Here is a 120,353-nt window from a genome sequence, read left to right as displayed (position 1 = left end):
CCCCTGCACTCCAGCCTGGGCGACAGAGTGAAATCCTGTTTCAAAAATTAATTAATTAGGCCGGGCACGGTGGCTCATGCCTGTAATCCCAGCACTTTGAGAGGCTGAGGTCAGGAGATCGAGGTGAGGAGATCAAGACCATCGTGGCTAACACGGTGAAGCCCCGTCTCTACTAAAAATACAAAAAAATTAGCCGGGCGTGGTGGCGGGCGCCTGTAGTCCCAGCTACTCGGGAGCCTGAGGCAGGAGAATGGCGTGAACCCGGGAGGCAGAGCTTGCAGTGAGCGGAGATCGGGTCACTGCACTCCAGCCTGGGCGACAGAGTGAGACTCCATTAGGAGATATACCTAATGTAAGTGACAAGTTAATGGGTGCAGCACACCAACATGGCACATGTATGCATATGTAACAAACCTGCACATTGTGCACATGTACCCTAGAACTTAAAGTATAATAAAATATATATTTTTTAAATTAATTAATTAATTAAATACATGCATTTATGTATTTATGTATGTATTAATTAAATACATGCATATATGTATATGTACATATTTATGTATGTGTCCTCTAAAATGTTAATAAAGGAATAAACCCACCAGGACAAGGAGAAGAGTCAATGCATGGGAGATGACAGCATATTTTGGAAGAGGGAAATCAAATAGAGGAGTGATAACATATAGTTTGGAGAGAGTTGAAGCCTAAATGCCCATGGAAGGTGAAACGAACAGGAAGCAAGCCAATTTATGCCCCGACCCTGTCTCCTTTTTTTTGAGACAGAGTTTTGCTGTTGTCACCCAGGCTGGAGTGCAATGATATGATGTCGGCTCACCGTAACTTCTGCCTCCCGGGTTCAAGTGATTCTCCTGCCCAGCCTCCTGAGTAGCTAGGATTACAGGCATCTGCCACCACACCCGGCTAATTTTTTGTATTTTTAGTCGAGACGGGGTTTCACCGTGGTCTCGATCTCTTGACCTCGTGATCTGCCCGCCTCGGCCTCCCAAAGTGCTGGGATTACAAGCGTGAGCCACCGCGCCCGGCAAAAGATTGCTTTTTAAATATATAATTTATATTTTTGGACAGGAGAAAACATCAGTGCCATGAAATGAAAGGTGCTATTTTTTTTTTTTTTTTTGAGAGTCTCACTCTGTCGCCCAGGCTGAAGAGCAGTGGCGTGATCTCGGCTCATTGCAACCTCTGCCTCCCGGGTTCAAGTGATTCTCCTGCCGCAGCCTCCTGTGTAGCTGGGATAACGGGCGAGCACCACCACGCCCGGCTGTTTTGTATTTTTAGTAGAGATGGGGTTTCGCCATGTTGGCCAGGCTGCTCTCAAACTCCTGACCTCAAGTAATCCACCTTGCCTTGGCTTATCAAAGTGAAAAGGTGCTATTTTTTTATAATTCAAAGAACAAGAAAAAAGTCATGGAAATTTAAAGTATGATAGCCGACAGAAAAACATTCCATTGGAAAAGCTGGAAGCTAAAGTCAAGGAAATCTCTAAGTAGAACAAAAAGACTAAACGAGTGACAATAGGAGTGAAAAGGATAGAAAACTCAAATGTCAGTTGAGAAGATATAATATCAGAAAGGAAGAACAGAGAGAGAAATAAGGAGGAAATTACCAAGGAAATAATATGAAAATGCTTTCCAGGCCAGGTACAGAGGCTCAAGCCTGTAGTCCCAGCACTTTGGGAAGCCAAGGCAGGAAGAACTTGAACCCAGGAGTTTGAGACCAGCCTGGGCAACACAGGAAGACCCCATCTCTACAAAAAATAAAAATGAATTAGCCAGGCCTGGTGGCAAGCACCTGTAGTCCCAGCTATTCCGAAGGCTGAGGTGGGAAAATCTCTTGAGCCTGGGAGGTCAAGGGTACAGTGAGCCATGTTTGTGCCACTGCACTCCAGTCTATGTGACAGAGCAAGACCCTGTCTCAAAAAAAAAAAAGCTTTCCAAAACTGAAGATTAGTCTCAAAATTTAAAAAAGTGTTCTAAGCATTCAGAAAGATAAAAATAAAGATAGAAATATACCAATCACATCATCAAGTTAAAGAGCAGATCCCAAAAACTTTCTTTTCTTTTCTTTTTTTGTTTTTTATTTTTTATTTTTTGAGACAGAGTCTCACTCTGTTGCCCAGGCTGGAGCATGCAGTAGCACAATCTTGGCTCACTACAGCCTCTGCCTCCCGGGTTCAGGCTCCCGAGTAGCTGGGATTACTGGGATTACAGGCGACCACCACCACACCTGGCCAATTTTTTTTTTTTTTTTTTTTTTTTTTTTTTTTTTGAGACAGTATCTCGCTCTTTCTCCCAGGCTGGAGTGCAGTGGTGTGATCTCGGCTCACTGCAACTTCTGCCTCCCGGGTTCAAGCAATTCTTTTGCATTAGCCTCCCGAGTAGCTGAGATTACCGGCACCAGCTGCCACACCCGACTAATTTTTTTGTATTTTTAGTAGAGACAGGGTTTCACCATGTTGCCCAGGATGGTCTTGATCTCCGGCCCTCGTGATCCGCCAGTCTCGGCCTCCCAAAGTGCTGGGATTACAGGCGTGAGCCACCTCACCTGGCTTTTTTTTTTTTTTTTTTTTTTTTGACGGAGTCTCGCTCTGTCCCCCAGGCTGGAGTGCATTGGCGTGATCTCTGCTCACTGCAACCTCCGCCTCCCAGGTTCACACCATTCTTCTGCCTCAGCCTCCCAAGTAGTTGGGACTACAGGCGCCCGGCTAATCTTTTTTTTTTTTTTTTTGTATTTTTAGTAGAGACGGGGTTTCATCCTGTTAGCCAGGATGGTCTCAATCTCTTGACCTCGTGATCCGCACGCCTCCGCCTCCCAAAGTGCTGGGATTACAGGTGTGAGCCACCGCGCCAGGCCCTTTTTTTGTATTTTTTTAGTAGAGATGGGGTTTCACCATGTTGGCCAGGCTGGCCTCAACCTCCTGACCTCAGGTGATCTGCCCACCTCGGCCTCCCAAAGTGCTGGGATTACAGGCATGAGCTACCGCACCCAGACCCTAAAACTTTCAAAGAGAAAACACAAGTCATATATTAGGTATCAGGAATGAGATGACATCTGTTTCCTCAATGCAATATTGAAGGCTAACATTAAAAAAGCAATGCCTTTAAAGTTCTGAAAGAAATTATTTTAACCTAGAATTAAATACCCAGCCAAACTATAAATCAAATGTGAAAGGTGAATAAAGGCATCTTCAGAAATTCAAGCTCACAATTTATCTTTCTTGTACCTTTTCTCAGTAAGGTGTTGTAGGGGCCAAAGGAAAACTTCCCCTCTAGCCTCTGAAGGTTCACTGAAAACTCAACTCTCACAAAAGGCAGATTGATTGGAGAAAAGGCATACGAGGCATACAAACTTATTAATGTGTACAGGGGAGACAGCTGTAGAATGATTATCCTATCCCCAGTGTGGTGCAGAAGCTTATATACCATCTTGAGGTTACAGATAGAATGGGGCTCAGAGCATGGCCAAAAACAGGCTACAGTGGTAAATCAGGTTATAGTGGCAAAACAGATAATGGGAAGGAGAGAAGAGGCCTGGTTAGCAAAAGTGGTCTTGTTCTGCAAATGAAACCTCTCAAGCAGCAGCCCTCAAAGAGGATTGATGGTACATGTTTCTTTCAGGAGTTTAAAGGTGTCAGACTCTCAGTGAATCTTCTCTGAATTTGGGCAAGGGAAGGCCAAGCTGTATCAATGCAGATTCTTACAGAGGCAAATCTTCCCCCACAAAATACAGCTTTACAGAGCTACTATTTTCTGGCTCTCTGACAGCCATCTCAGAATACATCAAATAAATATACTTTGGGCTAAAACATTTTTATTTCCTTCAGTCCCCATTTTGAAACTTTAAAATGATTCAAATATTAAAAGTCAGGTTGATAGCTTCGGAGAGATTTGAGTTGAAGGTTGTTAGATAGAGAAAGGAGCTGACAAATTTGGATAAGCAGGAAAGAGCAAATTTAAATATATCATCCCATATCTTCATTAATCAGAGTCTTAGTTCTGAGAATAGATCAGTTTGGTTAAACAGCTGTGTCCCATTCTAGGAGGTGCCACTGCAGATGGGCTAGGTCTCTATTTATGATGCAGGCAAACAGATCTTTAATAAGAGTCATTTATATGGAAACGGAAGAAAAGCAAAAGCTAATGTCTGGAGTAGTCTATACATTCATTTTTGCAGAGTCTCTAAAGTATCTTCAGATTGCCAATGCAATCTGACAGATTTTTCTGAATTGTAATTCGAACCAGGTGTTCAGGTGAACTTTCTGAGTATTCTATACATTAGCAAGCCAAATGCTGTTTCTACATAAGTTGCTGTGGTGATTTCTCCTGGAGTTACATCAAGCTATCTAGCTTCAGTATGCAGGGCTTCAGTAAAAGCACAATTTTAATTTTTGGTGAGTCCAAGTCAGAAAAATTGTAGGAAAATTTGAAAACATTAGTTTGGAGACTTGTATCTGGGAAAGAATTCAGATTCAGTCCAAATTGTACACAAATAATAAAGACTCAAAAACAGTGGCCAAGGCTACAATCTAATATCATGGGTACTATATTTTTTTCTGAAACATAATTTTTCTCTTTCCAGTTCCCCATTTCTACCAAAGACAAATAATAGTAGGATCAATTTATTTGCAAAATACATTTTACTTTTATTATACGTGGCCTGATTATCTGCATAAAGTGCAGCAAGAATAGTGATTGGTCATATAGTATCTTTTAAAGTTATCTTTGCTGAAATTTTTTTTTTTTTTTGAAATGGAATCTCATTCTGTCTCCCAAGCTGGAGTGCAGTGGCACGATCTTGGCTCACTGCAACCTCTGCCTCCTGGATTCAAGCAGTTCTCCTGCCTCAGCCTCCCAAGTAGCTGGGATTACAGGCGTGCACCACCATGCCCAGCTAATTTTTTGTATTTTTGGTAGATACGGGGTTTCACCATGATGGCCAAGCTAGTTTTGAATTCCTGACCTCAAGTGATCTGCCCCCCTCAGCCTCCCAAAGTGCTAGGATTACAGGCATGAGCCACGGTGCCTGGCCAGAATTTTTTAATAAGGAATTTTAGATTCGACTTTTAAAAGCCTGAAGGCTAGAAACCCACATCAAAGATTTATCATCAGACTGTGTTTGTAACACCTATATGAATCTGGTGAATTCTTTTCTTCTCAAGGTCCTCAAAATACCTTGAAATTCCTAGACCTGGGCTGGGTGCATTGGACCATGCCCATAATCCCAGCACTTTGGGAGGCTGAGACGTGCGAATTACTTGAGGCCAGGAGTTTGAAACCAACCTGGTCAACACAGCAAAACCCCATCTCTACTAAAAATACAAAAATCAGCCGGGCATGATGGTGGGTGCCTATAATCCCAGCTTGGGAGGCTGAGGCTTGAAAATCACTTAAGCCTGGGCAGCAGAGATTGCAGTGAGCTGAGATCACGCCACTATACTCCAGCGTGGGTGAGTGAGGCACTGTCTAAAAAAAAAAAAAAAAAAAAAGAAAAGAATAAAAGAAATTCCTAGACCTGTCAGAAAGTGACATTCTTTACTTATCACAAGTCAGAAACCTTGTAAGGGAATTATGTAGACAAGGTAGCAGGCCAGGCTTTCCAGGAGGCTTTATATCAACTCTACAAAGTCTACTTCAATTCCTGAAAACAATCTGGTCATATCTGAAAATATGCCAATCCAGTCACAGCCTTAATACAATAAGGCTCCAACTGTGTCTCTTTACAAAAGAAAACAGATTCTTATTGAACTTATTCAAATAACCATATTGCCACAAACTAAGAATACTCACAAATAGTTTCTGAATTCTGGAGAAATCAGGCAAAGAAAAGTAAATATTTTGATTTTGCTCATAGAAGTATAATTTGCCCAATTGTTATAAACTACAAATAGCTCAAGGCCAAGTGCAGTGGTTCATGCCGTAATCCCAGCACTTTGGGAAGCCAAGGCTGGTGAATCACTTGAGCCTAGGAATTCCAGACCAGCATGGACAACATGGCAAAACCCCATCTCTAAAAAAATACAAAAATTATCCAGTGGCATGCATCTGTAGTCCCAGCTATTCAAGAGGCTGAAGAGGGAGGACTGATTGAGCCCATGAGCTCAACGCTGCAGTGAGCCATAATTTTGCCACTACGCTCCAGCTTGGGTGACAGAGAGAGACTTTGTCTCAAAAACAAACATTAGGCCACACACAGTGGCTCATACTGTAATCCCAGCACTTTGGGAGGCTGAAGCAGGTGTATCACTTGAGATCAGGAGTTCGAGACCAGCCTGGCCAACATGGTGAAACCCTGTCTCTACTAAAACTAGGAAAATTAGCTGGGTGTGGTGGCATGCGACTGTAATCCCAGCTACTCAGGAGGCTGAGGTGCAAGAATCACTTGAACCTGGGAGGCAGGGGTTGCAGTGAGCCGAGATCATGCCACTCCACTCCAGGCTGGGTAACAGAGACTCTGTCTCAAAAAAAAAAAAATAATAATAATAATAATAAAGGCTGGGTGCAGTGGCTCATGCCTGTAATCCCAGCACTTTGGGAGGCCAAGGTGGGTGGATCACAAGATCAAGAGTTCAAGACCGACCTGAGCAACATAGCAAGACTCCATCTCTGCAAAATCTTTTAAAAATAGCTAGGTGCCAGGCATGGTGGCATAACCCTGTAGTCCTAGCTACTCGGGAAACTGAGGTGGGAGGATCACTTGAGCCCAGAAGTAGTTCTAGGCTACAATGAGCAATGATCATGCCACTGTACCCTAGTCTGGGTGACAGATTGGGATCCTGTCTCTAAAAAACAAAACAAGGAGCCAGGTGCATTGGCTCATATCTGTAATCCCAGCATTTTGGGAGGCCAAGGTCAGAGGATTGTTTGAGCCCAGGAGTTCAAGACCAGTCTGGGCAACATGGTGAGACCACATCTCTACAAATATTGTTTAAATTAGCCAGGCTTTGTGACATTAGCCAGCTAGTCAGGAGGCCAAGTAGTTTTGACAGTTTAATTAAAAGGTAAGCAAAAATTGGCCAGGGGAGGTGGCTCACGCCTGTAATCCCAGGACTTTGGGAGGCCGAGGCGCGTGGATCACAAGGTCAGGAGATCGAGATCTGGCTAACACAGTGAAACCCCGTCTCTACTGAAAATACAAAAAAAATTAGCCAGCTGTGGTGGTGGATGCCTGTAGTCTCAGCTACTCTGGAGGCTGAGGCAGGAGAATGGCATGAACCTGGGAGGCGGAGCTTGCAGTGAACCAAGATCACACCACTGCACACTCCGGCCTGGGTGACAAAGTGAGACTCCATCTCAAAAATAAATACATAAATAAAATAAAATAAAAATACAAACAATTAGCTGGGCATGGTGGCGGGCACCTGTAGTCCCAGCTACTCTGGAGGCTGAGGCAGGAGAATGGTGTGAACCTGGGAGACAGAGTTGGCAGTGAGCCGAAATCATGCCACTGCACTCCAGCCTGGGTGACAGAGCAAGACTCAATCTCAAAAAAAAAAAATAAGTAAGCAAAAATCTTTTACTGTCTTTTATTAATACTGCACAAAAACCTTGTTTAAAAGAGAAAGTCAAATTCTATCTTTGCATGTGTATTATTAACGCCAAAGCTAATTTTAATAAAATCTTATAAACAAATCCATCCAATTTCAACCAATTTTGACCACACAAGGTAACATTTTCATAAACCTTTTATAGCCTCTTACAATTTTTCCATTCCCTTTTTTTCCAACTTTTTATACCCATTTAGTTTTATCTATTATCATTCTTCAATTTAAAACAACTTTTTTTTTTTTTTTTTGGAGACAGAGTCTCGCTCTGTCACCCAGGCTGGAGTGCAGTGACACGATCTCAGCTCACTGCAACCTCTGCCTCCTGGATTCAAGCGATTCTCCTGCCTCAGCCTCCTGAGTAGCTGGGACTATAGGCACCCACCACCATGCCCGGCTAATTTGTGTATTTTTAGTAGAGATGGGGTTTCACCATGTTAGCCAGGATGGTCTCCATCTCCTGACCTTGTGATCCGCCTGCCTCAGCCTCCCATAGTGCTGGGATTACTTTGCATACAGAACTGTTTCTCTTGTATGTAGTAATTTTTTGTTTGTTTTTTGTCGTTTTTCTTTTCTATTTAGTAGTTTTAATTACACATATTCATTACAATGTTAGCTCTTAGTAACCCTAATTTTTAGTGTAAAACCTAGGAAGTAGGCAATTTTAATTATGTACCAGATGCAGATCTCAGGGCAAAGGACAGATCTGTGAAGACGCTGCCTGGAGGATCCAGCCACTCCAGCATGGCCAGGAGGCACAGCTGGAATAGTGAGGACGGGGCTGGGTGCTGTCCTCGGGCCTCACCAAGTCCACTTTGTCTAGACCTGGAAATCTAAAGGCTCAAATTCAAAGACATAAGCTCACAGACAAAACAAGGAACTATCAAAAAATATCAGAAGCAATAATTTTAAAATATCTAGCAGAGATAACATAAACCTGGGAGACTGATAGACCCAGGCAAAACAATGTCTAAATTAAATTTTGAAGATGTTTCTGTTTGATTTTTACCAATTTTTGAACTGGTTTTATTTACCAAAGGTTATTAAAGTCACTTGAACTTGAAAAGCATTTGAGCTTATTTACTTAATTTATGAGTATTCATTTATTTATAATCTAGTTTGATACCATATAGACAATATATAAACATAGACATGTACACATATAACATAAACATACAAACAAACACAAATAAAGACTTTATATTTTTATTTTTAAAAATTTTAGCCATGAGACTGGTAAAACTCACTAGTTTAAAAGGACAGTTGGATTAAAACCCTGCCTTTGTAAATGGAAAAGGTTAAAGTGTATTTTTTTCAATCCTGATCCTTCTGTAATTTGTTTCACAATGGCTGAAGCCCTGAGTTTTAGAGAAAACAAAGTGGCAAATTTATATCTCAAAGCACAGAAAGAAAATTTAAGCTTTTTGAAAAAGGAGTTTGGGTGTGTTAGAGAAAGATTAAAAATCAATGCCATTCATAGCTTGCCAGGAGCTTTAAAAAAAAAAAAAGCACTGGACTCGGTGGCTCATGCCTGTAATCCCAGCACTTTGGGAGGCTGAAGTGGGAGGATTATGTGAGGTTGCGAGTTCAAGGCCAGCCTGGCCAACATGGTGAAACCCCATCTCTACTAAAAATACAAAAATTAGCTGGGTGTGGTGGCGGGCGCCTGTAATTCCAGCTACTTGGGAAGCTGAGGCAAGAGAATCGCTTGAACCCAGGAGGCACAAGTTGCAATGAGCAAAGATTGCACCACTGCACTCTAGCCTGGGTGACAGAGCAAGACTCTGTCTCAAAAAAAAAAAAAAAGAAAAAGAAAAGAAAAAAAAGGGGTGCCAAGGAAACACAAAATCATAAGAATTTACCATAGGATTTTACAAGGAAACATATAGATGAGCCTAGAGGGAATTTGGAAATCTTATTAAAATAATCAGCTAAATCCCAGAAAGTTGTATTTTGGAGACTAACCTAGCTAGATGGTTTTTAATTTAGTCTCTGTTTTCTCACTGCATTGCTAAACTCAGGGCAGGGCCCATTAATGCAAAGCATTTGCAGTTTGGGGGGCCTAATAATTTAAATATTTAAATAATTTAAATATGTGAAAGCAGGCACAGCTGGAAAACAGAGCACCCAGCTCTTTAAATATTATATATATATTTTTTTATTATTTGTTTATTTTTTTTTTTTTAGACAGAGTCTTGCTCTGTTGCCCAGGCTGGAGTACAGTGGCGTGATCTCAGCTTACTGCAACCTCTGCCTCCCAGGTTCAAGTGATTCTTGTGCCTCAGCCTCCTGGGTGAGTAGCTAGGGTTACAGGCATGTGCCACAACGCCTGGCTAATTTTTTGTGTTTTTAGTAGAGATGGGGTTTTACCATGTTAGCCACACTGGTCTAGAACTCCTGACCTCAGGTGATCCACCTGCCTCGGCCTCCCCAAGTGCTGGGATTACGGTGTTAGCCACTGCGCCCGGCCTAAAAACCAAGAATTCTAATTTTACATTGAATCCTTGGTCCCCCCAAAAGAGGGAAATACCATGAGACTAGCACCATGTTTCCACAGTGCACCTTACTGCAAGGACATTCCCCCAAAGCTGGTGGGTAACCAACACCAACCAACCCACTCTGTGATCAGCCCATCCCCCATGGAAGTTTTTTTGTTGTTGTTCTTTTTTTTTTTTTTGAGACGAAGTCTTGCTCTGTCACCCAAGCTGGAATGCAGGGGCGTGATCTCGGCTCACTGCAACCTCCGCCTCCAGGGTCCAAGCTATTCTCCTGCCTCAGCCTCCTGAATAGCTGGGACTACAGGTGTGCATCACCATGTCCGGCTAATTTTTGTATTTTTAGTAGAGACGAAGTTTCACTATGTTGGCCAGGCTGGTCTCGAACTCCTGATCTTGTGATCCACACGCCTTGGCCTCCCAAAGTTCTGGGATTACAGGCATGAGCCACTGCATCTGGCCTCCCCCTGGAAGTTTTTTTTTTTTTTTTTTTTTTTTTTTTTTTTTTTTTTTTTTGAGACGGAGTCTCGCTCTTTCACCCAGGCTGGAGTGCAGTGGCGCGATCTCGGCTCACTGCAGGCTCCACCCCCCGGGGTTCACGCCATTCTCCTGCCTCAGCCTCCCGCGTAGCTGGGACTACAGGCGCCTGCCACTGCGCCCGGCTAATTTTTTGTATCTTTAGTAGAGATGGGGTTTCACCGTGTTAGCCAGGATGGTCTCGATCTCCTGACCTTGTGATCCGCCCACCTCGGCCTCCCAAAGTGCTGGGATTACAGGCGTGAGCCACCGCGCCCGGCCCTCCCCCTGGAAGTTTTATCCCTTGATGGTGAATGCTCTCATAGCTCCAAGTGTACTAACCTGTAGTCTCCTACTAACCTGTAGTCTCCTGCAGTAACAATTATTTATCACAACTGAAGTCAACCACCTCCAAAACTGCAGCTTTTACCAGTGACTTGCCAGTCATCACAAACACAAAGGTCAAGTTATCTCATAGTACAAAGTAACCCCTGGTACCTCCAAAAGTCAAAGACAGGCCGGGCATGGTGGCTCACGCCTGTAATCTCAGCACTTTGGGAGGCTGAGGTGGGCAGATCACCTGAAGTCCGGAGTTCGAGACCAGCCTGACCAACATGGAGAAACCCTATCTCTACTAAAAATACAAAATTAGCCAGGCGTGGTGGCGCATGCCTGTAATCCCATCTACTCTGGAGGCTGAGGCAGGAGAATGGCTTGAACCCGGGAGGCGGGGGTTGCTGTGAGCCGAGATCACGCCATTGCACTCCAGCCTGGGCAACAAGAGTGAAACTCCATCTCAAAAAAAAAAAAAAAAAAAAGTCAAAGACAGAAAGACATCAGATAACTCAATACAAAGCTTTAAACCTGAGAAGAATATGTCCACCATTCTTCAGACTCCATAGGAAGAGAGAAGACCCCAAAAAAGGGGTTAGTGGTGCCTTTTTCTGTGTTCCTTAAAGGGTCTGAGTCACTGTAAGTTCCCTCTAAGCCAAATGCAGTGGCCCACACCTGTAATTCCAATACTTTGGGAGGCCAAGGCAGGCAGATCAATAGAGCCCAGGAGTTTGAGACCAGCCTGGCCAACATGATGAAACCCCATCTCTACTAAAAGTACAAAAATTAGCTAGGCGTGGTGGTGCACACCTGTAATCCCAGCTACTCAGGAGGCTGAGGCAGGAGAATCGCTTGAACCCGGGAGATGGAAGTTGTAGTGAGCTGAGATCGTGCCACTGCACTCCAGCCTAGGAGACAAGAGCAAGACTCTGTCTCAAAAAAAGAGTCCACTCTCTGCTTCCATAGCACCCTGTGTATGTCTCTATTAGGGTATTTATCACATTGTACTGTGGTTGGGTATTTACCTGTGTTTCCCTTTAGTTTCTAGAAAGGAAAATTTATTCAACTTTCTATTCTTCTGGCCTATAGAATGCTCTTGAAAAATGTTTTTATTTTCAGTATTTCCATTTATTCAAATTCTATGACTTGTTGCTTTCCCAAGGAAGAGATCCTTTAACATTTCCTTTTTCTCCTCCTCTCAGCCAATTATATTACCCCACACAGCCAGTTGTTCATTTGGGGTATAACCCCTATCCCTTCCACTGCAATAGAGCATCTTCTTTAATCTCCAGGAGAGAATGGAATGCATTCCTGATCTTTAAGAGGTGGCAATACTGACCAAAAAATGTACCTTCTTCATCCTAGATTTTCTATCCTCCTCAATTTGTTCATCTAGGTTATATTTGGGAAGGAGAGGAAGATCTAGATACCCTCTCCCGAAATTCTTGGGAGCCTGGGGAGAAAAAATTTTCTAACAAAATAAACCTATCTGCTACTCTGAAAAAAAGCTGGAGTCTAGGGTCAAGGTAACTTGCAAACATTGGCTCCTCCTAGTACCACCTAGTGGACAATAATAAACTAACACATAGGTTCTGAGCCCATGAAAGTAAATGACCAGTCCTAAAATAACTCACTTCCAGATCCCTAGAATCTTGCTATTTGCACGTTATGACAGAATCACATGCAAGGTGGAGAGCAAGATTAAATAAATGGCCTTAGAAATAGAAAAGAAAGTCAGGGGATAATTTAATTTGCCATAAGCTACACGGGCCCATTGGGGAAGTAATTAAAATAATATCCTTCTACCTCACACATCCCAAATATAGGAACCAGAAGAAGGAAAGGATGTGTGATACCTCAGCCCCTCACAATTGGTTGTATCGGTGGCTTTCAAATTTATTTTATATATATATATATACAGTATTATGTACAGTTATGTGTTGCTTAGCAACAGAGATGTGTTCTGAGAAATGCATCATTAGGCCTTTTCGTCACTGTGCAAACATTATAGAGTGTACTTACATACTAGATGGTATAACCTCCTACACACCTAGGTTATATAGTATGGCCTATTGCTCTTAGGCTACAAACCCCTATGGCATGTACAAGCATCTACTGAATACTATAGGCAAATGTAACACAATAGTAATTTATTTGTGTATCTAAACATGTAAACACAGAAAAGGTACAGAAACATTAGGATATAAAAGGTAAAAAGTGGTACACCATGAATGGAGTTTGCAGGACTAGAAGTTGCTCTGGGTGAGTCAGTGAGTGAATGTGAAGGCCTAGGACATTATTGTACACTACTGTAGACTTTATTAAAGTATACTTAGCCTGCACTAAATTTATAAGAAAGTATTTTTCTTCAATAATAATTTAACCTTAGCTTACTATAAGTTTTTTTTTTTTTTTTGAGATAGCGTCTCACTGTGTCACCAAGTAGAGTGCAGTGGTGCAATTTCAGCTCACTGCAACCTCCATCTCCCGGGTTCAAGTGATTCTCCTGCTTCAGCCTCCCGAGAATCTGAGATTACAGGCACGCACCACCACACCTGGCTAAGTTTTTGTCTTTTTAGTAGAGACAGAGTTTCACCATGTTGGCCAGGCTGGTCTCGAACTCCTGGCATCAAGTGATAAACCCACCTCGGCCTCCCAAAGTGTTGGGATTACAGGCATGAGCCACCGCACCCAGCTGATATTTTTACTTTACAAACTTTTAAATTTTTTGTTAACTTTTTGACTCTTTTGTAAAAAACACTTAGCTTAAAACAGAAACACATTGTACAGCTGTACAAAAATATTTGTTTATATCCTTATTCTATAAGCTTTTTTCTATTTTTATTTATTTACTTATTTATTTTGAGATGGTGTCTTGCTCTGTTGCCCAAGCTGGAGTGCAGTGGCGCGATCTCAGATCACTGCAACCTCTGCCTCCTGGGTTCAAGCAATTCTCCTGCCTCAGCCTCCTAAGTAGCTGGGATTACAGGCACACGCCACAGTGCCCAGCTAATTTTTTTGTATTCTTAGTAGAGACCGGGTTTCACCATGTTGGCCAGGCTGGTCTTGAACTCTTGATCTCAAGTGATCCGCCTGCCTCGGCCTCCCAAAGTGCTGGGATTACAAGGCGTGAGCCACCACGCCCGGCTCTTTTTTCTATTTTTAAAATTTTTATTTTATTTTATTTGTATTGTATAAACTTTTTTGTTAAAAACTAAGACATGGGACAGGGCGCAGTAACTTCTAGTAATGTTTTAGTAACTTTTAGTCTCTACTAAAAATACCAAAAAAAAAAACCATAGTCGGGCGTGGTGACACACGCCATAGTCCCAGCTACTCAGGGAGGCTGAGGGAGGAGAATTTCTTGAACTCAGGAGGCAGAGGTTGCAGTGAGCCAAGATCGCACCACTCCACTACAGCCTGGGTGACAGAAGGAGACCCTATCTCAAAAAAACAAAACAAAACAAAAACAAACAACAACAACAGAAAAACCTAAGACATGGGAGCTGGGCGTAGTGGCTCATGCCTGTAATCCCAGCACTTTCAGAAGCTGAGGTGGGCTGACTGCTTGAGCCTAGGAGTTTGAGACCAGCCTGAGCAACATAGTCAGAACTCATCTCTAGAAAAAAAATTTTTAAATTAGCAGGGTGTGGTGGCACACACTTGTAGTCCCAGCTACTAAGGACGCTGAAGTCCAAGGATTTAAGGCTGCAGTAAGCCGTTATCGTACCACTGCACTCCAGCCTAGGTGACAGAGATCCTGTCTCAAAAAAAGAAGGCCGGGAGTGGTGGCTCACACCTGTATCCCAGCACTTTGGGGGGCCGATGCAGGCAGATCACTTGAGGTCAAGAGTTAGAGACCAGCCTGGACAACATGGTGAGACCCCGTATCTACTAAAAATACAAAAATTAGCTAGGCATGGTGGTGCACCTGTAATCCCAGTTACTGGGGAGGCTGAGGCAGGAGAATCATCTGAGCCCAGGAGGTGGAGGTTGCAGTGAGCCTAGATCGTGTCACTGCACTCCAGCCTGGGCAACAGAGCAAGAGTCTGTCTCAAAAAAAAAAAAAATTAACTGAGCATGATGGAGTAAGCCTACGGTCCCAGCTACATAGGAGGCTGAGGCAGAAGGATCACTTGAGCCCAGGAAGTCAAGGCTGCAGTTAGCTGTGTTTTCACCACTGCACTCCAGCTTGAATGACAGAGAGGTGCTGCCTCACAAAAACAAAAACAAAAGCTAACACACATATTAGCTTAGGCCTACACAGGATCAGGATCATCAATATCACTGTCTTCCACCACCACATTTTGTCCCACTGGAAAGTTTTCTGGGGCAATAACACACATGGTGCTGTCATCTCCTATAACAATGCCTCCTTCTAGAATACCTCCTGAAGGACCTTCCTGAGGCTATTTTACAGTTACCTTTTTTTTTTTTTTTTTTTTTTTTGAGATAGATTCTCACTCTGTTGCCCAGGCTGGAGTGCAGTGGCATGATCTTGGCTTACTGCAACCTCTGCCTCCCAGTTCAAGCAATTCTCCTCCCTCAGTCTTCCGAGTAGCTGGGATTACAGGCGCGTGTCACCACACCTGGCTAATTTTTGTATTTCCTAGTAAAGCGGGGGTTTCACCACTTTGGCCAGGCTGGTCTCAAACTCCTGACCTCAAGTTATCCACCCTCCTCGGCCTCCCAAAGTGCTGGGATTACAGGCGTGAGCCACTGAGCCCGGCCAATAATGGTTTTTAAAGTATAGATTCCTGTAAGATATCTAAATTTACAAAGCATCAAACATCTCTGTATAAGCCAATTAAATCTCACATATAAAATCTCTATAATTTTATAGGGATCCTATGAAAGGGAACTCAGGCTGCTTTTGGTCTCACACTTGACTGGGGTGCTCAGTCAAGTACTCATTAACTGTTCAGTTGTGTGTGAGGCACTAATTGTCCCCCATCTTCTGTTCTGCACATGACTTGCAGCCTCATTCAAATATTTGAGAATGTACTATGTCAGGGACTGAGGATGCAATGATGATAAATACAATCCCAGGGCTTGAGGAATTCATAGTTTAATAAGGAGGAGGGCTGGCTGGGCACAGTGGCTCATGCCTGTAATCTCAGCACTTTGGGAGGCCGAGGCTGGCAGATCCCCTGAGGTCGGAAGTTCGAGACCAGCCTGACCAACATGGAGAAACCCCATCTCTACTAAAAATACAAAAATTAGCCAGGCGTGGTGGTGCATGCTTGTAATTCCAGCTATTCGGGAGGCTGAGGCAGGAGAATCGCTGGAACCTGGGAGGCAGAGGTTGTGGTGAGCTGAGATTGCACTCCAGCCTGGGCAACAAGAGCAAAACTTTGTCTCAGAAAAAAATAAAAAATAAATGCTACTACAAAGTTAAGTTTGAGCTGGGCGCAGTGGCTCATGCCTATAATCCCAGCACTTTGGAAGGCTGAGGCGGGTGGATCACTTGAGGTCAGGAGTTCAAAACCAGCCTAGCCAATATGGTAAAACCTGTCTCTACTAAAAATTAAAAAAAAAAAAAAAAATTAGCTAGGCATGGTGGTGCACGCCTATAATCCCAGCTACTCAGGAAGCTGATACAGGAGAATCGCTTGGACCTGGAAGGTGGAGGTGACAGTGAGCCGAGATCACGCCACTGCACTCCAGCCTGATGACAGAGTGAGACTTCGTCTGAAAAAAAAAAAAAAGCCAGGAATGGTGGCTCACACCTGTAATCCCAGCACTTTGAGATGCCAAGGCTGGTGGATCACTTGATATCAGGAATTCAAGACCAGCCTGACCAACATGGTGAAACTCTGTCTCTACTGAAAATACAAAATTAGCCAGACATGGTGGCACACAGTACTTGGGAGGCTGACGCAGGAGAATCACTTGAACCTGGGAGGCAGAGTTTGCAGTGATCTGAGATCGCGCCATTGCACTCCAGCCTGGGCAACAACAGCGAAACTCCATCTCAAAAAAAAAAAACAAAATTAAAAAAAAAAAAGAAGGCCAGGTGTGGTGGCATGAGCCTGTAGTCCCAGCTACTTGGGAGGCTGAGGCAGGAGAATCGCTTGAACCCAGGAGGCAGAGGCTGCAGTGAGCCGAGGTCGCGCCACTGCACTCCAGCCTGGGTGACAGAGCAAGACTCTGTCTCAAAAAAAAAAAAAAAAGTAAGTTTGGAGTTAAAAAGCAAACAAATAAGGGTGCATAAATTAACATTTGAGAGTACAAGGCAGGCGGATCACCTGAGGTCAGGAGTTCGAGACCAGCCTGGCCAACGTGGCAAAATCCCGTCTCTACTAAAAATACAAAAATTAGCCAGGTGTGGTGGCACACGCCTGTAATCCCAGCTACTCGGGAGGCCGAGACAGAGGAATCACTTGAACTCGGGAGGCGGAGGTTGCAGTGAGCCAGGATCATGCCACTGCACTCCAGCCTGGGTGACAGGGTGAGACTCCATCTCAAAAAAAAAAAGACTTCAAGACCAGCCTGTCCAACACGGTGAAACCTCGTCTCTTACTACAAATACAAAAATTAGCTGAGCATGGTGTTGGACGCCTGTTATCCAAGCTACTCGGGAGGCTGAGGCAGGAGAATTGCTCGAACCTGGGAGGTGAAAGTTGCAGTGAGTCAAGATTGCACCACTGCACTCTAGCCTGGGCAATACAGCGAGACTCCATCTCAAAAAAAAAACCATATATATGTATGTATACACATACTTGTGTGTGTGTATATATATACACATATATATGCGCATATATATACACATATATGTATATATGTATGTATATATGTGTATATACATATATACGTATGTGTATATATTATATATGTGTGTGTGTATATATATATGTATATGAATAAAGGAAGGCTTCCCAGACAGAATAACATTTAAGAGAGCCAAAGGCTAAGAAAAATTTCATTAGGGGCCAGGCTCGGTGGCTCACGCCTGTAATCCTAGCACTTTGGGAGGCTGAAGCAGGCAGGTGGCTTTAGCTCAGGAGACCACCCTAGGTAACATAGCTAAACCCCATTTCTATCAATTAAAAAGAAAAGTTCATTAGGGGGTCAGGAAATGTTCTAGGCAGAGGGACAAGCAGAGGCAAAGGACTGAGACTCAGACAGAATATGGGTCATTTAAAGAACTGAAAGAAGTTCAGTATAGCTGCAGCATTGAGTTCGATCAGAGTTGGAGAATGGAAAGACATGATGCTGGAGTTAAGCAGGGCCAGATTATGTGTGAGCTTATGAATCAGGCTAAGAACTCTGAACTGTTGAGATAGTTCATTACAGCTGACTTCCCACTCCTTTCGTCTCTACCCCCACAGCTAGCTAAAGAAAAAGGCTGCGATAAATGAGGGTATGGAAACCAGAGGACATGTAAAAATTAAGTGACAGATCTTTTGCATGTAAGTTCCTCTACATGTATCACTAATTTGCCCCACAATGCCATCTTGGGGTGGCATCGAAGAAGGTCAAATTTCAAAAGAGCTGTACTAGGTGCAGCTGTGAAATAAGATTATCTTCAGAAACAGGAAGGAAGGTACAAAACTCCCATTGCTATTCAGCACACTAATGGCAACATATAAATTAACATGTCAAGTTAAATTTGTTCTAAGTTTCATTTGATTATAACACTAATTCATTTACTGAAGTCTCAACAAACATGCAGAAATCAGTGTTGCTAATTTGGTCATAAACTCACAATTTTTAAAAATTAAATACCTCTGGCCAGGTGCAGTGGCTCACGCCTGTAATCTCAGCACTTTGGGAGGTTGAGGCAGGTGGATCACCTGAGATCAGGAGTTCAAGACCAGCCTGGCCAACATGGTGAAACCTCATCTCTACTAAAAATAAAAATAATTAGCCAGGCATGGTGGTGCACGCCTGTAATCCCAACTACTCAGGAAGGAGGCTGAGGCAGGAGAATCGCTTGAACCCGGGAGGTGGAGGTTGCAGTGAGCGGAGATTGCGCCATTGCCCTCCAGCCCGGGAAACAAGAGGGAAACTCTTGTCTCAAAAATAAAGTAAGTAAATAAATACCTCACCCTCATCTATACCAACTACAAGGTGGGCAAGGGTGACTTATGTGAAGGCACTCCCCGGGCAACTGAAGCCTTTTGAGACCCTGCCGTCCCAGAACCAGGGAGGCTAGGCCTTCCTTGTGGGCGACCAGATCTCCTTCGCTTACTACAACCTGCTGGACTTGCTGCTGATCCACGAGGTCCTGCCCACCAGCTGCCTGGATGTGTTCCCCCTGCTCTCGGCCTACATGGCACAACTCAGTGCCCGGCCCAAGCTCAAGGCCTTCCTGGCCTCCACTGAGCACCTGAACCACTCCATCAACGGCAACGGGAAACAGCGAGGGCTGGGGGGACCCTCAGCGGGAGGCAGGGGCCATTTGCCTCCCTTTCTCCAGGACCAATAAAGTTTCTAACAGAAAAAAAAAAATTAAAAGAAATATTGGGCTGGGCGTGGTGGCTCACACCTGTAATCCTAGCACTTTGGGAGGCTGAACTGGGTGGATCACCTGAGGTCAGGAGTTTGAGACCAGCCTGGCCAACATGCTGAAACTCCGTCTCTGCTAAAAATACAAAAATTAGGGGGGTGTGGTGGTGGGTGTCTATAATCCCAGCTACTCGAGAGGCTAAAGCAGGAGAATGGCTTGAACCCGGGAGGCGGAGGTTGCAGTGAGCTGAAACCGCGCCACTACACTCCAGCCTGGGAGACAGAGCGAAACTCCATCTCACAAAAAAAGAAAAAAGAAAAAAAATATATCAGCTGGACACGGTAACTCACGCCTAAAATCCCAGCACTTTAGGAGGCCAAGGTGGGTTGATCACCTGAAATCAGGAGTTCAAGACCAGCCTGGCCAACATGGTGAAACCCCATCTCTACTAAAAAATTAGCCAGGTGTGGTGGTGGGCGCCTGTAATCCCAGCTACTCGGGAGGGAGGCTGAGGCAGGAGAACTGCGTGAACTCAGGAGACAGAGTTTGAAGTGAGCCCAGATTACACCACTGCACCCCAACCTGGGCAACAGCACAAAACTCTGTCTCAAAAAGAAAAGAAAAGAAATCACTCCCAATACTTGTCTTCCTGTGCCAAACTCAGGAGATACAATATCTACTAGGAGCTGAAAATAAGGAGGCAAAGCCAGACATGTCTACTTGTGTTTATTCTCGTTTTTGCTTTTTTTAAAAAAAAAAAAAAAAAAAAAAGATGAGGGATGGAGAGGGAAATAACCCATAAACACCGCGAACAGGAACCAAGACTCCAAGACTTGGGCATACTCCCTCTACCCTCAGCCTCAGTTCTCCAAGAGATTCCCACCCACCTGATTTTCTTTTAAACAAGACACCCAAATCAGCAGCAAAGGTACCTGGGGTAGTCACTGAGATTCTGAACACTGGGAATGGGAGGGGGAAAGTCCAAAAAGTAGTTGAGAAGAAAAGGGAAGGATTGAGGGAGATGCTAGGCTCTGGAGGACAGAGCTGGGCCGCAAGAAGTGGAAGTAAGCCAGTATGGGGGGTACCCCTCCTGACTGCTGTTGCCCGTATTCCCCCAGACCCCAGAGAGCCCCATGGTTTATTCTGCAGTCCATTCCCTATTCCCCAAAGGCCTCAGAGGCCTAACTCCAAGTCCTCTAACTCCTCTTCTAGCGCCCTCCTCCTTGCTAGCTTTTCCAGCTGCTCTTTGCTGGGCTGGCTGACTTCCCCAGCCTGGATCCGCTGCTGCAGCTCTTCCACCTGCCGGAGCTTCTTCTTTAGGTTCTTTATTTTCTTGGCTTTCTCAGTGGTGGCAGCTGAGTCAGGCTGGTCAGATGCAGCTGTGGGGGCTGCCCGGGAGCCCTGTGGAGCACTGGGGAGTTGGGCTGTCTCTTCCAGGGACACCTTATCAAGAGTCCTGCTCAAGGCCTCTGCCTCTCCTTTCTCTTGCTGCTGCCGCCTCTTCTCCTTTCGCTTCAGGTTGCGTTTGGCTGTCTTGGAGAGGCCTGGTTCACCACCTTCAGGCCTGGATGGGGTGACAGGAGCAGTGGCCTCAGGGCTTAGCCCTGGGGGCAACTCTGGTTTACTCTTGAAAAACTTCACATACTTGTTTTCATATCTGCAGGAAACAAAGGATGTCAAGAGTTTCAGAGAATCACTGACTTTTTGATCCCTTTTCTTAAACTTCCAAACACTTCATCCTCTTTACATTCTTGCTTCCTTTTTTTGCTGTTGTTGTTTTTGTGGGGTTTGTTTTGTTTGTTTTGTGGGATTTTTTGTTTTGTTTGTTTTTTGAGATGGAGTCTCGCTCAGTTGCCCAGGCTGGAGTGTAATGGCACAATCTCAGCTCACTGCAACCTCCACCTCCCGGGTTCAAGCGATTCTCCTGCCTCAGCCTCCCAGGTAGCTGGGATTACAGGCGTCTGCCACCACGCCTGGCTAACTGTGTATTTTTAGTAGAGATGGGGTTTCACCATGTTGGTCAGGTTGGTCTTGAACTCCTGACCTCAGGTGATCCACCGATCTTGGCCTCCCAAAGTGCTGGGATTACAGAGAGCCACCATGCCTGCCTGTTTGTTTTTGGGACATAGTCTCGCTCTGTCACCAGGGCTGAAGTGCACTGGCGCAATCTCGGCTTACTGCAACCTCCCACTTCCTGGGTTCAAGAGATTCTCCTGCCTCAGCCTCCTGAGTAGCTGAGATTACAGGCTCGTGCCACCACGCCTGGCTGATGTTTGTATTTTGTAATTTTGTATTTTTAGTACAGACGGGGTTTCGCCACGTTGGCGAGGCTGTTCTTGAACTCCTGACCTCAAGTAATCCACCCGCCTAGGCCTCCCAAAGTGCTTAGATTACAGACATAGGCCACCGGGCCTGACCACCTTTCTCTCTTTATGGTCCCTCCCCAACTTTCCTCTGCTCTGCAGGAAAGGTGCAGCAAAGTCCCTAGAACCTAAAGCTCTGGAGGTTCTAATGAACAGAGGTCAAAAGTATAGGACTAGTGATCTGTAACCCTCACTCATCCCTGAATCCCAGACTCTTTCTCTGCTTTCTCAGATAGTTGCCCCCATTTCCATTTCCTTGGGGCTTAGGAGAGTCCTCCCTGAACTTGTAGGCATAAGGATATTCTACCCTTCTGTAGGGACCCCATCAGAAAACCCCTACTCAAGCCTAACCACATACACTGGGACCTCCTCCTGGGGCACATATCCTTCTTTCACCCTCCGCTGCTTGCGCCAGGTCCCGTCAGGTCGCTGTGTTGACGCAATATACTTGCCTAAAATAAGAAAAATTAAGTTGAAAATTACTCTTATTTTCAAACATTTTACAAGATGAGACAAGAATGTATAAATGCACATACCATCTCTCAGCACCCATTCATCCAAATGCAACCATTAAGGCTCCTTTTCTCATACCAACACTCAATCCCTCTCTCATTATTTATTTACCGAGTGCCAATACACTGTACAACAAACCATCCTTGCCCTCATGAAGATTCTATTTGCATAATTTAGTAGGTAAGACAGGATAGGCACAGAGGAAGAATTTTGTTAAAAAACCAAGGCAATAGCATGGGAACATGAAAGGCAGTAAATGAACAAGAGGCTAAAAAGACGCAAAAACCATAGGGAGGAGAAACGACAAGAGCGGATGTTGTAAAGAAGGAGAAATTTTATTTAGATGGAACTTAAAAAAATAGGTCAACTTTTAGGAATTCATACCATAGATATATACCCAGCAGTACATGAGGATGTATTTAAAGGGTATTTGGTTTTTGTTTCATTTTATTTTATTTTTTTAGATGGAGTTTCACTCTGTAACCCAGGCTGGAGTGCAGTGGTGCATCTCAGCTCACCGCAACCTCCACCTCCCAGGTTAGGCAATTCTCCTGCCTCAGCCTCCTGAGTAGCTAGGATTACAGGCCCCTGCCACCACATCCGGCTAATTTTTGTATTATTAGTAGAGATGGGTTTCACCATGTCAGCCAGGCTAGTCTCAAACTCCCGACCTTAGGTGATCCGCCTGCCTCGGCCTCCCAAATTGCTGGGATTATAGGCATGAGCCACAGCACCTGGCCTTTAAAGGGTATTCGTTGATGCATGATTTAAATTAGCAAAAAGCTGGCAAGGCACGGTGGCTCACGCCTGTAATCCCAGCACTTTGGGAGGCCGGGGGGGGCAGTGGTGAATCACGAGGTCAGGAGTTCGAGATCAGCCTGACCAACATAGTGAAACCCCGTCTCTACTAAAAATACAAAAAAAATTAGCCGGGCATGCTAGAGCATGCCTGTAGTTCCAGCTACTCAGAAGGCTGAGGCAGGAGAATCACTTGAACTCAGGAGACGGAGGTTGCAGTGAGCCGAGACTGCACCACTGCACTCCAGCCTGGGCAACAGAGCAAGACTCCATCTCAAAAAAAAAAGAAAGAAAAAAATTAGCAAAAAGCTGAAAGCAACTTAAAAGGCCATCAATAAATGAATAATCAGACAGCACTTTGGGAGACCGAGGCTGGTAGATCCATTGAGGTCAGGAGTTCGAGACCAGCCTGGCCAACATGGTGAAACCCTGTCTCTACTAAAAATACAAAAATTAGCCAGGTGTGATGGCACACGTCTGTAATCCCAGCTACTGGGGAGGCCGAGGCACGAGAATTGCTTGAACCTGGGAGGCAGAGGTTGCAGTGAGTCTCAAAAAAAATAAATGTTCTGACACTGACTAGTGTTCAAGATATACTAAGTGAAAAAGCAAGCTGTAGGATAACATGTGGAGTAGTGGTCCTCTAACTTTTTTTATTTCAGGACCCCCTTTACACTGTTATTTTGTAATGTGCATATCATTATACAATATTTATTTATTTTGAGACGGAGTCTCACTCTGTCGCCCAGGCTGGAGTGCAGTGGCGCAATCTCAGCTCACTGCAAGCTCTGCTTCCCGGGTTCACGCCATTCTCCTGCCTCAGCCTCCCGAGTAGCTGGGACTACAGGCACCTGCCACCACACCTGGCTAATTTTTTTTTTTTTTTTTTCTAATAAAGACGGGGTTTCACCATGTTAGCCAGAATGGTCTCGATCTCCTGACCTCGTGATCCGCCTGCCTCGGCCTCCCAAAGTGCTGGGGTTACAGGCGTGAGCCACCGTGCCTAGCCTATTATACAATATTTAAAAGAGATCATATTCATTAATCTCATCACTAAAGTATTTAAGTACATGGAAGCTATCAAGCTCAGAATGGGAGATATATAAGTTTTCCAAAATTCTTGGCTGGGCACAGTAGCTCATGCCTGTAATCCCAACACTTTGAGAGGCTGAAGCGGGCGGATCACCTGAGGTCAGGAGTTCAAGAGCAGCCTGGCTAACATGGCAAAACCCTGTCTCTACTAAAAATACAAAAATTAGCTGGGGGTGGTGGCAGGCACCTGTAATCTCAGCTACTCGGGAGGCTGAGGCAGGGGGAACTGCTTGAACCCAGGAGGCGGAGGTTGCAGTGAGCGGAGATTGCGCCACTGCAGTCCAGCCTGGGTGACAGAGCGAGACTCCATCCCAATTAAAAAAAAATATATATATATATATATATAAAATATAAAATAAATATTTTCCACAATTCTAATTTTCACTTAAGTGTTTGAATTTTATCATTGACGAGAAAAACTATCAGCTGTTTTCCTTCACTTTCACTTCCTTCATTTTCAGGAAAATGATCATTGGATAGTCAGGTCTGAATTACCATAGTTTGTCAGTGTTTTTTTTTTTTTTTTCAAGTAAAAAATACTGCTCCATGAGAAGAAAGTTTGTTCAGCTTGCAATTCAGACAACCATCCTACTTCGGTATGCAGCAGAAATGTTTCATGCTTACTTCCCATGAGTCACAGAGAACATTAAAAAAATATGTATTCAAGGGCTGGGCTTAATACAATTAATCATTTTTATTGTATCATCAATGATATCCTTAGGTGAAGCTGGGATTTACAGCAAGTGTGTGGCAGTGAAGAACACAATGATTAGTATAATTTGGTGCCACTGCCCTGACAAATGCATGCTTACAGGGCCAGCAGTTTCACCAACCATGTCTTTTGCACCATTGGTGCAAAGTCAACCCCGTGAAAAAGACAAATAAATAAGCATGATTATGAGAATAGTTTTCCTTGCAGACCTTCTGAAAGAGTCTCAGGGACCCCCTTAAGGGTCCTGAACTACACTTTGAGAATCATTGGTATAGAATATGGTACTATTTTGTTTTATTTATTTATTTATTTTGAGATGGAGTTTCGCTCTTGTTGCCCAGGCTGGAGTGCAATGGCGCAATCTCAGCTCACTGCAACCTCCTCCTCCCAGATTCAAGCGATTCTCCTGCCTCAGCCTCCTGAGTAGCTGGGATTACAGGCATACACCCCAACACCTGGCTAATTTTGTATTTTTAGTAGAGACGGGATTTCTCCGTATTGGTCAGGCTGGTTGCGAACTCCCGACCTCAGGTGATCCGCCCGCCTCGGCCTCCCAAAGTCCTGAGATTACAGGTGTGAGCCACCCCGCCCAGCCAGTATGGTACTATTCTTGTTGGAGTAAGGGGCAACACTTAAAGACATGTAGTCTGTGTACAGGGACAAAGAAAAAGGTGTGCAAGGACACATATCAAACTGTTAATGCTGGTTACCTTAAGAGAGAAACTTAACATATACATATGTTTTGTTGTAGCTCTCTTGTTTTAAGTATTACTTTTGTAAAAATAAAGAAAAAAAGATTTTTAAGGCCAGATGCGGCGGTTCACACCTGTAATCCCAGCAATTTGGGAGGTTGAAGTGGGTGGATCACATGAGGCCAGGAGTTCCAGACCAGCCTGGCCAATATGGCAAAACCCCGTCTCTACTAAAAATACAAAAATTGGCAAGGCACGGTGGCTTACACCTATAATGCCAGCACTTTGGGAGGCCGAGGCAGGTGGATTGCCTGAACTCAGGAGTTCAAAACTAGCCTGGACAACATGGTGAAACCCTGTCTCTACATACAAAACCCTGTCTCTACATAAATACAAAAAAAAAAACAAACAAAATTAGCCAGGCATGGCGGCATACGCTTGTAATCCCAGCTACTCGGGAGGTTGAAGCAGGAGAATCACTTGAAACAGGGGGTCGGAGGTTGCAGTGAGCCGAGATTGCGCCACTGCACTCCAGCCTGGTGACAGAGCGAGACTTCGTCTGGAAAAAAAAAAAAAATTGGAGGCCAGGCGCGGTGGTGCACACCTGTAATCCCAGCACTTTGGGAAGCTGAGGCGAGCGGATCACTTAAGGTCAGGAGTTCGAGACCAGCCTGGCCAACATGGTGAAACCCCATCTCCATTTAAAACACAAAAATTAGCTGGGTGTGGTGGCAAGTGCCTGTAGTCTCAGCTACTTGGGAGGGTAAGGCAAGAGCATCGCTTGAACCTGGGAGGTGGAGGTTGCAGTGAGCCGAGATTGCACCGCTGCACTCCAACCTGGGCAACAGAGAAAGACTCCATCTCAAAAAGTAAAAATAAGTAAAATAAATAAAAATTTAAAAATTAGCTGGGCATGGTGGCACGTTTGTAATCCCAGCTACTGGGGATGCTGAGGCATAAGAATTGCTTGAGCCCAGGAGGCGGAGGTTGCAGTGAACCGATATCGTGCCACTGCACTCCAGCTTGGGCAACAGAGTGAAAATCTTTCTCAAAAAAAAAAAAAGAGATAAAGAAAAAGGAAAAAAAGACTTTTAAAATAAAAGTCTAGGGCCTCCTACATGAATTATATATTATTACATGAATTAGTTTTTTGTTCAAAATGCAAATATCATTAATACATTAAAACAAAAAAGTCCAGGCGCACGGGCCCACTCCTGTACTCCTAGCACTTTGGGAGGCCGAGGCAGGCGGATCACCTGAGGTCAGGAGTTTGAGACCAGCCTGGCCAACACTGTGAAACCCCGTCTCTACTAAAATACAAAAAATAGCCAGGAGTGGTGGCTGGGCGTCTGTAATCCCAGCTACTCCAGAGGCTGAGGCAGGAGAATCACTTGAGCCCAGAAGGCGGAGGTTGCAGTGAGCTGAGATCATACCATTGCACTCCAGCCTGGGTGACAGAGCAAGACTCTGTCTCCAAAAAATAAAATAAAATAAAACAAAAAAAGTTGTTAAAGGCAATGGGTGATTCGACAGGTGGAGGGGATGGAAGAAAGAAAAATCATGAGCAAAGGGGCTCAAACTTGAGCAAAGAAAGGCATGGATGTGGGAATGGGCGTGAGTAGGGAACAGAAAGCAGAGAGGTTCAGGTGAATGAGACAGTTCATGTTAGGGAATAGGAAGCCTGGTTGGAAATGAAAAATGGGGTAATCGCAGAAAGCCTTAAAAACAAGGTCAAGAACTTTGGACTTTATTGGGTGAGTAAAAGAGAACTACTAAGGATATTTTTTGCCCAGCTGTGACAAGAATAAAAACTAAAGAAAAAAAACTAGGAGGCTTCCTGGAGGGAGGACTGAGACTGGAGCTGGGCTTTGAAGGAAGAGTCAAACTAAACAAAAAGGGAGACAGAGTAGATTAGAAACAGTTCGTTCTCAAACAAAATCTCACGCGTGGGAATGCAGATAGCATTTTCAGGCAACGACAAATAGACCAGTCAGGCTGAGCCAGAGACAGGGCTGGAATGTTCAGACCTTGAATACCAGTTAAAGATTTTAATATCTGGCACATGGCATGCACTCAACAAATATTTGTCAAATGAATGAAGCCTTTATGCGAAGTATTATCTTAGGGCTTTGAATAAATGAATGAATCCTTTATACAAAGCAGTGTTTCAGAGTATTTAATCTAGCGTAATAAAAGGGTGACTTGGAAAAAAAAACCACCAGAGACGTGGAAACTAGTTAGGGAAAAAATATTGCGATAATCCTGGCATGAAGGGACAGAATTGGCTGAAACAGGGGCACTGGAAAGTAAGAGACTAAGGGCAGATACGTTATCAAAGAATCAACAACATTTGGTAATTCACTGACTAGGGAAGGAGTAAGAGGATAAGAAATCAAAGATAATTCAATACACTTTTTATTTTAGTAATCTCAATGTCCACAACTTACCATAGTTATAATAGGAAAAAATAAAAACAAAAAAGAGAGGAAGAGATAATCATATGAATATGATGGCATTATCAATAAATAGTGAAGTCAGGCACAGTGGCTCGTGGCTGTAATCCCAGCACTTTGGGAGGCCAAGATGGGAGGATCCCTTGAGCCCAGGCATTCAAGACCAGCCTGAGCAACATAGGGAGACCCCCGTCTTTACGAACTACACAAAAATTAGCTGGGTATGGTTACTGGCATGTACCCGTGCTACCAGCTACTCAGGAGGGTGACCTGTGTTGACGAAAAGAGTCAAACTCTGTAAAATATTTTTAGAGATTCTGAGCCAAATATGAGTGACCACGGCCTGCGACACTGACCTTAGGAGGTCCTGAGAACATGTGCCCTAGGTGCTTGGGGTACAGCTTGGTTTTATATATATGTATATATAAAAATTTGTTTTTTTTTTTTTGAGACGGAGTCTCGCTCTGTCGCCCAGGCTGGAGTGCAGTGGCGCGATCTCGGCTCACTGCAAGCTCCGCCTCCTGGGTTCACGCCATTCTCCTGCCTCAGCCTCTCCGAGTAGCTGGCTCTACAGGCGCCCGCCACCACGCCCGGCTAATTTTTTTTGTATTTTTAGTAGAGACGGGGTTTCACCGTGGTCTCGATCTCCTGACCTCGTGATCCGCCCGCCTCGGCCTCCCAAAGTGCTGGGATTACAAGCGTGAGCCACCGCGCCCGGCTATAAAAAATTTTTTTGAGACAGAATCTCACTCTGTCTCTCAGGCTGGAGTGCAGTAGCCCGATCCCGGCTCACTGCAATCTCCGCCTCCCCAGTTAAAGTGCTTTTCCTGCCTCAGCCTGCCGAGTAGCTGGACTACAGAGCATCACCAAACCTGGCTAATTATTGTTTTTGTTTTTTGACACAGTCTAACCCTGTTGCCCAGGCTGGAGTGTAGTGGCACGATCTTGGCTCATTGCAACCTCCGCCCCCCGGGTTCAAGCGATTCTCTTGCCTCAGTCTCCCGAGTACCTGGGACTACAGGCGCCTACCACCACGCCCAGCTAATTTTTTGTATTTTTAGTAGAGACAGGGTTTCACCATGGTGGCCAGGCTAGTCTCAAACTCCTGACCTCAGGTGATCCACCCACCTCAGCCTCCCAAAGTGTTGGGATTGCAGGTGTGAGCCACCATGCCTGGTTTTATATATCTTAGGGAGGCATGAGACATCACTCAAATACATTTAAGAAATACATTGGTTTGGTTCAGAAAGGTGGGACAACTCAAAGCGGGGGGCTTCCAGGCTATAGGTAAATTTAAACATTTCTGGTTGACAATTGGTTGAGTTTGTCTAAAGGCCTAGGATCGATAGAAAGGTTCAGGTTCAGATAAAAGATTGTGGAGACCAAGGTTCTTTTGAAGTCTTATGGTGGCTACCCTTAGAGACAACAGACGACAAACGTTTCCTATTCAGTTCTTTAAAAGGTGCTAGACTTTTAGTTAACCTCTTCAGCATTGAGAGAGCCTGGAAGACATAGATCTAGCTATGTTAATACAGAATTTTATTTATTTATTTATTTTTTTGAGACGGAGTTTTGCTCTTGTAGCCCAGGCTGGAGTGCAGAGGCACCATCTCAGCTCACTGCAACCCCCACCTCCGGGTTCAAATGATTCTCCTGCCTCAGCCTCCCGAGTAGCTGGGATTACAGATGTGTGCCACCACGTCCGGCTAATTTTTATATTTTTTTTAAGTAGAGATGGGGTTTCGCCATGTTGGCCAAGCTGGTCTTGAACTCCTGACCTCATGTAATCTACCCACCTCGGCCTCCCAAAGTGCTGAGATTACAGGTGTGAGTGACTGAGCCCGGCCTGTTAATAGAGATTTTTTACAGATGCAGTTTCCCCCACAAAGGTCGGCTTTGCAGGGCCATTTTAAGATACGGCAAGAAACATGTTTTGGGGTAAAATATTTTTATTTTCTTGTTATGTCAGAGTCAAATTGAAAAGTAAGTAATGAGGCCAGGTGTGGTGGCCTGTAATCACAGCCTGTAATCACAGCCCTTTGGGAGGCCAAGGTGGGTGGATCACCTGAGGTCAGGAGTTTAAAACCAGCCTGGCCAACATGGTGAAACCCCGTCTCTAGTAAAAATACAAAAATTAGCTGGGAGTGGTGGCGGGCACCTGTACCTGTAATCCCAGCTACTCAGGAGGCTGAGGCAGGAGAATCACTTGATCCCAGGAGGTGGAGGTTGCAATGAGCCAAGACTGCACCATTGCACTCCAGCCTGGGTGACAAGAGCAAAACTCCATCAAGAAAAGAGAAGGGGAGGGGAGGGCAGGGGAGGGGAGATACAGGGTTAAATAACCCATCTGATGAGAACTTACGGTTTGTAGGGCATGAATCCCCAGACCCCTTAGATACGAATTTTGGCAAGATAAAAAAAATCAGAGCTTAGTCCTCATGTGGGAGGATCAATTGAGTCTTGGACAACATATTGAGACCCCATCTCTATTTTAAAAACTTTTTTGAAAATAATGTGCAAGGCAGGGTGCAGTGGCTCATGCCTGTAATGCCAACACTTTGGGAAGCCGAGGCAGGTAGGTCACCTGAGGTCAGGAATTCGAGACCAGCCCGGCCAACATGGCAAAACCCTATCTCTACAAAAAAAAAAAAAAAAAAAAAATTTGCTGGGCATGGTGGTGCACGCCTGTAGTCCCAGCTACTCAGGAGGCTAAGGTGGGACAGTCACTTGAGTCTGGGAAGTGGAGGCTGCAGTGAACCGAGATCACGCCACTGCACCCCAGCCTGGGTGATAGAGCAAGACTCCATCGAAAAAATTAAAAAAAGAACACGCAATAATGAAAATTCTATTGGGGTGATAACTTTTCTGTTAAAAATTTCCATTATGCCAGGCACGGTGGCTCACACCTGTAATCCCAGCTACCTGGGAGGCTGAGGGAGGAGAATTGCTTGAACTTGGGAGGCGGAGGCTGCAGTGAGCCAAGATCGTGCCATTGCACTCCAGCCTGGGCAACAGGAGCAAAACTCCGCAAGTGGGGAAAAAAAAAAAAAAAAAAGGCCTTCTTGATTTACCTCTTGCTAGTTTTCAGCCTCTTAGCATAAAGCCACCATACTCTCTGCTCTAGAAACAAATATTTGGCTGGGTGCAGTGGCTCATGTATGTAATCCCAGCACTTTGGGAGGCGGAGGCGGGTGGATCATCTGAGGTCAGGAGTTCGAGACCAGCCTGGCCAACATGGAGAAACTGCATCTCTACTAAAAATACAAAAATTAGCAGGGCGTTGTGGCGAGCTCCTGTAATCCCAGCTACTTGGGAGCCTGAGGCAGGAGAATCACTTGAACCCGGGAGGCGGAGGTTGCAGTGAGCCAAGATCACGCCATTGCACTCCAGCCTGGGCGACAAGAGCAAAACTCCATCTCAAAAGAAAAAAAAAAATAGAGACTAAAATATTCACAAATCTCAACCTGACCCATGTCTCTATTCTCTGTACCTTTTTGCTTTTGCTTCCTCTGGCCTGGAATAGACTATATTTGCTTATCTTAAGTTCATTCCTACTGGTCTTTAAAGGTCAAATTCAAGTATCAACTCAAGGCAGCCTTCCTGACTTCCTTACACCAAGCCAGGTTAAAACTTGTTTTCTGTGCACTCACAGCATCTGTTTTAGCTTTTATCATGCTCTAATGCTTAACATAATTATTTGCTTGTTGGAAAGCAGAAACTGTCTTTGAACTTTGTAGCAAAGAGCCTGGCCCACAGAAGACAGTAAATATGGACTGAATTAATGAATAAATAAATGTGAGTATCTCATCAGGGAAGAGCAAGAATCCAGAATGTTCTGGGCAAAAAGCATATGTAATGTGGAAAGAGACTCAGGGTAAATTAGTGAGACTATGAAAGGTCTCCAACCTCCACTGAGTTTGGACTGAAGCCTTAAGCTGTAGAATACTGACGACCAGTAAGGGAGTACAGGTGATCTGTTCAGAGCAATAATTTAAGATTAAACTGAAAAATGTGTACCATAAATTAAAGGTAGAGAAAATGAAAACAATAGCTGCAATGTGAGAAGACTTGACTTCGATGATTTCTACAGGTAATGAAAGGAAAATGAAAGAGAAATTCATTGTGAAGATTAAATCAACAGGATCCAAAGACTTACCAAGATGTGAATTAGAGAGGAAATAATCAAAACAGTGACACAGTGGATTTAATCTCGTGCTTTTCACATGTATTCTTATTTTTTCTCAATATACGGTAGGGCACATGGTAATCACATTTATTCACACATGGATTTTAAATTTTTATTGAGCACTTACTCTTGTGCCAGACACTGTAACAGAAGCTAGGGATACAACAATGAATAAAGCAAGCAAGGTTCTTGCCTTCTTAGAGTATACATTCTAGTGAGAAAGATAACAAACAAGAACACAACTATTTATAATATCACTCTTGACTTTGGAAAATTGGGAAAATAAAAACTACTGCTATAAACAAAGTCCACAGGGGAAAACAACTTTGTGGAAACAACAATTCAATTCAGACAAGTGTTTTACATGGAATTTGGGAGAAAGGGACAATACTAGAAACATATATTTAAGTCGATTGCATAGAGATTATAGCTGAAGTTTAGGAGGACTAAAGATAGACTGTAATGAAAGGCAGAGCAGAAGCTTCTTGCATGGCCATCCTGTGTGGAAGCCCTCAGAGATACAAATAGCCCATTATCACAAAGGAGCACCTATTTTATGTTATCTTGGTTCCATCCTCTGGCCTTGATGGTATCCAAGGGTGAAGTCAAAAAGAAGGGAGAGGTTTGGCGGTTCCCACCCCTAGAAATAAAAACCAAGGGCAAAATATCAGGACTTTCAGATAATATCTTGCAGAGAGTCAAAAACTAGAGATTGGGGACTGCTACTGTAAGAATCTTTTTAAGCTTTGTCATTTTCTCACATCTGCCGTTTTTTAAGTCTCAATCTATTTCCTTAAGTCTGTCAGCAATAAAAACTCTTACACTGAAAGGGTCCTTGTTTCCAGGGGTCGCAGGTAGACAGTGAAAAGAAAACATAGCAAGGCATGGAGGAACTCCAAGGAGGTAGGGGACATGGTTGTTAAAGGTATGAGACCTGCTTCAAATAAGAAAAGAGATCTAAGTCACAGGTCTCAGCCTGCGGATGATCTCAGGGCCAAAATAAGACCTGGATGTGGTTTCCAACACGGAGAAAATATAACAAAGAGAAGATTAGAGCTGGAGGAATGACCCTGAAATAATGGTCATAATCATTTCCCTCAAGGAAGAAAAGGTGACAGCAACAACAGGAAATGATTCATAGGAAAGGAAGACCAGGACATGCTAAGCCATGGAGACCAACAGTTTTAAATAAAGGTAGGTAGGTGATGGCCAGGCATGGTGGCTCACGCCTGTAATCCCAGCATTTTGGGAGGCCGAGGCGGGTGGATCACGAGGTCAGGAGATGGAGACCATCCTGGCTAACACGATGAAACCCCATCTCTACTAAAAATAGAAAAAATTAGCCGGGCATGGAGGCATGCACCTGTAGTCCCAGCTACTCAGGAGGCTGAGGCAGGAGAATCACTTGAACGCGGGAGGCAGAGGTTGCAGTAAGCCAAGATCACGCCACTGCACTCCAGCCTGGGCGACAGTCCAAGACTCCGTCTAAAAACAAACAAACAAACAAACAAAAAAAAGAGTAAAGGTAGGTGATTAACAGTATTAAATACTACAGAGAGATCAAGGAAAGGAGAACCGAGAAAAAGGTTCTGGCTTTGGCATTTTGGAAATCCCTGGTTATCTCCACAAATACAGCTTCAGAAAAGCACGGTGGTAAAGAGGCCAGACTACAAATTAAACACAATCAACATTAAAAGCCTCCTAGCTGGGCATGGTGGCACACACCTGTAATCCCAGCTACTCAGGAGGCTAAGACAGGAGAATCGCTTGATCCTGGGAGGCAGAGGTTGCAGATCATGCCATTGCACTCCAGCCTGGGTGACAGAGCTAGTTCATCTTAAAAAAAAAAAAAAAAAAAAAAAAAGTCTCCTAGAAGAAAAGTACCATAAGTGCCAATAGGGTTATCAAAATGAGTAAGATGGTCCCAATTTTCAAAAAATTTACAGACTAAGTAAGGAGAAAGTGGACAAATTAGGCAAGCAAAGCATAAGACAAAAGTAAAGAGTGTCGTTAAGTATCCTAAGAGATGACAGGAGATAATCAGGAAAACCTCATTTGACACTAAAGACTATAAAGTAGTAATAATTAATGATAACTACAAATCAGCAGCCAGTATTTCTGCAGGCAAAGAAAAGGGAAAGGGGATAAGAGGAACAACAAAAGCAAAATCCTAGCAGTGGAAAACTCAATATTTAAGAATGATTAGTAAAGAGTACTTATTAAGTAGCTACATTACAGGAGGAACTTTGTATACATTATCCTGTTAAATCTAAACAATAGATAGATATTATCATTTACAGCCAAGGAAACAGTCTTCAAAAAGTTAAAGACATGGTCAAGTCTTGGTGCGGTGGCTCACGCCTGTAATCCCAGCACTTTGGGAGACCAAGGCAGGCGGATCACCTGAGGTCAGGAGTTCAAGACCAGCCTGGCCAACATGGCAAAGCCCCATCTCTACTAAAAATACAAAAATTAGCCAGACATGCTGGCGCATGCTTGTAATCCCAGTTACTCGGGAGGCTGAGACAAGAGAATTGCTTGAAGTCAGGAGGCGGAGGCTGCAGTGAGCTGAAACCACACCAATGCACTCCTGCCTGGGTGACACAGTGAGACTCCAGCTCAAAAAAAAAAAAAAAAAAGACATGGTCAAGATCCCAAAGGTAGCACATATCTGTAACCTGAACTCAAGTCTGATGCCAAAGCTTACACACCATCGCACTGCTGTTCCACATCAGTCATATAGCCCAGTTTCACTAGAGGGTATGGGCAAAAACATGGCATGTGATAATACTATATTTAAAAGTAGTTAGCCAGGCACGGTGACTCACATCTGTAATCCCAGTACTTTGGGAGGCAGAGGCGGGCGGATCACCTGAGGTCAGGAGTTCAAGACCAGCCTGACCAACATGGAGAAAACCCCATCTCTACTAAAAATACAAAAATTAGCCAGGCGTGGTGGCACATGCCTGTAATCCCAGCTACTCGGGAGGCTGAGGCAGAAGAATCACTTGAACCTGGGAGGTGGATGTTGCCGTGAGCCGAGGTCAGGCCATTGCACTCCACAGCCTGGGCAACAACAGCAAAAGTCAGTCTCAAAAAAAGAAAAAAAAAAGTAGTCTGAGGTTGGGCGTGGTGGCTCATGCCTGTAATCCCAACCCTTTGGGAGGCTGAGGAAGGCAGATCGCTTGCACCCAGGAGTTCAAGACCAGCCTGGGCAACATGGTGAAACCTCTTCTCTACAAAAATTAGCTGGGCATGGTGGCGCACACCTGTAATCCCAGCTACTTGGGAGGGTAAGCTGGGAAGATCACTTGAACCCAGGAGGTCAAGCCTGCAGTAAACTGCAATCACACCACTGTACTCCAGCCTGGGCAACAGAGTGAAACTCTGTCTCAAAAATAAAAAAAAATTTAAAAAGTAGTTTGTCGGCTGGGTGCAGTGGCTCACCATGCCTGCAATCCCAGCACTTTGGGAGGCCAAGACGGGTGAATCACCTGAGGTCAGGAGCTCGAGACCAGCCTGGCCAACATGGTGAAAGCCCGTCTCTACTAAAAATAAAAAAAATTAGCTGGGCATGGTGGTGGGCACCTATAATCCCAGCTACTTGGGAGGCTGAGGCAAGAGATCACTTGAACCCAGGAGGCAGAGGTTGCAGGGAGCCGAGGTCGCACCATTGCACTCCAGCCTGGGCAACAAGAGCGAGACTCCATCTCAAAACAAAAAAAAATTAATTAAATAAAAAGTAGTTTGTCACAGCCATAAAGAACAAAATAATGTCCTTTGTAGCAACATGGATGCAGCTGAGGGCCATTATCCTAAGCAAATTAACACAGGAACAGAAAACCAAATACTGCATGTTCTCTTATAAGTAGGAGCTAAACACAGGGTACTCACGGACATAAAGATGGCAACAACAGACATTGGGGACTACTAGAGGCAGGCATGGGTTTAAAAACTATCTACTGGGGCCAGGCGCAGTGGCTCACGCCTGTAATCCCAGCACTTTGGGAGGCCAAGCTAGATGGATCACCTGAGGTCAGGAGTTGGAGACCAGCCTGGCCAACATGGTGAAACCCCAACTCTACTAAATACAAAACTCAGCCAGTCATGGTGGTGCATGCCTATAATCCCAGCTACTTGGGATGCTGAGGCAGGAGAATCACTTCAACCCGGGAGAGAGAGGTTGTAGTGAGCCAAGATCACACCACTGAACTCCAGTCTGGGCAACAGAGCAAGACTCCATCTCAAAAAAAAACAAAAAACTTAACTATTGGGTACTATGCTCACTATCTGGGTGATGGGATCACTCGTACCCCAAACCTCAGCATCACATAATTATACTCATGTAACAAACCTGCATATTTTCTTTTTTTTTTTCTTTTTTTTTGAGACAGAGTCTCGCTTTGTCGCCCAGGCTAGAGTGCAGTGGCGTGATCTCGGCTCACTGCAAGCTCCGCCTCCCGGGTTCATGCCATTCTCCTGCCTCAGCTTCCCGAGTAGCTGGGACTACAGGTGCGCGCCACCATGCCCAGCTAATTTTCTTTTGTATTTTTAGTAGAGACGGGGTTTCACTGTGTTAGCCAGGATGGTCTCAATCTCCTGACCTCGTGATCCGCCCACCTTGGCCTCCCAAAGTGCTGGGATTACAGCCGTGAGCCACTGCACCCAACCACAAACCTGCACATTTTCTAAATCTAAAATAAAAATTGAAATCAACAACAAATAGGCCAGGCATGGTGGCTCACGTCTGTAATCCCAGCACACTAGGAGCTGAGGTAGGAGGATCACTTGAGCCCAGGAGTTCAAGACCATCCTGGGTTAAGATGGTAAGACCTCCATCTCTACAAAAAATTTAAAAATTAGGCTGGACATGGTGGCTTACACCTGTAATCCCAGCACTGGGAGGCCAAGGCAGGTGGATCACCTGAGGTCAGGAGTTTGAGACCAGCCTGGCCAACACAGTGAAACCCCATCTCTACTAAAAATACAAAAATTAGCTGGGCGTGGTGGCAGGTGCCCGTAGTCCCAGCTACTTGGGAGGCTGAGGCAGGAGAATCACTTGAACCTGGGAGGCAGAGGTTGCACTGAGCCGAGACTGCACCACTGCACTCCAGCCTGGGTGACAGAGCAAGAGTTCATCTCAAAAAAATAAAAATAAGGCCGGGCACGGTGGCTCACGCTTGTAATCCCAGCACTTTGGGAGGCTGAGGTGGGCGGATCACGAGGTCAGGAGATCGAGACCATGGTGAAACCCCGTCTCTACTAAAAAAATACAAAAAAAATTAGCCGGGCGTGGTGGCAGGCGCCTGTAGTCCCAGCTACTCCGAGAGGCTGAGGCAGGAGAATGGCGTGAACGCAGGAGGCGGAGCTTGCAGTGAGCCGAGATTGCGCCACTGCACTCCAGCCTGGGCGACAGAGCGAGACTCCGTCTCAAAAAAAATAAAAAAAATAAAAATAAAAATAAAAATAAAAAAGGTAGTCCTATCATTTAATCACATTTCCCAAAGCTTTTGTTATGTAAAATACTACTCCCATAAGATATTAAACAGGGGCTATCCCTAAAAATTGTTAAATAAGTTTGGGAAATTCTGGGTTAAACACCAAAAAAGATTTTGTGTTTGTTTTTTTTTTTTTTAACAGCAAGGCTTAAATGAGTTACTATATTCTTATTCAGGTAAATATGCAAGATGGGAATATGGCTTACAGTGTTTCTCAAAATTTGTGCACAGAAACATTATTTGTATTTTATTTATCTTTGAGATGAGGTCACTGTCACCCAGGCTGGAGTGCAGTAGCCAGACCTTGACTCACTGCAGTCTCCACCTCCCAGGCTCAAGCAATTCCTCCCACCTCAGCCCTCCAAGTAGTTGGGACGACAGGAGTGTGTGTGTCACCACACCCAGTTAATTTTTTGTATTTTTTGTAGAGACGAGGTTTTGCCATGTTGCCCAGGCTGGCCTCGAATTCCTGGGCTCAAGCAATCCACCCGCCTCGGCCTCCCGAAGTGTTGACATTACAGGCGTGAGCCACCACTCCCGGCCTCTATTTTAGTTATTTATTTTGTGTCACATCTCAGAAGACTACTAGGTGTTTCAAGGATTCATATTTTGGAAAATAACAGCCAATCTTAACAGTATAATTCCAAATATGTCATTTTACTTTAATGTTATATATGCGTATGTGCTTAGAAAAACTAGGCTGGGGGCCAGGCGTGGTGGCTCACGCCTATAATCCCAGCACTTTGGGAGGCCAAGACAGGCAGATCACCTGAGGTCAGGAGTTCGAGACCAGCCTGGCCAACACGGTGAAACCCCATCTCTAACTAAAAATACAAAAAAATAGCTGGGCGTGGTGGTGCGTGCCTGTAATCTCATCTACTTGGGAGGCTGAGGCAGGAGAATAGCTTGAGCCCGGTTGGCAGAGCAGAGATCGCGTCACTGGACTCCAGTCTGGGTGACTGGAGACAGAGCAAAACTCTGTCTCAAAAAAAAAAAAAAAAAAAAGAAAAGAAAAGAAAAAGAAAAACTAGGCTGGGTGCAGTGGCTCATGCCTGTAATCCCACCACTTTGGAAGGCCAAGGTGGGAGCACTGCTTGTGAAAAGAAGTTTGAGAACAGCCTGGGCAACATAGCTCTATAAAAAAATTCAAAAATTAGCCAGCCATGGTGGCGCATGCCTGTAGTACTAGTACTAGCTACTCAGGAGGCGGAGGCAGAATTGCTTGACCCCAACAGTTGAGACTACAGCAAGGTATGACTGCGCCACTGTACACTAACCTGGGCAACAGAGCAAGACCTTGTCTCTTTAAAAAAAAAAAAAAAAAAAAAAAAAAAAGGAAAAGAAAAGAAAAACTAGTTGCTCATGCCTATAATCCCAACACTTCAGAAGGCCGAGGTGAGAGGATCACTTGAGCCCAGGAGTTGGAGACCAGCCTGGTAAACATAGCAAGACCTCATCTTACAGATAATTTAAAAAATCAGGCCGAGCACGGTGGCTCATGCCTGTAATTCTAGCATTCTGGGAGGCCAAGGTGGGCGATCCTTTGAGGCCAGGAGTTCAAGACCAGCCTAGACAACATGGTAAAACCCCATCTCTACTAAAAATACAAAAATTACCCGGGTGTGGGGGTGCATGCCAGTAATTCCAGCTACTCGGGAGGCTGAGGCAGGAAAATCACTTGAGCTCAGGAGGTGGAGATTGTAGTGGGCAGAGATCGCACCACTGCACTCCAGCCTGGTGACACAGCGAGACTCGGTCTCAAAGCAAAAAAAAAAAAAAGGAAAAGGTCTCAAAAAAAAAAAGAAAAAGAAAATAACCCTAAATGCAGAAAAAGATGCATGCACAAAAACATTCATAGTGTTCTTATAATAAAAATTCTGAAAACAATCTAAAAGTCCAATAACAGAAGAAAGTAAGATAGGGTGCATGCCCAAACTATAAAACACTCGGCTAGTATTTTAAAAGATGTTTACGGAGTTTTTAGTAGCAAGGAAAAACATTTACCTCATAAGGCTAAATGAAAAGTCAAGATAAAAAATGTATATACCATCTGATTCTGCTATGTTTAAAACAGTTTAGAAAGATATACGCCATATATAACAGCAGACTCTGGGTTGATGAATTAATATTGAACAAAAATTACATAACTAAATTTGTACTTAAGAAGCAGTAATCTGGTAGCAGTGTATCTGAAGAAATGAAACAAGAGAGGGACTGGAAATAGGATGACCAGTTTAGGAAGTCACAGTAATATTTGCAGAACAACAGAAACTACAATTTTAGCAGGCACTTAGAATGGCCCAAGTACTATGCCTGGTACTTGGCCATATATAGTAACTTCTAACCCATACAATGATCCTTACATAATAGTAATAATTATAGAACAATGTGTTGGACACTTTTTATGTGCCAAACATGTAAATTACTTTATTTAAATTTTAATACTCATAATAATCCTGTGTTGCAGGAGTTATTCCAATTTCACTGATAAGAAAACTAAGACTTAGATTCCCAAGGCTATATAACTAACAAGTACTGAAGATGGGATAAGGGTAACAGCAGTAGGAATAAAAGAACGATATTTTGATAACTGATATACGTGAGGAGGGCAAGAGAGAAGTAAAAGACGATAATAAAAATAATCGTAAAAAAATAAAACTCCCATAAAAAAAAATACTCCCATACAAATAAAAACACCTAGTGATCAGATCTTAGTTTTTAACATTACTCTTTAGTAAAAAGAACAAGGGCTTCTTAGAGAAATGGCAGACCGTAGGACTGGAGCAGAGAACAAAATCATACCTGCAATGATGGTGAATGTCAAAGGGAGACGGGCCAAGTAAAAAACTGAAAGAGTTCCCAATGTTCAAAACTGGAACATTTGAGCAATAAAGCAAATAAAATAGTATTGGATTATAACCTAACATATAAAATAAACATCTATAAGTCCATATTGATATACATAAATAAACAAAGGAAAAGAAAAAAATCTCCTGGGCAGAAGAATGCCAAATAATGTGTTTTTTTATTGTTTTTTGAGACAGCCTCTCACCAAGGCTGGAGTACAATGGCACAATCACGGCTCAATGTAGCCTCAGCCTCCCTGGCTCAAACAATCTTCCCCTCTCAGGCTCCCTGAGTAGCTGGGACCACAGCTGTGTGCCACCTTACCCAGCTCATTTTTTTTTTTTTATCTTTTTGTAGATAAGAGGTCTTGCTATGTTGCTTAGGATGGCCTCAAGCAATCCTCCAGCCTCAGCCTCCCAAAGTGCTGGGATTACAGGCATATGCCACCATGCCCAGCCCTTAATCTATTTTTTTAAGGAGAGCACAACTCTCTACTCCTTACGCGTGGGCTGGCAATAGTGACTTCCCTACAGTATGGGAAGGAAGGGGGTAAAGCGTAACTTTACAGTGAAGCCTTACAAACAATATCTGCCAGATGATCATGGTCAATACTAACAGGCTGGGCACAGTGACTCATGACTAGTAATCCCAGAATTTTGGTAGGCCAAAGGGGAACAATACCTTGAGCTCAGGAGTTCAAGACCAGCCCAGGTAACATAGTGAGACCATCTTTACCAAAAAAAGAAAAAAAATTAGCTGGGCATTATAGCACACGCCTGTGGTCCCAGATACTCAGGAGGCTGAGGTGGGAGGATCAATTGAGCCTGGGAGGTCAAGGCTTCAGTGAGCCATGACGGATTCACTGCACTCCAGTCTGGGCAACACAGGGAAGACCCTGTCTCAAAAAAACAAAAAAATTAACAGTAAAAAATCATTGTGATACTATGTACCCTGATACAATGTGATGAAAATATCACTTTACGTCTATGGTCTTCCTCCCCAAAACACATAATCCAAGTCTAATCATGAGAAATACATCAGACAAATTCCAATAGAAGGACATCCTACAAAATACCTGACCAGTACTCCTCAAAACTCAAGGTCATGGAAAACAAGGAAAGCCTGAAAAAATGTCACAGCCAAGAGGAGCTTAAAGAGACATGAGAGGCCGGGCGTGGTGGCTCACGCTTGTAATCCCAGCACTTTGGGAGGCCGAGGCGGGCGGATCACGAGGTCAGGAGATCGACACCACGGTGAAACCCCGTCTCTACTAAAAATACAAAAAAACATTAGCTGGGCGTGGTGGTGGGCGCCTATAGTCCCAGCTACTTGGAGAGGCTGAGGCAGGAGAATGGCGTGAACCCGCGAGGCAGAGCTTGCAGTGAGCCGAGATCGCGCCACTGCACTCCAGCCTGGGTGACAGAGCGAGACTCCGTCTCAAAAAAAAAAAAAAAAAAAAAAGAGACATGAGAACTAAATGTTATGTAGTACCCTGGATAAGATCCTGGAACAACAAAAAAAAAACTTAGGTAAAAAGGCTGGGCGCAGTGGCTCACACCTGTAATCCCAGCACTTTGGGAGGCCGAGGTGGGCAGATCACCTGAGGTCAGGAGTTTGAGACCAGCCTGACCAACATGGAGAAACCCATCTCTACTAAAAATACAAAATTAGCCGGGCATGGTGGCACATGCCTGTAATCCCAGCTACGCAGGAGGCTGAGGCAGGAGAATCACTTGAACCTGGGAGGCAGAGGTTGCAGTGAGCTGAGATCTCACCATTGCACTCTAGTCTGGGCAACAAGAACAGAACTCCGTCTCAAAAAAAAAAAAATGATAAATAAATAAATAAATAAATATAAAAATAAATTAAGTAAAAACTAAGGAAATCAGCCAGGCGTGATGGTTCACACCTGTAATCCCAGCACTTTGGGAGGCCAGGGCGTGAGGATCACTTGAGCCCAGGAATTTGAGATCAGACTGGGCAACAGAGCAAGAACGCATTTCTACAAAAAATACAAAAACTAGCCAGGCGTGGTGGTGTGTACCTGTAGTCCCAGCTACTCAGTAGGTTGAGGTGGGAGGATCACTTGAGCCCAGAAGTTAAGACTACAGTAAATGGTGATTGCACCACTGCACTCCAGCCTGGGTGACAGAGCAAGACCCTGTCTGGAAAAAAAAAAAAAACTAATGAAATGATGTATGGATTCTAGTTAATAGTAATATATCAATATTGCTTCATTAATTGCAAGCAAAGTACCATATTAACGTAAGATGACAATAATAGGAGAAACTGAGTGTAGGGTATATGAGAAATCTCTGTAGTATCTTCTTAATTTTTCTATAAATCTAAAAGTGTTCTAAAAAATCAAGTATATTTAGAATATTAAAAAGAAATGGCCAGGCGTGGTGACTCACGCCTGTAATCCCAGCACTTTGGGAGGCCAAGGCGGGCAGATCACGAGGTCAGGAGTTCGAGACCAACCTGACCAACATGATGAAACCCTGTCTCTACTAACAATACAAAAATTAGCCAGGCGTGGTGACATGCGCCTGTAATCCCAGCTACTCATGAGACAGAGGCAGGAGAATCGCTTGAACCAGGGAGGCGGAGGTTGCAGTGAGCCGAGATCACGCTGCTGCACTCCAGCCTGGGCGACAGAGTGACTCCGTCTCAAAGAAAAAAAAAGAAACGATACAAAAGTTTATCTTGGGTTGGCTAGAACAGTGGTGCCTTTAACAGAAATAGTGATGGAAAAACTGATACTGGTTTTGATCAGGTTGGATTTGAGGTATGACAGTATATCCAAGAGTTAAGATATCCACGAAACAATTAGAAAAAGGCATAGGCAACTCGAGAGAGGGTAGTGCCAGAAATAATGACTGCAAAGAGTTAAGAAACAAATAGGCAGCAAGGAAACAAATATCAGGAGATTTCTTCATATTCAAGAAATCTGGGGCCAGGTGCAGGCTCACACCTGTAATCCCAACATTTTGGCAGACTGAGGTGGGAAGATCACTTGAGGCCAGGAGTTCAAAACCAGCCTGGGCAACATAACAAGTCTGCATTGCTTCATTTTAAAAAAAAGAAACAAAATCTGGCTGTGAAGAAAAAGGAAACAAAAACGATAGGCCTTGAGTTTTCAGTGAAATAAAAATGAAGTCATCTGCCAAAAGAAGGAGAATTAAAAGGGATGGTCACACAGATCTCGAAAAGGTTGGGGAAACAGCTATGGAAGAACATAAAAAATAAATTTAAATATTTACTTATTATTTATTTTTGAGACAGTCTCGCTCTGTCGCCCGGGCTGGAGTGCAGTGGCACGATCTCAGCCCATTGCAACCGCTTTCTCCTGTGTTCAAGCGATTCTCCTGTCTCAACCTCCCGAGTAGCTGAGATGACAGGCCCATGCCACCACACCACCACACCCAGCTAATTTTAGTAGTTTTAGTGGAGATGGGGTTTCACCATATTGGTCAGGCTGGTCTTGAACTCCTGACCTCAGTTGATCCCCCTACCTCGGCCTCCCAAAGTGCTGGGATTATAGGTGTGAGTTGCCACGCCCAGCAAAAATTTTTTTTAAAAAGAAAAAAATAATTAGAAGCCATGATCTTGGCAGAAGTTAAGTTATATTGAATCTGATAGCTTCTGTACTTTTTCTCTAGCAACATGCTGTGGCCTAGAAGGAGAAGCCAAGAAAACATCTCTAGTCATACCCATCATTAGAGATAACAGTAGTGCCTGCTTAGTATAGAAAATCAAAATGAATAAAGAAAGCAAGAGGATATTATCAAAGTGGCTGGTCACAGAGGTCTAGCTGGGCAGCATCAAAGGCCATAAGGTACTGACAGATTCAATGAAATGGGAAGGTCAAGAACCAGAGAACTTGAGGACAAAAAGCTGATCCTGTGGGTTTAAGATAGTGAAATAGGTGACTGGTAAGGAGGCTAAAGTGATGGGGAGCACCAGAAGAAAAAGCGGTGTCCTAGATGAGATCCAGGTTGTAGTGATTCTGATGTGCAACTGGTTTGAAAATACAAAGGAAAGTCGACCGTCTCATGCTGAGGAACTATGAGATCAGAGTATTCCAATGGTGCTGGAGACACTGAAAATGATAGCAAGAAAAAAAGGAGAGAAAAAAATATGATGCGATAGGCCTGGGTCCTTGTGGGCAGTAAATGATGTCACTAAAGTTTTACAGAAACTGCTATAATTGCATGGCAATACCTTCCATGAGGATTAGAGTGACAGTGGTAGATCAATGATCTGGACATAGTAAAGGAAAACAAAAAAGCAGTTTATTTCTTTTTCTCTTCCACATAGTCACGGAAAACAGAAAACAGCTTTTAGTGGCAAGGTAAGGTGAGATGTGATACCTGGATTTTCACGGAGTCAGGGTAAAGAAAATGATTCAGAGTAAAGAGAAGTATACTGGATAAGTAGTATTTTCAAAGCACACATTAAAAGTTGGTAATTCATGAAGGAGCTACTGGGTAGGGAACAGAAGGAAAGAGGTAGTACCACTTTAAATTGTAAGGTTGGGGAGAAGTAGCAGCAACCTGGGTTGTCATCAGGTACCATAAGATAGGTGGGCTGAGGTGTAAGGAACATGGAAAGCAGCAGAGCAAGAAGCAAAATGGCACATTTTAAAACACCGTGTGTACCAAGGCACAGGCACAGTGTTGCTTCTACAGACTACACATATGAGGGCTACAAAAACAGAAACACTTTGCACTTGCACAGCATTTTATAAATTGCTTTCACATATATTATTTGATCATCATTGAGTACCTATTACTACTATGCATATTTTTCTAAAGATGAGGCCATTAGGAAGGGACAAAACCATGATAAAAGCTGTGATTCTCCGTTTCCAACGCATACACCTCACATACACAGCAGACACTTCAGCATCTTGGCCAGCCAGGCTGCAAATTCTTCTCTAGCCATTAGGAATAGTGGGTTTTATTCACTTGTCAAAGGGCTTCGGAGAAAAGCCACTAGACACTTTCCTGTTTGCCTTTTCCCACCTTAGACCCCTCAATTTCTATCACCATCACGGGAGAAGGTAGCGAAGGGTGACTCCATCAGGGAGAAAACTCAAGCTGAAAGTTGTATTAGGGTCCTCTTCCCTTCACACCTCTAAACCTCAGTGACCCAACAAATAAAGATAAGGGAGAGGAAAAAGTACTATGTAGAAACGAGGAGGTCTTCAGCAAATAAAGCTTCGAGAAAAATAATGAAAACGGCACTGGGGTAGGGCAGAAAGCAAGTATAGCTGAGATGGGGGAGGGGAAAAGGAGGAGGGCAGGAATTGGAGGGAAATGAGAGTGTAGGAGCCCCCAAGCCTGAAGAACCTAAAAGAGATATGAGTGCTCCAACTGCTGGAGAAAAGCTAAGGGCCCGTGAGGGTCCTGAGGCAGGGACCAGCACTGAAGGACCCCAGGGTTTGGGTGACCGGAAGCAGAGACCCCAAACACGAGACCAGAAGGGGGCGCAGGAGACACCCCGTAGGAGAGAATGAATGGGGAAGGCGGTCCGGGGGGCGGGGCAAAGGAGGGGCCCCGGGATGGGCGGGGCACAGACCCCTTTCCAAGTCCGAACCCCTGTCCCGAGAGCCCGGAGAGAAGCGGCTCCGCGCCTCCCGCACTCACCGCCGGTCTCGTCAGTAACATAGGGAGTCGCCATCTTGAAAACGCAAACCACTTCCGGCGTGAGCGGGCTGGGGTCCCGCCCCCCTCCCCACCGGAAGTGGAGTCCCGATCGTAGCAAGCCACCATCTTAGTCTTAAAGGGAGAGTGCACCATTTCATGGGCGGAGGTGGAGGAGGAGGAAGAGGGGAGAAGCTGAAATAGTTAATAAAATAAAGCCGTAGGCTCATTTACTGCCACCGATACCATTATTGAGCGCTTGCTGCCTGTAAAACAGTCTTCGGGGAGCCAAGAGAAGTTCCGAGGCACAGTCCCTCTCATCCCAGGAACTCCTCGTACGTCCAGGACCTGCGAGGGAAAAGGACGCAAGGCCCACCTGCACCCAAAAAGGGGGCCTTATAAATGAAGAAAGGAAGAATATCCAGGCTCTGGCCTGCACCCAGATCTCAGAGCGGCTTGGTGACGTGGAGCAGACAAACTCCAGGAACGCACTGGGGCGCACAAGTGTTTCTAGGGACGGTTGGAAGACCCCATCTAACCCTAAGAAGGTGGGGAGGTCGAATTCGTGTGCCGAGTGCTGTCGGCCGCCCCACTCAACCTCCAGAGACCCGCGGGAGGGGCGTGCAAGGCGGAGGGCGCCGCGGGTCGGTCACCTGTCTCCGTAGCCGCAGGGTTGCCGGCAGCTTCCATGGCCGAAGAGGCAGCGGACCAGGTTGGGCGGGCGGCCCTGGCCTGGCTGTGCCCCGCTGGGCGGCGCCGGGGATTCGGCGGCGAAGTGATGAGGGCCCTAGTTGCTTCTCGCCCAGACCTCCTAACCCTGAGTGCCTCCTTGGGCTGGGCCCTAGGGTCAGAGGGCAGGGTGAAAGCTTCTGGGCGGACCTACTTAGTATTCTAATTAAACTCGTCCAACCGCTGAGGATCTAAAGCGGGGCAACTCGCCAATAATCCGGTCCCGCAGTGTCACTCCATTTGTAATCCTGCCCTGCTCCGTACCTCCCTATTCTTCAGACGAACCCATATGGTCTTTCTCCGCCGCCCATTTCAGCAACTGTTGTTCCTTCAGGGCTAAGTCCTGTTAAACTTGTTTCCCCTACAGCTTGGGAGGGACCCGGCTGTAGGTTCCTCTCCTCAGGTGTCAACTCTGCCCTCCTCCCTCATATAGCTTTTTCCATATCAACCCTTTTACCTTCCTCCTTATCCCCACTTTGGCTTAGTTTAATGTCCAGCAGTACCCCTGGAACCAGGGAGGAGGGAGGAGGTAAGTATTGGTGACTACCTCCAACACTAGGCAGCATGTCCCATTTAAAAAACAAAACAAAAGCCAGGCGCGGTGGCTCACGCCTGTAATCCCAGCACTTTGGAAGGCCAAGGCGGGTGGATCACGAGGTCTGGAGTTCAAGACCAACCTGGCCAAGATGGTGAAACCCCGTCTCTACTAAAAATACAAAAAAATTAGCCGGGCGTGGTGGCGGGCGCCTGTAATCTCAGCCACTCGGGAGGCTGAGGCAGAGAGTTTCTTGAATCTGGGAGGCGGAGGTTGCAGTGAGCCAAGATCGCGCCACTGCACTCCTGCCTGGACGACAGAGTGAGACTCCGTCTCAAAAAAAAAAACACACTAAAAAACTGAGCAATGGCTGACTAGGACCTTTATAAGACAAATTAGGCCTCAGAAGTTTTCTGGGGGCCGTAGCTTGCCTTCCTTCCCATCCTCCATCTCTGTGACTTCCACTAGAAGCCATTTCAGAATGTCTGGGGGTGGGGGACGGGGGCTCATTTAAAAAGTATTTCCAGGCCGGGTGCGGTGTCTCATGCCTGTAATCCCAACACTTTGGGAGCCCAAGGTGGGCAGATCACTTGAGGTCAGGAGTTCGAGACCAGCCATGGCCAACAGGGTGAAATCCCGTCTCTACTAAAAATACGAAAATTAGCTGGGTGTGGTGGCGAGTGCCTGTAATCCCAGCTACTCGGGAGGCTGAGGCAGGAGAATCACTTGAACCTGGGAGGTGGAGGTTGCAGTGAGCCAAGATCGTGCCACTGCACTCCAGCTTGTATGACAGAGCAAGACTCAGTCTCAAAATAAATAAATAAAAAGTATTTGCATACGATACACTGTTATTGCAAGTGTTGTGACACTGTGGTCTTAAACCCTTGCTCTCTTTTCACCGATTGTACTTCAGCCCTGCAGGGTCTGACATCTTGTCCTTAACCTTGTTATGATTAGACGTGAGAGTGTGGGATGAAGCCTCTAAAAACTAATGGGATACGTTGGTCTTGACTGAACTACCTCAGGAGTGGTCTCTGCAGCTTTCAGAGGCTGCTCAATAGACCTTTCTGCAGGAGGGAAACCTGAAGTGGCCCCTGTTCACTACCAACCCTAGGCCCCCTTCCCACCCCCAGACATCCTGCCTCAGCACTGGGGTTGACAGGAAGTGAAACTCAATTGTCTGCTTAGTAGACCTGCCTGGGACCCAACCCGGGGCCCCGGATGTGGCCCCCCACCCTGAGGAGGAACAGCGCAAAAAAGGCCGGGGAGAGCAGGCTGTTGTTTTTTCCTTTCCCTTTGTTCATTGCGGTTTCTTTCTTTCTGATTGTTATGATGTGGTTGATTAAAGAAATGAGCACCTGGAACCGTAGGCATTAAACGCCTCCTTCTTAGATGTTTCTTGGCTTTTCTTCCCCCACCCACACCCCCCAGTAACTGACTTGGGGTATGATGGAGCACAGATCCTAAAGAAGACACTAAGAAGTCTAGAGTAAGACTGATTCCACCTTATTCCTTATTCGAGAGATAACATTACACCCCACTTTGAAGTACCAAAAACTATCTTAAAAGGAGTGTCTTCAACTTTATTTAGGGACATATCTAAAGACGATAAGAGTGAGAAACACAGGTAATACACAGGGTGGCATTACTTTAAGCATTCTTTGCAAGGAAAGCTGAGTGCCTTAGAGATTAATATCATTCCAAGATTTCTAAATGAAAGATCCAGGGACAGAAAACTGATAGGCAGAGGTGTTAGGGGACCTATTCTTATATTGTATGTTTGTTTAAAGTAGCTCAGAGCAGAGAGGCTTTACACACATTGCACCGCTCATTGGTATGGTCCCTAAACTGGACTGTGTTTTTGCTTGTATTGCAGAACTAAGTACAGAACTTAGTGTATAAAAGGCCTTCAGAACAGTTTGTTTACTATGACTAAGGAGGTCATAGAGGAAGGAGAGATGAAGCTTTGCTAACAGTGAAGAAAATACTGTAAAGACAGGATGGGGAGTATCAAGGGCCTTGTCTTTTTTTTTTTTTTTTTTTTTTTTGAGACGGAGTTTTGCTCGTGTCGCCCAGGGTGGAGTGCAGTGGCATGATCTCGGCTCACTGCAACCTCCACCTCCCGGGTTCAAGCGATTATCCTGCCTCAGCCTCCTGAGTAACTGGGACTATAGGCATGTGTCACCACGCCTGGCTAATTTTTTGTATTTTTAGTAGAGACAGGTTTTCACCGTGTTAGCCAGGATGGTCTCGATCTCCTGATCTCGTGATCCGCCTGCCTCGGCCTGCCAAAGTGCTGGGATTACAGGTGTTAGCCACCGCGCCTGGCCTTTGGCCCTTGTCTTTTTATGATTGGGGGTGAGAAGGTGAGACTTGGAGGGGCACAGGAGCAGAGAGACAGACCGCTCTTCAACCTATGCCCGAAATCTCCAGTTTAGATACAACAGCAATACTCCGAAACCCTATTACTCAGCAGCTATATTTCTGGCAAATGTGGAGGAGTCTGTTCCAACAAGCCTGTCTTGAAACAATCAAGAACTGCTTAGATATCCCTGTTTCCACTAGAGGGCCTCATGTATTCATTCCCTTTCCGACCCCCACCAAAAGTATGTGTATATTATGTGTGTGTATGTATGCATACACGATACCCACACATGCATATACCCTTCTAGCCAGAGGTCTCCCCTCCCCCTTCTTCCCACTCCCAGGTGTAAGAAGGACGATTCCAGGAACCTAAGGCTTTGTTACTCTGCCCCATTTTCAATGAAGGGTAGGAGGGAGTTAGACAGGGGTTGGGGCGGGGCCAGTGAGCAGGATGCCTGGGTCTCCAGTTCCTGCCAGTAAGTCCCTAGGCCTCCATCTCTCTCCCTTGCTGTACCACCTTCACCACCATCCATGCGCCCCCAAGAGCCTTAGTGACTCTAGAAGAGACTCCAGGCAGGAGAAGCTGAAAGGACCTTTCACTCCCTACTTTTGGCCAGGGCCTTCTATGCCACCTGCCAAGGCCAGCAGGTAAAGTGGGAGGATGAGGGCGTGGAGAAAGGCTGGACACAGACCAAAGTGCAAACCTCCACCCTAGAATTAAGGAAAGGACATGAGTCTTGACAGGAGGTGTCCTTAGACGGGAAAATAGGTCTAAAAGGAAAGAGAGGAACGTGGAGAAGGTAGGCAGATTGTCTCAAGCAGGGTGTCTCAAGCAGGGTAGAGCCTGGGGCGGGAGGGAGGTGTTTGGTCAGGTTGTGGAGTTTGGGACTCTGGGCTTGCCCCCCTGGGATCTCCTGAGTGTAAAGTCAGTGGTGGATGGAAGGGAGTTGGTCAGGGAAGTTCAGGATGGCAGCAATCAGGAGAGAGTGAGACGTTGGTTGGGTGCCCAACTGCCGAGCTGTTCTGTTAGCGGCCCGCCCGGTATCTTGGCCTCCCAGGTTTGGGAGGAAGGGAGAGGCTGTGAGTGATTAGAAAGAAGGGAAAATAGAAGCAGAGCTGCCGCCGGCGCGGGAAGAAGATGAGGAGCGCAGCAAATGGAGAAAATGTGTCAAAAGCCCCGGACATATTCGAGGGAGGCTGGAGCAGGTTATGGTGAACTGGAAACCTAGAAACGGGCCTCTCCAACTTCGAAGTTCCCGGAGTTGGGGGCGCCCGGCGCGGGCGCCGCGGGCAGGCTGGGGTGGGGGACGGGCAGCTATGTCGTCAGGAACAGGGCGGCCCCGCTGCGGCCGCGTCTGCCTGGCCCGTCCCCTCCAGCCCAGCTCGGGCTCCAGCTCCAGCGCCGGCGCTTCAGCTGCGACCGCGAGCCCTCTCAAGCAAGGTAGAGACCCCGCGAGCCCCCCAGCGCCCCACTCTCCCCCATCGGAAAAGGACAGGCATAGGGAAGCCGAGAACCCATGGGCTGCGTTCGTGCTGCTGGGTCGGGAAGGAGGAAGCGTGACAGCTGAAGCGGGTATCGAGAAGGGTCTGCGCTGGGACACGGGGGTGCAGCGGGAGGGCTGGGCCAGAATCCGGTGGGTAACGTTTCCCAGACCTTCCCCTCCCTCCCTCCCGCTCATTCGGAGGGATGGTGAAGCCCGGTTCCCGGGACCCGACTCGGAGGGAAGTCCTTTTCGGAACCTCCACAGCGCCGCATGGGTGGAGAAGGGTTCTTGTTTGGCCTCCAGGTCCCCAACTTCCCACCCCCATCCTCTCCCCACCTGTCAATGGGAAGTCCTTTTCGGAACCTCCACAGCGCCGCATGGGTGGAGAAGGGTTCTTGTTTGGCCTCCAGGTCCCCAACTTCCCACCCCCATCCTCTCCCCACCTGTCACTGGGAAGTTTCTGAAAATACCTGAGTCTAAATCTCACTTTTCACCTTGATGGGAGAAATGAGCCTTCCTAGGGAAGAAAGGCAAATATTATTGGGCATCTCTTCAGCCTCAGCACAGACAAGCCCACATCCCCCAACCATGCCAGTATCGTAACTTCCTCCTATACTACGCAATGACACCCTCTACACACACACACACACACACACACACACACACACACACAACCCCCTCAGCCAGGTAGCACTGAAGTCTTCAGTGTTTGTGGAGGCTTAATAAGTTTTCAGGCTTCAAGCAAATGATTCCCTTTTGAGGGCTACCTACTAGCAGCAATGGTCGGGGAGAGGAGGAGGATACAGTCTATGATGTGATTAAGGAATTCAGAAGTCCAGGTAATCAGGACTGGACCCTCAAATTCAGAGCTCCTGCCCCCTGGGGCAGCCTCAATATTCTGGAGACGTAGCTATTTCCTGAGCAATGGTCGACTTAAAGGACTTGGAATGTTAGCAATGAATGCTTAAGTGAAAAAAGGAAACTTTAAATACTAACACAGGCTTTGGAAATAATATTTATCTCTTGGTTAAGATTTTAGTATTTGATGTTTAAAATTAGATCCAGAGAGCCATGAGCTCTAAGATTTAGTGGAATGTACTAAGGATGGGTGTCTAGAGTCTGACTGTGCCCTTAAGAGAGTAATTCTCTCTGTGTGCCTCAATTTCCTCCTCTGTAAAATATGAGGGTTGGTGACTCCCAGCTCTGTGGATGTTCTAAGATTCTCTGCCTCCAAGTCAACTTCTTCCTTTCTCACCCCAAGTGGGTAGGGGCAGGCAGGGAAACCAGAGGAGGGAAGGGAAGGGTGAGTCACAAATAGCTGGCAGGCTGGCAGCAGACCCCACCCTCCCAGCCCTGGCATTCGCCTAGACTAGCCCAGGTTATAGCCTCAGGGTTGGGATGGACCTGGAGGAAAAAAATGGACTTGTTCCAGGTCTTTAAGTCCCCAGGATCCCACAGTTTGCCGCCCTTCAGCTCCAGGGGTAGCTAAACTTTCAGTCAGAGAAGTCAAGAGAATCACTGAGAAGATCCCAGGAGCACTCGTTTCCAAGATTCCAGCCCAGGGGTGTCCTTGAACCCTGAGAGTCTAGTTCTAGCCACCTCGTCATCCTCCCAGAGGCAAAGTTCAGGATCCTGATACTACATGTTTGCACCTGACAGATATATTAATAACAAGGGGTAAGACGTACAACTGGGCTTCGCTGATGCTAGCAGTCCCTGAAATTTATGCCTTCCTGGTTCAAAGACATCATTTTTCCTAATCTCCAGAAATGTTTCTCTAGGTACTACCCTTGTGTAATAATGACAATAGCTGATGTTCATTGAGTTCTTATTCTGTGTCATGCTGTTTGCTAAGTACATTGCATATATCATCTTATTTAATGCCCATATTGCGACTGATTTCTGTAGGTGCCCACTTTACTGATGAGAAAACTGAGGCTCAGGGAGATGAAATGACCTCTCAAAGAGCTAGGATTGTGATCCTTGCCTGTCCAATTTGCAAGTTCATTCTCTTAACTTCTACTGTATACTACTTCTCCAGGTTTAAGACCTGGGGAGCTAGGAAGGAGCAAGAAAGAGTTAGATCATTGTAAAAAGAGAGGCAGAGAAGAAGCCTGTCCTCTCTCCTTTGCATTGTAACTTGTTTGCTCCCTCCTTGTCACTTTCTCCCTCAGATTCCATTTCCTAGAACTTTGGAGTCATCTTAGAATCCCCAGGGGTAATCAGAGAGGCTAATTAAGCTATCGAGGCCCCATTAGCCATAAGACTATTAGTATTCATTAGATCTGTTCGCAGCAGAAGTTGGAATATAGTCATTGAAAAGTGCCAGATGGGTAGAGTCCTTTCTCTGGGATGTCAGTATCCCAGAACCCTCTTCTGAGTGTTCCCAGAAAGCTGCTGGAACAGGAATGGTGTGCTGCATAAAAGTAGGCAGGAGAGATGTCCCAAGGGCAGGAGCTGCAGAGAAAGTCCTTGCATCATCAGAAAGGAAAAGGGCTGGGCTGTTCTGGGCTGTGCTTGAACACCCAAACTGCTTCCCTAACCCAACAAGCCCTGAATGAGTGGGTGGAGATCAGGGTGTTTGATGGGGTAGTCAATATGTGCTTTTCAGCATCATTCATTTATTTAACAGATATTTATTTAGCACCTACTCTATGTACTACAAATTATCTCCTTTCCTCTGACTGTCGGGTGGACACTCTGGCATCCTATTCCCATGTAACCATATTTGGATAAATAGCCCCAAATTATGAATCCCCAGCTTTACACAATCATTTGTACAACCAATATTGAGCACTCACTACATACTGGGAAGGGTATCCCAGGCAGACAGAACAGTAGGACTCATTGCTCTGAGCAGGGGAGAGCTTGGCATGCCTGAGGAACAGAAAGGAGCACAGTGAGACCAGATGGCGGGGTGTGAGGAGAAAGTGGAACAAGAGGAGGGCAGAGTGACAAGCAGAGGCACTACCACATGGCCTTGGGCTGGAGCCTTGGATTTTCCATCTATCAACTGCCTTAGGAAATCCAAGCTTCTCTGAGCTCCAGTTTCCTCATCTGCAGAATGGTTATGCCAATAATTTCCTATGTCTCATGATTTGATTCTAATTGTTAGTACAGTAATAACTAGCATTTCTTGTAGGCCTCCTAAATGTCAGGCATTATATGAGCGACTTTTCATATATTTTACTTAAGCCACACAACTGTGAAAAATGGTTCTCATTCTCCCCATTTTACAGATATAACTTCCCCAAGTCACACAGTGGTATCAGAGCTAAGAATGGGACCCAGATATGACTGATCCTAGTTCTGTTCCAAAACCGTGCTGTATTATATTAACGTAAGATGTATTATTATCATTATTGAATCAAGGCAAGTCGCCCACTGCACCTTGGTCCCTGGATCCAGTAGCCAAAACATGGAGCTCCCTAAGCACTGCTGACCTAGCAGAGTGGAAGGAAGTTCCCAGGAGCCGAGACACTAGCACTCGGCTCCACCGTCCCGGGACTGGGAAATACTAGATCTGTTGGCAGCAGAAGTTGGACTATAGTCGTTGAAAACTGCCAGATGGTTAGAGTCCTTTCTCTAGGATGTCAGTATCCCAGAATCCTCTTCTAAGAAGAGACTCTGTGAGTACCCAGAGTCTCTTCCCCTGCCTCTTCCCTACCCCGCGCCTAGGTCTCCACCCTTCCCTAGTGGAGCTCCGCGGAACGCAGTCCAGGCGGGGCCGGGGCTAGGGACCTTGCCGGAGCTGGTTCTGTGTCGCGCGTCAGAAGCGCTAGAGGTCGTTGCGGGGCGTGGGTGGCTCGGGGAGTGGGTGGCTGAGCGGAGCCGGGGTCTCTGGCCAGAGGCGGAACAAAATGGGGTCATGGCCAGGAAGACGCGCTAACGCAGTAAGAGTCACCCAGAGGGCCGGAACTGCCGGAACTGCCAAAGACCCGAGATGGGAGAGAGCGCAGGCTGGGGAGAGTCTGCAGAGATTGACGATGGCGGAAGAAAGCGCAGAAACAGACAAGGGACACACCCACAGAAACATATATAGACTGAGAAAGCCGGGTGCGGGTGGGAAGGTGAGGGTGGTCAGATGAATCAAGATAGTTTGGGGGAGAGGGAGAAGGATCCAGAAATGGAGAGACAGAGATGAGTCGGAGAAACAGAGACAGAGGACAGACAATGTCAGGGAAGGTAGAGGCATAGGGAAGAGGGACACAGGGAAAGGAAGATATTTAGGGAGGGACTAGGAGAGAAGGAAAGAACAAAAAATAATAGTGGGAGTACAGATAGAATGGAACAGACAGAAGAAAAGACACCCAGACAGCTGGCTCTTCCCACTGTACCCTCTGTCACTTTTCCCCAGGCCTACCCTCTGAAGAGGTCCAAGCAACGGAAGTACTACTACGAAGCTGCCTTTCTGGCCATCCTTGAGAAAAACAGACAGATGGCCAAGGAGAGGGGCCTAATAAGCCCCAGTGATTTTGCCCGGCTGCAAAAATACATGGAATGTGAGTCTTCCTGTCAGGCCTTCAGTTCTGGAGACCCTGCCCCAGAGAATCCCTCCTCCTCCTCATTACACCCCCTGGCCCCCAGCTTCCTCAGTGGCTTTGAGCAGTGTGCTGCTCAGATGTGCCCATGACTGGGAATGGGAGGAGTGGGAGATGGGGAGATGTCAGAAAAAGATCCGGATCTACCACAGTCTAACCCGGCTGCATTGTGCAAGGTCTCGGCTTTCTACCCACCTTCGCTATACCTGGACTGCTTGCTCCAGCTCTCAGAGAAGAGGTGTAAAGAGTGGTACTGTTCTGGAGGATCTGAAATATTTTTCTCTCTGTATTTCTGTGTTTCTTCTTGGAATTTCTTCATCTCATTTGAATCTTTTTTCCTGCTGGATTTCTCTGGCAGGAGAACTCAGCTGGACTAATAATGCTGTTCTCTTACTCTCTCTATACCCTAGACTCCACCAAAAAGGTCAGTGATGTCCTAAAGCTCTTTGAGGATGGCGAGATGGCTAAATATGTCCAAGGAGATGTGAGTGGCAGCTGGGAAATCCTCTCCTTGATCAACTCTTCCCATCTTTGTTTTTGATCCCCAACTTCCAGGAATTATGCTGGGCCTGCCCCTCACTATCCCCTCCAGAGATACCCTAGTGTCCATTGTCACTCCGACTATTGCTTTAGGATAAAACAAGAGATTCTATTACCTCAGGACTTAATCAAAGAAACCATACTCCTGCCTCAGATGCTTCTCAGCTCGGCACTTATTATCCCTGTCCCCACTACTCCCAATTCTTCAGCCCCAGCTCCGACCTTGCAGACTCCCCAGGATAATGCTCACTCTCATTATAGGCCATTGGGTACGAGGGATTCCAGCAATTCCTGAAAATCTATCTGGAATTGGATAATGTTCCCAGACACCTAAGCCTGGCACTGTTTCAATCCTTTGAGACTGGTCACTGCTTAAATGAGACAAATGTGGCAAAAGGTATGGTCAAGCAGGTAGGACTGGGCTGAGCCTCTGGCAGAAAAATCAAACTAGTATGGATTTGGGGATGAGAATTGACTTGAGTCACATGTTGTGCAGGTTGGGGGGGAAATTGGTGGAGAATAGTCAGGCTGGTCTAGGAGCTAAAGGGAGGAAAGGTAAAGGGGAAAGGTAAGTTGAGGGCAGTTGCTCACACCTGTAGTCCCAGCACTTTGGGAGGCTGAGGTGGGAGGATTGCTTGAGGTCAGGGGTTCAAGGTGCAGTGAGCGATAATCATGCCACTGCACTCCAACCTCAGTGACAGAGCGAGACCCTGTCTCTTAAAAAATCAGTAAATCTTTTTTGTAAAAAAAGGGAGTGGTGGAACAAACAAAGAATAAAACATGAGCCAAAGTGGAGGGAGCCCTGACTTCTGATCTGCTTTTTTGTAACCAGATGTGGTGTGTCTCAATGATGTTTCCTGCTACTTTTCCCTTCTGGAGGGTGGTCGGCCAGAAGACAAGTTAGAATGTGAGTTGCCCTTCTGAAGTGAGGTGGCGGGGCAGTGAAGGGAGAGAGAGGTGTTTCCCAGCCTCCTTTCCCTTATTCCTTCAGGATTCCTAAAGGCTGACAGGTCTAGACAAAGGTGGGGCCAGAGAATGAGCCCATTTCCTCTGTTCTCCCAGACTATTTATACCTAATGCCCTTCACCATAGTCACCCCAGTACCCATGTCTTGTACATTCCCATGTAGGCGGCCTAGGATGTCCTTGGGATATGGATTGTGTATTGTCTCCCCTGACACATTCACTGAGGGTGGAATCCATGCCTCTTTTCCTTTCCTTTTTGTCTCTTTCTCAGTCCCATCCCAGGCTCTAGGCTTCTCACCCAAAGGCTCTCTCCCTGTCTCTTTGTTTCCCCCATATTCTGGTATGAATTCTTTGGGTATCTCTCACAAACTGACCCTGGCCCCCCTAAAACATCCCACAGTCACCTTCAAGCTGTACGACACGGACAGAAATGGGATCCTGGACAGCTCAGTGAGTTGGGGACCCTGTATGCTGGGCAAGGGAATATGTGTTAATTTGTCTGCACCCTCCTGCCCCAACTCTTCCAGGGTCTTAAGAAACAGAAGAGGATGGGGGGAGAGGTTGAGTCCTCTAGGACTAAATTTGAAAGTAAGTCCCAAGCTCTTGAGCCCTCAAAGAGAATGCTGGAGACATGAATTGGGTCTGCCTTACAAACATACAAACACATTTATTTACTTGGCAGACGTACCTGAGAATGAGAGGTGTGAATCTGGGGTGGAACCCAGGAACACTGATTTCTGGAAGAGAGTTTGGATGGTGGTAGTAAAGGGGATGTGGCTGTGGCTCTTGCCCTTTTTGCTCCAGGAAGTGGACAAAATTATCCTACAGATGATGCGAGTGGCTGAATACCTGGATTGGGATGTGTCTGAGCTGAGGCCGGTAAGGCAGCTCTTCCTTCATGTCCCTTCTTGTATCTTCTTCCCTGGTGAGTCCTGCATCTGCCTTACCTCATCTCTGACAGGCAACCTGGTTCCCTTGGCTAGGATGGCTGGGCTGGATATCCTAAGAGGCAGTGGAGAGGTGTTGGGTCTGAAGACCCACTCATACTGAAAGTCCCTTTCCACTCTGTGCTCAGATTCTTCAGGAGATGATGAAAGAGATTGACTATGATGGCAGTGGCTCTGTCTCTCAAGCTGAGTGGGTCCGGGCTGGGGCCACCACCGTGCCACTGCTAGTGCTGCTGGGTCTGGAGATGGTGAGTAGGAGAGACTTTGGGGGATGAGTAAGACAGCCTTGGGTTATGCTTGCCAGGATTGGCCCTGTAAGGGCTTTGACACTCCCTAGCATCTACTGTGCCTTCCTAGACTCTGAAGGACGATGGACAGCACATGTGGAGGCCCAAGAGGTTCCCCAGACCAATCTACTGCAACCTGTGCGAGTCAAGCATTGGTCTTGGCAAACAGGGACTGAGCTGTAACCGTGAGTAATGGGAGCTGGGAGGTAGGGGAAGAGGGTCAGCCCAGCTATCTGTGGGAGCTTGACGCTGTGAACTTAGAAAGACCTAGGTTTGAATCCTGGGCTCTGCCACTGACTAGTTATGTGACCTTGGGAAAGCCACATCACTTCTTTAAGCCTTAGTTTCCTCAACTGAAAATGAGGTAACTGTGAGCATTAAAAAAGTTGGTGCAAGAAAAGTGCTTCAGATGGTGCATGCACATACTATAAGATGCAATAAAAAATATCTATTATGATTACTGTTGCTGTTAGACCTGGGCCTCCCAAGCATCATCCAGCTCAGTTCCTGCCTGGCACATGGATGGTGTGGGGCAGGCATGGGGTAGCAGCTGATCTTTTAGGAGGAAGAGTAAGGAAAAGGCGTGGGTTTTGGAGGTGGGCACCTCACCCCAAACTTTTATTCTGTTACACCCTCAAGCAAGGGATCACATATCTGATCCTGCCTCACCCTCAGGTAAGAAGGAAATGGGAGAGGCTCAGCTAAGCCTCCCAACTTCTTCCTTCTCCCTCAGTCTGTAAGTACACTGTTCACGACCAGTGTGCCATGAAAGCCCTGCCTTGTGAAGTCAGCACCTATGCCAAGTCTCGGAAGGACATTGGTGTGAGTGATCTCAAGCCTCCGCCCCCAACATCACCTACATCCTGGCCCTGGCCCTGGCCTTTGGCTCATTGCTGCCCTCAGCCCCTCCCTCCCCTAAGTCCTGCTCAGACCCTCCCAGACAAGGAACTGCCTTTCTCCCCAAGGTCCAATCACATGTGTGGGTGCGAGGGGGCTGTGAGTCCGGGCGCTGCGACCGCTGTCAGAAAAAGATCCGGATCTACCACAGTCTGACCGGGCTGCATTGTGTATGGTGCCACCTAGAGGTCAGTTTGGGAGCCATCCCTTCTGGGTACGTCTTAGGGCCCCGCAGAGCTGCCCTCTCCACGGGCCTCCCAGCCACACCTCCTTTACAGCCACAGTTGCCCCTGCTCCCAAGGGCTCTTTCCAGCCCAGACTGCCAGGTTGAGAGGAGACAGGGTTCCCTTCGTGATCTCTCTGTGCCCACCTCGTCTTTCAGATCCACGATGACTGCCTGCAAGCGGTGGGCCATGAGTGTGACTGTGGGCTGCTCCGGGATCACATCCTGCCTCCATCTTCCATCTATCCCAGTGTCCTGGTGAGACCCTCGGCAGCAGCGGGGAGGGGACAGGAGTGCCTCCCGGATTTCCCACACGCACAGAGTGGCATTTAGAATAGAAAGCTCATACTTTTAGGATTCAAGTCAGACCCCTCGATTTAGGGATTCATGCACAATACAGCTTTCCTTCCCTCTGCTTTCCTCCCCTCCCAGGCCTCTGGATCGGATCGTAAAAATAGCAAAACAAGCCAGAAGACCATGGATGATTTAAATTTGAGCACCTCTGAGGCTCTGCGGGTACAGGGCTGAGAGTCTTGGGCTTCATGATGGGGGCCGGTTTTTCGCTGGAGCCCTCATGGGTGGGAATGAAGTGGGAGAGCCTGGTGGGGAGCGGTTGATGCTCACTCTCCAGAAACTCCACCACGGTAGGGGAGGGAAGGGGAGGGAAACAGGAGGGAGGGGGGAAATATCTTGGTGGAATGCCAGCCCTCTGCCCCTGTCTCCAGGGCCCACCTTAACTCTGACAAAATCCTGCTTTCTTTATCCTTACTTTCTTCCCCCAATGCAGATTGACCCTGTTCCTAACACCCACCCACTTCTTGTCTTTGTCAATCCTAAGAGTGGCGGGAAACAGGGGCAGAGGTGAGGAGAGATATATTGGGTCTTCTAAGATGAGAGGGAGGGCCTGCCTGCAGCACTTGGAAGGTGGAAGGGGATGTGTGTGTCTGGAGGGGCATACCTTGAGGAACACACCAAGAGGGTGAGGTTCAGAAGATCACCCCCAACCCCTGCGCCTGCCTTGAGCTTTTCTTTTTCCCACACACAGGGTGCTCTGGAAGTTCCAGTATATATTAAACCCTCGACAGGTGTTCAACCTCCTAAAGGATGGTCCTGAGATAGGGTGAGCACAGGTTAGGGACTGTATCACAGTGTTTTCGTTGGTCTGTGTATCTGTATATGTTAGGAGAGTGCAGGAAAGAGTGCAGGTTGGGAGAGGAGGGCTAGAGATCCCCAAGAGGCCAGAATTCAGAATATTGCCTTCCCTTGGGTCACTGGGTATCCCATCCTCCGAGCTCTCTGGCCCATCTTTGTCCTGCTCTCAAAGAATGAAGATCCTATTTTTCCCTAACCACTGAGGAGTGGCTGTAACTTTCCCCCATTGTTCTTTTCTGTGACCTTCATAGAAACTCAAGTCTTTTGACGGAGGAAGGTCCTACAGAATGAAAGACAAGAAGCAATCTGCCTGCCGGGGACTTGGGTAGCCTCAGTCCTGTTATCCTTCTTCATCTTCTCTCTCCCCTTTGTCTCAGGCTCCGATTATTCAAGGATGTTCCTGATAGCCGGATTTTGGTGTGTGGTGGAGACGGTACAGTAGGCTGGATTCTAGAAACCATTGGTCAGTGCAGGGAGGGGCTCTGGGAAGGGATTGGGGTTGTAGTCTTGCAGAGCTAACTCACTCCATCCTTCTCTTCACCTGCCTCCGCAGACAAAGCTAACTTGCCGGTTTTGCCTCCTGTTGCTGTGTTGCCCCTGGGTACTGGAAATGATCTGGCTCGATGCCTAAGATGGGGAGGAGGTAAGTGGTTAGAAATTGTTTTGCTGTAGGCTGGGGGGAGTTGTGTAGGAAGGGAAAGGCACTTAGAGTCGAAACTAGGCATCTGGTATAGAAAGGATTGGGGAAGAAGAGGGGCACAGACAGGTGGATACAAAAGTGGAATGTCCAAAAAGAAGAGAGCTTTGGAAGAAGCAGGGACCACAGTCTGAACCTAGAAGGGTCGAGGGTGATAGTCCCCGTTCCTGTAAATATTTTTATGTTTCTCCCAACCAACTCTTATGGCTCAGAGAATCAAGGAGTGTGGGGGTGGGGAACAATGTATGAATAAAGAAGGTTATATAAGAGCTAAGCCAGATGCTGAGTGATGGAACTAGCAGGGAGCTTGGTCATGACTCATTCACTCATTCAAACAATTAACCAGGTAGTCATTAATTAATTCACTATGACTTCTTTCCGAGTATTGCAATAGTCTCCTAACTGCTCTCCCATTTCTAATCTCTTATGCCTTCCAAACAGAAAGAGTTTGAAGGATGGTATTGGTAGGTAAAGAGGTCAGTGTAGGGCAGATTGTGTTTGAGGAATCTTGGAGTTGAGGTTATTGGGTTCAGAGTCCAGCTCTAAGATCTTGCTGGAGATCTTAGGGAATAGAGATCTGCGAAGGGCAGCGGAAGGCATTCTAGGTGGAGGAAGTAGTGTAAGGCCAGAGGAGCCACCAAAAAACATGGTGGTGCATTGGGGGAACTGTAAGTCATTCATCATGATTGGGACATAGGGTGCAAGGTGGAAAATGTGGAGAGGGAAGACTAGTTGAGCAGAGTCCAGATTACGGAGGGTTATGAATACTGTGCCAGGGAGTTTTTAATTTTATCCTGCCAGAGATTGCAAGCTGACAGCCCACAGTAATGATTTTGTGTTGTTTTGTATTAGTTGCCTTGCAGTGTTTTCAATTTCTTTGTACTTGATTATTTCGAAGTGGGACATGTATTCTTCAGTTTGTCACAATCCCCTTGGCTCCCTGCTAGTCACTTATTCACTTTCCCTTTCTTTTTTTTTTTTTTTTTCTTGAGATGGAATCTCGCTCTGTTGCCCAGGCTGGAGTGCAGTGGTACCATCTCAGCTCACTGCAACCTCTGCCTCCCAGGTTCAAGTGATTCTCCTGTCTCAGCCTCCTGAGTAGCTGGAAATACAGGTGTGTGCCATCACGCCCTGCTAATTTTTGTATTTTTAGTAGAGACGAGGTAGGATGGTCTCAAACTCCTGACCTCAAGTGATCTGCCCACCTAGGCTTCCCAAAGTGTTGGGATTACAGGTGTGAGCCACCATGCCCAACCCACTTTACCATTCAAGCCACTCAGGTATTTGAGTGTGCAATCCCTGAACTATGGGCAAACTTTTTTTTTTTCTTTTTTTTTAACCCAATCAAACAAGCAGCAGTGAGGGAGAACTTGATGTAAGTAAAAGATGTAACTAAAAGAACAAATAGGAAGAAATATCTCTGAGTGCTCATTATAACTTAAGTTTTATATGTAGACATATAACCAATTCTTTGACCAGTTTTCAGATCCTCAACATCTTCATTTATAATATTAGACATTTTGAAATTACATATTTTATGTCTTCCCTGTATTCTGCAAACAAAAATCAAGTTAGCATAAACAAGCAAACAAGTTAGCAGAAAACATTGCAGTTTTCTGCTAACTCAACCTGAATCATGACAGTAAGGATATAAATATAGCACTAATGAAAATGTATGTTGGGCTGGGCACTGTGGCTCATTCCTATAATCCCAACACTTTGGGAGGCCAAGGTCAGAAGATCGCTTTAAGCCAGGAGCTGGAGACCAGCCTGGACAACAAAGTGAGACCAAGTCTCTACAAAATATTTTTTAAAAAATTAGCTGGGCATGGTGGCACGCACCTGTAGTCCCAACAACTCAGGAGGTGGAGGCTGGAGGATTCCTTGAGCCCAGGAGTTTCAGGCTGCAATGAGCTATGATTGGGCCACTGCACTCAATCCTGGGTGACACAGTGAGATCTCATCTCTAAAAATAAATAAACAAACACACAAATAAATAGCCAGGCATGGTGGCACATGACTATAGTCCCAGCTGAGGCTGAGGCGGGAGAATTGCTTCAGCTGAAAGATCGAGACTGTAGTGAACCGTGATTGCACCACTGCACTCCGGCCTGGGCAACAGTGTGAGACTTTAAATTGAAAAATAAAATGGAAAACATGTTGACACTGAAAAAATCATAAGATTTGAAGAGGGGGGATTGAAAGGAGTATCACTATGGGAGCTCTGTGGAAGATGGATTGTAGGAAGGAGACAGAATAGGAAATTACCTGTTTGCAGTAGTCCAGACAAGAGATGATGAACACAGAAGCCAAGGCAGCAGCAGTAGAGTTAATGAGGTAGAAGCCACAGCTCTGGATAACTGACAGGTTGTGGAGAAGGAGGTAGAGACAAGTCTAGGACATTTCCTAGGTTTGTGGACTTAGCAGATGGGGGTGGCATTTATTTATTCATTTATTCATTTATCTATTTTTATTTATTTATCTTTTTGAGACAGAGTCTCACTCTGTTGCCTAGACTGGAGTGCAGTGGCATGATCTCAGCTCACTGCAACCTCTACCTCCCAGGTTCCGGCAATTCTCCTGCCTTAGCCTCCTGAGTAGCTGAGATTGCAGGCGTCCACCACCACATCCAGCTAATTTTTGTATTTTAAGTGGAGACGAGATTTCACCATGCTGGCCAGGCTGGTCTCGAACTCCTGACCTCAGGTGATCCGCCTGCCTCTGCCTCCCAAAGTGCTGAGATTATATGTGTGAGCCACCGCGCCCAACCTTGGGGTGGCATTTATTAAGACAGGGAATATAGGAGGAAGACCAGTTTAAGGAAGAAAAATTCAGTTTGGGGCAGGTGGAGATGTTGTGGTGGGTGGTTAGAAATACATGTCAGGAATTTAGGAGAGAAGTCAAATATTTTAGGAGATACATGTTTGAGAGTCATCTGCTCCTAGGTGGTAATTGACATTCTGAGAGTAGCTGAGATTACCCAGAGAAGGAGGTAAGAGAAGGTGAACAAGGACAGCAAGATCCTGGTAAACACCCTATTTAACAGTTGAGCAGAGGAAGAGGAGTTATTAAAGGAGTCTGCATTAGTGTCCCATTGCTGCTGTCACCAATTACCACAAACAGTGGCTTAAAGCAACACAAATTTATTATCTTACAGTTCTGGATGAGAGAAGTCCAAAATGGGTCTCACTAGGCTAAAATCAAGGTGTTGGCAGGGCCGAGTTCTTTTCTAGAGGCTCTAGGGAAGAATCCTTTGCTTTTTCTAGTTTCTACAGGCTGTCTGCATTCCTTGGCTCAAGGTCCCCCTTCCAACCAGCGGTCTTATCACTCCAACCCCTGCTTCCACGGTCACATCTCCTTTTACAACTCTTTTCTCCTGCCTTCCTCTTTCACTTATAAGGACCCCTGTGATTACATTGGTACCACCCAGATAATCCAGTATGATCTCCCATCTCAAAATCCTCATTTTTTTTTTTTTTTTTTTTTTTTTAAGACAGAGTCTCCCTCTGTTGCCCAGGCTGTAGTGCAGTGGCACAATCTCGGCTCATCGCAACCTCTGCCTCCCTGGCTCAAGCGATTCTCATGTCTCAGTCTCCCAGGTAGCTGGGATTACAAGCCTGTGCCAACATGCTGGCTAATTTTTGTATTTTTAGTAGAGACAGGTTTCACCGTGCTGCCCATGCTGGTCTTGAACTCCTGACCTCAAGTGAACCGCCTGCCTCAGCCTCCCAAAGTGCTGGGATTACAGGCGTGAGCCACCGTGCCTGGCCTGAAATCCTCAATTTAAATGTATCTGCAAAGTCTCTTTTTCCATGTAGGGTAACATATTCACAGTTTCTTTTTTTCTTTCTTCTTCTTTTTTTTTTTTTTTTTTGAGAGGGAGTTTTGCTCTTGTTGCCCAGGCTGGAGTGCAATGGCACGGTCTGGGCTCGATACCACCTCTGCCTCCCAGGTTCAAGCGATTCTCCTGCCTCAGCCTCCCTAGTAGCTGGGATTACAGGCATGTGCCACAACGCCTGGCTGATTTTCTTTTGTTGTTGTTGTTATTGTTGTTTTTGTTTTTGGAGACGGAGTCTCACTCCATCGCACAGGCTGGAGTGCAGTGGCACAATCTCGGCTCACTGCAACCACTGCCTCCCAGGTTCAAGTGATTCTCCGGCCTCAGCCTTCTGAGTAGCTGAGATTACAGGCGTGCGTCATCACAACTGGCTAATTTTTGTATTTTTAGTAGAGACAGGGTTTTGCCATGTTGGCCAGGCTGGTGTCAAACTCCTGACCTCAGGTGATCCACCCGCCTTGGCCTCCCAAAGTGCTGGGATTACAGGCATGAGCCACCTCACCCAGCAATATTCAGTTTCTTGAGATTAAGATGTGGACCTCTTTGAGAAGCTAGTATTCTGCCTACCACAAAGACTAAAAAGGAATAGTCAAAGAGAAAGGAAAGTCAAAGGAAAATCCCTCTGTAACCGAGAGAGTGATGTTTCAGAGGTTAAGTGAAGACTTTCTTTTTTTTTTTTTGAGACGGAGTCTCGCTCTGTCACCCAGGCTGGAGTGCAGTGGCGCGATCTCGGCTCACTGCAAGCTCCGCCTCCCGGGTTCACGCCATTCTCCTGCCTCAGCCTCCCCTAGTAGCTGGGACTGCAGGCGCCCACCATCACGTCTGGCTAATTTTTGGTATTTTTAGTAGAGACGGGGTTTCACCGTGGTCTCGATCTCCTGACCTCGTGATCCGCCCGCCTCGGCCTCCCAAAGTGCTGGGATTACAAGCGTGAGCCACCGCGCCCGGCCAAGTGAAGACTTTCAAGAGTTAAAATGAGAACGAAAGATACACTGTTGGCAGGAGTCATTGGCAATCTTTGCCAAAAAAGTTTCAGCAGGGTGGGATGGGCAAAAGGTAAATTACAGTGGATTGAACCCTCAATAGAATGTGAGAAAGTGGAGACTTTTTTTCTTTTTCTTTTTCTTTTCTTTCTTTCTTTCTTTTTTTTTTTTTTTTTTTTTTTTGAGACAGAGTTTTGCTCTTGTTGCCCAGGACGGAGTGCAATGGCGCGATCTCGGCTCATTGCAACCTCCACCTCCCGGGTTCAAGCGATTCTCCTGCATCAGCCTCCCAAGTAGCTGGAATTACAGGCATGTGCCACCACGCCCAGCTAATTTTGTATTTTTAGTAGAGATGGGGTTTCTCCATGTTGTTCAGGCTGGTCTCGAACTCCTGACCTCAGGTGATCCACCTGCCTTGGCCTCCCAAAGTGCTGGGTATTACAGATGTAAGCTACTGCGCCCAGCTGTGAAGACATTTTTAAAACCTTTTTTCTTCCCTGACTACAATTATAATATATGCTGGTGGTAAAAAATAACTCAAACATTTCATATATATGTGCCAAGAAAGTGAAAGCTCCCTATAATCTATGCCCCACAGTTTTGGGGGCTGTTCCTCCATGTTTTACTTCCTAGACACAAACTAACGTATATTTAAACAATGAGATCATTTTATAGATGTTTTTCTTCTTTTTCTAACTTAACAGTTCACATTGGTTATCATTATATTTCTATACAGTCAGGTTTGCCTCATCCATTTTCACACTGAATAGAGTTCCGTTGTGTGAATGTGTAATCATTTATAAACAGTTCCCTATTGGTGGACATTAGGGTAGCATTCAGTTTTTTAATCTTACAAACCGTGGTGCAGTGAACACTCATACATCTATCTCTGCGCACAGATATGAACATTTCTCTAGGAGAGATTTCTAGAAGTAGAATTGCTGACTCGGAGAATATGAACATTTTTATTTTATTTTATTTATTTTTTTGAGATGGAGTTCTGCTCTTGTTACCCAGGCTGGAGTGCAATAGTACAATCTCGGCTCACTGCAACCTCCACCTCCCAGGTTCAAGCGATTCTCATGCCTCAGCCTCCCAAGTAGCTGGGACTAAAGGCATGCACCACCACGCCTGGCTAATTTTTTGTATTTTCAGTAGAGATGAGGCTTCACCATGTTGGCCAGGCTGATCTCGAACTTTTGACCTCAGGTGATCCTCCCACCTGGGCCTCCCAAAGTGCTGGGATTACAAGTGTGAGCCACCACACCCAGCTGAAAATAACTATTAATAGTAAAATGTTCATGCTGGACATGGTGGCTCATGCCTGTAATCCCAGCACTTTGGGAGGCCAAGGCGGGTGGATCATGAGGTCAGGACTTCAAGACCAGCCTGGCCAAGATGGTGAAACCTCGTCTCTAATAAAAATACAAAAATCAGCTGGGTATGGTGGCAGGCACCTGTAATCCCAGCTACTCAGTAGGCTGAGGCAGGAGAATCGCTTGAACCCAGGAGGCGGAGGTTGCAGTGAGCCGAGATCACGCCACTGCACTCCAGCCTGGACGACAGAGCTAGACTCCATCTCGAAAAAAAAAAAAAGGGTATTTTCTTTTTAAAAAAACTATTCAAATAGCCGAACATGGTGGCTCACACCTGTAATCCCAGCACTTTGGGAGGCCAAGGCTGGAAGATCGCTTGAGCCCAGGAGTTTGAGACCATCCTGGGCTACATAGTGAGACCTCGTCTCTATGAAAAGTAAAATAATTAGCCAGGCATGGTGGCACATGCCTGTGGTTCCAGATACTCAGGAGGCTGAGGCAGGAGGATAGCTTGAGCCTGGCAGGTTGAGGCTGCAGTGAGCCAGTGCACTCCAGCTTGGGCAAGAGAACAAGATCCTGTCTCAAAAAAAAAATTACACAAATGGGCTGGGCGCGGTGGCTCACGCCTGTAATCCCAGCGCTTTGGGAGGCCAAGGTGGGCGGATCATGAGGTCAGGAGATCAAGACCATCCTGGCTAACATGTTGAAACCCTGTCTCTACTAAAAATACAAAAAATTGGCTGGGCGTGGTGGCACACGCCTGTAATCCCAGCTACTTGGGAGGCTGAGCAGGAGCATAGGTTGAACCTGGGAGGCGGAGGTTGCAGTGAGACGAGATCGTGCCACTGCACTCTAGCCTGGGCAACAGAGCCGGACTCCGTCTCAAAAAAAAAAAAACTTACATAAATAAGTCATCAGTACATTGTCACCATAAAGATTTAAAGACTCCCCACAAAACTCCATGTACCTCCTCAGAGATAAACATTGTTTCCTATTTACAGTCATTTTTCTGTTTTTACATGCATGCACACACACACACACACACACACACACATATGCATAAACAGACAACTTTTTTTTTTTGAGACGGAGTCTCACTCTGTCACCCAGGCTGGAGTACAGTGGCGTGATCTCAGCTCCCTGCAACCTCTGCCTCCTGGCTTCAAGTGATTCTCCCTGTCTCAGCCTCCTGAGTAGCTGGGATTACAGGCGCCCACCACCATGCCCAGCTAATTTTTGTATTTTTAGCAGAGACAGGGTTTCACCATGTTGGCCAGGTTGATCTCGAACTCCTGACCTTAGGTGATCTGCCCACCTCGGCCTCCCAAAGTGCTGGGATTACAGGCATGAGTCATGGCACCCAGCGAAAAATATGTTTTGATAAAATTTGATAACATTTTGATAATAATTGCCAAAATGCTTTCCAAAAATGACTTATCAAGTCATGCCGTAGCTAACAGCAAATGAGAATGCCAATTTATTCATAAACTCATTAGCACTTGGTTTTCTGAATCTCATTATACTTTGCCAACCTGATAGGCAACAAAAGTTAGCTAATTGTTGTAATTATGGTTCTTGAAATTGTTAGTAATACTGAGCACCTTTCATATGCATATTGGCCATTCGTATTTTTTCTTCTATCATAGGCTTGTTTGTATTATTTGCGCATTTTTCCTTTTTTGTTTCTTTCTTTGTTTTGAGATAGCCTTGCTCTGCTGCCCATGCTGCTCACAGCTCACCACAGCCTCGAACTCCTAGGCTCATGCAATCCTCCCACCTCAGAGTAGCCTGGACTACAGTCACATGCCACCACACCTGGCTAATTTTTTTTTTTTTTTTTTTGAGACAGAGTTTCACTCTTGTTGCCCAGGCTGGAGTGCAGTGGCACAATCTCGGCTCACTGCAACCTCCGCCTCCTGAGTTCAAGCGATTCTCCTGCCTCACCCTCCCAAGTAGCTGGGATTACAGGTGTCTGCCACCACGCCTTGCTAATTTTTTGTATTTTTAGTAAAGATGGGGTTTCTTTTTTTTTTTTTTTTTGAGACGGAGTCTCGCTCTGTCGCCCAGGCTGGAGTGCAGTGGCGCAGTCTCAGCTCACTGCAAGCTCCGCCTCTCGGGTTCACGCCATTCTCCTGCTTCAGCCTCTCCGAGTAGCTGGGACTACAGGTGCCCGCCACCACGCCCAGCTAATTTTTTTGTATTTTTAGTAGTGACGGGGTTTCACCGTGGTCTCGATCTCCTGACCTCGTGATCCGCCCACCTCGGCCTCCCAAAGTGCTGGGATTACAAGCGTGAGCCACCGCGCCCGGCGCAAAGATGGGGTTTCACCATGTTGGCCAGGCTGGTCTGAAACTCCTGACCTGTGATCTGCCCGCCTCGGCCTCCCAAAATGCTGGGATTACAGGCGTCAGCCATCGCACCTGGCCTACACCTGGCTAATTTTTTATTTATTTATTTATTTATTTATTTTTGAGAAGGAGTCTTGCTCTGTCACCCAGGCTGGAGTGCAGTGGCGCGATCTCGGCTCACTGCAAGCTCCACCTCCTGGGTTCATGCCATTCTCCTGCCTCAGCCTCCCGAGTAGCTGGGACTACAGGTGCCCACCACCACACCTAGCTAATTTTTTGTATTTTTAGTAGAGTCAGGGTTTCACCATGTTAGCCAGGATGGTCTCAATCTCCTGACCTCGTGATCCGCACGCCTCTGCCTCCCAAAGTGCTGGGATTACAGGCATGAGTCACCGACACCTGGCTAATTTTTATATTTTTTATAGAGATGAGGTTTTCCATGTTGTCCAGGCTGGTCTCAAACTCCTGGCCTCAAGGGATTACCCGCTTCAGCCTCCCAAAGTGCTGGGACTACAGGAGTGAGCCACTGCACCTGGCCTTGTTTGTTTTTTGAGATGGGGTCTCACTATGTTGGCCAGGCTGGTCTCGAACTCCTGGGTTTGAGCAATCCTCCTGCCATGTAGCTGGGATTATAGGGGCTACCATGTCCGTCTAGTTTTAAATTTTAATATAATTATATTTATCTATCTTTTTTGGGGGGCTTCTAGTTTTGTATCCATTCAAAGATTATAAAAACATTTACTAATGTTTTCTTCTAGTACAAATTCTGGCCAGGCGCAGTGGCCTGTAATCCCAGCACTTTAGGAGGTTTGGGGTATGGATGGCCACATCATGCAGGTAGCGAGCATAGAACCCAGTAGGTAGTTTCTCATGCTGCTCCTCCCTTTCCCCAGCACGATTTATTGAATAATCTATCTTTTCCCCATTTATTTGAAATGACATCACATACTAAATTTCTATATATACTTGAGTCTATTTGGGGGCTCTCTGTTCTTTACTATTGAACCTTTTATTCCATTCACTCTGCCTGTATAACACTGTTTACACATGGTTGCTTTATACTGTGGTCTGTCTGAATGGGGAGTGAAAGCATCAGGGGTCGAGGGTGAGAGAGGATTATCCCCATTTGTCACCCATCTTTTTCAGCATTCTCCTGGCTATTCTCTCCAACCTTCCAGATGACTGTTGGCACCATCTTTGCATATCCACACACATTAGAAACATTCACCCTCCACACAGCATGGAGGAAAGGTCCATGGGAGCTGTGACCATGCACGCTGCCCTGTCACTGGCTAAGGCTGGGAGGCTTTGCAGAAACAGGGCAGAAGGCCCCCGGGAATTTGTGGAATTGGGAGCTGAGAAGAGGCCTCTCTGGAACCCAGAGCTCAGTGCTAACCTGTCTTCTCCACTCCTAGGGTATGAAGGACAGAATCTGGCAAAGATCCTCAAGGATTTAGAGATGAGTAAAGTGGTACATATGGATCGATGGTCTGTGGAGGTGATACCTCAACAAACTGAAGAAAAAAGTGACCCAGTCCCCTTTCAAATCATCAATAACTACTTCTCTATTGGTGTGGTCAGTGGAATGGGGCCTGGGGAGAAGGGAGAAAGCGGGGGCCAAGCAGTCAGAAGCTGGAGGAGAGCAGAAAAGGAGGGGGAGGTTAAGTGACCTGTGACACAGGGAAATTGGGAGGGCAGTACAGTGCTGTGAGTCGCAAGGGAAGATCTTGGGACATGCTATGGGGAGCAGCATGGGGACTTGGGAGAGAGGGGAGACTGGGAGGGAGAGCTCTGTACTGACCTTCATGTCCTGAACTCTCCAGGATGCCTCTATTGCTCATCGATTCCACATCATGCGAGAGAAATATCCGGAGAAGTTCAACAGCAGGTTAGGGAAAGGAGGGGGTGGTGTGGGCATACAGTGTCAGGAGCCAGGTTTTGACCAAGTTTGACTCAGATTGCTCAGAAGAGCAGTGGCACCTCTAGGAGATCCCCCAACCAAAGCCACCCTTGTTTCCCATGGGACTAAAGTTAGGAGGTTGATGCCCTTCCCTGTCACTTACCACCCCTGCCAGCACTGTGTAACCCGTCCCTTCCTACTGGGCCTTGTGTTGGGGCTGACACAGAATGAAGAACAAGCTCTGGTACTTCGAATTTGCCACATCTGAATCCATCTTCTCAACATGCAAAAGGCTGGAGGAGTCTTTGACAGTTGAGGTGTGTGTAATAAGACTCAACCCTACATCCTTTTCAGCTTCTTAATGGCCAAGTTTCTCCCTCCATGGCACCCTTAGGAACTTCCCATATTCTTGAACCTATGCTTCTTTGACCTCCCAGCTCTCCTACCCCAATTCTCCAAGTCCTCAAGATACACTAGTCCCTATTTCCATCCCTTGCACACCTCCAAATCCTGCCCTCTCCAGTTTGTCATCTGGTGGAGGGAGCGATCACATCTGTGATCATGCCATGAGGTGAGGATCTGTACCCTCCCTAACTGGGACTGTGCCCCCTCCTCTCAGATCTGTGGGAAACCGCTGGATCTGAGCAACCTGTCCCTAGAAGGCATCGCAGTGCTAAACATCCCTAGCATGCATGGTGGCTCCAACCTCTGGGGTGATACCAGGAGACCCCATGGGGATATCTATGGGATCAACCAGGCCTTAGGTGCTACAGCTAAAGTCATCACCGACCCTGATATCCTGAAAACCTGTGTACCAGGTGAGAGGAGCAGCCTTGGGAGCTGAGTGGGCAGGACCAAGGGAAAGTGTGACTCCCTATGGGGATACCCTGTTTATGTAAAACTTAACTCCCTGCTTCGTCCCCAGACCTAAGTGACAAGAGACTGGAAGTGGTCGGATTGGAGGGTGCAATTGAGATGGGCCAAATCTATACCAAGCTCAAGAATGCCGGACGTCGGCTGGCCAAGTGCTCTGAGATCACCTTCCAGTAAGGAAGACTCCACTAGGGTCCCTGAGGGAAGGTGTGGGGCTGGGGCAGCAGAAGGGTCATGGGAATGGTGGGGAGGGGCTTCACTAGATCTCCCTCAGTGACAAAAGTCTCAAAGCCAACCTGAGAAGCAGAGTTTTGGTATTCGATTGGTAAGGAAATCACTAATGTTCCTTGGCCTCCTATAGCACCACAAAAACCCTTCCCATGCAAATTGACGGAGAACCCTGGATGCAGACGCCGTGTACAGTGAGTATTGATGATCCCAGCCAAAAACTAAACCGTTGGGCTCCATGGATCGTAAATCCCCATTCCACAGCTTCTTTACACCCTTCTGATGCCTGAACTTCCCCTGCACATCATTCATCCTAAACCCTGATTTCTCAGCCCCTGGTTTCCCTATCATGGCCTCTCCGGGAACCTAGCAACCCACCCCAAACCCCACAGATTTCCCTCCAAATCTCTGAAGCCACAGCCCCAAAGCATCAGGTCCTGCCTCTGAATGTGCTCCCTTCCCTTCCAGATCAAGATCACCCACAAGAACCAGATGCCCATGCTCATGGGCCCACCCCCCCGCTCCACCAATTTCTTTGGCTTCTTGAGCTAAGGGGGGACACCCTTGGCCTCCAAGCCAGCCTTGAACCCACCTCCCTGTCCCTGGACTCTACTCCTGAGGCTCTGTACATTGCTGCCACATACTCCTGCCAGCTTGGGGGAGTGTTCCTTCACCCTCACAGTATTTATTATCCTGCACCACCTCACTGTTCCCCATGCGCACACACATACACACACCCCAAAACACATACATTGAAAGTGCCTCATCTGAATAAAATGACTTGTGTTTCCCCTTTGGGATCTGCTAAGTAAGTGGTACACTTCCTTCTTTTATACCTTAACTCCTTAAATGACACAGATTCTCCCGGCCGGGCGCGGTGGCTCACGCTTGTAATCCCAGCACTTTGGGAGGCCGAGGCGGGCAGATCACGAGGTCAGGAGATCGAGACCACGGTGAAACCCCGTCTCTACTAAAAATACAAAAAAATTAGCCGGGCGTAGTGGCGGGTGCCTGTAGTCCCAGCTACTCAGAGAGGCTGAGGCAGGAGAATGGCGTGAACCCGGGAGGCGGAGCTTACAGTGAGCCGAGACTGCGCCACTGCACTCCAGCCTGGGCGACAGAGCGAGACTCCGTCTCAAAAAAAAAAAAAAGACATAGATTCTCCCAAGAAGCAACAGAAAAACCAGCAGCAGGCTCTGAGTATTTATTTCAGTTAATAGTAGTCTCCCAGGGAAGACTGGGGGAAATATAGGTGTTTCTGTCAACTCCAGGAAAATCACAGCATCATATGAGAGTACTCAGACCTGCTGCCCACTGAGGAGTGGGCTGTTTTCACCAACGGGGCAAGAGCGGAAGATGCGGGGCAGACGCAGCCAGTGACTGCTGCTATGTGGCAGCTGGGGAACAGAGAAGTCTTGCTTCATAAGTCTGCGCCTGATATTGGGAGAAGGGGTAAACTGGTTAGCAATGGACAAAGGTAGCTTGTCTGTGCTTCTCCAAAGAAGGGAACACACCCATATCCCAGTCTGCTTAGCCTTAATCCTAGCTTCCTCCCCTTCTCCTCACCTCCAGGGTTTACCCTCTCTTATTTCTGTGGTAACCTCTGTCCATTCCTCCCTCACCCCGTAAGCTTTCCTGCCTGAGGACCATGCCACCCCAGGCCTGGGGGATCTGCCCTTCTTGCAGGTAGAAAACTCAGTTCACCCCAGGCCAGGCACGGTGGCTCACGCCTGTAATCCCAGCACTTTGGGGGGCCAAGGAGGGCAGATCACGAGGTCAGGAGTTTGAGACCAGCCTGGCCAACATGGTGAAACCCTGTCTTTACTAAAAATACAAAAATTAGCCAGGTGTGGTGGCGGGCACCCGAAATCCCAGCTACTCGGGAAGCTGAAGCAGGAGAATCACTTGAAACTGGAAGGTGGAGGTTGCAGTGAGCCAAGATTAAGCCACTATACTCCAGCCTGAGCAAAAAGGGTGAAACTCTGCCTCAAAAAAAAAAAAAAAAGAAAATTCAGTTTACCCAAACTGCCCCCACTCTTCATATTATTAACAACAATCATTAATATCAATTATTGCACTCTTGCTTCAGAGCCAGGTGCTTTACTCATTGTTTCTAATCTTTACAATAGCCCCACAGGGCAAGTATTAGTTTACCTACTTTTCAGAGGCTTAGACAGGTTAAGCTACTTCCCCCAGGTTCCACAGGCAAGACTGCAGCCCAAGTCTGTCTAACTTACAAGCCTGGGCTCTTTCCTGGACACCATGCTTCCTCAATGGGAGAGGTGGTTTCTTCTCCCCTTGAGGAAGAGTGAGTAGTGATAATAAGGGATAAGGGGGTCTGAGCTGTGTGATGAGGCCCTTACCTATATATCAGAGATGCAAGGACCACAGCCATCAACACCAGCAAGATGCCCACGAACAGCGGAGCCTGCCCAAGGCCTGCTTCTTGACCTGTGAGAAGAATCCCAGGCACTGCTTCACTCAGTGTCTGCTCCTTGCCAGCTGCCTTCTGTCCACTCCCTTCCTCATCTTAGCTCTTGTCCAAGGACCTACCAGGCATGATAAGCTGGGTGCTGACCACTGCCAAGCTGCTGGCATCAGCCAGAGACACATTGAGGCAGTATGTCCCCGAGCCACCCTTCAGTATCTGGTGCAGAACCAGCTGGCAGGCTGGGCTGGGTAGCACAGGCTGGCACACCCGCTGGGCAGGGGGCTGGCACCCTGGCGATGAGATCTCCATGCAGGCTTCCTTGGGCAGCCTGGAAGAGGTGTCAGCATATATAAAGGGATCTGGGAAGGGACACTAAATGCCAGAGAGCAGAGAAACAGTCAACCCAAGAGTTACCAGCACACTAGTGAGACACTCACCCGCCTTGGCAGGACACAGTCAGCTCAAATGCATCCCCCTCACTGGATGGCACAGCCTGCAGGATCTCGGCACTTTCAATACCCTCTGCAGAGTTGCAAGATTATCAAGTTAGGATTCCTCTACCTGGCCTCCCCAAAAGCCCAGAGACAGGAAAGCCCCAGGGCTGCTCCACCAATCCCATCCCTGTGCTTTCAAATGAGGACTCTGGCATTTGGGTATTCTTCCTATCTAGGTGAGTAATTCCTCCCAAGGTGTGCTTCCACTGACCAGCCCTGCGCAGCACACAGCTGCCTCCATCAGCCCCCAAAGTAGGCAAGACTCACGGACGATGTCCAGGGTGACGGAAAAGGAACCATATCGATACAGAACACAATCCAGGGGGACTTGTCTCTTCACCAGCCTTAAGGTGGCTGTACTATCCGGCAGGGGGCCCAGGGAACCTGGCAGGAGAGGATCAAGGAGGCAAGATCAAGAGACAGATGACTCATCTGGAGGCAGAGGCCAAGCAGGCATTTCTTCAGGTTGAACCAGAGTTACTGGATTCTGGAGTCACAGGCTTGGAATCAGATAAGACCTGGGAAACCTTATTCTATAGATAAGAAAACTGAGGCCCAGAAGAAGAAGATGACTCCTCCAGAGTTAGGGGTGGCACTGGAGTTTTAAAAAATCCTCAAGTGTTTATCACACCCCACAATATGCCAGGTCCTAGGCTAGACATTCAACATGTATCAACTCATTTAAGCATCACTGTTTCATTCCTCCCTTTTTGCTTTGGGATGGGAATCCAGGGTGGGAAATGGAAGGATCAGGATCTCGGAATCTGGGAAGGATTTTCGTGCATTTATGCTTGAACAGAAAATGAGCTATAAATATTATGTAAATGATCACAGTCTGTTCCCTGGTCTCGCCAACCGTTCTCAGCAGTAGAGAAAGCAACAAGCTCTTCCCTCATGGCCTAGGGGAAGACCTTGGTTTCCTGAACTCCAGACCTATTCCATGTCAGTAAGAGAGACTGGAGGGCTTTATAGCCAGGCCAGTGGGAGCTCTGAAGGGACCATAGTGCTAAGCAAAGGATTGGGTAACATCTGAGTCCCGGGTAAGACTTACAGAGTAGAGTAGGGTACCCCACCTCCATGAACCTCATTCGCCCTGATACTCTTACCTGTAATACTTTCCGTAGACATGATTGAGCTGGCATCTGGACCCTCAGGCTCAGGGGTAGGTAGCTCTCTAGCTGTGGTCTCCACCCACTCTGTAGTTGTTACCTGTGCAGCTGTGGTTCCAGAAGGCACTACAATTGATACCTCTGCAGGTGTCATACCTATAGCCTCTGGAGTTGACATCTCTGCCAGTGTGGTACCCATGACCTCTGAAACTGGCACCTTCTCAGGTGTCGTACCTGTGCTCTCTGCAGTTGGCATCTGCACAGGTGTAGTGCTTATGACTTCAGTGGTTGGCACCTGCACAGATGTGGTTCCAGAGGGCTCTGCAGTTGACACCTGACCAGGTGTAGTACCCATGACTTCTGTAGTAGGCACTTGGCCAGCTGTGGTGTTAGGGGCCTCTGCAGTTGGCCTGTGCCCATCTGTGGTGCCTGGAACTGGGGAGGAGCCACAGGAGGTAAGAGGAATGGCAGCCTGCAGGACCACCTGGGCAGTGACTGGGCCAGGCTCCAGGTAAGTATGAGTGACCACAATTGCCCGAGAGATCAGGGTTCCACTACTGTCTCCAAAGTCCCAGGTGTAGGAGAGGTCAGCTTCAGCCAGATAGCCACTGGGGTCATGGAGCTGGAGGGCAAAGGTCAGAGGCTGATTTCTCAGGAAGTGCTTGTTCCCTCCATCCAAGGCCCGCAGCTGGGACACGCTCACAGAGAAAGGCACCTGGTCTGGGATTGGAGCCAGAAAAGGTGAGAACCAGGCCTGAGCCACAGCTTCTCCTTTCACAGCCACGCCCTCCAACCCCAAGCTGACTGGCTGGCCCTTCACTGGCACTAAGCCTCACATTTCTCTGCCTTGGTCTTCCTGGCCCTTCTACTTTAAGTTTGCACAGCATTTCACCTTTCCCCTTCCCAGTCCATCCAAGCCTCCCTGCCTTCTCTTGCCCTATGACTGGCCTTGCCCCTTCCTAAACCCTTACCAATAATGGTGAAGGCTGAGCTGGAATGAGCAAGAGGCACATAGCTCTGGGATCCCCGGCGATGGTAGACAGTCACTTCCATGGTGTGTGTGCCCAGCATTGCCCTGCCTGTCCCAATGCTCAGCCCAGACACTGGGCCCCCTAGAACTTGCCAGTATTGGCCTGAAGTTTTTGGAATGAAAAGCAAGGAAGAAGAGATTACTGGTCAAAGGGGACTGAGGGACAGGCTTAGAAACAGGGCACTGGAGATGGGAGGTCAGGAGGTATGATTACTTCTGAGGGTGTTTGGAAGGCTGTGATATGGGGGGACAGGGAAGGGGTCCTAATGAGGCATTCCATGGGGTAGGACTACAATTGAGGAAGAGCTGCCAGAAAGAATTATGATAGAGTTGAAGGGGGCTAAGTGCTATGAAAGAGAAAAGATCCAAGAGGAAAATGAAGGTTAGAGAAAATCACAGAAGTTAAGGTGGAAGTGGCAGCCAAAAGAAAGGTGATCAGGTAGAAAGAAGTAAACACAAGTGTGGATGACAGGCTGAGAAGGGAGTCCCTCACCCCAGGTCTTCCAGACATAAACAAAGCTTCTCTTCTGAAACCAAGGGCCAGATGGGCAAGGTCCACCATCAGGGAAGACGCAGGCATCATCAGTTTCCTGGGGATACACTGGCTGTCCTCCCCACACCTGGCTCCCTGAAAGGTAAAAGCAGAGTCACTCTCAAACCCTGGCATTCTTTTTTATATGCCAAAACCCCTAAAATTGCTCCCAGGGTATCAGAGAGGGGCTCTGGGAATATTCCCTAGCTAGAAAGTACATTCTCCATGGTATAACCATTTGAGGTGGTAGTTGGGGGTTGAGGGTGTGGAAACTACATTTTTTTTTTTAGAGACAGGGTCTTACTCTAATATCCAGGCTGGACTGCAGTGGTGTGATCACAGCTCACTGGAGTGTCAACCTCCCAGGGTCAAGCAATCCTCCCATCTCAGCCTCCTGAGTAGCTGGGACTACAGGTGTGCACCACCATACCCAGCTAATTTTATTTTTTTGTAGAGACAGGGTCTTGCTATGTTGCCAGGGCTGGTCTTGAACTCCTAGGCTTAAGCAATCCTCCCACCTCGGCCTCCCGAAGTGCTGGGTTTACAGGCATGCACCACCGTGCCTGGCCGGAAGCTATAATTTAATTGGCCAGGTGTGGTGGCTCATGGCTATAAACCCAGCACTTTGGGAAGCTGAGGTGGGAGGACTGCTTGAGGCAAGGAATTCAAGACCAGCCTGATCAACATAGCAAGACCCTGTCTCTACAAAATACATTTAAAATAAATTAGCCAGGTGTGGTGGTATGCACCTGTAGTTCCAGCTACTCTAGGGGCTGAGGAAGGAGGATCACTTGAGCCCAGGAGGTTGAGGCTGCAATTAGCTATGATCGCACCACTGTACTCCAGCCTGGAAGAGAGAGAAGGACCCTGACTTTAAAATAAATAAATAAATAAATAAATAAGAAAAAGAAAATAAAAAGAAGATATGTGTGTGTATATATATTTATATATATATATAGCCACATATCAAAATATTTAGAGTGATTTGCTCTAGCTAGTGGAATAAAAATAACAGCACTAGGGGGCCAGGCGCAGTGGCTCACACCTGTAATCCTAGCACTTTGGGAATCTGAAGCGGTTAAATCACCTGAGGTCAGGAGTTCAAGACCAGCCTGGCCAACGTGGTAAAACCCTGTCTTTACTAAAAATACAAAAATTAGCCAGGCGTGCTGGTGGAAGCCTGTAATCCCAGCTACCCAGGAGGCTGAGGCAGGAGAATCACTGGAACCTGGGAGGTGGAGGCTGCAGTGAGCCAAGATCGCACCACTGCACTCCAGCCTGAGCGGCACACCGAGACTCTGTCTCAAAAATAAATACATAAATAATTAGCAGCACTAGATAACAGTTATTTAGCCTTTACTGTAGGCTAGAGCAGACATTACATTAAGTACTTTACACATATTATCACATTCTAATCCTTACAACAATCCTTTTTTCTTCGGAAATGGAAACACGATGAGGTGGGCAGATCACTTGAGCTCAGGAGTTGGAGACCAGCCTGGGTAACATGGTGAAACCCTGTCTCTACTAAAAATACAAAAGAATTAGCCAGGCATGGTAACATGTGCCTGTACCAGCTACTTGGGAGGCTACTCCCAGCTACTCAGGAGGCTGAGGCGGGAGGATCACTTGAACCCAGGAGGCGGAGGTCGCAGTGAGCTGAGATCCTGCCACTGCACTCCAGCCTGAGCGACACAGCCAGACTCTGTCTCAAAAAAAAAAAAAAAGAAAAGAAAAAAGAAATGTAAATACAAAACAAGTAACTTGCCCAAGGTCACATACCAAGGACAAGTTTAAATATAGGTCTGTTCAACTTCTAGGTCCCCTGAATTCTGCTGTCCTCCACTTTAGGGACTGTAATTTTCTTTTTCTTTTTTCTTTTTGAGACAGGGTCTCACTCTGTCACCCAGGCTGAAGTGCAGTGGCGTGATCATGCAGTCTCGACCTCCCAGGCTCATGATCCTCCCACCTGAGACTCCTGAGTAGCAGGGACTACAGCTGTAATTTTCTTTTCTTTTTGCTTTCTGTTTTTTTTTTTTGATGGAGTCTCGCCCTGCGGCCGAGGCTGGAGTGCAGTGGCATGATCTCGGCTCACTGCAAGCTCCACCTCCCAGGTTCACGCCATTCTCCTGTCTCAGCCTCCCGAGTAGTGGGGACTACATGCGCCTGTCACCACACCCGGCTAATTTTTTGTATTTTTTTTTTTTTAGTAGAGACGGAGTTTCACCGTGTTAGCCAAGATGGTCTCGATCTCCTGACCTCGTGACCCGCCCGCCTCGGCCTCCTGAAGTGCTGTGATTACAGGCGTGAGCCACCGCGCCCGGCCTTCTCTGTGTTTTTAAATTTTAACTACAATGCGTATGTATTACACGTATAACTTGTTTTAAAAAGTAGAGGAGGAGGCCGGGTACGATGGCTCACGCCTGTAATCCCAGAACTTTGGGAGGCGGAGGCGGGTGGATCACAAGGTCAGGAGATGGAGACTATCCTGGCTAACATGGTGAAACCCTGCCTCTACTAAAAATACAAAAAAAATTAGCCGGGCATGGTGGCGGGCGCCTGTAATCCCAGCTACTCGGGAGGCTGAGGCAGGAGAATGGCGTGAACCCGGGAGGCGGAGCTTGCAGTGAGCCGAGATCGCGCCACTGCACTCCAGCCTGGGTGACAGAGCAACACTCCGTCTCAAAAAAGAAAAAAAAAAGTAGAGGAGGAAGGGGCATTCCCTGAGCTCACTGGGCATACCAGGGAACCTGAGCCCTAGGAATAAGGACCTAGAATAGAGAAGTACTCACCATTGATGATGGTATTGTTGACCCAGATAACTTGCCCATCTGGCAATACCTTTTGGCTTCCAGGGAAGTTCAAGGCAATAGAGAAGGAGGCATTTGCACCAATCAGTGTAGGCCCATCATTACTGACCTTAAGGGACACTTGACCACCTGGGAAGGAAAGCTACATTAGCTGGGACTCCTGGGCTTCCCCTCCCTGTATATGTTTCCCCTCCTTTTCTTCCCAAGCTATACTCAATGCAGTTCATCTTGCTTTTTTCCTCATCCCACTCCCACCATGCCCTCCCCTGGAACTTCCAAGTTCCTACCTCTCCAGCAGTCAAGTCTCTGGGCTTCTGTCCACTCTGGATACAGCTGCCTGTTCCAGGCTTTGGTTCTGAGTTGCCTTGAGACACCAAGCCAGTCCTGGTTTCTGGGTCCTAAAAGGAATGTGCCATGAAGGGCCCTAGGATCCTTTCAGTTCCTTCTCAGGGATAACACTCTATTCATGTCACCCCATTCATTCTCACATTCAAAGTGCATTTTTTTTTTTTTTTTTGAATTGGAGTTTCGCTGTTGGTGCCCAGGCTGGAGTGCAATGGTGCAATCTCGGCTCATTGCAACCTCTGTCTCCTGGGTTCAAGTGATTCTCCTGTCTCAGCCGCCCGAGTAGCTGGGATTACAGGCATGTGCCACCATGCCAGGCTAATTTTGTATTTTTAGTAGAGATGGGGTTTCTCCATGTTGGTCGGTCTGGTCTTGAACTCCTGACCTTAGGTGATCTGCCCACCTCGGCCTCCCAAAGTGCTGGGATTACAGGCGTGAGCCACTTCGCCTGGCCGAAGTGCATTTTTAAAACTCATTTTTTTTTTTTTTGAGACAGAGTCTCGCTGTCGCCCAGGCTGGAGTGCAGTGGTGAGATCTGGGCTCACTGCAGGCTCCGCCCCCTGGGGTTCACGCCATTCTCCTGCCTCAGCCTCCCGAGTAGCTGGGACTACAGGCGCCCACCACCTCGCCCAGCTAATTTTTTGTATTTTTAGTAGAGATGGGGTTTCACTGTGTTAGTCAGGATGGTCTCGATCTCCTGACCTCGTGATCCGCCCGCTTCGGCCTCCCAAAGTGCTGGGATTACAGGCGTGAGCCACCGCGCCCGGCCTTAAAACTCATTTATTCAGCTGGATGTGGTGGCTCATGCCTGTAATCCCAGCACTTTGGGAGGCTGAGGCGGGTGGATCATGAGGTCAAGACATAGAGACCATCCTGGCCAACATGGGGAAACCCCGTCTCTACTAAAAATACAAAAATTAGCCGGGCGTGATGGTGGTGCGCACCTGTAGTTCCAGCTACTCAGGAGGCTGAGGAAGAAGAATTGCTTGAAACCGGGAGGCAGAGGTTGCAGTGAGCTGAGATTGCACCAATGTACTCCAGCCGGCGATAGAGTAAGACTCCATCTCAAAAAAAAAAAAAAAAAAAAAAAAAACCCTTATTTATTTATTTATTATTACTTTTTTTTTTTTTTTTTTTTTTTGAGATAGAGTCTCGCTCTGCCCCCTAGGCTGGAATGCAGCGGCATGATCTTGGCTCACTATAGCCTCCACTTCCTGGATTCAAGCAATTCTCGTTCCTCAGCCTCCCAAGTAGGTGGGACTACAGGTGCCCACCACCACACCCGACTAATTTTTGTATTTTTAGTTTCACCATGTTTCATGGTTTCGCCATGTTGGCCAGGCTTTTCTCAAACTCCTGACCTCAAGTGATCCATCCTCTTCGGCCTCCCAAAGTGCTGGGATTATAGGCGTGAGCCACCGCGCCTGGCCTGTTTTGTTTTAAATCAAGACATAATTCACATAATATAAAATTTACTTTTAGCCAGGCACAGTGGCTCACATCTGTAATCCCAGCACTTTGAGAGGCTGAGGCAGGTGGATCACAAGGGTAGGAGTTCAAGACCAGCCTGGCCAAGTGAAACCCTGTCTCTACTAAAAATACAAAAATTAGCCGGGCGTGGTGGCGGGCACCTGTAGTTCCAGCTACTCAGGAGGCTGAGGCAGGAGAACTGCTTGAACCTGGGAGGCGGAGGTGGCAGTGAGCTGAGATCATGCCACTGCACTCCAGCCTGGGCTACAGAGCGAGACTCCATCTCAAAAAAAAAAAAAAAAATTTACTTTTGAACATGATCAAATTTGTGTTTTAGAAAGATCACGATGGCAAGCAGTGAGGAGGATGGATTAGAGGCTGGCAGAGATTGGGGATGGGGACAGGGAAGACAAAATTATTGTAACTGACCAAGAGAGGTCTGAGAAGAAAAGGATATGCTGGACCTCCATCTGCCCCACCCAGGTCCAACAACTATCAACACCTTGCCACATTTGCTTTGTTTATCCTTACTAGTTGTTGTTTTTGTTTTTGTTTTGGCTAAAGTATGTAAAAGCAAATCCCAAACATTGTGTTTTTTTAACCCTACAAATTTAAAAAATATGAGTATTTTCTTGCATAAGCACAATGTCATTTCATGCTAGACAAAATTATCAAACTCAGTCCATATAAAATTTCATGAATATCTGGAAAAATGTCTTACGATTTTTAAAATCAGGATCCAAAATATAAGTACAGTCTTTTTGTTAAGAGCCTTAGGTGGGTGGGTGTGAACAGACTCTTTCCAGGATACATTAAGGAATATAGTAAAAGAAAAAGACTCGAAACTGCAGCACAGCGAGGAAAATCAGATCAAGGAGAACTTCCTAGAAATCTGTGAGACTAAACATCTAGGGAGAAAGCGGGGCTGGGATATAATGTATATATTTCAGCACAGCAGAAACTACCCTCACCCCACTTTTCCCTTTCCTGCAGAAACCTCTCTTCCCTCCCCTTCCCTCCCCTCTCCTCTCCTTTCTGTATATACTTCAGCACAGCAAAAACTACCCTCACCCCATTTTTCCCTTTCCTGCAGAAACTTCCTTCCCTTTCCTTTCCCTCTTCCTTTCCCCTTTCCTTTCCTTTTGATACAGGGTTTTGCTCTCTTACCCTGCGTGCAGTGGCACGTTCATCGCTCACTGCAGCCTCAAACTCCTAGGCTGAAGCTATCTTCCTGATTAGCTTCCCAAGTAGCTAGGACTACAGGTGCTCACCACCAGGCCCGGCTAATTTTTTTTTTTTTTTTTTTTTTTTTTTGAGACAGAGTTTCACTCTTGTTGCCCAGGCTGGAAGGCTGGAGTACAATGGCATGATCTCAGCTTACTACAACCTCCGCCTCCCGGGTTCAAGTGATTCTCCTGCCTCAGCCTCCTGAGTGGCTGGGATTACAGGCATGTGCCACCATGCCCAGCTAATTTTGTATTTTTGGTAGAGACTGGGTTTCTCTATGTTGGTCAGGCTGGTCTCAAACTCCCAACTTCAGCTGATACACCTGCCTTGGCCTCGCAAAGTGCTGGGATTACAGGCGTGAGCCACCAAGCCTGGCCTAGGCCTGGCTAATTTTTTTACTTTTTGTACAGACAGGGTCTCACTATGTTGCTCAGGCTGGTCTTGAACTTCTGGGCTCAAGCAATCCTATGGCCATGGCCTCCCAAAGTGCTGGGATTACAGGTGTGAGCCACCACACCCAGCCTCCTCATCTCCTTTCTTTTCTTTTCTTTTCTATTTTTTTGAGAGAGAGTCTTGCTGTGTTGCCCAGGCTGGAATGCAGTGGTGTGATCTCGGCTCACTGCAACCTCTGCCTCCCAGGTTCAAGCGATTCTCGTGCCTCAGCCTCCCAAGTAGTTGGGATTACAGGTGTGTACCACCATGCCCAGCTAATTTTTGTATTTTTAGTGGAGATGGGGTTTCACCATATTGGCCAGGCTGGTCTGACCTCAAGTGATCCATCCGTCTCAGCCTCTCAAAGTGCTAGGATTACGGGCATGAGTTACTGTGCCGGGCCTCATCCCCTTTCTTTTTTTTTTTTTTTTTTTAGTATATGTGCTGCCGAAGCGAGCACCCCCTTTCTTTTTTTTTTTTTTTTTTTTTTTTTTTTTGAGACAGAGACTCGCTCTGTCACCCAGGCTAGAGTGCAGTGGCATGATCTTGGCTCACTGCAACCTCCGCCTTCTGGGTTCAAGTGATTCTCCTGCCTCAGCCTTCTGAGTAGCTGGGACTACAGACATGTGCCACCATGCCTGGCTAATTTTTGTACTTTTAGTAGAGACGGGGTTTCACCATATTGGCCAGGCTGGTCTCAAACTCCTGACCTCGTGATCCACCTGCTTCAGCCTCCCAAAGTGCTGGGATTATAGGCATGAGCCACCGCACCCGGCCTCATCCCCTTTCTAATGTGTGCTGTAACCCTAGTTGACTCTGCTGGGAGAGGATCTGGAATCATCTATTGAGCATCCCACCACTACAGCAAGAGAAGTCATAAGATACCCCATTCTTTCTCCACTTCCAACTCTCCTCAGAGCAGCACGGGACATTCCAGACCCTCTCACCACCCCACCCCCGCCCCTTGCTCCTGTCACGAGGCCCAATCCCCCAGAGCCCTTTCATGTGATGCTCAGCTGAGACCCCTCTGCCTATCTCTCCCAGCCCCAGAACAAAAGGTCTGGGCTGTGTTCACCCGTACCCATCCCAAGAGGAGAGGATTGTATCTCCTTAGTGTTCTTACCCAATACCACATTCTCTGACTCCCCACTTTAAATCTCCTACCCCAAGAGATGTTTCCTAAAAGAGTCTCCCGCACATTTCACCCCTTTGGAGCCGCTGCTCCAGCTCACTGCCAAGGAAGCCTCAGAATCAGTGCCACAGAGACCTTCTATCCTTCTGCCTCTCCAAGCATATGAGATTATTTTCAGGCTAAATCCCAAATCTCCATGTAGGGAGGGAGCCCAGCTGCCCACATCCTCACTAAATCAAATGAGTGGGAGATGCCTGAAATATTGCCGCTATCTCCCATTAGGAGGACAGAAACCAGAGCAGGGGGAATTCATCCCCCAGTTCACACCTGCTCATGTCCACATATCCACACATACCTTTTGTAGCCCCCACAGCCAGCAAAGCACCTATCACAGCCAAATGAAGAAGGCATCTTTTTAGCACCAGATCCATTGTGTTCTTCCCTCCAGCAACCAAAGGCACTGGGGGGACTGGGATAGGCCCCTATATAAGAAAAGGGTGCTCATTTGCATAGCCCTTCCTCTTCTCCCTCAGAGAAGGCCTGGGAGGGGCCGGAGGAGAGGAAAAAGGAAAAACTGACAAAGGGATCCTGGTCCCTAGACATTGCTTTCCCATCTTGCTACTCAATGACAGTTTCTGGTTTCACTGGGTCACTCTCATCTTGATACACTCCCGGGCAAGAGCTAACTGATAGGCAGCTGCATAACACATACCAGACACAACAGGAGAGGTTTATCATGGGAGAGTGAATTAAACCAGGAACTTCTCAAAAAGACAGAAACAGAACTCTGCATCCCAAAACAGAGACAGTGTCGGGGTAGGCTATGAGGCAGAGAGGCAACGACTCCTCTGAGGCCAAGGATTCCTTTGCAACGAGATTCCTGGCTTCCTGCTTTCCAAAGGAGGCTCCTGGACCAGGTGGAATTTAACCTTAGGTCGATACATATTTTCCCCAGGAGTGGTGAAAATAGTGAGTTAGAAATCAAGAAATCCCTACAGACTAGAGACATAGGTAGGAAACTTGGACCCAAAGCAGGTACTTGGGAAGAGTGTTCAGCCGCCCCACCGGGGAAGAAACTTGTCTAGCCCCCAAGAACCAAACTTGCCTGGGGCGGGGTCATTTGCGAGGAGGAGCGCTGGGCTCGCCCCCCGGCTCTGACGTTGACCAATAGAAAGGCCTGGGGGCGGAGCCAGGGAAACGCGGGAAGCAGGGGCGGGGCCTCTGGTGGCGGTCGGGAACTCGGGGGGAGGCGGCAACATTGTTTCAAGTTGGCCAAATTGACAAGAGCGAGAGGTGTACTGCGTTCCATCCCGACCCAGGGCCACGGTACTGGGCCCTGTTTCCCCCTCCTCGGCCCCCGAGAGCCAGGGTCCGCCTTCTGCAGGGTTCCCAGGCCCCCGCTCCAGGGCCGGGCTGACCCGACTCGCTGGCGCTTCATGGAGAACTTCCAAAAGGTGGAAAAGATCGGAGAGGGCACATACGGAGTTGTGTACAAAGCCAGAAACAAGTTGACGGGAGAAGTGGTGGCGCTTAAGAAAATCCGCCTGGACACGTGAGTGGCCTCTGTACCCGGGACTCCTAACTGGGCACCTCCTTGATTGTCCCCCCCCAACCGCCCACGGGCGAGTAGCCGTCCAGGGACCGGAAGAGAGCAGGGAGAGACTTCTTTAGAAGTGGAGAGGTGGGTTGGAGGCCAGTAGAAGGTGGAGAGTGTACTTATACTCCCTGGGGAGAGTATAGGGTGGTGTGGAATCCATGGAAAACTTTCTTCCCAAACTGAGCCGGATCGTGCTCCCAAATGTGCGACTACAGACTCGGGGAGAGAAAGGAGGTCTCTGAGATCAGGTCCAAGACTCCATGGAGTGGAGTTATGTGGGAACCGGCGAGAATCGCCTTTCTGAATGAACAGCCCTCTTCACTGCCCCACTCTCACCTTAGAATTCTCTCTTCTTTCCAAAGAATGGCAGTTGAACCTCACTGGCCCCTCTGGGGAGGCTGGGGGCTACTCCTGCATTTTTTCCCCCCATTACAGTGTCTCTGCTTCACCTTACCTACCCCTGGGAAAAGAGGAGATAATGACCTTAATATGTCCAAAAGCCACACCCTGACTACCCAGGAATTAGCTCTTACCATCACCCTTTCTCTTCTCTCACTTTCCTAGGGGGTGCTGGGTGGTGTCTCCTTGGGGGAAAGAAATGACTAGGTGGGGGGAAAAGGAATATTTGTAACCATATTCCCATCTCTGCTTTCCCCACCTCTCCAAGTGAGACTGAGGGTGTGCCCAGTACTGCCATCCGAGAGATCTCTCTGCTTAAGGAGCTTAACCATCCTAATATTGTCAAGTAAGTATGTGTCTGAGAGGTGATCCAGCTGGAAAGGAGGATAAGTTCTGTCTATACAGTGTGGGCATTTCTCTCTCTCTCTCGCACCTCCATTTCCTCAAACTTTCCTTCTCTAGGCTGCTGGATGTCATTCACACAGAAAATAAACTCTACCTGGTTTTTGAATTTCTGCACCAAGATCTCAAGAAATTCATGGATGCCTCTGCTCTCACTGGCATTCCTCTTCCCCTCATCAAGGTAATGCTTCTCATCAGCTCCTCCCATCATGGGCATGTCTTGGGGGACTGGTGGCAGGCAATTCAGGGTGATATTTTATGATCTTGGCCTCCTTCTGAGCCCTCATCTCCTATACACACACACACTCCCCTTCTTTTTGTGTCTCCTTCCCTGCTCATTATATTAATTAACCCTAGGGTTGGACTGAACAAGCAAAGTTGAAACTCTAGTGAGTCAACCTAGCAACTCAGGTGGGAGGTCAGATGAAACTCAGATAAACGGGATTTGAGAGCACTTGGTAAATTCCTCCAAAAAGCCCTTCCGTTTGGTGGAAGAACTAGCTAGTGAGTCTCTATTGCCATTTTAGGGCTGGATTCTTCACTCCCAGAGCTACTTTCAATCTATTAACAAACATTTGTTCAATGCATAGCACATAGAAAAGGGATGCAAAATTGAGTAAGACTTGGTCCTTATCCTCTCTAGGCTGACAGTCCATTGGGAGAAATAGCTTGTAAATATGTAACTATAATCCAACATAGTAAAGGCTTTAGTAGAGTTTTAGGGGCACAGAGCAAACCCAATCTGCTCACTGTAATGGAGAAACACCGTCCTCTCTTTCTCCTTTGTCAGAGCTATCTGTTCCAGCTGCTCCAGGGCCTAGCTTTCTGCCATTCTCATCGGGTCCTCCACCGAGACCTTAAACCTCAGAATCTGCTTATTAACACAGAGGGGGCCATCAAGCTAGCAGACTTTGGACTAGCCAGAGCTTTTGGAGTCCCTGTTCGTACTTACACCCATGAGGTGAGTCCCTTTATGTCTTTTTTCTCTGAGCTTCCCAAGAGGTGTTAGCTAGGGTATTCACAAAGTTACTAAAAATATCTGGCTAACAGTTTCTTACTAGGTAGAAATAATCTCTTGACATCCTAAAGAATCTTAGGGTATGCATGGAATTCATACTGTGTTGCTAACTGGGCTCACGCCTGTAATACCAGTACTTTGGGAGGCTGAGGTGGGAGGATCACTTGAGCCCAGGAGTTCGAGACCATCATGGGCAACATAGCGAGACCCCATCTCTACAAATCTACAAAAAGAAAAAATTTAGAAATAAAATTATGACCAATTTGTCTCAAGTTTTTCCAGGAAGATCTCAAATTGGGAGTTCAGTCCAGAACTATGGACTGGAAATCAGTGGGAGGAGAAAGATGGAGGGAAGGAAACTGCTTGTTAAGAGGCCAAGAGTAAGCAGAGTAGTGTTGAGGAACTGAGATGCGGGAATTTCCATACCCTATAAACCACCTCGCCACTCCGTATTCCTGTCCCTCAGGTGGTGACCCTGTGGTACCGAGCTCCTGAAATCCTCCTGGGCTGCAAATATTACTCCACAGCCGTGGACATCTGGAGCCTGGGCTGCATCTTTGCTGAGATGGTATGGAGGATTGCCCAAGTTCCACCCAGCCCCCTCCCCCTCCTCCCCACATCCAAGAACAACAGAACTGTTTCTTGGCCCAGACTTATGGCCCTTCTATCACAGGGTTCTCTCTCTAAAGTAGCACCAAGGGGAATGGTAGGAAAGGATGCAACTGTTGCCCTGATATCAACCACAATGTTAGGATATCCTAAAACAGCCTTAGTACCTAGTATACATCTCTTATCCCTGAAATGAGGTAAAGCATTTCTGCAGCTGTTTTAGCTGTAGTCTGCATATATTTGGGAGAATGATTCCATTTAGTGCCTCTTTTATTTCAGGCCTTCATTTCAAGGCTTGTAGACCTTGTTGTATGGTGCCAGCAATGTAGTGAAGACAACTGTGGTCACTTTACCCACACCCTTCATTTAAACTGCAGATTTAGGCAGGGTGCAGTGGCTCACACCTGTAATCCCAGCACTTTGGGAGACTGAGGTAGGTGGATCACCTGAGGTCAGGAGTTCCAGACCAGCCTGGCCAACATGGTAAAATCCCATCTCTACTAAAAATACAAAAATTAGTCAGGTGTGGCTACTTGGGATTACACACCTGTAATCCCAGCTACTTGGGAGGCCAAGGCAGGAGAATCGGTTGAACCCGGGAGATGGAGGTTGCAGTGAGCTGAGATCACACCACTGCACTCCAGCCTGGGCAACAGGATGAGATTCCATCTCAAAAAAAAAAAAAAAAAAAAGATTTAGATCATGTCCCCCTTCAATCTCTGCCTTTTCAGACTGAAGGATCCTTGAGGCCTGGCTTTATGTAGAAGCTCCCATCTCCTTTAATACAACAGTGCAGTGCAGTAGACTGAGTCTTCAAATCAGCAATATGTTTTATTGTCTTTTTTCTTGGTTGTAACCAAGAGCTTAAAGACCATTAGCCTATACATATGTAATGTGCATTTATCCCCCAGTGTATTACCTTACAATTATCCATATTCCTCTCAATTCATCAAAAAATATTTGTTAAGCACCTAGTGGGTACCCAGCACCATGCTAGGTGCTGTGGGGAACACAGAAGAAATGGAAGACAGTCTTTGCCCGCTGTGCTCCTATCTAGAAGTGGCTGCATCACAAGGTTGGGGGATGACCACAGTGTCTACCCCATACCCCGTGACTGGCTTGGGATATCTTTGCTACATGTCAGTGGCACCCCAGACATTCACCCCCTCCCAGACCCACCCAGTCTCGGGGATCTGCAAAGCCATGGTTGGGGGAAGGAAGGAGGGGGCGAGGAGACAGATGAAGGGACTTCATTGTCTCAGGTTCTCTGTGACTGACCCCATGAAAGGCCCTGGGGAGGAAGTCATGGGACCCTGCTGACCTTTTACTGTCTGTGGGAACTCCTTTGTATAGAGGAGAGTTTTGACTGACGTCAACGTGGGTCTTGGTATTTCCTCTTTCCCCATTTTCAGGTGACTCGCCGGGCCCTATTCCCTGGAGATTCTGAGATTGACCAGCTCTTCCGGATCTTTCGGACTCTGGGGACCCCAGATGAGGTGGTGTGGCCAGGAGTTACTTCTATGCCTGATTACAAGCCAAGTTTCCCCAAGTGGGCCCGGCAAGATTTTAGTAAAGTTGTACCTCCCCTGGATGAAGATGGACGGAGCTTGTTATCGGTGAGAGTGGGCACCTGTTTTCCCTCATTCATTTCTCCCAGGGAAAGGCTTTTCCAGGATGAAGGAAGGATGAGACCCTGAAATCTGGGCCTCAGTATTTCATTTCCCTGGTTCCTGCTCTCCCTGTTGGCACACTGATTCAGCTATGGGAGGATGGAAGTGAGAATTCTGCCTTGGGTAGAAGGAGTTCTGGTTTCCTGATTTCTGGGAACACCTGCTGCCCATTTAGTCCACTATCACATCATTGAAGTCAACATACATCTCTCCCTCTAGCAAATGCTGCACTACGACCCTAACAAGCGGATCTCGGCCAAGGCAGCCCTGGCTCACCCTTTCTTCCAGGATGTGACCAAGCCAGTACCCCATCTTCGACTCTGATAGCCTTCTTGAAGCCCCCAGCCCTAATCTCACCCTCTCCTCCAGTGTGGGCTTGACCTGGCTTGGCCTTGGGCTATTTGGACTCAGGTGGGCCCTCTGATCTTGCCTTAAACACTCACCTTCTAGTCTGGGCCAGCCAACTCTGGGAATACAGGGGTGAAAGGGAGGAACCAGTGAAAATGAAAGGAAGTTTCAGTATTAGATGCACTTAAGTTAGCCTCCACCACACTTTCCCCCTTCTCTTAGTTATTGCTGAAGAGGGTTGGTATAAAAATAATAAAACAAAAAGCCTTCCTACACATTGGATTTGCCGTACCAATCTCTGAATGCCCCATAATTATTATTTCCAGTGTTTGGGATGACCAGGATCCCAAGCCTCCTGCTGCCACAATGTTTATAAAGGCCAAATGATAGCAGGGACTAAGTTGGAGCTTTTGAGAACCACGTAAAATAAAACCACTGGGAGGAGTCTATTTTAAAGAATTTGGTTGAAAAAATAGGTCCAATCAGTTTATACCCTAGTTAGTGTTTTGCCTCACCTAATAGGCTGGGAGACTGAAGACTCAGCCTGGGTGGGGCTGCAGAAAAATGATTGGCCCCAGTCCCCTTGTTTGTCCCTTCTACAGGCATGAGGAATCTGGGAGGCCCTGGGACAGGGATTGTGCTTCATTCCAATCTATTGCTTCACCATGGCCTTATGAGGCAGGTGAGAGATGTTTGAATTTTTCTCTTCCTTTTAGTATTCTTAGTTCTTTAGTTGCCAGGGATCCCTGATCCCATTTTCCTCTGAAGTCCACCTCCTACCCCATAGGAGTTAGAAGTTAGGGTTTACGCATCATTATGAGAATGCTGACACTTTTTCAGGGCTGTGATTGAGTGAGAGCATGGATAAAAATATTTCTTTAAAAGAAGGATGAACAATTATATTTATATTTCAGGTTATATCCAATAGTAGAGTTGGCTTTTTTTTTTTTTTTTTTTGGTCATAGTGGGTGGATTTGTTGCCATGTGCACCTTGTGATTTTGTAATGACAGTGCTAAAAAAAAAAAAAAGCATTTTTTTTGTTTATGATTTGTCTGTCACCCTTGTCCTTGAGTGCTCTTGCTATTAACGTTATTTGTAATTTAGTTTGTAGTTCATTAAAAAAATGTGCCTAGTTTTATAGTTCATCTCTTTCCTCCTATTATTTACTGAAAGAATGGTGGGAGACAGAATATGAATATGTATATGTGATCACTGATTTCAGACCCCTTTTTCTAATCTCTCTGTGCATGGCTGCCCACCCCACCCCATTTTGGCTAGTGCTGACGGTGAACAAAGTGGTTATTATCGTCCCTATTTATGGCTGGGGAAACTGAAGCCTATATACTTCCTACTTCACTTTCTCCACACACCAGCAAACCTCCTTTCCCCCAGCCAACATGCCACAGACACACCACATACACATAACACACCACACACACATCATATACACACATGTACCACACACACCACGTATACATATACCAAATACACACCATATATGCACACACACCCCATACACACACACGCACACACACACACACCCATGCACATACACAGCGGCAGGAAGAGGGCTCCCGGGGAATTTGCCTTTCGACACTGCATTTCCCAGTAAGCCCGCCGTTTTTCCTTTCTGTTTCATATCACAAACAGCAAAGTTTTCCAAAGATTCTTTTATTTACATTTACATACGATTCTGAAAAAGCGTCTCCAAGCTACCACTTCTTGTAGTTGCCATTGTCTCATTCCACCAAAAAACACCTCAGACCGCCCGCCGGCCACCCCAAATACGCCTGTCCCCTGAAGCCTCACTAAAAGGAGGAAGCGCTGATGTCAGGGTTACTTAAATTCCCAGGCTCCAGATCCCTAGAAGAGGTATTTCCCTTTACGCCCGCGAATTTGTCACAGAAGGCGGGACACTAGAGCCAGCCCCAGCCAAGTCCAGGGGGAGGGGCGAAGGTCAGTAGCGGCCTTCCTAAGGCTTCCTTCAACCCCTCCTTGCCTGCCAGTCAAGTCCCGTATTTTCGCAGTACTGGTTAAAGTTTCACTTTGACCCGCCTCCATCACTCACCTGATTAGATGTTTATGAGTCAAAAGGCGGGGTCATGGGGTGTCGAGATTTTATTGGTGGATACATACGCCTGTCGGCAGTGTACCGCCCCCTGTCTTCAGGAGGTTGCTCTTTAATGGCTCCTTACCTCATCCATCTTCGAGGTTTCTCCCTCGCTATTGGTTTGTGGTCCCGCCTGTCGAGTCCCTTGCTCGTACTTGTTGGTGATAGTGCCCAAAGAGACTCGCCTTTCTCCAGAGGATTGGTGGATAAGTGCACATATACCCCACCCTCGAAGGTAGGCGGGTAATCGAGCTATTGGCTGGAGCCCCGCCCCAGGGCGAGGAGGAGAAGGAGGGGCAGGAGGGTTTGGTTGAGCTGCAGCTGTTTGTCTGTTCGACACAGGCTTGGGGCCGACGGGGGAGACGGAGCCCCAGGTACCGAGCTGATGGAGCCCAAAGGGCAGGGGCGGAAGCGCCCGGGAGATGAGGGCAGCCTGGCCTGAGAGCGGAGGCGGGTCTGGTCCTAAGCGAGGGGTTAGAGTGGCCCACCGGAGAGGGGAGAAGGGGGCCGGACCCCGGCAGGCCTAATGGGGGAGCTGAGGAGGGGACTGGGCGGGCTGGGACCCCGAAGTTGGTGAGTCGGGAAGGCGGCTGGGCTGTGGCGGCGGCCAGGCCGAGGGCCGGGCGCTGGAGGCCCGGAGCTTGAGTGAGGGCAGGGGCAGGCCTCATTAAGCAGCGCTGAAGAGGGAGGAGTTGGGGAAAGGGACAGGGCAGCGGGTGAGGTGAGCCCATTTGCCGGGAGGTGAGGAGGGGTCAGACCTGTCGCCCGAGCCCCGGGAGTGACTGGGGCTGGGTCCCTGCAGAGAGGTTCATTGGAAGGGCCTGAGAAGGGTTCTTAGTTGGGTAAGAAGCGTTCGTTTCAGGGAAAGTGCCTTTTGTAAAAAGAACTGACGGTGCTATGGTGTTGAGCTGAGAGAGATTTGGGTTCAGTGAGGGAGAACTGGGGAAAATGAAGAAGGCTGTATTAATCTAGAAGACTAAGGTAGTTGAAGTAATGGAAGCAGGGCCTGGTATCAGTTATGGGAACTTCTGGAAATGCTGAAGGGTGGGCTGGAGGCTCTGGGTCTTGGGAGTACACACTCTTTTGTTCCCTTTAGTGTTTAGATGTGGTAATTTGAAGCTTTTTAAAATTCCCAGGGTAGGGATGAAGATCAAAGTAATTTTTTTTTTCCATGACTGTTGGCTGCTCCAGACTCAGCCCCTACACTTTCTCTTGGCCTCATAGCTAGTCTATACTGCAGTCCGTTTCTTAACTTACTGTTTCATGTCCTATGAAAGAGCTAAGAAATTGGATTGGGGGCATGTTTTGTCCACTTCTTTCCCACTTAATAATGTGGTCTATAGTGAATACCATGTCTCCTAGAACTGAGAATCTATTTCATATCTATTTCATTATCTACATGGGAAAGGGGCTTAGAGATCCTCAGCCATCAGGAGATCTTCTGATCATAGTTGGTGAAACTTTTGTGGGACTTAGACTTGACTTGGGTATTTCCCAGGCAGGTAATGGAGTTAACAGGTCCGAAACTGTGAGGTGATATCACTGAGGAAGAGATTTGGGGAAGAGTGAGAAATTCCATTTCAAAAGCTTGGCATCACCCCTTGTTCTTTGTCTACTTCAAAAGCCCAGATTTCTGTGCTGTTAGAAAGTTGGGTCAAACTATGAAGTATCTGGGGAAGATGGTGAGTAGAGAAAAAGATACAGAGGTGCAGTAGCCCACGCCTGTAATCCCAGCACTTTGGGAGGCTGAGACAGGAGGATCACTTGAGCCCAGGAGTTCGAGGGTGCAGTGAGCCATGATCTTGCCACTGCACTCCAGCCTGGGCGACAGAATGAGACCCTGTCTCCAAAAAAAAAAAAAAAAAGAAAAAGATTGCCAAAGCAGAGGAGTGGAGTACCCTCCTCCCCACATATTTTTAATGGTCTGCTAGCTTTCTTAGTCCCTCATAGAGTGGAGCCTATTAGATTTTCCCTTACTGTACTTCCTCCTTTTCTGCTTCTCTACCAATATATTTTATCACTACATTTCTTTTTTTTTTTTTTTTGAGATGGAGTCTCACTGCAACCTCCACCTCCCAGGTTCAAGAGATTCTCCTGCCTCAGCCTCCCAAGTAGGTGGGACTACAGGCGTGCGCCACCACGCCCAGCTAATTTTTGTATTTTTAGTAGAGACAGGGTTTTACCATGTTGGCCAGGATGGTCTCAATCTCGTGACCTCATGATCCGCCCACCTCGGCCTCCCAAAGTGCTGGGATTACAGGCGTGAGCCACCACACCCGGCCATCACTACATTTCTTAATTACAAAAGTTAATATGTACATATTTTAAAATATGGAAGCTGTACAGCAGTTTAAGAAGTATAAATCCTCCCACACATACCTTACTCATATTTCATTTAGGAAGGTCAAGGATCAGAGACAGCAAATCAGACTAATCTTGCTTTGGGGGATGTGTCACAAAAGGCAATTCTGTTTTCATGTTCTCATCAAACTCTAGTCTTATTCTTTCTACAGTTTTCCCTTCTGGGATGATACTCTGTTATTTATTGTGTTCCTTTCACAGTTCGTTTTGTCTTCTACCAAGTCCGACAAGCGGAGGGCTGTACTGTGTGTTACTCACCTTGAGTACACACACACACACACACACACACCCCAAGTTGTGTGCTGGGTTTCCTAGGAAATGCCCAAAGCGATGGAACAAAACTTTATGGGGAGAAAGGATCATTTTGTTTGGGATAATTGTTGGCATCTCTGCTAAAGAAAGGAATTTCAGACCCTTATCTCAAATTCATGGTCTCTGGATGTTCATGGTCTCTGCATGTTCACATTACTTGATTATTCCTTTCTTATCCATGATGATGATGGTTCTCCTAAGAGGCCCCTGTATTTGTCTTTCTTTTCTTCTATTTTTAGAGACAGGGTCTTGCTGTGTCGCTCAGGATGGAGTACAGTGTGTGTCTTTCTATAGGGATCTGAGAAGCTCCAAGCTTATCTGGATTTGAAATCGGTTTTCCTCTAAATCTCAGAGTCAGAGTACAGCTGGGACATTTCATACTACCACCTTATTAATTGAATTTGTCCTTACTAGCTTTAAAAGCCCTCTGTTGTACCCAGCCTTTGTATAGCACCCATTGGAAACCTCGGTTGTTTCCCCCAAGGAACTTTTCTCACCTGCAAGCCAGTCCTAGAGACAGTTGTGTAGGGGTATGTGTGTGTGTTTTTAGACGGAGTTTCACTCTTGTTGCCCAGGCTGGAGTGCAATGGCATGATCTCGGCTCACTACAATGTCTGCCTCCTAGGTTGACACCATTCTCCTGCCTCAGCCTCCAGAGTAGCTGGGATTACAGGCGTGCACCACCATGACCAGCTAATTTTTGTATTATTAGTAGAGACGAGATTTGACCATGTTGGCCAGTCTGGACTCGAACTCCTGACCTCAGGTCATCCACACGCCTCAGCCTCCCAAAGCTCTGGGACTACAGGAGTGAGCCACCGCGCCTGGCCGTGTGTGTGTGTGTGTGTGTGTGTGTGTGTTTTAATCCTATCTAATTTTTCCAACAGTTTTTTGCATCTTAAGAGAGAGTTTAGGAGTAGAATTATCAATAAGGAATTTCATACATAGATCTGGAGTTGCAAAAATATATTTGGAGAAGAGAGCTTTCCCATTGCCCTTCAAGTCATACCTCATATCTTTTTAAATTTTTTTCTTGGACAATCCCTACTGCATAACATACCTCATATCTCCTAACTCTTACTTTACCTGGGAGCAAATATTGCTTATTAGTATGAATTTTACTTCTGAGAAGGAGGCATAGGGTAGAAGAAGCAAGCATATAGTTTGCTCCCTAATCCTAAAGCATTTCAGATTGGAAGGTAACCAAAGTGTGAGACAATGAACTTATAATAAGGAAATGCAGCAGCCCTCTTGGAGGAAGGATACCATAAAACCCTACATGTTATACTCCCACTTCCCACAAGTGTTTTGGGAAAGATTTAGTCATTGACTCAACAGTAACTGAACTGAATAAGGAGCTACCCAGGTGAACAAAGTGTGTGTACATTTCTGGGCAAGGTTGTAGCTTCTGTTCAGGGACAGTGGGTACCTTTTCAGAGTGTCTGCTGGTTCTGTGGTGGTATGGCTCTTTTTTTAAAACTTGTGTTTCTCAAGTCAGGAATTAAAAGATAGTGGCCCAAAGCTTTTGACCATTCAACATCAACTTTAAATTCAGCGAACTTTGTTTTTAGCTACAGTTGCCTCAGCGTTTGGGTGGGAGGGCCACATATTGGGTGTGATTAGGCCATCTGAGGCATAGTAACGGGTGACAGGAAAAGCAGTTAGCCCATGAGAGTTGCAATAGTACCTTGTGGGCAAGATCCCAAGGGGGCCCTCCATCCAAAGGAGATCACAGAGGGACCAGGGAGAGAATTGATTATCTGAGGCCTATTAAAAACATTCCCAAATGGGGCCGTGTGCGTTGGCTTACGCCTGTAATCCCAGCACTTTGGGAGGCTGAGGCGGGTGGATCATGAGGTCAGGAGATTGAGACCATCCTGGCTAACACGGTGAAACCCCGTCTCTACTAAACAAAATACAAAAAATTAGCTAGGTGTGGTGGTGGGCGCCTGTAGTCCCGGCTTCTCGGGAGGCTGAAGCAGGAGAATGGCATGAACCTGGGAGGCAGAGCTTGCAGTGAGCCGAGATTGCGCCACTGCACTCCAGCCTGGGTGACAGAGTGAGACTCCGTCTCAGGAAAAAAAAAAAAATCCAAATGGAATTGAGTAAGATCTGTCCAGATGTACAGAAAGGGAGGAGTTGATTGGGGGAGAGAAGTAGAATTACTTAGCCTTAATTTAGGGAGCATTTAATGAGCACCTCCTAGGGATCAGGCAGCATGCTGTGCTCTGAAGATTTTAAGATAACATAAAGAAACTCCCACTTTTAAAGAAGTTCATAGTTTAGCAGAGCAGACAGACACAATTTATATACTGTGATAATGTGATACATACTATTATAGAAATACTGTTTTTTTGTTTTTTTTTGAGACGGATTCTTGCTTTATTGCCCAGGCTGGAGTGCAGTGGCGCAATCTGTGCTCACTGCAACCTCCACCTCCTGGGCTCAAGCAATCCTCATGTCTCAGCCTCCTGGGTAACTGGGATTATAAGCCTGCGCCAACATGCCCAGCTAATTTTTGTATTTTTAGTAGAGACGGGGTTTCACCATATTGGCCAGGCTGGTCTCGAACTCCTGACCTCCAGTGATCCATCTCCCTTGGCCTCTCAAAGTGCTGGGATTACAGGTGTGCGCCACCACGCCTGGCCAGAAATACAGTCTTAATACTGTGGGACCCTACAGGCCTCTAGAGAATGATTAATTCTGTGGGGGAGAGGGTGATTATGTAATTTTACTGAAGTAACATTTGAGCTTGGTCTTATGAGATATATAGAATTTTGCTAGGCAGACAAGTAGGGATGGGCATTCCAATCTTACCTAGGTCAATAATAGGGAGTTTGTACTACCATGCTGATAAGAGGTAAGTATGCTTTTTGCCTCTTGGAGAAATATAAGGGAAAGGGTGCGGGATGTGGAAGGAATCTCATTTAATCCAGTGACTCATTGGGTAACACTGGATCAACAAAATGAAGAGCTGAGCCAAGTGGTAGAACTCTCATTTCAAGATTTTGATGACTTGGGTTTAAACAAAGTTGGAGAGGGAGATGAAGGTATTTACTGGTTTCTGCTCTGTCTTCCCTACTTAGTAAACCTCTCACATTAATCGCAGGGCCCACCAAATTCTGCAAAAGTTACCACTTGTTTTCCTATTGCCTCCCATTGAATTGCTTCTATTTCAACTGTCCTGGCAGGGGTTTGGGGTTGGTCAAAGACCTTCTAGAAAAGAGTAGTGATGAATTAATTCTTCTGTCAGAAGGATATGGGACTGCATTCCAGTTGCCAGGGAAGGCCTGGGTCTTCTTAATTTGTTTTTAGTCCCAAAGCAAGTACTTACCTAAACTGAATAGAGGCAGGAACTCTATCCAGTCTAAGCTCTTGATCCTGTCCTGGTGTTCTCTTTAGAGTTCAGCATTTCCTGCTTCTTTAAGAAGTATAGCAGTATAAAAGAGGCAGGAGTACCTGACTAGGAGTCCTACATTTACTACTTAGCAGTTGGCTGTATGGTAACACTTGACAAGTTGACTAATTTTATTTTATTTTTTATTTATTTATTTTTGAGACGGAATCTCGCTCTGTTGTCCAGGCTGGAGTGCAGTCGTGTGATCTTGGCTCACTGCTACCTCTGCCTCCGTGCCTCAGCCTCCTGAGTAGCTGGGATTACAGGCATGCACCACCACACCCAGCTAATTTTTGTATTTTTAGTAGAGACAGGTTTTCACCACATTGGCCAGGCTGGTCTCAAGCTCCTGACCTCAGATGATCCGCCCGCCTTGCCCTCCCAAAGTGCTAGGATTACAGGCGTAAGCCACCATGCCTAGCCCAAATTGACTAATTTTATGTGTCTCAGTTTCCTCACCTATAAAATATAGAGACTGGACTAAATGACCTCTAGACTGGCTCTGATCTGCCTGACCTTTTTTTTTTTTTGAGACAGAGTCTCGCTCTGTCGCCCAGGGTGGAGTGCAGTGGCGCAATCTCAGCTCACTGCAAAGCTCCGCCTCCCGGGTTCACGCCATTCTCCTGCCTCAGCCTCTCCGAGTAGCTGGGACTACAGGCGCCCGCCACCACGCCCAGCTAATTTTTTTTTTGTATCTTTAGTACAGATGGGGTTTCACCGTGGTCTCGATCTCCTGACCTCGTGATCCGCCCGCCTCTGCCTCCCAAAGTGCAGGGATTACAAGTGTGAGCCACCGCGCCTGGCCCTGACTGACCTTAAGGCTGACAACTGGTACTGGGTTGGACTCCAGTGGCTATATATACTGAGAACTCTGTCTCTGTTGATAGGTGATAGACTTCTGGAGGCTTCATATGTATTTGGTTTAGGGACTCAAAGCTAACAAGTGGAAGGGGGCTTGAGGAATGGAGTCTTACTCTAGCTGGGACTGCGAAGACACTTTTACTGTTATGCCTACTTTGCTGCACTGCTTGGGAGAGCTGCCCACATTAAAAAACATCCTCCATCCCCATCTCCTGCACCTAGTGGGCTAACCCATGGTCAGGCCTCAATCCTCCCTAGTTAATGGGTCATTTTGTAAGTCATTCTTGTGGAGCTGCACTTCTTTTTTCTTTTTTATGGAGTCTTGCTCTGTCGCCCAGGCTGGAGTGCAGTGGCGAAGTCTCCACCCACTGCAGCCTCCGCCTCCCAAGTTCAAGCAATTCTCCTGCTTCAGCCTCCCAAGTAGCTGGGATTACAGGCTTCAGCCACCACACCCCGCTAATTTTTGTGTTTTTAATAGAGACGGGGTTTCACCATGTTGGCCAGACTGATGTTGAACTCCTGACCTCAGGTGATCCGCCCATCTCAGCCTCCCAAAGTGCTGGGATTTCAGGCATGAGTCACTGTGCCCAGCAGAGCTGCACTTCTAAGGGAAGTTAAATCTGATCTCTTCTGAGCTAAAAAGGGTGAAAGGAAGAAAAACCTGCCCCATCTCCCTTTTTTTTGCCTCAGGTTCGAAGGTAATAATCATCATACCACTTGACTGATTTACCAAAAAAAAAAAAAAAAATTAGTATTTTTGTGGGAAAAAATCAGAATAGGAAATAAATCAATTGAATCTGTTATATATGATTTTATTTCTGTACCACAGATCTTTTGAGAGTCTAGCTATTATATTTTTTAAATGATACCCTTATAAACATGATGAGATTAAAGATCAAAGCTTAGAGGTGGCTCAACAATTGATGTGAACAAGGAAGAAGGCAGGACATATTCTTTTTTTTTCAGAGGTGGGATCTCGTTATGTTGCCCAGGCTGGTCTCAAACTCCTGGGCTTAAGTGATCCTCCCGCCTTGGCCTTCCAAAATGCTGGGATTACAGGCGTGAACCACCATGTCCAGCCAGAACATACTCTTAAGGCTACATATTAGGGTACGAGGTAATCTTTTCTAAGTCAGTAGTTACTGATCTCTGAGAATCCAAGGTTGCTTAGTAGCAAGAAAGCTTGCTGACCACATCTGGGCTCTGGCTTGACTTCCCATCTCTGAGAGTTAGTGACAGAGACTTTGCAACTCAAGCGTGTCTGCAACTGTTTCCTGTCTTTACACTCCCCCAGAGCTCAAGTGATATGTTTAGCCATGAGAATTCAGTCCATTCTAACTCCCACATTTTCCTATATTGTAGAGTAGTAACATTGAGGCTTAATATTCTACCCCTTGGATCACATGCTTTGAAATACATAAAAGGCCGGGCACGGTGGCTCAAGCCTGTAATCCCAGCACTTTGGGAGGCCGAGGTGGGAGGATCACGAGGTCAGGAGATCGAGACCATCCTGGCTAACACAGTGAAACCCCGTCTCTACTAAAACTAGAAAAAATTAGCCAAGCGTGGTGGCAGGCGCCTGTAGTCCCAGCTACTCGGGAGGCTGAGGCAGGAGAATGGTATGAACCCGGGAGGCAGAGCTTGCAGTGAGCGGAGATCGCGCCACTGCACTCCAGCCTGGGCGACAGAGCAAGACTCCGTCTCAAAAAAATCAATAAATTATGAAATACATAAAAATGTGAGGGAGTAAGTTGAAAAAACCAGTAACTTTTTCTATTGTTTCTTGAGAGTATAGCACATATACATCACCTGAAGGAAACTTGATCAGCTTATCATCTGTCCTTTTTTTTTTATTATGGTGTCACCTGTCTTCTCTTTTATTTATTTATTTATTTTGAGAGACAGAGTCTTGCTCTGTTGCCCAGGCTGGAGTACAGTGGCGTAATCTCAGCTCACTGCAACCTCCGCCTTCTGGGTTCAAGCGATTCTCCTGCCTCAGCTTCCCAAGTAGCTGGGACTACAGGCGTGTGCCGCCATGCCCAGCTAATTTTTGTATTTTTTAGTAGAGACGGGGTTTCACTATATGTTGGCCAGGCTGGTCTCAAACTCGTGACCTCAGATGATCCTCCTGCCTTGGCCTCCCAAAGTGCTGGGATTACAGGCGTGAGTCACTGCGCCCGGCCTATTTATTTATTTTTTGAGACAAGGTCTCACTTTGTGGCCCATGTTGGAATGCAGTGGCATAATCACAGCTTACTGCAGCCTCAACCTCCTGGGCTCAAGTGATCCTCCCACCTCAGCCTCCTGAGTAGCCAGGATGACAGGCATGTACCACCATGCCTGGCTAATTTTTTTTTTTTTTTTTTTTAAATTTTTGTAGAGACAAGGTTTCACTATGTTGCCCACACTTGTATTGAACTCCTGGCCTCAAGCAGTCCTCCCACCTCAGCCCTCCAAAGTGCTGGTATTACAGGTGTGAGCCACCAAGCCTGGCTGTGTTTACTCTTTTAAAGTTTACCATTCTGGCCAGGCGCAGTGGCTCATGCCTGTAATCCCAGCACTTTGGGAGGCTGAGGTGGGCGGATCACGAGGTCAGGAGATCGAGACTATCCTGGCTAACGCAGTGAAACCCCATCTCTACTAAAAAATAGAAAAAAATTAGCCGTGCATGGTGGTGGGCTCCTGTAGTCCCAGCTACTCAGGAGGCTGAGACAGGAGAATGGCATGAACCCAGGAGGCGGAGCTTGCAGTGAGCCGAGATCGCGCCACTGCACCTCTAGCCTGGGCGACAGAGCCGGACTCCGTCTCAAAATAAATAAATAAATAAATAAAGTTTACCATTCTGCTGGTCTGTCCTTTTTTCCTATGACACGGTGTGTATGAATACCACGTAAATATATGCTTTAGAAGTAATTCATCCTCACAGATGCCTTAAGCAGCAAGTTTCTTAAATGTACACAGAACTTTGGAAGTGAATTCAAATTCTGCTCTTTGCCACTTTCACCAATTCCATTCTCCCACATAGATCCTTATAAATGGGGAAGATCCCAGCACTTTGGGAGGCCGAGGCTAGTGGATCACCTGAGGTCGGGAGTTTGAGATCAGCCTGACCAACATGGAGAAACCCCGTCTCTACTAAAAATACAAAATTAGCCAGGCGTAGTGGTACATGCTTGTAATCCCAGCTACTCGGGAGGCTGAGGCAGGAGAATCACTTGAACCCAGGAAGCAGAGGTTGCGGTGAGCCGAGAGCGTGCCATTGCACTCCAGCCTGGGCAACAAGAGCAAAACTCCGTCTCCAAAAAAAAAGGGGGAAGCTGAGGATCAGAAAAACAAAAGGAGTGAGTAGCCTAAGATCACAGTGGGTTGTGGCAAAGCAGAGAACAGAACTCGGACTTGCCTGATTCCAAAAACTTTACCAACTCTGCAGGATTGCCTCTGTCTAGGTTGGCTCTCCTCACTTTTATGATAGCTCTATAACTTTAGTGGCAGGGTTGGAGAAATCTCTGATCCCTGGAAAGCCCATCATTCGGTCCTCATCTGAATTTCATCCGGAAGTGCTTGAGTAGTAACTGTAACTATAGACTGTCCAGAAACTAAACTTATTTCCATCCCTACTAACCCATCTTTCAGTGTCAGGCCTCTCCAAAGCAGTGTTTATAAAACTTTTTTTTTAAATGATAACTCGTAGTTTTAAAAAATGAATAAATACTAAAACTGATTACATAGGGAGACCCCATCTCTACACAAAATAGAAAAAATTAGCCAGGTGTGGTGGAGGATCACTGGAGCCCAGGAGTTGGAGCCTACAATGAGCTATGATCATTCCACTGCACTGCAGCCTGTGCACCAGAGTGAGACTATCTCTAAAAATGGAAAATAAATTTTAAAATGTTATGATTAAAGATACTCATTTAAGTTGAATAAATTTAGCTTTATGAAAAATTTGCGGCCGGGCGCGGTGGCTCACGATTGTAATCCCAGCACTTTGGGAGGCCGAGGCGGGCGGATCACAAGGTCAACAGATCGAGACCACGGTGAAACCCCGTCTCTACTAAAAATACCAAAAAAAATTAGCCGGGCGTGGTGGCGGGCGCCTGTAGTCCCAGCTACTCGGAGAGGCTGAGGCAGGAGAATGGCGGGAACCCGGGAGGCGGAGCTTGCAGTGATCTGAGATTGTGCCACTGCACTCCAGCCTGGGCGACAGAGCGAGACTCCGTCTCAAAAAAACAAAAAAAAGAAAAATTTGCTGTATCATCTTTATTTTGATCCTTTCATCATAGGCCATTGAAAACTTAAAATAGTACAGGTATATCTAAATTTTTAAGACTGACTGACCAAGGGGACTACAGAATACCCAATAGAATCAAAGTAATTGTCATGTTCCTCTGTATTAATCTAGGCTACTTTGGGACCTTGAGTTCTCACCTCTCATTCTTTTGCTAACTTCCTCTTTCCCTTTAGTTCTGTCGCTCTCTTTTTTTTTTTTTTTTTCTTTCAGAGATAGTGTCTTGTTCTGTCGCCCAGGCTGGAGTGCAGTGGTGCAGTCAGCTCACTACAACCTTCAACTCCTGGGCTCCAGCGATTCTCCCACCACAGCCTCTGGAGTAGCTGGGATTATAGGCACATACCACCATGCCCAGCTAATTTTTTTTAAATGTTTTCTAAAGACTCAGTCTCGCTATGTTGCCTAGGCTGGTCTCAAACTCCTCACCTCAAGCAAGCCTTCCCCTTTTATCTCCCAAACCCGTGGGATTACAGGCATGGGCCGCTCTGCCAGGCCTGTTTTTTCTCTTTTTCTTTCTCTGTACCACTTTCATATTGTGGCTGCTTCCCCGCCCTCATCTCCCCCCTACCCACCCCAGATGGAGTCTTGCTCTGCTACCCAGGCTAGAATGGGGTGGCACGATCTCGGCTCACTGCAACCTCCACCTCCCGGGTTTAAGCAGTTCTCCTGCCTCAGCCTCCCGAGTAGGATTACAAACGCCGGGCACCAACCACACCCGGCTAATTTTTTTTTTTTTTTTTTACACTGAGTCTCGCTGTTGCTCTGTTGCCAGGCTGGAGTACAGTGGTGCAATCTCAGCTCACTGCAACCTCTGCCTCACAGGTTCAAGCAATTCACCTGCCTCAGCCTCCCAAGTAGCTGGGACTACAGGCACGGGCCAACACACCGAGCTAATTTTTGTATTTTTAGTAGAGACGGGGTTTCACCATGTTTGCCAGGCTGGTCTCAAACTCCTGACCTCCTGATCCGCCCGCCTTGGCCTCCCAAAGTGCTGGGATTACAGGCACGAGCCACTGTGCCCACCTTTTTTTTTTGAGACGGAGTCTCGCTGTGTCACCCAGGCTGGAGCACAGTGGTGCATCAGCTCAGTGCACCCTCTACCTTCTGAGTTTAAGCGATTCTCCTGCCTCAGTCTCTGGAGTAGCTGGGATTACAGGTATGCACCACCATACCCAGCTAATTTTTTTTGTATTTTTAGTGGAGACGGAGTTTCATCATGTTGCCCAGGCAGGTCTCGAACTTCTGACCTCAGATGATCCACCTCAGCCTCCCAAAGTGCTGGGGTTATAGGTATGAGCCACTGCACCCAGCCTGTGGTGCTTTTTAGGAATATATTGGTAACAACTAATATTGAGATATATTTTAATAGCTATTAGCACTATGCTAAACACATCTTTCACTTATTATTTGTAGCTATGAGGATGGTATTTTTTCCAATTTACAAAGGTAGAAGGTAAGGCTTAGAGAGGTAGAGAAATTCTCTTTATATTAGTAATGATTAGTAGCTTAATATTTGTTTAGCACTTAGTATATATCAAATACTTAAAATACTTAAGTTATTTATATGCATTATCTCACTTAATCCTTAAAACACCCTTATGAAGTAGGTGCTTATAAGGCTATTATCAGGCCGGGCGCGGTGGCTCACGCTTGTAATCCCAGCACTTTGGGAGGCCGAGGCGGGCGGATCACAAGGTCAGGAGATCGAGACCAGGGTGAAACCCCATCTCTACTAAAAATACAAAAAATTAGCTGGGCATGGTGGCGGGCGCCTGTAGTCCCAGCTACTCCGAGAGGCTGAGGCAGGAGAATGGCGTGAACCCGGGAGGCGGAGCTTGCAGTGAGCCGAGATCGCGCCACTGCACTCCAGCCTGGGGGACAGAGCGAGACTCTGTCTCAAAAAAAAAAAAAAAGGCTATTATCTCATTTTACAGATGAGGAAATGAATGCACACATATATTTAGTGACTTGCCCAAGTTCATAGCTAGTAAGGAGAATTGGAATCCAGAGCCTTTATTCCTCTGCATTGCCTCCTGTATGATTTTCTGTCTTTACGATCTAGTAAGTGGGATTACTGAAATTTTTTAACCCCACTTTAACTCCAGACTCGCTAATTGTGGTGACAAAATAATGATGTTTCCCCACATATGCCATAGAGTATGATGTCTGTGAAGTCACTAGGATCTGCTTTGGAAAAGCGAAAGATTAATTTGAACAAGCAAAGTACAACTATCAAGCAATGCTTAGGTTTGGGAGAGAGGTTTTTGCATGCTCTGCCCATGCTAACTTCCCTTTGAATTTCATAGCTCCTTTCCGCTCAGAGTCAGGATGATGAAATGTATTTAGATTTAGACGATTAGAATGTCAAAGTCCCAACTCCTCTCTGTTCCCTGCCCCACCAGCAGCTTTCTTAGCCCTCTTAGAAGATAGAGGAGTTGATTCAGTGTATTCTTTCATCAAATATTGATCGCTTGCAGATTTATCCCCTATACCATCCTCTGGAGACTCCTGCATGTCTTTAGAAGGTATACCTTTCTCTGCCTCTAATGTGGAGGGCTACAACTGTTAGGCCCCTTTGGTGTGGAGGGTAATCTAATCCCTAGGCACCAGCAAGACAGCTGCAAGTTGAGAGTAGGTCAAGCTTACTGATTCTTGATAGGCTTTCAGATTTGGAAAGATGGCAGAAATAAAGTGAAAAAAGTTGTTAATGAAACAGAGTTGATAATGAATGTGATCTGTTGGTTGTATTTCTCTCTTTACCTTCAACCAAAAATGAGAAAGGATAGATTTTCTGGCAATGGGACCCTGGTTAGATCTTTAGAAATGTCTTATCAGGGAGACCAGTCATATATAAAGAATAGAGCAGCAGCTACACTTCTGCCCTTAGGAGGGGTGACTCTTATCCCACACCCCTAGAGTGAATCTCTCATTTTGACAAAGAGCTAAGGAAAAATGAAAAGAAGGCCAGGCACGGTGGCTCACGCCTGTAATATCAGCACTTTGGGAGGCCAAGGTGGGCAGATCACCTGAGGTCAGGACTTCTTAGACTAGCCTGACCAACATGGAGAAACCCAGTCTCTACTAAAAATACAAAATTAGCCAGGCGTGGTGGCACATGCCTGTAATCCCAGCTAGTCAGGAGACTGAGGTGGGAGAATTGCTTGAACCCGGGAGGCAGAGGTTGTGGTGAGCCAAGATCGTGCCATTGCACTCCAGCCTGGGCAACAAGAGTGACGTCTCAAAAAAAAAAAAAAAGGAAAAGGAAAAGAAGAGCACAGCACCAGGATGCCACAGAGATACTAGGGATCTAGGGTACCTGTGGGTGGATCTGGATATTCTTCAGGCCAACTAAAGGTTGATCACTTTGTGTGACTCAAACAAAAAACCTTGAAGACCTGGTGGGGAATTAAAAAGTCTCTGTTTTCAGTCTCTCTATTTCAGCTCCCTTGGCAGTTAGAGATTACGTGGTAGGGCAGACTCCAGAAGCAGTTCTTATTTTGCTGTTCCCAACTCTTACCACTGAGGATCAGCTGCCTGGGACCTTCTCAGAGGTATAACCTGTCAATAGCAGATGACTGCAAGAGCTAAGTCCTCATAGAAGCAAGGAGATGAGATTCTATCCTTCTCTGAAAAGCGATTGCAGCTTCAATGGACATATGTCTAATTTTATTCACTTATTTTTTCTTGCAGGAGTGTTGAAGCCTGGAAATCCCCTCCCCTTCCCCCTCCCCCCTTTACAGCATCCCCCTCCCTCTACCCTTTCCCACTCTGATAATCTGGCCATGACTAGCAGAAGCACAGCTAGGCCCAATGGGCAACCCCAGGCCAGCAAAATTTGCCAGTTCAAATTGGTCCTGCTGGGAGAATCTGCAGTGGGAAAGTCAAGCCTGGTATTACGTTTTGTCAAAGGGCAGTTCCATGAGTACCAGGAGAGCACCATTGGAGGTGAGTGCCTTGGGGTAAGAGGAGATTGAATGTTTGCTAAGGGTTCTTTTTTTTTATTTTTAGATGGAGTCTTGCTCTGTTACCCAGGCTGGAGTGCAGTGGCACAATCTTGGCTCACTGCAACCTCTGTCTCCCAGGTTCAAGCGATTCTTATGCCTCAGCCTCCCGAGTAACTGGGATTACAGGTGCACACCATGGCGCCTGGCTAATTTTTGTATTTTTAATGGAGAGGGGGTTTCGCCATCATGTTGGCCAGGTTGGTCTCAAACTCCTGACCTCAGGTGATCTGCCTGCCTCGGCCTCCCAAAGTGCTGGGATTACAGGCGTGAGTCACTGCGCCTGGCCGGTAAGGCTTTTGAAAAGAGATATAAGACCTGATTATGGAGCTGGCCCTCTTAGTCCCATTCTTTTCCCCAGAAATGGAAACCCTTTATAAAAACAGAGGCTGGGCCCAGTGGCGCACCACTTTGGGAGGCCAAAGTGGGCGGATCACCTGAGGTCAGGAGTTCCAGACCAGCCTGCCCAACATGGCAAAATCCTGTCTCTACTAAAAATACAAAAAATTAGCCGGGCGTGGTGGCAGGCACCTATAATCCCAGATACTCAGGAGGCTAAGGCAGGAGAATCACTTGAACCCGGGAGGCGGAGGTTGTAGTGAGCCGAGATCGCGCCACCGCACTCCACCCTGGGTGACAAGAGCGAAACTCCATCTCAAAAAATAAAAAAAAGAAATCAAAATCTGGTAAAATAGGCTGGGCATGGTGGCTCACACCTGTAATCCCAGCATTTGGGAGGCCGAGGCAGGCAGATCACTTGAGGCCAGGAGTTCGAGACCAGCCTGGCCAACATGGTGAAACCTCCATCTCTACTAAAAATACAAAAATTAGCTGGGCGTGGTGGCACATGCCTGTAATTCCAGCTACTCAGGAGGCTGAGGTAGGAGAACTGCTCGAACCCAGGAGATGGAGGTTGCACTGAGCCAAGATTGTGCCATTGCACTCCAGCCTGGGTGACTAGAGCGAAAATCCGTCTCAAAAAAAACAAAACAACAACAACAAAGATTAGCCGGACATGGTGGCACACGCCTGTAATCCCAGCTACTTGGGAGGCTGAGGCAGGAGACTTGCTTGAACCCACGAGGCGGACGTTGCAGTGAGCCAAAATCACGCCAGTGCATTTTACCCTAGGCGAAGGAGCGAGACTATTTAAAAAAAAAAAAAAAAAAAAAAATCTGGTTAAATGGAGGCTGGAACTAATGCAAAATACAAAGGGTGTCTGTCTTTCTCATCTTTGCTACCTTTTCCCCACTACTACCCCAAAATAGGGTGCTAATTCAATAAAGGATCTTCTATGAGAACTTCCATATTATTCCTTCCCCTTATTATTTTTATTTATTTATTTATTTATTTGTTTGTTTTTGAGACGGAGTCTCACTCTGTCACCCAGACTGGAGTGCAGCGGTGCAATCTTGGCTCATTGCAACTTCTGCCTCCCAGGTTCAAGTGATTCTCGTGCCTCAGCCTCCTGAGCAACAGAGATTACAGGCACGTACCACCATGCCCGGCTGATTTTTGTATTTTTGATAGAGACAGCGTTTTGCCGTGTTGGCCAGGCTGGTCTCAAACTCCTGACTTCAAGTGATCCACCCGCCTCAGCCTCCCAAAGTGCTGGGATTACAAGCATGAGCCACCGTGCCTGGCCTCTTTCCCCTTTTTATTAGTCATCTTGGAAATGTATTCCTGGACCTGCAGCAGATTATATAAAAAAGTAACAGCCAAATAATATTGATAATGATGGGACTTGCCATCAAGCTTTAAAATCTTCTAATTAGTTCTTTTTTTTTTTTTTTTTTTTGGATACTGAGTCTCACCCTGTTGCCCAGGCTGGAGTGCAGTGGTGCAGTGGTTGCCCACTGCAACTTCCGCTTCCCCAGTTCAAGCAATTCTGCTGCCTCAGCCTCCCAAGTAACTGGAATTACAGGCGTCCATCACCACGCCTGGTTAACTTTTGTGTTTTTAGTAGAGGCAGGGTTTCACTGTGTTGGCCAGGCTGGTCTCGAACTCCTGACCTCAAGCCATCCACCTGCCTTGGCCTCCCAAAGTGCTGGGATTACAGGCGTGAGCCACTGCGCCCAGCCAATCCTCTAATTAATTCTTTCCTTTGTTTACATTTGTTTGTTTGTTTGTTTGTTTTTTGAGACGGAGTTCCGCTCTTGTTGCCCAGGCTGAAGTGCAGTGGCGCCATCTTGGCTCACTGCAACCTCCATCTCCCAAGTTCAAGGGATTCTCCAGCCTCAGCCTCCCGAGTAGCTGTGATTACAGCTGCCCACCACCACGCCTGGCTAATTTTTGTATTTTTAGTAGAGACGGGTTTTGCCATGTTGGCCAGACTGGTCTCAAACTCCTGACCTCAGGTGATCCACCCCCACCTCCCAAAGTGCTGGGATTACAGGCCCAGCCCAATCTTCTAATTAATTCTTGATGTGACTTTTATCTGAAGCTGTTTTCTCTGTCATTTGTTATTCTCCTATTTTGGTTAGAAGAAGGATGACTCGTATAAGTGCCAGTTTTTCTGTCCCTCTTAGTTTATGATATACCCCCATTCCTTAGCCAGTGACATTTCTGGCAGGAAGGACTTAGCCAAGGGCAGTCTTAATCCTGGTTCCAAGACTTACATGTAAGGAGAACTCAAAACCTTTTCCTGTAGCTGACTATCCTGGGTGGTGACTGGTCTTAGTGTGAGGGCAGTTATATTTTGAAGGGGGGTGGGATGTTCCCATTCATCCTCCCACTTACAGCATCTTCCCCTCCATTCTCTCATCCATAGCGGCCTTCCTCACCCAGTCCGTTTGTCTAGATGACACAACAGTCAAGTTTGAGATCTGGGACACAGCTGGGCAGGAGCGATATCACAGCTTAGCCCCCATGTACTACAGGGGTGCCCAGGCTGCAATCGTGGTTTACGACATTACTAATCAGGTAAGTGAGCTAAGAAGACTGTCCTTGTTGGCCGGGCATGGTGGCTCACGCCTGTAATCCCAACACTTTAGGAGGCCAAGGCAGGAGGATCATGAGGTCAAGAGATTGAGACCATCCTGGCCAACATGGTGAAACCCCGTCTCTACTAAAATTACAAAAATTAGTTGGGCGTGGTGGTGCACGCCTGTAGTCCCAGCTACTCGGAGGCTGAGGCAGGAGAATCGCTTGAACCCAGGAGGCGGAGGTTGCAGTGAGCCGAGATCCAGCCACTGCACTCTAGCCTGGGCGACAGAGCAAAACTCCGCCTCAAAAAAAAAAAAAAAAAAAGACTGTCCTTGCTTATATTTAGAGGAGTTAGTTTGGGGCAGGGGGTGGGGGGGCAGAAAACAACGGGTTCTTGAAATAGCAAATAAGAGTACAAACTATGATTCCAAGTGCTAAGAAGACAGATAATGAATTATCAGAGACCTGTGGTTTCACTGAGGGAAGACCACCTAGAAGAGGTGAATTTTGAGACTCATTTTAAAAGGTGATGGATATGGATTGGCAGTCATTCCAGCCTACTCATTCTCTTCATATTTTCCTAGGAAACCTTTGCCCGAGCAAAGACATGGGTGAAGGAACTACAGCGACAGGCCAGTCCTAGCATCGTTATTGCCCTGGCAGGGAACAAAGCTGACCTGGCCAACAAGCGTATGGTGGAGTATGAAGTAAGATGGCCCGTGGAGTTCCTCTCTAACACTTCCTCTGTTCCTGGGACCTCTTTTTTTCCAAACCAGCCCTCTCTGAAAACGTCAACTAAGGACATTCATTGTCTCATTCCCCAGTTCTACACCAAGTTAAATACAGCAACACTGTGACCCTAATGACAGCCAGGAGATTTTCAGAGGAGTCAGGAGAAAACTCCAGAGCAGAGGGTTAGGGAAGTACCAGCTGTGGGGGTACCAGTGTGAAAACAGGAAGGAGGGAGCAAATAAATTTGCGGTAAGGGACTATTCAAGTGTCAGAACCCAAAAGCCCCCAACTAACTTACCCTCTCCCCTATAATTAAGCTTTCTGACATTTGTGTGTTGGACTGAATGGACATGGGGTCATCTCGAGGGAGTTGTCATTAAATTATGCATCTAGGCTAGCTGGCTCGAAGGGGTATTAATTAAGGGGAGGGAACCTAGGATTTTGCCTAGCTGTTGTGCTGCATGGGAGTGGAAAGGCAATACTCGTTCCCACCCTACATTCTGAGCACTAATACACCCCACTCCTTGCAGGAGGCCCAGGCATATGCAGATGACAACAGCTTATTGTTCATGGAGACTTCAGCCAAGACGGCTATGAACGTGAATGATCTCTTTCTGGCAATAGGTAAGGTCAGAACATCCTGAGGTCTTCCTTTTTCCCTCGTTTATAGGCAAAATTATAGCTAACCCAAATCAAGGATAGGTGCGAGTATCTCCTTTTGCAAAAACTTTAGGTATGGAAATACCTTAACTCTCTGTTGTGACCTCCATCCTTGGCTGCAGCTTTAGCTCCCTTGTCTTCATTGTGTAAGTTTGCCGGCCGGGCGTGGTGGCTCAGGGCTGGGCGTTGGGCATGGTGGCTAACGCCTATAATCCCAGCATTTTGGGAGGCTGAGGCGGGCGGATCACGAGGTCAAGAGATCGAGACCATCCTGGCCAATGTGGTGAAACCCCATCTCTACTAAAAATACAAAAATTAGCTGGGCGTGGTGGTGCACACCTGTAGTCCCAGCTACTTGGGAGGCTGAGCCAGGAGAATCACTTGGACCCAGGAGGTGGAGGTTGCAGTGAGCCGAGATTGTGCCACTGCACTCCATCCTGGCAACAGAGCAAGACTCCGTGTCAAAAAAAAAAAAAAAGTTTGCAAACAGTGAACCCTCCCATCTTCAGAACATTCTTTTAATCTCTCAAATTCTCCCTTTTCCCCAACTCAGTAGCCGTTTTTGGGGGGTGGGGGCAGAGGGGCAGGGAAGTAAAGTCTACCATACTTTGTTCTCTTCTCTTTTTATCTCTAGCTAAGAAGTTGCCAAAGAGTGAACCCCAGAATCTGGGAGGTGCAGCAGGCCGAAGCCGGGGTGTGGATCTCCATGAACAGTCCCAGCAGAACAAGAGCCAGTGTTGTAGCAACTGAGGGGGTGGCTAGCAGCAAACAAGTATGGAGCTAGCACAAGAGCTAAGAAATAACCTCCATCCCTACCCCTCAGCACACAACCCCTACGGTAACAGCACACTGAGCCCTGGCTCCCAAGGGCTGCCTCCTGACAGCTCCGTCATGGCACTTTTTAACGCTTCAGCAACCAACACCAGGCAGCTGTTGCCACTGGCCTCCTACCCCCTACTCTGGGGCTTGGGGGTCAACTCCCCCCAGGACTTACCTTCCAAAACAAACTTTCTTCACTTTGTATTATAGGTACAAGACAGCAACTTACTTATCTTTTCTCCTCCTCCCTAGTGTTCCTCCCCATTTTTTCAGAAAACACTTCTGACTCCTGTCCCTTCCCCTTCTGCTTTTGGTCAATCCCTGTTCTTGAGCCTCTTTTCTCCTCTCCCCAGGATGCAGAAAGTGGTGAGCCCAGGAGCTGAGGAAGGAGGTTTCCAGTTCATTTACATTAAGGGCCCTGGGGGAGAATAAAGCTCAGAGCAGGAGGGAGTAAGGAAACATTTCCTTTTTGTTTTTATTTGGTTGGAGTTTCTCATATTTGAAAACATTGCGGTATCCATGAGTTGGCCTTGTGGAGGGTGTTCCTAGGTAGAGGTGAGAATGGGGAGGCAGGTTCTCAGGCACCAGGCAGGAGGTGCCTTGTAAGCCAACTGGGCGGAGGTGGAGGTGCAGTGTCATCTGTAACTCTTCAAAGGCCCGGTTTCCCCTCACGCAGCCTCTTAGGTAGTGTTTCCCCTATCGTGGGGATTGGACCCCAGAGTCTTCCAAAGAATCTTCACTGGTTGCCTGCATCTTTGGCTCTGCTGTGATCTGATTGGAGGAGGGACAGTTTCTAGTACCCATCCTCTGATTTATACATATGCATTTTTTCCCCTCTGGCCTTTAGATGGCCTCAGCCCCAGCCACCGTATACCCCTGCAGTTTGCACTTTAATTGATGGTAGTTCAGTTGGGGTACTTGTTTTATGGAAGTTTTGATTGATTTACTTGCCCTCCCACCTTCTTTTTAATTCAATGAAATCTGAGGTTAATATGAGGTTTGAGGAGAGGTTATAGATAAAACTACCAGTGGCAGCTACTCAAGTCCTATCTCCACTGTTAGCTTCCTCCAACTCTAATTCTTAACCTATATTCTTGCCAAGCTAGCTGTTGAGTATAGGTTTGCCTTTCCTGGAGAATTAACTGAGCAATTGGGGAGTGTCTCAGGATAGCACAGGCCAAGGTAGGGGAGTAAAAAGGAGGTCAGGCAAAAGGGAGGAGTTTTCTATCCTTTCCCAGGTTTCACACTCAATTTGATATCCATTACCATGTCTTTTCTACTTCCTTGTAAATAGGTATGATCTTTATTCCCACTGTACAGTCTGTTCTATCCTCTGCCTCCCATCAGGCCCTGTTTCTTTGCTCCTTTGTTAATATCTTGAATTTAGTCCCTCCATCCTTAATCCCCCCATCCCTCCCCATCATGCAACCAGTGGTTTAATCCATGTACCAATAGGGGCTAGTACCACAGAGGCCTCCTGTGGTGCCCTCATATCATACCACCTGTTCCTGTGGACAGGGAATGACTGGCATTTACAACTGGCTGATATTATCAGAGGACCTTAGTCCTTTCTAAATCTCTAGTCTCCCTTCATATCCCTCATCAGGTATTTTAAGATGTCTCTGAGAAGCCATCAAGGCAAAAGAGAACTTTAAGTTCCGTGTTCCAGCCCAGAGTTTTGGGAAAGAAAGAAAGAAAGGGAAGGTCACAGTGACCTAGGATTGGAACCTTCCTGCCCTTTTGGCTTGCAGACTGCCTTCTATCCCAGAACAGCTGAGAAATCTATGAAGCTGAGATTCTGAAGGACCCAGCTTAGGTTCTTCCACTTAGGCCTCAATTCCCTTCCTTTTCCAGGGGCAGCCTTAGTTCCCATGGCCCTGAAACACACACATTTCCCCCTTCCTTTCCCAGAAGCCACTGGCCCCCCAAAGCACCCAGTGCATCCTTTTTACAAGTAGAAGAACTAGGATGGCTTTCTAAAGTCTCCTAGAAATGAAGTTCTTTCTCTGTGCAGCTTTTCCCCTTGGAGCAGGAGTGAAGATGTTTCATTGTCTTGGGGCTGGGAAACCACTTCCCCAGGCTTCTCCCTCCCCCACCCCCATAGGAACAGGATTTGGCCTTAGCTTCTGGGCCTATCGGCTGCCTTCCTTCTACTTCCTACCACCTCTTCTGCCTTCCTTTGAGCTCTGTTGGGCTTGGGGATCTTAGTTTTTTTTTGTTTTTTTTTTTTTTTATTTGCCAGCTCATTTTTTTCTTCTGGTCAGTTTTTTTAAGGGGGGGTGTTGTGGTTTTTTGTTTTTGTTTTGCTTCTAAGAAAGCATTTGCCTTTCTTCCTGTCCCAACATAACAATCGTGGTAACAGAATGCGACTGCTGATTTACCGATGTATTTAATGTAAGTAAAAAAAGGAAAAAAGAAAAGGGCATTGGAGTGTTGCTTTTTTTAATTTTATTATTATTATTATTATTACTATTTTTGCTATTTGTTTGTCAGGTACTAGGAATTTGGAAGAAAGGATACCCAGTAATGTTTTACTGAATCAGAAACACACCTTTCCCTGCATCTTGATACGTTCTTATTCCCTTTAATCTTTTCTTAAACATCTAGTTTAGAAAATAGCCCTTCTATTGCTATTTAATCACACCTCTTCTAAGGCCACTAGATTGTTCATCAAATCAAACGCTATTATATCTTTTTAGGCCCTCTTAACAGAATGTATATGTGTAGGGTGTGGTCTATGGATCTTTGGGCCCACTGATGAGATTGGAGGGAGGGGTGCTATTTGAAGTAGTATACAAAAATGTATTTGCATATTTCTTTTTTTTTTGAGACGGAGTCTCTAGGCTGGAGTACAGTGGCATGATCTTGGCTCACAGCAATCTCCGCCTCCCGAGTTCAAGTGATTCTCCTGCCTCAGCCTCCTGAGTAGCTGGGATTACAGGCGCGCACCAACACACCCAGCTAATTTTTGTATTTTTAGTACAGACGGGGTTTCACCATGTTGGTCAGGCTGGTCTCAAACTCCTGACCTCGTGATCCACCCACCTCGGCCTCCCAAAGTGCTGGGATTACGGGCGTGAGCCACTGCGCCCGGCCGTATGTGCATATTTCTAGGATCCATTTCTATATGTTTCTAAAAGGGGTCCATGACCCAAAGGTTGAAAAACATCACTGAATTAGTTTTTTTGGTTCATCTTGTAGTTTCCGCCTCAACGGGAAAATTTCCCCTGGATCTGCTCTTGACTCCTAGTGTACTTCAAACCCTTCAGTCCATCACAGTCTAAAGGTCGAGGGAAGGGGAATGAAATAGGATTATGTGTGGTTGCAGGAGGCTTTAAATTCCAAAGAATCTGAAGGTGGAAAGGAAAGAGGACTGGTGCCAGACAAATCTGGCATTCTAGGCCTGTCTCTGTCAACTTAACAGCTGTGGCCTTGATCAAGTTAGTGCTTTTGAGAGGTGACAGTGTGCTGGCAGTCCTCGCTTGCTCTCGGCGCCTCCTCTGCCTGGGCTCCCACTTTGGCGGCACTTGATGAGCCCTTCAGCCCACCGCTGCACTGTGGGAGCCCCTTTCTGGGCTGGCGGGAGCCGGCTCCCTCGGCTTGCGGGGAGGTGTGGAGGGAGAGGCGCCAGCGGGAACCGGGGCTGCGCGCGGCACTTGCGGGCCAGCTGGAGTTCCGGGTGGGCGTGGGCTTGGCGGGCCCCCCCAACTCGGAGCAGCCGGCCGGCCCTGCCGGCCCTGGGCAGTGAGGGGCTTAGCACCCAGGCCAGCGGATGCGGAGGGTGTACTGGGTCCCCCAGCAGTGCCAACCCACCGGCGCTGCGCTCGATTTCTCACCAGACCTTAGCTGTCTTCCCGCGGGACAGGGCTCGGGACCTGAAGCCCGCCATGCCTGAGCCTCCCACCCCCTCCATGGGCTCCTGTTCGGCCCGAGCCTCCCCGACGAGTGCCACCCCCTGCTCCACAGCGCCCAGTCCCATCAACCACCCAAGGGCTGAGGAGTGCCAGTGCGCGGCGCGGGACTGGCGGGCTGCTCCACCTGCAGCCCCGATGCGGGATCCACTGGGTGAAGCCAGCTGGGCTCTTGAGTCTGGTGGAGATGTGGAGAACCTTTATGTCTAGCTCAGGGATTGTAAACACACCAATCAGCACCCTGTGTCTAGCTCGAGGTTTCTGGATGCACCAATCGACACTCTGTGTCTGGCTGCTCTGGTGGGGCCTTGGAGAACCTTTGTGTCGATACTCTGTACCTAACTGATCTGATGGGGACGTGGAGGACTTTTTATGTCTAGCTCAGGGATGGTAAACGCACCAATCAGCGCCCTGTCAAAACAGACCACTCGGCTCTACCAATCAGCAGGACGTGGGTAGGGCCAGATAGAATAAAAGCAGGCTGCCTGAGCCAGCAGTGGCAACCTGCTCGGGTCCCCTCCCGCACTGTGGAAGCTTTGTTCTTTCGCTCTTTGCAATAAATCTTGCTACTGCTCACTCTTTGGGTCCACACTGCTTTTATGAGCTGTAACACTCACCGCGAAGGTCTGCAGCTTCACTCCTGAAGCCAGCGAGACCACGAGCCGACCAGGAGGAACGAACAAATCCAGACATGCCGCCTTAAGAGCTGTAACACTCACTGCGAAGGTCTGCAGCTTCACTCCTGAGCCAGCGAGACCACGAACCCACCAGAAGGAAGAAACTCCGGACACGCCGCCTTTAGAACTGTAACACTCACCGCGAGGGTCCGCGGCTTCATTCTTGAAGTCAGTGAGACCAAGAACCCACCAATTCCGGACACACTTTCTGCCTCGTTTCTTAATCTGTAAAATAAAAGCTGAAGATTATGGTCAATTATGTAAAGTATGTGTGTAACACAAAAGTAGATGACACTATTAGGAAGGAGGCTTTTAGATAGTCCCTAACTGACTTCTCTGTATCTTCCTTTGGATGAGACGTTTTTTAGGTTGAAGCTCGTGCTCGCTCTCTCTCTCCCTCTCGCTCTCTCTCTCATATATATATATATATATATATATATATATTATATATTATATATATATTATATTATATATTTAAACAACTGGTAGGATAGGTTGGGCATCAGCCTTCTTCAATGATTTGATTTTATACAGATTGAAATCCTTTCCATGTCCAAACACTTAAGAGCCAAAGCCAACTTTTCACTGTCGGTTCCCTTACTTTATATCTCTTGATAATACCCGCCACCCCCGTTCCCTGATTCCTGGTAAAAGCTCTAGTTGGAGAGCCGAAAGGAAAGGAAATGATCTTTCAAAATTAAAGGTGAACACCTTCACTTAAACTGATTAAAATTGCAGCTCCACCGTCCGGCCTCTAGAGGGCAGTGTATGGATACATTTGTCCAGGTTGGGGGACGAGGTTTGATAAATTTTGTCCTGCATCAAATGACAAAAGGGTAATAGAAAATGTGTTATATTTATGCCCCTTACTTTGAGATAAGAGTCTACAACCTTCATACTTCGGGGTGTTAAGCTGCCATTGCTCTTGTTAAGGGGCAGTTTGTTATTTTAAGAGATGGGGTCTTGCTCTGTTGTCCAGGCTGGAGTGCAGTGCCGTGATCTTGGCTCAGTGCAACCTCGAACTCCTGGGCTTAAGTGATCCTCCCGCCTCAGCCTCCCGAGTACTGGGAATCAGGCGTGTGCCACCAAGGGGCGATTATTTTTTTTTCTATGCAAAATAAAAGATGGCTATTCAGTGTTGTTGGTTCATTTTTGTTTGGGGAGAAATTCGACTAGCCCAAGAAATCTCAAATTCTTGGAACCACTACTTTAGGCATTTCTGTTCTCGTTCCTTGAATATGAG

At 46.8% G+C, this 120,353-nt stretch overlaps 5 protein-coding genes and 1 pseudogene across 20 annotated transcripts; 4 read left to right on the top strand and 2 right to left on the bottom strand.

The window, feature by feature from the left end:
* Positions 1-18,348: 18,348 nt before the first annotated feature.
* Positions 18,349-19,330, top strand: LOC100587639 (annotated as a pseudogene).
* Positions 19,331-20,060: 730 nt separating this feature from the next.
* PYM1 (PYM homolog 1, exon junction complex associated factor) lies at positions 20,061-47,507 on the bottom strand. 2 transcript variants are annotated; one of them, XM_012510362.2, is made up of 3 exons: positions 46,807-47,507; positions 22,073-22,166; positions 20,061-21,008 (listed from the first exon to the last, which is right to left on the bottom strand). In XM_012510362.2, the coding sequence occupies exons 1-3, from the start codon at positions 46,841-46,843 to the stop codon at positions 20,525-20,527; spliced, it is 615 nt and encodes a 204-aa protein (XP_012365816.1). In that variant the 5' UTR covers positions 46,844-47,507; the 3' UTR covers positions 20,061-20,524. The 2 variants fall into 2 exon arrangements, with proteins under 2 accessions (XP_012365816.1, XP_003252890.1); XM_003252842.2 differs by lacking the exon at positions 46,807-47,507 and adding an exon at positions 46,157-46,216.
* Positions 47,508-50,160: 2,653 nt separating this feature from the next.
* On the top strand, positions 50,161-73,808 carry DGKA (diacylglycerol kinase alpha). 10 transcript variants are annotated; one of them, XM_003252837.3, is made up of 24 exons: positions 50,161-50,429; positions 55,623-55,767; positions 56,217-56,290; positions 56,608-56,743; positions 57,179-57,253; positions 57,712-57,761; positions 58,116-58,190; positions 58,387-58,506; positions 58,616-58,730; positions 59,279-59,367; positions 59,511-59,630; positions 59,825-59,923; positions 60,098-60,181; positions 60,453-60,526; positions 60,711-60,785; positions 61,195-61,280; positions 61,371-61,460; positions 71,415-71,575; positions 71,823-71,887; positions 72,126-72,216; positions 72,519-72,717; positions 72,825-72,945; positions 73,134-73,194; positions 73,469-73,808. In XM_003252837.3, exons 2-24 carry the CDS (start codon positions 55,704-55,706, stop codon positions 73,550-73,552), a joined length of 2,208 nt encoding a protein of 735 aa, XP_003252885.1. In that variant the 5' UTR covers positions 50,161-50,429; positions 55,623-55,703; the 3' UTR covers positions 73,553-73,808. The 10 variants fall into 10 exon arrangements, with proteins under 10 accessions (XP_003252885.1, XP_030678334.1, XP_030678335.1 ...); XM_030822474.1 differs by having other exon boundaries at positions 50,247-50,429; positions 55,623-56,056; XM_030822475.1 differs by lacking the exon at positions 50,161-50,429 and adding an exon at positions 51,112-51,222.
* Positions 73,809-74,190: 382 nt separating this feature from the next.
* PMEL (premelanosome protein) lies at positions 74,191-87,477 on the bottom strand. Of its 5 annotated transcripts, none has more exons than XM_003252840.3 (12): positions 87,118-87,477; positions 86,368-86,494; positions 81,694-81,804; positions 81,389-81,535; positions 78,558-78,692; positions 78,006-78,167; positions 77,032-77,754; positions 76,193-76,309; positions 75,869-75,953; positions 75,554-75,759; positions 75,364-75,451; positions 74,191-74,434 (listed from the first exon to the last, which is right to left on the bottom strand). In XM_003252840.3, exons 1-12 carry the CDS (start codon positions 87,448-87,450, stop codon positions 74,299-74,301), a joined length of 2,370 nt encoding a protein of 789 aa, XP_003252888.2. In that variant the 5' UTR covers positions 87,451-87,477; the 3' UTR covers positions 74,191-74,298. The 5 variants fall into 5 exon arrangements, with proteins under 5 accessions (XP_003252888.2, XP_030678331.1, XP_030678332.1 ...); XM_030822471.1 differs by lacking the exon at positions 87,118-87,477 and having other exon boundaries at positions 75,364-75,472; positions 77,032-77,142; positions 77,269-77,754; positions 86,368-86,488; XM_030822472.1 differs by lacking the exon at positions 87,118-87,477 and having other exon boundaries at positions 77,032-77,142; positions 77,269-77,754; positions 86,368-86,488.
* Positions 87,249-93,201, top strand: CDK2 (cyclin dependent kinase 2). Its single transcript, XM_030822482.1, has 7 exons — positions 87,249-87,564; positions 88,277-88,354; positions 88,471-88,591; positions 89,201-89,371; positions 89,895-89,996; positions 91,450-91,653; positions 91,927-93,201. Exons 1-7 carry the CDS (start codon positions 87,449-87,451, stop codon positions 92,029-92,031), a joined length of 897 nt encoding a protein of 298 aa, XP_030678342.1. The 5' UTR covers positions 87,249-87,448; the 3' UTR covers positions 92,032-93,201.
* A 1,216-nt stretch (positions 93,202-94,417) lies between these two features.
* RAB5B (RAB5B, member RAS oncogene family) lies at positions 94,418-116,942 on the top strand. 2 transcript variants are annotated; one of them, XM_012510361.2, is made up of 6 exons: positions 94,418-94,540; positions 109,076-109,330; positions 112,157-112,308; positions 112,896-113,018; positions 113,574-113,667; positions 114,338-116,942. In XM_012510361.2, the coding sequence occupies exons 2-6, from the start codon at positions 109,168-109,170 to the stop codon at positions 114,451-114,453; spliced, it is 648 nt and encodes a 215-aa protein (XP_012365815.1). In that variant the 5' UTR covers positions 94,418-94,540; positions 109,076-109,167; the 3' UTR covers positions 114,454-116,942. The 2 variants fall into 2 exon arrangements, with proteins under 2 accessions (XP_012365815.1, XP_030678329.1); XM_030822469.1 differs by lacking the exon at positions 94,418-94,540 and adding an exon at positions 104,388-104,671.
* Positions 116,943-120,353: the final 3,411 nt, after the last annotated feature.

Source organism: Nomascus leucogenys, chromosome 11 (assembly GCF_006542625.1).
Source record: "Nomascus leucogenys isolate Asia chromosome 11, Asia_NLE_v1, whole genome shotgun sequence".
NCBI classification, from domain to species: Eukaryota; Metazoa; Chordata; class Mammalia; order Primates; family Hylobatidae; genus Nomascus; species Nomascus leucogenys.
This window is presented reverse-complemented; position numbering and strand designations above follow the sequence as displayed.

What these genes read in the sequence shown, in the direction of transcription:
- PYM1 (XM_012510362.2), bottom strand. Translation starts at nt 46,843, where the DNA reads ATGGAAGCTGCCGGCAACCCTGCGGCTACGGAGACAG. An exon ending in CCCTGCGGCTACGGAGACAG is followed by an intron (nt 22,167 to 46,806) that starts GTGACCGACCCG and finishes TTCTTATTTTAG; the next exon opens with GCAAGTATATTGCGTCAACA. An exon ending in CCCCAGGAGGAGGTCCCAGT is followed by an intron (nt 21,009 to 22,072) that starts GTATGTGGTTAG and finishes TGTTTCCTGCAG; the next exon opens with ATATGAAAACAAGTATGTGA.
- DGKA (XM_030822474.1), top strand. Translation starts at nt 55,921, where the DNA reads ATGGGGAGATGTCAGAAAAAGATCCGGATCTACCACAGTCTAACCCGG. An exon ending in ATGCCTAAGATGGGGAGGAG is followed by an intron (nt 61,461 to 71,414) that starts GTAAGTGGTTAG and finishes CTCCACTCCTAG; the next exon opens with GGTATGAAGGACAGAATCTG. An exon ending in TGCTCTGAGATCACCTTCCA is followed by an intron (nt 72,946 to 73,133) that starts GTAAGGAAGACT and finishes GGCCTCCTATAG; the next exon opens with CACCACAAAAACCCTTCCCA.
- CDK2 (XM_030822482.1), top strand. Translation starts at nt 87,449, where the DNA reads ATGGAGAACTTCCAAAAGGTGGAAAAGATCGGAGAGGGCACATACGGA. An exon ending in TTCCTCTTCCCCTCATCAAG is followed by an intron (nt 88,592 to 89,200) that starts GTAATGCTTCTC and finishes CTCCTTTGTCAG; the next exon opens with AGCTATCTGTTCCAGCTGCT. An exon ending in TTCGTACTTACACCCATGAG is followed by an intron (nt 89,372 to 89,894) that starts GTGAGTCCCTTT and finishes CCTGTCCCTCAG; the next exon opens with GTGGTGACCCTGTGGTACCG.
- PMEL (XM_003252840.3), bottom strand. Translation starts at nt 87,450, where the DNA reads ATGAAGCGCCAGCGAGTCGGGTCAGCCCGGCCCTGGAGCGGGGGCCTG. An exon ending in GAGACTTGACTGCTGGAGAG is followed by an intron (nt 81,536 to 81,693) that starts GTAGGAACTTGG and finishes TTTCCTTCCCAG; the next exon opens with GTGGTCAAGTGTCCCTTAAG. An exon ending in CGTCACCCTGGACATCGTCC is followed by an intron (nt 75,954 to 76,192) that starts GTGAGTCTTGCC and finishes GCAACTCTGCAG; the next exon opens with AGGGTATTGAAAGTGCCGAG.
- RAB5B (XM_012510361.2), top strand. Translation starts at nt 109,168, where the DNA reads ATGACTAGCAGAAGCACAGCTAGGCCCAATGGGCAACCCCAGGCCAGC. An exon ending in CCAGGAGAGCACCATTGGAG is followed by an intron (nt 109,331 to 112,156) that starts GTGAGTGCCTTG and finishes TCTCATCCATAG; the next exon opens with CGGCCTTCCTCACCCAGTCC. An exon ending in TGATCTCTTTCTGGCAATAG is followed by an intron (nt 113,668 to 114,337) that starts GTAAGGTCAGAA and finishes TTTTATCTCTAG; the next exon opens with CTAAGAAGTTGCCAAAGAGT.